Source organism: Mya arenaria, chromosome 3, assembly GCF_026914265.1.
Source record: "Mya arenaria isolate MELC-2E11 chromosome 3, ASM2691426v1".
NCBI lineage: Eukaryota > Metazoa > Mollusca > Bivalvia > Myida > Myidae > Mya > Mya arenaria.
The window spans coordinates 86,331,760-86,475,938 of NC_069124.1; the positions used below are offsets into that span (position 1 = coordinate 86,331,760).

Here is a 144,179-nt window from a genome sequence, read left to right on the forward strand (position 1 = left end):
CATATAACCATTTGTATTTGGGCCTGTATGGACAAGTAGTCATTTGTATATGGGCCTGTATGGACAGATAGCCATTTGTATTTGGGCCTGTATGGACAGATAGCCATTTGTTTTTGGGCCTGTATGGACAGATAGCCATTTGTTTTTGGGCCTGTATGGACAGATAGCCATTTGTTTTTGGGCCTGTATGGACAGATAGCCTTGAGTATGTAACAAATGTTCATGATGACCTACCATGAAGTTAGGAAATATTGATTTGCAACATTTTTAAAGAGGAAAGTATGTACATGGAAATGAAGTCACTGTGATATCAACTTGTCTCTGGGCCTAAGCAACAGATTTTCATCTTGTGGTCACCATGACCTTAAACGTTTACCCAAATGACCTCAAAATATAGAATTTTCATCTGCTGGTTATAACCAACATGCCTATCATGTTGGAAATCTCTGGGTGTGAGAGTTTTCAGTTATTGATCAGAAATGAAATTTTAGCTGATGGAAACCAAAACCTTGACCTTTGACTCACTGTCTTCAAAAATAATAAGGTTCATCCGCTTGTCATTAACTACCTGCCTACCAAGTTTGAGGTGTCTGGGCAAGTGTTTTTTAATTATTGGCTGGAAACATATTTTCAGCTCGAGGTCACCATGATCTTGTCCTTTGACCCACTGACCTCAAAATCAATAAGGAACATCTGCTAATTATTACCAACCTGCCTACCAAGTTTGAGGTCTCAGGGCCTGAGCATTTTTCATTTATAGAAACAGATTCTCAGCTCGAAGTCACCATGACCTTGATCTTAGACTACCTAACCTCAAAATCAATAGGGTTTATCTGCGGGTCATTACCAACTGCCTGCCAAGTTTGAGGTCTCTGGTCTCCGGTCGTAAGCCTTCTTCTGTTATTGATAAAAAACTGTGGGGACAGATATCCTCTTAAACAAATATTATCCAACAATGCCATTCTACCCCTGATCAAAAAGTGCTGCCTAACGATTGTATGTCCTATACAGAATTAGTACCAAATATATACCCATTCTTTTGTGGAAACATGCAGACAGATGGATACTATATGCTGCCCTTCAGGGGCATAAAATGTGTTACTAGTATATGAAAGAGGTTGCTGGTTCTTTTTTGCTTTTTATGCCCGCTCAACCTGCATAATTATAGTTTTACCTGCAGCGTACGGGAGGGCAACCAGCCATATCGCTTTAGAAGCTCAAGAGTAATTGCCCTTTAATTATAGAAATTACCTGAAATTCGTTTCGTCTGATCAAGAACTTTTTATGCCATTGTCGAATCATCACCAAATTTGGTCAGAATGTGTATGGATATAATATATTGGACAAGTTTGATAACCAGCCATAATGCTTTAGTCACTCCAAAGATATTGTCTTCTAATTATAGAAATAACCTTAAATCACTCTTGTCTGGTCAACTACTATGAAAGTCTTTACCAAATAAACACCAAATTTTGTCAGAATGTGTATGGAATTAACATCTTGGAAAAGATCATTTACCAGTCATATTGCTTGAGTCACTCAAGAGCTATCAAGCTTTTATTAGAGAAATTAGTCAAATTACCAAATTGGTCTTAGTGTCGGATCGATAATTATGTCTCCCCCATTCATGGGGAGACATATAGTTTTTGCCCTCACCGTCAGTCAGTCCGTCAGTCTGTACCTCACACATCGTTTCCGCTAACTATAGAACGCTTAGACTCAGGAACTTCATACTTGGTATGCTGGTTGGTCATGACTAGTAGATGACCCCTATTGATTTTGTGATCAGTAGGTCAAGGTCGCGGTAAACTTGAGGTGAAAAAACGGTTTCCGCTCAATAACTAAAGATCTTTTGGGTCCAGGAACTTCATACTTGGTATGTTAGTAACATGACTAGAAGATGACCCCTATTGATTTTGAGATCAAAAGGATAACGGTCAAGATCACAGTTTCCTTCAGGTATGTTTTTGGTGCTTTAAGCTTAAAAATGGTTTCTGCTCAATAACTAAAGAATGCTTGTACCCAGGAACTTCATACTTGGTATGCTAGTTGGTCATGACCAGTTGATGACTCCTATTGATTTTGAGATCAGTAGGTCAAAGGTCACCATGACCTTGAGAAGAAGAAACTATTTCCTGTGCGGAAATAAAGAACGCTCACACCCAGAAACTACTTACTTGGTATGCTAGTTGGTCATGACTAGTAGATGACTCCTATTTATTTTGAGATAAGTAGGTCAAAGGTCAAGGTCACTGTGACCTTCAGGTGAAGAAACGGTTTCCACTCAATAAATAAAGAACGCTTGCACCCAGGAACTTCATACTTGTTATGCTAGTTGTTTATGACTAGTAGATGACCCCTATTGATTTTGAGATCAGTTGGTCAAAGGTCAATGTCGCCATAACTTTGAGGTGAAGAAACGGTCTCGCTCAGTAACTAAAAAATGCTTGCACCCAGGAACTTCATACTTGGTAGGCAAGTTGGTCATGTAGATGACCCCTATTGATTTTGTGATCAGTAGGTCAAAGGTCAAGGTCATGATGATCTTGAGCTGAAAAATGGTTTCTGATCAATAATTGAATAAAGCTTGCGCCCAGAAACTTCATACAATACAAACTTAGTTCACATTTTCCAAGAAAAATCAACAACACTTTCTTTTCTTTCTCAGTAAGTATATATATATATATATATATATATATATATATATATATATATATATATATATAATTTAAGCATGTATATATTCTATATGGCACCATTCAAACTATGTACTCGTTAAAGATGAGTGCAAAATCTGTAATACTAATGACTTCACATTTGGTACCAGACCAAGTACCAGTTTGAATCATATTTAGTAACAGACTAAGTACCAGTTTGAATCATATTTAGTAACAGACTAAGTACCAGTTTGAATCATATTTAGTAACAGACTAAGTACCAGTTTGAATCATATTTAGTAACAGACCAAGTACCAGTTTGAATCATATTTAGTAACAGACCAAGTACCAGTTTGAATCATATTTAGTAACAGACCAAGTACCAGTTTGAATCATATTTAGTAACACACTAAGTACCAGTTTGAATCATATTTAGTAACAGACCAAGTACCAGTTTGAATCATATTTAGTAACAGACCAAGTACCAGTTTGAATCATATTTAGTAACACACTAAGTACCAGTTTGAATCATATTTAGTAACAGACCAAGTACCAGTTTGAATCATATTTAGTAACAGACCAAGTACCAGTTTGAATCATATTTAGTAACACACTAAGTACCAGTTTGAATGTAAGCACACTTTGATACTGCTTTTAATATAACATTTTGTTGGTGTATGATATGAATTTAAGATCAGTAGGTCAAAGGTCAAGGTTATGCTGACCTTGAGTTAAAAACAGTTTCTGCTCAATAACTAAAGAACGCTTGGAGCCTGGAACTTCATACTTGGTATGCAAGTTGGTCATGATTAGTAGATGACCCCTATTGATTTTGAGATCACTGATCTTATGCAGTAGATGTTCAATATTGAATATGGGTGAATAGGCCAAACGTCAAGGTCACTGTTGGTTCCTCTACAGTCCAAAAGTACAAATTTCATGTCCATCATTGATTAGTTCTCAGCAATGACCACACAATTGGGGAGACCAGCGCTTTTTCAAAAAAGCAATTTCTAGTTTTAAGAGCCGTCGTCCAATCATCACCAAATTTGGTCAGAATGTGTATGGGCAGACTATCTAGGTCAGGTTCATTTACCAGCCATGTCGCCTGAGTCACTCCAGACTTATGACCATTGAATTGGCAAAATCTGTATTTACAGTTTCAGCTGTCTAAATTTGGCTTAACGTACAACCACTTATGATCAATCTTGGTGTCCTATAATTCGAATCGACGTATTTTATGACCGTTTGTGCTCTTGTTATTTTTGGAAAGTAGATTATAAACAACATTACCAAGACAGAGCAAGATACACCTGTCAAATGAGCCTTGTGTACCTTGAAATCAATTACCAAAAATATGAGAGAATGGATACTAAACATATAAAAGATATCATTTTTATGTTTGCACATGATGCAACTATTTCTTGTTGATTTTGGATAAATAATGAACAGGTCCAAGATATTACACCCATAAATATGATCTTTTTGGGGATAAGAGGTGGTAAAACAGAGGGACATTTGGTCAACTTCTGTCAATTTAAGGGCCATAACTCTGGAGTGACAGGAGCCATTCTGAGATGTGTATTGCTATGTATAGAATGATAATTTGATCCAATTTAAATAATCAAAAAAAGGCTCAGAGGGGTTGTGGGTGGGAGTAATCAATTAAACCGGTCTCAGTGATTTTTAGTCTGTTAGCCAATTATTTTTAGTTATATTTGGCATAGATTGAATGACAAATGGTCAAGTTAGAGAGCAGGACACATGCACCACCCTGCAATGGTTGTTAACAATTATATGACCTGTATTCCAAACTGGCGTAAAAAAGGAAATTTTATCAGGACTCTTAATAAATCCAAGGATCAAAGATGCACCAGCCAAGTTGCGTGAAAGAGAGAATGAATACAACTCTTTCTTTGACTTGCCAGATCCTTGTTTCATCTATATCTTAGCACCTCTATATCTTAGAATGGAAAAAGTTAAAACAAAATGTTTGTATATCCATTATATTTATTCAATTACTTCACATTGAAAAAATTCACAACAATATTTCCTTAAATTATCTAGGTCATCTAACACAGCAATATCAGTAAACTTTTACATTTTGTCCACTGCAGGTACTACACAGCAATATCAGTAAACATTAACATTTTATGCACTGCAAGTACTGGAACAGTAGTTCTGCAAATTGTGAGAGCCCACTCAAATTACAAGTCAATTTGTTTTATCAACACTTTTTTAATCAAAAACAGATGTCTCCCCCTGTGGTTGTATGAGTTCCATGACATTTGACATTGAGAAATTTGTAGGGAGTTATTTCAAAATCATTCAAGGGAGCAAACACGAAAAAGTCATATTATATTCATATGACCTTTGACCTTAAAGTGTGACATATGACCTTTGACCTCAAAGTTTGATCTTAAACTGAGTTGGTTGTAACATGCGCTCTGCACATCATCTCAATCTGGGGAACATTTTTGGAGTTATTTCAAAATCCTTCAATGGGTTAAAGAGATATGAAGTAGACACAAATTGAATTCATGTGACCTTTGACCTCTAAGTCAGAACTTGACCCTGAACCAAGCTGGCTGACACATGCGCTTCAATTTGTCTTAATATGGTGAACATTTGTGGCAATTAGTGACAAAATCCTTCAAGGGGTTCAAAATATGGAGCCGATACGAATATCAGTCATTTTAAATTCATATGAACTTTGATTTCTATGTGTGACCTTTACCTTGAAATAAGCTTGTTGAAACATGCACTCTGCACATCGTCTTAATATGGGGAACATTTGGGGTGAGTTATATCAAAATCCTTCAAGGGGTTCGAGACATATGGAGCGGACAAGAAAAATAGTCATATAAGAGTCATATGACCTTTGACCGAAAGTGTGACCTTCACCTTGAACCTAGCTGGTTGTTACATGCACTCCGCACTTTGCCTGAATATGGTTAATTTTTGTGGATATTTATTTTAAAATCATCCCAAGAGATATGGAGCAGACACAAATTGAAATCATATGACCTTTGACCTCTAAGTGTGACCATGATCTTGAACACAGCTGGCTGTAACATGTGCTCTGCACGTGCTCTGCACATCGTCTCCATATGGTAGTCAAAGGTGGCCTGTTATTTTGAAATCCTTCAAGCGGTTCAAGAATTATGGAGTGGACAGACAGCTTGAGCATAAACAAATTTTATTGGGGGAGACCTGATTACTAATTTGAATTTTTATTTTTCAATAAATTATTTAGACACTTCAAAACAGTACTGAAGAATAGCATACAGTAAAAATAAAAATTTCAATTTTAATCTTTTACTAGTAAGTGAATCGCTTTAAGGGCCTACATTTTGTGCTTCACTTGAATGAGACACATATTTGCAATCTGCAGAACATGACTGTGTTTTCCTGTGATGGACAAATAACAAACAAGGTTGTTGTGAAAAAAGGGCTTTCATGTCTCAAACTTAACCAAGGACATTTCAAATAACTATTGTGCTTTCCTAGGAATTGTGCAATTACTTAAAAAATAGGAATTATGTATTTTTGTGTTTGCAATACTGAACAGATGGAGCTTTTCTTTTACGCTACCTTATATACAACAGATGAAGCTTTTTTTCCACCCTATCTTATATAGAACAGATGAAGCTCTTCTTTCAAGCTATCTTATATAGAATAGATAAAGCTTTTTCTCCGCAGTATCTTATATAGAACACACAAAACTATTCCTCCAAACTATTTTGTATAGAATATATGAAGCCTTGTCTCCACACTATCTTATATAGAACACATGAAGCCCTTTCTCCACACCATGTTATGATAAAATTGAATGTATAACAAGATAATACACAAAACAATACACAGGCAACAATATTTCAACCATTGCCAGTGACTCGTATAACAAAGGATTATAGGCTTTTAAACATAGTGATTATACTTGTGTTTAATATGGTATAATAATACAATAAAATCATATGGAACAACTGACAAAAACAGAGAATAACTACGAAATAACAATTGTAATAAATATACTTGAACGCCAGTGACAATGGTAGTGAGGAACCATTATAATGTTATGTCCTTATGAGGAGCCATTATAATGTTATGTCCTTATGAGGAGCCATTATAATGGTATGTCCTTATGAGGAGCCATTATAATGTTATGTCCTTATGAGGAGCCATTATAATGGTACATGTATGTCCTTATGAGGAGCCATTATAATGTTATGTCCTTATGAGGAGCCATTATAATGGTACATGTATGTCCTTATGAGGAGCCATTATAATGTTATGTCCTTATGAGGAGCCATTATAATGTTATGTCCTTATGAGGAGCCATTATAATGTTATGTCCTTATGAGGAGCCATTATAATGTTATGTCCTTGGAAATAAAGGTTGATGGGAGAATACTGAACCTCAAATGTCCTTGGGACAGTCAGTGAGGAAGAACAAAGTGGGCGTCAGAACACAGTGGAAAGTTACACTTAGGAGGTACTGCCCTACTGTAGGAATTATACCTGCTATACATTTTTCATCAATGTAAGAATAAATCCTCAAAACAGAATTGTATTAACCAATTATCATGAAATACATTTAAACAAACAAAAATAATACAAAAAGTTAAGCCATTCATATTTCATAGCCCTATTGAGCCACAGATATGTATCACTTCAAACCCAATTCCTACCAAATAAATATTCTCACAATGTGTAAATCTGCCAAAAGGGTTAAATCATTATTTCATTTCTATTTCTATTTATGGATAAATGAGCTTGAAGTACTGTTACAAAGTTTTTCTTTATATATTTGTATACAACAAGTACAGATAAAACTTCATCAGAGAACACATGAATTTCTTTTTCCTTCTAAAGTTGACAATAAGTCATACATGCCATATTTTCTGGAGACCATTCAGGGGGATTTGTTCAAAAGGCTGAAAATTTAGGGGGATTTTGGTTGTATTCAGGGGGATGTTTTTAGCAGGTCTAAGTTGGCGAAATATTTAAGTATTTTTAGACGCAAGTACGAAAAAATGTATTCACATATAGTTTGCTTTAAAAACCTCCTAACTTTTTCATTATACAGAATTATTTTATGTCATGATTTATCATATTCTTATGACACACTGTCATGTCATACTGTAATGCACTTGCAGAACAAAATATGTCATTGGAAAAATATGTTTTCGAGACAATTAAATTAAATTTACTTTCCTCCAAAGCCTTTTAAAAAATTGTGCTTAATTCTATCAGCTTTGATGACCTTCAGACAATAAGAGAATAGAATTAATATTATTAATTTCTTCCTTCCAAAATAGTAATATTTCTTTGCCTTTGATAATTACTACAAAGTAATTGATCACTTGTTGTTAAAGTTTCCTTTTGGCATTTCACCCTTGTGGATTTGTACATTTCGTTACACTCACATACTGTGGTTTCACTTTGTCATTATTGCCTGATGTAAAATTTCTAAAAAAAAAAAAAAAAATATTTTTTTTTTTTTTTTTTTAAATTCCGGGGGATTTTTATCTCCCGTCGGGGGATGGATCAAAATTTCGGGGGATTTCCCCCCCCCCCCGCCGGGGGATATGGCATGTATGCAATAAGTTAACATGAATGAATACTTGGTTATTACACGAGTGAGATGAGAGTGAGCAAACCTTCCGATGAAATATTTCACATGAAAGTTTAAGATACTGAGGATATTTCGGGCTGGTAGTCATAAAAAATCTTAACATCCTTTTTTTTTTACCTTAATTATATTCACAGGGGCAAAAACACACTATTTTATATTTTCTAGCCTTTTATACAATATACACAGTATACATTTATATATATAGAATATGAAATTAAAATAATTAGCTTCTGCCCCCTGTGGAATTTCTAATTGACTTTGTTAACATTGACTTTCTTTAATATAAACACATTTTTATGTGAAAACAACCTTTAGATACCATAGGTTAGGAAATGACTTCAAACATGTTTTATGAATACTGGCCCAGTTGTCTCATACAGGCCAGCAATCAGCAGTTTAGATGACTGTCAGTTCGCCGAGAGTGACAGTTGATAACGGCAGAAGCAGTGTGGCTGGTGACAGTATATAATGGTAGAAGCACTGTGTCTGGTGAAATCATATAATGGTAGAAGCATGGTAGCTTAATGAATGCACTTAAGATTGTTTTAAGCAGTATACACCATTTTTGTAGACATGAGCAATCTATCAAAGCCTTGTCAGTTCCGGTCAGAAAAGGGATGACAAGGCCCATCCTCCCATCTGAAGAGGGGGTTTTATCACTTAATATCAGCATTCTTCAGAGTCTGGGGAAGTAAACCCAGTATTTTACCAGTATATAAAGATAACAATCCATCGAAAATCATTTTAATATCTAGGTACTTTCGAAGTGATAACATGTCCCTGAAATAACTGATCTTTTAAGAAGTCAACGTGCCATTTGATTTTCATGAACAGCTTGAAAGATCAACCTTCAAAACAGACGAGGGATTATCACTCTTAAGCTTTCATATAAGCAAATACTGGCAATACAGACGCCCTCAGTAAATGAGCAATGGAAAAGTATGTTAAATCTACTTCACTTTTTGCCCTACTAACACCACTGTTGTGAAAAAAGAACTACTTATTAAAATGCCTTCTCTAAACCATTAAAAGTTTAGGCCACTTGTTTGTTTGTGTTATTGTTTGCTGTTGTAAATACTAGAAAACCAACAAGGTGGCCTGCACAGCACAATCTAGGATAATAAAAACAATCATTAAATAGACACAAAAATCATTCTTTTAGTATAATACTTAACAAAGTAACACAGATAAATATCAACATGCACCTTAAATATATTATATTATAAAATGTAATATAAAACATAATAATGTAATACAATATGCCACAGTATGTCAACAGTTCTATGTGCAATTATGATAATAATTTGTGTGTATAATGAGCACAGCAGTTCAATGACATTAATAACAGATGTACTAGGCTGTACCATTGTAAATATGAACATAACATGGGTAAAGATGACCACATTCACTGCCCTGAGACTAACGGAGTCCACACAGGATCCGCCACCTTCCCTCCACCTCCTCCTGCCAATATCCTCTATCACATAACATTTACATCCCTTCCCATGTTTCCATCTCCATGGCAACACTTGGTCTATCACTATAAAATCCAAACTGTTGCATTAAAGGGGGCAGACAACACAGAGATCACATGACCATAGTAAGTGTCACATGATCAATTATGTGACAAGCTAAGACTAAAACTAAAGTTTCCAGACTCAAGTGTTGTCCCCAGAGCTAGTTTTTTTACTGTCTGTTGTTAGTTTGTCACTACTTCTGTTAGTGTCTTGTGTTGATTGAGGTGGTCTGGGTGTGGACATGTCGTAGTCCTGGGTCGGGCTCTCCTCCTCCGAGACCCAGAAGTCATAGTTACTCTCTAGGTAACCCTTCAGGTCAGGTATATCACAGAAATCTACAACACATAACATTACATTCATACATAGTAACAAATGATTTGTATTGTTTGTCCTATTTATTTAATCAATTCCTGTCCTTTTAGTAAAATTAATCTCTACATCTTTCTAAGGATTTTTTCTTAAGATAAGTATACACATACATGTACATGTATGTAGCAGACATAAAGGGCGCCATGAATGTGCTGACTTACAGTCCCAGTTGTCAAACATGTCCTTGATGAAGAAGTCAATGAAGGAGGTCTGGGACTTGGGCAGGCTACACGTCTTCCTGTCAAACACAGGCATCACCACTGGCAACCCCAGGCGCTTCTCCTCATCAGTCTGTAAAGAACAACATACTTGTATATCAGGTAAGCACACTCATAACATCACATTATCATTTGTTTGCAATTGCAGAAAAGCTCAATTCTACAAAATTTAGAGGAGGAAAAAAATCATCCAGACTCGAGGTAAGGCAAGGTAGAGGTGAAAAGAAGGTATTATGCTGCACAACATGACAAACATACATGCATATACAGTTCTACTAACATCTACCGGTAAATACATGTGATTAAAAACCATTATTATTCCTCAGAACCATTAATGACACTCTAAATAGGGAATGATGCTGCTAGTGAGTAATGGCACTGTGAGTGGAGAATGATGCTGTGAGTGGGGAATGATGCTGTGAGCAGAAAATGATGCTGTGAGTGGGGAATGATGCTGTGAGTGGGAAATTACTTTGTGAGTGAGGAATGACGCTGTGAGTGGGGAATGATGCTGTGGGTGGGAAATGATGCTGTAAGTGGGGAATGATGCTGTGAGAGGGGAATGATGCTGTGAGTGAGGAATGATGCTGTGAGTGGGGAATGATGCTGTGAGTGGAGAATGATGCTGTGAGTGGAGAATGATGCTGTAAGTGGGGAATGACGCTGTGAGTGGGGAATGATGCTGTGAGAGGGGAATGATGCTGTGAGAGGGGAATGATGCTGTGAGTGGGGAATGATGCTGTAAGTGGGGAATGATGCTGTGAGAGGGGAATGATGCTGTGAGTGAGGAATGATGCTGTGAGAGGGGAATGATGCTGTGAGTGAGGAATGATGCTGTGAGTGGGGAATGATGCTGTGGGTGGGGAATGATGCTGTAAGTGGGGAATGATGCTGTGAGAGGGGAATGATGCTGTGAGTGAGGAATGATGCTGTGAGTGGGGAATGATGCTGTGAGTGGAGAATGATGCTGTGAGTGGGGAATGATGCTGTAAGTGGGGAATGATGCTGTAAGTGGGGAATGATGCTGTGAGTGGGGAATGATGCTGTGAGAGGGGAATGATGCTGTGAGTGAGGAATGATGCTGAGAGTGGGGAATGATGCTGTGAGTGGGGAATGATGCTGTGAGAGGGGAATGATGCTGTGAGTGAGGAATGATGCTGTGAGTGAGGAATGATGCTGTAAGTGGGGAATGATGCTGTGAGAGGGGAATGATGCTGTGAGTGAGGAATGATGCTGTGAGTGGGGAATGATGCTGTGAGTGGAGAATGATGCTGTGAGAGGGAAATGATGCTGTGAGTGGGGAATGATGATGTGAGTGAGGAATGATGCTGTGAGTGGGGAATGATGCTGTGAGTGGGGAATGATGCTGTGAGTGGGAAATGATGCTGTGAGTGGGAGTGGGGAATGATGCTGTGAGTGGGGAATGATGCTATGAGTGGAGAATGATGCTGTGAGTGGTAAATGATGCTGTGAGTAGAGAATGATGCTGTGAGTGGGTAATGATGCTGTGAGTGGTAAATGATGCTGTGAGTGGGGAATGATGCTGTGAGTGGGGAATGATGCTGTGAGTGGGTAATGATGCTGTGAGTGGTAAATGATGCTGTGAGTAGAGAATGATGCTGTGAGTGGGAAATGATGCTCTAAGTGGGGAATGACACCATAAGTAGGGAATGACGCTGTGAGTGGGGAATAATGCTGTGAATGGGGAATGATGCTGTAAGTGAGGAATGATGCTGTGAGTGAGGAATCATGCTGTGAGTGGGGAATGATGCTGTGAGTGGGAGTGGGGAGTGATGCTGTGAGTGGGGAATAATGCTGTGAGTGGAGAATGACACCATAAGTAGGGAATGACGCTGTGAGTGGGGAATAATGCTATGAATGGGGAATGATGCTGTGAGTGAGGAATGCTTTGAGTGTGGAATCATGCTATGAGTGGGGAATGATGCTGTGAGTGGGAGTGGGGAATGATGCTGTGAGTGGAGAATGATGCTGTGAGTGGGGAATGATGCTTTGAGTAGGGAATGGTGCTGTGAGTAGAAAATGATGCTGTGAGTGGGATTTGATGCTGTGAGTGGAGAATGATGCTGTGAGTGGGGAATGATGCTGTGAGTGGGAGTGGGGAATGATGCTGTGAGTGGGAAATGATGCTGTGAGTAGAGAATGATGCTGTGAGTGGGGAATGATGCTGTGAGTGGAGAATGATGCTGTGAGTGGGTAATTACGCTCTGAGTGGAAATGATGCTCTGAGTGGGGAATGACACCATAAGTAGGGAATGACACTGTGAGTGGGGAATAATGCTGTGAATGGGGAATGATGCTGTAAGTGAGGAATGATGCTATGAGTGAGGAATGATGCTGTAAGTGGGGAATGATGCTGTAAGTGGGGAATGATGCTGTGAATGGGGAATGATGCTGTGAGTGAGAAATGATGCTGTGAGTGAGGAACCATGCTGTGAGTGGGGAATGATGCTGTGAGTGGGAGTGGGGAATGATGCTGTGAGTGGGGAATGATGCTATGCTGTGAGTGGGGAATGACACCATAAGTAGGAATTGACGCTGTGAGTGGGGAATTATGCTGTGATTGGGGAATGATGCTGTGAGTGAGGAATGATGCTGTGAGTGGGGAATGATGCCATGAGTGGGGAATCAACTTCATCAGTAAAATACAGAAGGGTAAATATTTTTACCTGTTCGAAATACTCCTCTGCAATTCTGCGAGCCCACTCCACACACAGGTGTTTGGGCCGACAAGGGTTTGATACATCTGCACACTTGATCAACATACGCTTGATGAGTGTCTTGTTCTCTGCAGTGGAGACTTGGTTCAAGATGGCTGCACTGTCTGGAGAACCTGTCCCACTCTGGAATACATTCTTATTTTACTCAGAAAAAAATATCAACTGAGATCATCTCAATTCAAATATTTGTATTTCAGTATTGCCTTTATATTTAATTTAAGAACCCGTAATTCTTTTACAGAAGATATACAATTTATAGAACTTTGGTCACAATTTTTTATTGACAATGAAACAAAGAATAAGATCAATTTTCCTACAATAAAGCCATCTGAACAGATATAGAACACTATTGTCATATTGAAATTCAGTAATATGCCAGAAATACAAAGACCTTGAGACACAGGATTTATTTTGTTTTGAAATCTATATATCATTGAGTCAAGAACATTAATGCAAAACTTCACAATGGCAGCAAAGTCAAGATGACAATATGGAGAATATGGTTACTAGGAATATTTATTTCAATGATTTATTATGCACATACAAACAAAACAAACTTATTTTGAATATATCAGGTGACAAGAGATGCAAATGATCATTAGTTTAGATGTCTGTATGCTGTTTTATCTGAAATGTTGATCCTTTTCAACTATAACACGTGCCTCAGACAAAACATTGGTGAAACTTTTCTCAGATCCTGGTACATGATTATCACCTTTCACAAGGCCAGTACGAGGTCCTATGAGCACCTACCAGTGATGACGTTTCTTCAGCCTTTTGTGTCAGTTTCACAACACTGTTGACAAACTTGTTGAGGTGTTCAAAATGCTTCATCATTTCTGTAGCTAAAACCATGTCAATGATGTTTTGTCGTAACACTCTAAAAGTTTCCCTGAAAATGTGCATTAAACAATATTGGCGAAAACAGCTCCTGTTACAAAAACACAGACATAAGAAATAACTTTGTTCTAAAATAGGAAACATCTTGACGTCAGAACAATTACAAAACAGGCAGCAGTATCAGTTCTCCCTTTCTGATAATACAGTGTTGACGTGGGAGATATCCTTGATAGAAGTGTTGATCTGGGGAGCTATGCTTGATAGGTGAGTTGACGTGGGGAGATATGCTTGTTAAGAGTGTTCACGTGGGGAGATATGCTTGTTAGGTGTGTTGACATGGGGAGCTATGCTTGATAGGTGGGTTGACGTTGGGGAGATATGCTTGTTAAGAGTGCTGACGTGGGGAGATATGCTTGTTTGGAGTGTTGACATGGGGAGATATGCTAGCTAGGTGTGTTGACATGGGGAGATATGCTTGCTAGGTGTATTGAAATGGAGAGATATGCTTGTTAGGAGTTTTGACATAGGATATGCTTGTCAGGAGTTTTGACATAGGGAAATATGCTTGATAGGTGTGTTGACATGAGGAGATATGCTTGTTAGGTGTGTAAACTTGGGGAGATATGCTTGCTAGGAGTGTTGATATTGGGAGATATGCTTGTTAGGTCAGTTGACATGGGGAGATATGCTTGTTAGGTGTGTTGACATAGGGAGATATGCTTGTTAGGTGTGTTAACCTGGGCAGATATGCTTGTTAGGAGTGTTGACCTAGGGAAATATGCTTGTTTGGTGTGTTGACCTGGGGAGATATGCTTGTTAGGTGTGTTGACATAGGGAGATATGCTTGTTAGGTGTGTAAACTTGGGGAGATATGCTTGCTAGGAGTGTTGATATTGGGAGATATGCTTGTTAGGTCAGTTGACATGGGGAGATATGCTTGTTAGGTGTGTTGACATAGGGAGATATGCTTGTTAGGAGTGTTGACCTAGGGAAATATGCTTGTTTGGTGTGTTGACCTGAGGAGATATGCTTGTTAAGTGTGTAAACCTGGGCAGATATGCTTGTTAGGAGTGTTGACCTAGGGAGATATGCTTGTTAGGTGTGTTGACCTGGGGAGATATGCTTGTTAGGAGTGTTGACATGGGGAGATATGCTTGTTAGGAGTGTTGCCCTTGGGAGATATGCTTGTTAGGAGTGTTGACCTGGGGAGAAATGTTTGTTAGGAGTGTTGACATGGGGAGATATGCTTGTTAGATGTGTTGAGGTGGGGAGTTACGCTTCTTAGATATGTTAACCTGGGGAGATATGCTTGTTAGAAGTGTTGAAATGAGGAGATACGCTTGTTAGGAGTGTTGACATGAAGAGATATATGCTTGTTAGGAGCATTGCAATCAGGACATATGCTTGCTAGGACATGTAGACATATGCTTATTAGATGTGTTGACAAAGAGATATGCATGGGCAGCTGTGTTGCTTTAAGACACATCCTTCAGTAAACCGTCTGTACTCTCATACATTGTTTTAAAAAATTAATGTAAGATTCACAAAGTCTAAAATAGAAAGAGAAAAACACACAGTACTATTTGGCTATCAGATATAATGAATGTGATGTATTTGACAATGCTAGGTAGATATGGTCACCTATGTTATTACCTGTCAAGATTTTTAAAGATGTTAACAGACTGGTCTCGTGCAGTGAGTTTAAACGTGAGAGCAGCATGGTGGTTCTCCAGAACAGCACTAAAAAAATACAACAACAAAACACCGTACAGGAACATGTATTGAAGTAGAAATGTGGGCAAATATAGAAGAAATTCCTAAGAGACCCTAGTGTTTACCAGTCAAAACTACCAGTCAATATATATCAAATGGAACCTAGAACATATGTTTGTTAAGGACAGCTGACCAAAAGTATAATAAAGAATATTGTGTGTTTCTCATTCGGGAATGCTTAGGGAACTGGGATATTAGCGGTACACTTTTCAGCAAATGTCAAGTCCAGATATAGGGGGGAAGAAATAACAATGGACAATCAATCTGCCAATGATCAGTTAATCCTCAGACTCTATTAAATTATATGCTGTCTGGACTTGTGCTGATGCCTAATAATCACCATTATGTATTCTATCCAGCTGTACTCGCCAAAGAACTTCATCCGATAACAGGTTTGAGATATCCTACAGTAAATACATATGTAAATGCTTTGCACAGTAACAAAGCCCAGGAAACTCATCAACAATAAACATCCAAAAGCCGTCACATCAAATCTTCTTTTATCAAATTTGCCCATGTAATGTAAATTGCGCTGTGGCAGGTGTGACTTACATATCATTATATAGGACGGAGAGTTCGCTGTGGGAGTTGATAAGGAAAGCGTTGCTCTTCCCTGGATGATCAAGGTCGTGAACTGCCGCAGCTATCAGCGATGCAACCTCATCAACTGGGTCAAACAGTTGCTGAAAGAAGACAAACAATACAAAAATAAAATGGTGAACAATATAACTGAAATAAATATATAAATTAAACAAAAATATTATGAAATCTATAAGAATTCTAAATGAAACCCTATATCAATAACAATGTGTTTTTGCTGAAACCAGCATATCATTGATAACAACAAAGTCCACCTCTCACTCAAAAGGTTGTGGGTTTGAGGCCCACCAGGGGTACTTTCTCATTGCCTGTAAAAAGGGCATAGTACTGGTTTCTACCCACAAAACAGACTTGAGAGTGATACATATCAGCTTCAGCTGTCAATACAATCGAGAAACAATAAATAAATTAGCATAAACAAGAGTTAGACAACAAGAATCATTTTTCTATACGAAATCTCAGTGACTGGCCTAGATCCAGTTACTTGGATCATTAAATGATCAGACAGGCAAAAAGGTCTAACCAACACTAAACAACTTGTTGACATTGCCAGATAGATGTCCCCCAGTTTTCCTTCACCTCTCACATTTAACACAGACATTGATAAAACTTATGAGTATTGATTCTTATAAAGTTTCTTGGAGTTCTAAAATTTTATTCAAACCATTTGCAACAGCTTGCCAGCAGGTGACACAGTGTCTACATGTAGCAGGTGACACAGTGTCTTCACATGCAGCTGGTGACACAGTGTCTGCATGTATCAAGTGACACAGTGTCTACACTTAGCAGATGAGACAGTGTCTTCCCATGCAGCTGGAGACACAGTGTATTCACATGCAGCACGTTACACAGTGTCTGCATGTAGCAGGTGACACATTGTATATACTTAGCAGCTTGTGACAGTGTCTTCACATGCAGCTGGTGACAAAGTGTCTTCATATGCAGCTGGTAACACAGTGCCTACATATGCAGCTGGTGACACAGTGTCTTCACATCTAGCTGGTAACACAGTGCCTTCATGAAGCAGGTGATACTCTGTCTACACTTAGCAGGAAAGACAGTGTCTTCACATGCAGCTGGTGATATGGTGTTTTCACATGCAGCAGGTGACACGGTGTCTGCATGTAGTTGGTGACACAGTGTCTGCATGTAGTAGGTGACACATTGTCTACACTTAGCAGCTGGTGTTTCAATTTCCTCACATGCATCTGGCGACAGTGTCTTCACAAGCAGCTGGTGACAGTGTCTTCACATGCAGCTGGTGACAGTGTCTTCACAAGCAGCAGGTGAGAGTGTCTGGATGTAGCAGGTGACACAGTGTTTTCACATGCAGCAGGTGTTAGTGTATACACTTAGCAGGTGAGACAATGTCTTCACATGCAGCAGGGACACAGAGTCTACACTTAGCAGGTGAGGCAATGTCTTCACATGTAGCAGGTGAGACAGTGCCTACACTTAGCAGGTGAGACAGTGCCTACACTTGGCAGGTGAGACAGTGCCTACACTTAGCAGGTGAGACAGTGCCTACACTTAGCAGGTGAGACAGTGCCTACACTTAGCAGGTGAGACAGTGCCTACACTTAGCAGGTGAGGCAGTGTCTTCACATGTAGCAGGTGAGACAGTGCCTACACTTAGCAGGTGAGACAGTGCCTACACTTGGCAGGTGAGACAGTGCCTACACTTAGCAGGTGAGACAGTGCCTACACTTAGCAGGTGAGACAGTGCCTACACTTAGCAGGTGAGACAGTGTCTTCACATGTAGCAGGTGAGACAGTGCCTACACTTAGCAGGTGAGACAGTGCCTACACTTAGCAGGTGAGACAGTGTCTTCACATGTAGCAGGTGAGACAGTGCCTACACTTAGCAGGTGAGACAGTGCCTACACTTAGCAGGTGAGACAGTGCCTACACTTGGCAGGTGAGGCAGTGTCTTCACATGTAGCAGGTGAGACAGTGCCTACACTTAGCAGGTGAGACAGTGTCTTCACATGTAGCAGGTGAGACAGTGCCTACACTTAGCAGGTGAGACAGTGTCTTCACATGAAGCAGGTGAGACAGTGCCTTCACTTGGCAGGTGAGACAGTGCCTACACTTAGCAGGTGAGACAGTGTCTTCACATGTAGCAGGTGAGACAGTGCCTACACTTAGCAGGTGAGACAGTGTCTTCACATGTAGCAGGTGAGACAGTGCCTACACTTAGCAGGTGAGACAGTGTCTTCACATGTAGCAGGTGAGACAGTGCCTACACTTGGCAGGTGAGACAGTGTCTTCACATGTAGCAGGTGAGACAGTGCCTACACTTAGCAGGTGAGACAGTGTCTTCACATGTAGCAGGTGAGACAGTGCCTACACTTAGCAGGTGAGACAGTGTCTTCACATGTAGCAGGGACACAGAGTCTACACTTAGCAGGTGAGACAGTGTCTTCACATGTAGCAGGTGAGAAAGTGCCTACACTTAGCAGGTGAGACAATGTCTTCACATGCAGCAGGGACACAGAGTCTACACTTAGCAGGTGAGGCAATGTCTTCACATGTAGCAGGTGAGACAGTGCCTACACTTAGCAGGTGAGACAGTGCCTACACTTGGCAGGTGAGACAGTGCCTTCACATGTAGCAGGTGAGACAGTGCCTACACTTAGCAGGTGAGACAGTGTCTTCACATGTAGCAGGTGAGACAGTGCCTTCACTTGGCAGGTGAGACAGTGTCTTCACATGTAGCAGGTGAGACAGTGCCTTCACTTGGCAGGTGAGACAGTGTCTTCACATGTAGCAGGTGAAACAGTGCCTACACTTAGCAGGTGAGACAGTGTCTTCACATGTAGCAGGTGAGACAGTGCCTTCACTTGGCAGGTGAGACAGTGTCTTCACATGTAGCAGGTGAGACAGTGCCTACACTTGGCAGGTGAGACAGTGCCTACACTTAGCAGGTGAGACAGTGTCTTCACATGTAGCAGGTGAGACAGTGCCTACACTTAGCAGGTGAGACAGTGTCTTCACATGAAGCAGGTGAGACAGTGCCTTCACTTGGCAGGTGAGACAGTGTCTTCACATGTAGCAGGTGAGACAGTGCCTTCACTTGGCAGGTGAGACAGTGTCTTCACATGTAGCAGGTGAGACAGTGCCTACACTTAGCAGGTGAGACAGTGTCTTCACATGTAGCAGGTGAGACAGTGCCTTCACTTGGCAGGTGAGACAATGTCTTCACATGTAGCAGGTGAGACAGTGCCTACACTTAGCAGGTGAGACAGTGTCTTCACATGTAGCAGGTGAGACAGTGCCTTCACTTGGCAGGTGAGGCAGTGTCTTCACATTCACCAAGTGAGACAGTGCCTACACTTAGCAGGTGAGACAGTGTCTTCACATGTAGCAGGTGAGACAGTGCCTACACTTGGCAGGTGAGACAGTGCCTACACTTGGCAGGTGAGACAGTGCCTACACTTGGCAGGTGAGACAGTGTCTTCACATGTAGCAGGTGAGACAGTGCCTTCACTTGGCAGGTGAGGCAGTGTCTTCACATTCACCAAGTGAGACAGTGCCTACACTTAGCAGGTGAGACAGTGTCTTCACATTCACCAAGTGAGACAGTGCCTACACTTGGCAGGTGAGACAGTGCCTACACTTGGCAGGTGAGACAGTGTCTTCACATGTAGCAGGTGAGACAGTGCCTACACTTGGCAGGTGAGGCAGTGTCTTCACATTCACCAAGTGAGACAGTGTCTACACTTAGCAGGTGAGACATTGTCTTCAAATGCAGACTTAATGTATCATTCACAGCTTCAGTATCCCTTAATCTTAGTTTTCCATTTAGCAATACTAAAACTTAAAATGATAATCCACTGCTTTCTTTGTTCATGAATATTACATCCTCTCTTTGTCATTCAAGAACTTCACATTCCATATTTTTTTGTAAAGGAAAAGGAAAAAATCCCTCACAAATCTGCACATTTACTTTTTGTATTCCTACAGCCAATCAATAGCTAAGTAACCAATTTCCACTAATTTCTAAATGGATTCCACAATAGGCTTATTTATAGTAAGCCAACTTGATTCCAGTTGATGCATCAACCAAAAAGCAAATGCCATTTATATCACACTGTCCTCACAGAGGGAAGGGCAAATGACAATTATGAAATCTTCTTCTAAAAGATTCATTAGAAACTGATAACACAGGAAATAGAGTTGCAAAAGAGCCAGCAATAAAGGTACTGACAGAGAGCATGATCAGTCTTACATATATCATAAAACTTAAAAGCATCTATACACATACTGATTTTTATTTCACATCACCAGTTCTTGCACACCAATGTTTCAAGGTTTAAGTTTCTATTTATTTTAATGAAAGATAAATTTAACACATGAGGCTGGTTACAAGGTTGTCATGCCTGACTGGCCTGAAAATGATCCCAGTGACAAGGTTGTCATGCCTGCCTGGCCTACAGATTGTACCAATGACAAGGTTGTCATGCCTGACTGTCCTGCAGATGGTCCCATTGACAAGATTGTCATGTCTGACTGCCCTACAGATTATACCAATGATAAGGTTGTCATGTCTGATTGGCCTGTGGATGGTGCCAATGACAAGATTGTCATGTCTGACTGGCCTGCAGATGGTACCAGTGACAAGGTTGTCATGTCTGACTGGCATGTGGATGTTACCAGTGACAAGGTTGTCATGTCTGACTGGCCTGCAGATGGTACCAGTGACAAGGTTTTTGTCATGCCTGACTGGCCTCCAGATGGTTCAAGTGACAAGATTGTCATGCCTGACTGGCCTGCAGATGGTACCAATGACAAGAGTGTCATGTCATGTCTGACTGGCCTGCAGATGGTACCAGTGACAAGGTTTTTGTCATGCCTGACTGGCCTACAGATGGTTCAAGTGACAAGATTGTCATGTCTGACTGGCCTGCAGATGGTACCAGTGACAAGGTTGTCATGTCTGACTGGCCTGCAGATGGTACCAATGACAAGAGTATCATGTCTGACTGACCTGCAGATGGTACCAGTGACAAGGTTGTCATGCCTGACTAGCCTTTAGATGGTGCCAGTGATAAGATTGTCATGTCTGACTGGCCTGCAGATGGTGCCAGTGATAAGATTGTCATGTCTGACTGGCCTGAAAATGGAACCAATGACGAGTGTCATGTCTGACTGACCTGCAGATGGTATCAGTGACAAGATTGTCATGTCTGACTGACCTGCATATGGTTCCAGTGATAAGGTTGTCATGTCTGACTGGCCTGAAGATGGTACCAATGACATTTAGGTTGTCATGTCTGACTGGCATGTGGATTAAGCCAGTGACAAGATTGTCATGTCTGACTGGCCTGCAAATGGTGCCAGTGATAAGATTGTCATGTCTGACTGGCCTGCAGATGGTACCAATGACAAGATTGTCATGCCTGACTGGCCTGCAGATGGCGCCAGTGATAAGATTGTCATGTCTGACTGACCTGCAGATTGTACCAGTGACAAGGTTGTCATGCCTGACTGGTCTGCAGATGGTACCAGTGATAAGGTTGTCATGTCTGACTGACCTGCATATGATTCCAGTGATAAGATTGTCATGTCTGACTGGCCTGCAGATGGTGCCAGTGATAATATTTATGTCTGACTGGCCTGCAGATGGTGCCAGTGATAAGATTGTCATGTCTGACTGGCCTGAAAATGGTACCAATGACAAGAGTGTCATGTCTGACTGACCTGCAGATGGTACCAGTGACAAGATTGTCATGTCTGACTGACCTGCATATGGTTCCAGTGATAAGGTTGTCATGTCTGACTGGCCTGAAGATGGTACCAATGACATTTAGGTTGTCATGTCTGACTGGCATGTGGATTGTGCCAGTGACAAGATTGTCATGTCTGACTGGCCTGCAAATGGTGCCAGTGATAAGATTGTCATGTCTGACTGGCCTGCAGATGGTACCAATGACAAGATTGTCATGCCTGACTGGCCTGCAGATGGCACCAGTGATAAGATTGTCATGTCTGACTGACCTGCAGATTGTACCAGTGACAAGGTTGTCATGCCTGACTGGTCTGCAGATGGTACCAGTGATAAGGTTGTCATGTCTGACTGACCTGCATATGATTCCAGTGATAAGGTTGTCATGTCTGACTGGCCTGTAGATGGTGCCAGTGATAAGGTTGTCATGTCTGACTGGCCTGAAGATGACACCAATGACAAGGTTGTCATGCCTGACTGGCCTGCAGACAGTTCCAGTGATAAGGTTGTCATGCCTGACTGGCCTGTAGATGGTTCCAGTGATAAGGTTGTCATGCCTGACTGGGCTGCAGATGGTTCCAGTGATAAGGTTGTCATGTCTGACTGGCCTGAAGATGGTACCAATGACAAGGTTGTCATGCCTAACTGGCCTGTAGATGGTGCCAATGACAAGGTTGTCATGCCTGACTGGCCTGCAGATGGTACTAGTGATAAGATTGTCATGTCTGACTGGCCTGAAGATGGTACCAATGACAAGATTGTCATGTCTGACTGGCCTGCAGATGGTGCCAGTGATAAGATTGTCATGTCTGACTGGCCTGCAGATGGTGCCAGTGATAAGATTGTCATGTCTGACTGGCCTGAAAATGGTACCAATGACAAGAGTGTCATGTCTGACTGACCTGCAGATGGTACCAATGAAAAGGTTGTCATGCCTGACTGGCCTGAAGATGGTACCAATGACAAGAGTGTCATGTCTGACTGGCCTGCAGATGCTACCAGTGACAAGATTGTCATGTCTGACTGACCTGCAGATGGTACCAGTGATAAGGTTGTCATGCCTGACTGGCCTGCAGATGGTGCCAGTGATTAGATTGTCATGTCTGACTGGCCTGCAGATGGCACCAGTGATAAGATTTCCATGTCTGATTGGCCTGCAGATGGCGCCAGTGATAAGATTTTCATGCCTGACTGGCCTACAGATGGTGCCAGTGATAAGGTTGTCATGCCTGACTGGCCTGCAGATGGTGCCAGTGATTAGATTGTCATGTCTGACTGGCCTGAAAATGGTACCAATGACGAGTGTCATGTCTGACTGACCTGCAGATGGTACCAGTGACAAGATTGTCATGTCTGACTGACCTGCAGATGGTACCAGTGATAAGGTTGTCATGTCTGACTGGCCTGCAGATGGTGCCAGTGATTAGATTGTCATGTCTGACTGGCCTGCAGATGGCGCCAGTGATAAGATTTCCATGTCTGATTGGCCTGCAGATGGCGCCAGTGATAAGATTTTCATGCCTGACTGGCCTACAGATGGTGCCAGTGATAAGGTTGTCATGCCTGACTGGCCTGTAGATGGTGCCAGTGATTAGATTGTCATGTCTGACTGGCCTGCAGATGGTGCCAGTGATAAGATTGTCATGTCTGACTGGCCTGAAAATGGAACCAATGACGAGTGTCATGTCTGACTGACCTGCAGATGGTACCAATGAAAAGGTTGTCATGCCTGACTGGCCTGAAGATGGTACCAATGACAAGAGTGTCATGTCTGACTGGCCTGCAGATGCTACCAGTGACAAGATTGTCATGTCTGACTGACCTGCAGATGGTACCAGTGATAAGGTTGTCATGCCTGACTGGCCTGCAGATGGTGCCAGTGATTAGATTGTCATGTCTGACTGGCCTGCAGATGGCGCCAGTGATAAGATTTCCATGTCTGATTGGCCTGCAGATGGTGCCAGTGATAAGGTTGTCATGCCTGACTGGCCTACAGATGGTGCCAGTGATAAGATTTCCATGTCTGATTGGCCTGCAGATGGTGCCAGTGATAAGATTTTCATGCCTGACTGACCTGCAGATGGTGCCAGTGATAAGATTGTCATGTCTGACTGGCCTGAAAATGGTACCAATGACAAGAGTGTCATGTCTGACTGACCTGCAGATGGTACCAATGACAAGGTTGTCATCCCTGACTGGCCTGCAGATGGGTCCAGTGATAAGATTGTCATGTATGACTGACCTGCAGATGGTGCCAGTGATAACTGTGTCATGTCTGACTGCCCGGCAGATGCTACCAATGACAAGGTTGTCATATTTGACTAATGCCTGCAGATGGTGCTGGTGAAAAGGTTGTTTTATCTGATATGCCTGCAGATGGTGCCAGTGACAGTTGTTATGTCTGACTGGCCTACAGATGATGAAAATGATAAGGCTGTAATATCTGAAAAAAATAGATCCAGGTTTTACTGAAAACTGTCAAAGCCGGAGATATGGAGAAGCCCTTATTGTTTGAAACAGAAGGAAAGACGAAAGGAATGACAACAAAGGGTATTATTACAGTTAACAAAACATATCTATACAGGACCACGATGACAGAGTTTACAAGAAAAGAAGACCGGCTAGGTCATCAATTCTAAATTTGTTTCCAAACTACCTTTATTTTGTCTCGTTGTAGGAAGAAAGCGGTGCTGTTGAGGACGTCTGCGGCATGTGTGGAGTTGTGGTAGGTGTTGGTGGGGTGGTAGCTGGCCTCTATCACCTGGAGCCAGTTGGCCAGGCACGTCTCCGACACGTTCAGGAAGCCACACACATCAAACCTTGCCATCGTCCGCAAGGCAAGGTATACGAGCGGCCTGCAGGATTAGGGAGGAGAAACTACAGAATACAGGTTACTGTGCAATTATGAAAACTTTCAAATAGTATATAAGCAACATCTCGAACAATTACCACATGCTTGAAAACAAATAAAGGAAGAATGAACTCAAATATTGGCTACCAACACAAAAGACTGATTTAGGAAAAGATATAGACAAAGACATAGGTAATAATGCTCTGCAGCCCATTGTATCAAACTGGTTAACTCTTTGGATTGGTCAAATTTCGCCAAATTGTTTATTGATTGGTCAATAGTAGTCCAATACTTACAACTACTCTATCAAATCATTTAAACATGATAACTAGCCAGACAATTGTGGACATGTGGACAACTTATCAAAGTTTCATACAATTGGCTGCTGTACATGTTTTAACTCAACTTCCTACAGGTGTACCTTTTGTTAGTGACACGTTCGAGCTCGATGATGTCAAAGTCCCAGCAGTGTTCCTTGACAAGCAGGTTGTTGATGTTGTCTGGGATCAGCTGGCTGGTCATATGGGTGTGGGGGTGGTACTGAGACTGGTGAACTGTACACAGAAGTCAGAATGAAACAGGAGTATGGCATGTATTATATGGTACGCACAGCATATACACACTGTAACAATACACATTACTGGGTAACTGCAAATGAACACACTACACACAGAATCTCCACTCAGTGCTCAGAACTGTAGCTTTAGATGTTTTTTGATACCGCATGAGAGAGCTATAATCAATTATGATACAAAATTTAACAAAATGCATTTGTTATCCATTACTTTAAGATAAAGTGCAAAGTATGTAAGGGGTGTAAAGGACTACATCCAAACAATGTGAATATATGTGTCGCACCACACCAAGAACCAAACAATGTCATTGAAAGTCATACCAAACATGAGCATGCTTCCTGATCTCATCACTATAAGAAAACAGAATATTCTTTTTGTACAATAAAATCCATCTTTACTGTTTAAGAGATGCAGAATAATAACTGCAGACTGTTTTAATAGTTTCCGTTTCTATCAACAACATAACATTACTATAAACACAATCATTTATCAGTTTCATTTTCAGTGCAAATTTTTGCAATGTGTAATGACTGATGGAGACTTTTAATATTATGTTTATTGATTGAAAAACACATAAACTATATTAAGCTTATCACATTTTGCTACACCGGACACGATTATCAAATTTATGAAATTTAAACACTAGTCATATGCATGTGCTTTTAAATTAAGTGCATACAATCTTAAACCACAAAGTTATCAGAGCACAAGAAACACCTATCATCAGAAGGAGAATCATGTCACTGATGTGTACAAATACTGCGACTCCACCACCGCTCATGTCCCACTAGTTCAAGTAACATACTAAAGGCCTGGCAATAAAACTCAACCAAACATTAGCTGAACAGTGTCTTACATCACAAAACATGCATTTTATGTCAACGTTATCAGTTGTTTTCATTATGAAAACTACTATTTCCTGGATTGTTGTTCAACTTTTTTTATTGATGTTCAACTGTTGCACTTGGATGTGTATCAGTAATACCTAATTCTTTAGTTTGTACTTGACCTACAAGTAGAAGGTCATACAAAGTGGCGCAAAGTCATACAAGAGCATACATAAACAAGAGATGTTTGTCAAACATTATGCCTCCCCTGAGCGCCATGTTGTCAGGATTATATGGACAATTGAATGAAATATGCATGGACCGAAATGACAGCTGATTTGTCGCTAACATTGTATGCCGTTGAGGCAGTTTTAAGATTATGACCATTCAAAGTTTGAGGATAGAGTGTGTTATGACCATGACCTTTGACTCTATGACCTCAAAATCCATAGCAGTCATCAGCTGGTCACCAAAAATCTAAATGTTAAGTTTGAGGGCCATGGGTGCAGGCATTGACAAGTTATCACACAGACAAGCATTTTTCGTTCAAGGTCACTGTAACCTTGACCTTTAATCCAATGACCCCTTAAATCATAAGGGGTCATCTACAGGTCAGACACAACTCCAAGTCAAGTTTGAGGGCCATGGGTGAAACATTTTCGCATTCAAGGTCACTGTGAACCTGACCTTTGACCCAATGACTCCTAAAATCAATAAGGGTCATCTCCTGGTCAGGCCCAACTTACATGTCAAGTTTGATGATCATAGATTCAGGCATTGTTGAGATATCACTGGGAGATTTGTTAACTTTTTTTGCGTTAAAGGTTACTGTGACCTTGACCTTGGCCTGATGACCCCCAAAGTCAAGAGGGGTAATCTACGGGTCAGGCCCAACCTTCATGTCAAGTTTGATGACCATAGGTCCAGGAATTGTAGAGTTTGCTTTCAAGGTCACTGTGACCTTGACCTCTGACACCTTAAATCAATAGGGGTCATCTACTGGTCAGGCCAAACCTCCAAGTCAAGTTTGAGGGCCATGGGCGCAGGCATTGTTGAGTTATCACTCGTTCAACCTTTTATCGTTCAAAGTCACTGTTACCTTGACCTCTGGCCCAATGACCCCTAAAATCAATAGGGGCCATCTACTGGTCAGGCCCAACCTCCAAGTCAAGTTTGATGGCCGTGGGTGCAGGCATTGTTGAGTTATCACTCAGACAAACTTTTACCATTCAAGGTCACTGTGACCTTGACCTTTGGCCCGATGACCCCCAAAAACAATAGGGGTCATCTACTGGTCAGGCCCAACCTCCAAGTCAAATTTGAGGGCCATAGGTGCAGGCATTGTCGAGTAATGACACAGACAACCTTTTACCATTCAAGGTCACTGTGACCTTGACCTTTTGCCCGATAACCCCCAAAAACAATAGGGGTCATCTACTGGTCAGGCCCAACCTCCAAGTCAAGTTTGAGGGCCATGTGTGTAGGCATTGTCGAGTTATCACATGGACAACCTTCTACCATTCAAGGTCACTGTGACCTTGATCTTTGACCCGATGAGCCCCAAAAACAATAGGGGTCAGCTACTGGTCAGGCCCAACCTCCAAGTCAAGAATGAGGGCCAAGGGTGCAGGCATTGTCGAGTAATCACTCGGACATTCTTTTACCATTCAAGGTCACTGTGACCTTGACCTTTGGCCTGATGACCCCCAAAATCAATAGGGGTCATCTAATGGTCAGGCCCAACTTCCATATCAAGTTTGATGACCATAGGTCTAGGCATTGTTGAGTTATCACTCGGACAGGCTTTAAAATTATTTTACCATAAAAGGTCACTGTGACCTTGACGTTTGACCCGATGAGCTCTAAAATCAATAGGGGTCATCTACTGGTCAGGCCCAACCTTCATGTCAAGTTTGATGACCATACGTCCAGGAATTGTTGAGTTATCACTCGGACAAGCTTTGGTCTACTGACGGACCGACAGACCGACATGCCTGTGCAAAGCAATATACCCCTCTTCTTCGAAGGGGGGCATAACAACAACATTTTCTGATCCCAACAAAATCATACAAGATTACAAATGTACATGAAGCCTTATATGGTTGACCCCCACAAAGTCATACAAGACCACAAATATACATGAAGTCCGATGTGGCTGACCCTTACAAGGTCATACAAGATCACAAATGTACATGAAGCCCGAGGAGGCTAATCTCCACAAATGTACATGAAGCCTGATGTGGCTGACCCCACAAAGTCATACAAGACCACAAATGTACATGAAGCCTGATGTGGCTGACCCCCACAAGGTCATACAAGATCACAAATGTACATGAAGCCTGATGTGGCTGACCCCCACAAGGTCATACAAGACCACAAATATACATGAAGCCCGATGTGGGTGACCCCCACAAGGTCATACAAGATCACAAATCTGAAATGTACATGAAGCATGATGAAGCTAATCTCCACAAATGCATACAAGACCACAAATATACATGAAGCCTGATGTGGCTGAACCCCACAAGGTCATACAAGATCACAAATGTACATGAAGCCCGAGGAGGCTAATCTCCACAAATGCATACAAGACCACAAATATACATGAAGCCCGAGGCAGCTGACCCCCACAAGGTCATACAAGATCACAAATGTACATGAAGCCTTATGTGGCTGATCTTCACAAGGTCATACAAGATCACAAATATACATGAAGCCTGATGTGGCTGACCCCCACAAGGTCATACAAGATCACAAATATACATGAAGCCTGATGTGGCTGATCTCAACAAAGGTAAACAAAATCACAAATGTACATGAAGCCTGATGTGGCTGACCCCAACAAGGTCATACAAGATCACAAATATACATAAAGCCTGATGTGGCTGACCCCAACAAGGTCATACAAGATCACAAATGTACATGGAGCCTGATGTGGCTGATCTCAACAAAGGTAAACAAAATCACAAATGTACATGAAGCCTGATGTGGCTGACCCCTACAAGGTCATACAAGATCACAAATATACATGAAGCCTGATGTGGCTGACCCCAACAAGGTCATACAAGATCACAAATACACATGGAGCCTGATGTGGCTGATCTCAACAAAGGTAAACAAAATCACAAATGTACATGAAGCCTGATGTGGCTGACCCCAACAAGGTCATACAAGATCACAAATACACATGAAGCCTTATGTGGCTGACCCCAACAAGGTCATACAAGACCACAAATATACATGAAGCCTGATGTGGCTGACCCCAACAAGGTCATACAAGACCACAAATATACATGAAGCCCGAGGTAGCTGACCCCCACAAGGTCATACAAGATCACAAATGTACATGAAGCCTGATGTGGCTGACCCCAACAAGGTCATACAAGATCACAAATATACATGAAGCCCGAGGTAGCTGACCCCCACAAGGTCATACAAGATCACAAATGTACATGAAGCCTGATGTGGCTGACCCCCACAAGGTCATACAAGATCACAAATACACATGGAGCCTGATGTGGCTGATCTCAACAAAGGTAAACAAAATCACAAATGTACATGAAGCCTGATGTGGCTGATCTCCACAAAGGCATACAAGATCATAAATGTACAAGTACCTGAAGCTCTGTGTGGTTGATCCCCCTCCTTCAAGCTCCGCACTGCATCTTGCTGCAAAACAAAACAAGACCTCATGGATAACAGCATTAATATGAACAGAAAGCTGGGGTTTTTTTAAAACTAGAGCTTGCATTACATATTCATTCGTATACCAGTGTCCTGCAAATCTTTAAATATCTGAAAAGGAGGGATTTTTTTATATCACATGGATCACAACTTATTTTAATTTGATAACAAGTTCACTTCTCTGACTTTCAGGCATCAACATTTATACTAAATGGCTTTCACCTGTGTCAATTCATGGAATAAAACCTTGGAATGTTTAAAATCTCATTACCTTGCTTTTTTCAGGTATATTCTTTACAACTTCATCACTTACCTTGCACTTTTTTAAGGTTTACCACAACTGTATGTAGTTATAGGGTAAGCATTTGTATGTTTACAGTAACAGAGAGGCTTGGGAAGGTATATGTTGATATGTTGATATAAGAGCACAGCATACATACATAATACACAACAATAAAATGGACTAAAATTCAATTTGGATCAACAAAAGACCAGAAATATCATTTTAACAAAATCTATTGCCAACATTTCAATATTTGATATTTTCTAGCGCCAAAATAGTTGACATGTTTACTGCACAGGGGAACTCTGGCATACATACTTCAAGGAAAAAGAAATTTATATCCCCCCCCACAAATGTATTCTGTCATCAGGCAAAACATATGTAAGCACTTAAAGAAGGGTGTTTACAGAGTTCCCCAACCCACAGGATAAGCGCATCACTGTTCATGACTGTACATGACTGGATAAGGGAAATATCTTACTGAGACGAGTCCTCCGAGGTAATCGCTGGTCATCGGATCCCCGCCCTTCATTTCTTGTGCAAAGTAAGGCGAGTAAAGCTCACTAGTGCGAAGAATCTCTAGGACTTTGTCTAAAGCTTGAACTACTGTTAGTGGACTACTTTCTTGGGCAGTGTTAATAATGTTTATGACCTACAAAATAGAGAAAATCAAAGTTGGTTATCATATGTAACAATATGGGATCAGACGTAAGTAAGATAAAGAAGTTGTTTTTTTCAATACATATTTCGGCAAAGTCTATATGTATTTAATTCAAGCACAGCCCATTTAATGATACTGGATTTTATGAGGGAAAATGTTGTCTAACAAACTGTCAACAGAAAGATCTGTTTTATATTGGATAAAGCAAAATATGTTTTAAATATAGCATGGTGTTTAATGAATGTGGTATAGCATTGTCAAATAAAGATCACTAAGTTAAACTTGTTAAAGTTTGATTTATTACATTTATCCTTGACCCATTCTTGCAATGTAGCAGCTAGCTGCTGGAACTCTTAGCAGACAAGAGTACAGCAGCTAGCAGCTGGAATCCTTAGCGGACAAGAGTACAGCAGCTAGCAGCTGGAATCCTTAGCGGACAAGAGTACAGCAGCTAGCAGCTGGAATTCTTAGCGGACAAGAGTACAACAACTGGCAGCTGGAACTCTTAGTATACAAGAGTACAGCAGCTAGCAGCTGGAATCCTTAGCGGACAAGAGTACAGCAGCTAGCAGCTGGAATCCTTAGCGGACAAGAGTACAGCAACTGGCAGCTGGAACTCTTAGTAGACAAGAGGACATTAAGTTAAAGGCCATCAATATCCACAGACTTCTTACAAATAACGTTATCTGATTAACACTAAACAAATGTTACATTCAGACAACATAAACACGAAAAATCCAACTTTATGCAAAGAAGAAACATATAAACGTCACCTTAGTGCAAGAACTCCATATCTGCTTCTATTTCTTTAAGCAGTTATTGAGTTATTGTGTTATGGTGTCACATGATTATTTAAATACTCCCAGTTTTTATGCAACAGGCTTATGATAGGGGGAGAACAGTATTTATTTCCTTTTCATAAATTCTACATATCTCTTGGAAATGAAATAAACTGGTATAATACATGTAACAAAGAGTTCACATAACTTGGTTTTCCCATGGCGGTACAAATAAAAAGATGAAATTCAAGCTATTGAATGTAATCAAATCAATAATTCTGTTGTTTCCAAAATAACGTGTGTCTATTAAAATGGTACAATTTGATTTGTACTGAGGAATTAGCTTGGGAATACAAGAATATTTATAATTCTGGGCTTCAGCTATTGCTGCACCATTCATCAAGCCAGAGAGCGATTACTATTTATGATATTGATATACTGATAAATGAAAATATATGGTACATAAAGCAAAAAATAAATATAAAAGTGACACTTTGCAAGTAGAGGAAAGGGGAGAAAGGTACATTTTAGCATCCTTCTTTTAATACAATTTGTTCATTGACAAAATAAAAATCTTTCTAAAGCTAATTTTCTATGTGTTTCTTTACTGTATTTAAGTTGCCATTTTACTGCATGAGACAGGTGGTGACGGTACATAAAAAATTTAAACATACTTTAGTGATGGGTGCTTCTATGGTCATTGAGTGAATTCGGGCAAATGACTCTTTCCGTCTGGGAACACCATGTATACTGCCTGAAACGTACAATACAGAATCCAAATAAGACTTGTATAGTGTATGAAATATTAAATGTTCTTCTTGAATTGATCATGAAATCTCTTTTCCTCTGATGTTAATGCTAAACATTAAAGACAGCTCATCAATGTGACAATAATCATGGGTATCATTAGACTCGTTATCTGTTTCTCCTGCACAGAGCCACTCCCAAACATGCCATATGTCTAGAGACCATTCAGGAGGATTAGTTCAGAAAGGCTGAACATTCAGGGGGATTTTGGTAGTTTTCAGGGGGATTTTTTTAGCAGGTCTATGTTGGCAAAATTTCAAAGTACTGTTAGATGCAAGTACGAAAAATTGTATTCACATATTTTAATTGCTATGATAATCTATAACTTTTTGAATATACAGAATTATTTTATATCATGATTTATCATTTTCTTATGAAACACTGTCATGTCATACTGAAATGCACTTGCAGAACAAAATATGTCATTTGAAAAATATGTTTTCGAGACAATTTAATTTGTTTACCTTCCTCCAAAGCCTTTTAAAAAAATCTGCTTAATACTATCAGCTATGATGACATTCAGACAATAAGAGAATGGAATAAATATTATTAATTTCTTCCTTTTCCAAAAAGTAATATTTCTTTGCCTTTGATCATTGCTTCAAACAAAATAATTACTTGATGTAAATGTTTCTTTTTGGCATTTATCAAACCTTTTTTAAAAATATTCATTGTGATTTATACAATCATTTCTCCCTTGTGGAGTTGTTTGTTTACATTCAGTTTCATTAACATACTGTGGTTTCACTTGTCACTTGTGGGGGGGGGGGGGGGGGGGGGGGGATAAATCAAAATTTCAGGGGGCCGGGGCATATGGCATGTATGTTGACTCCTTAGGCATGATAGCTTTTCAGCAATGAAACAGTAATAAAAGTATGTACCATAATCTTACTGAAGTCACTGCATATTTTTTAATGAGTAAATATATCCTGGTGGTAGGACTTCAATTGAACACCGTTAATCCAAAATCGTAGGGACCCAATTTTTTTTTAGAATAGCGATATTTCGGATTAACAATTTTAAGAAAATGACAGCGTTTGTGATTTATAGATGACATGAAATAGTCAGTCGTGAAGATTGCAATGTCAGTCACACGTTACCGATACGATACATTCGGTCTGAGTGAGCTAATTGTGATCCATTGTCACCTTACGCCGATGCCCGAGTGCATTCTGAGTATGGTGTGAAAAACTATGACATGATCGAGTTGGAAATAAGAATTGATCAATAGGTGTGAAATACCAAATCGGGACATTAATTTTTACTTTGGAATAGGGATTATTTCGGACTAGCCATTTCGGATTAAAATTAAAAATTTAGTTAGGATTAAAATTAAAAATTTAGTTAAACAAAGAAGGAGTAAAATCGGGACCGAAAAATAATTTCGAAATAGCGATAATTTCGGATAGATGGTGTTCAGAATAGCGATGTTCAACTGTATATACCATTGGATAAATTGATGCCCACCCAGCCATGTTTACTATGCCCATGTGGAAAAAATATAAAAATGTTTATCAAGCTAATAAGAAATCAGTACACAATTGCAATTTGATTTGATAGCATGCCCTACATCATTCTGGCTTATAAAATAGTTAATTGTTATAATACGACATGCTGCCAGACATAATGAATATTTAATATATACCAGCTGTTCAACTAGCACAATCATGACACAGATTACCAACACTACAAGGTCAGAGAAATATCAATGGGCAATCATGTATGTCAACAGCCACTCAACCAATCAGTGACCAAATACTTACCCAGCCACTTTACTGTACCAGGGCACAGATATGTCAGTTGGCGACCAAGTATTTCCCAGCTACTGTACTGTACCAGGGCACAGAAATGTCAATGGGCGACCAAGTGTTATCCAGCCACTGTACTGTACCAGGGCACAGAAATGTCAATGGGCGACCAAGTGTTATCCAGCCACTGTACTGTACCAGGGCACAGAAATGTAAATGGGGAACCAAGTATTTCCCAGCCACTGTACTGTACCAGGGCACAGAATTGTCAATGGGCAACCAAGTGTTTCCCAGCCATTGTACTGTACCAGGGCACAGAAATGTCAATGGGGAATTAAGTTTTTTCCAGCCACTGTACTGTACCAGGGCACAGAAATGTCAATGGGGAACCAAGTGTTTCCCAGCCACTGTACTGTACCAGGGCACAGAAATGTCAACGGGGAACCAAGTATTTCCCAACCACTGTACTGTACCAGGGCACAGAAATGTCAATGGGCAACCAAGTGTTTCCCAGCCATTGTACTGTACCAGGGCACAGAAATGTCAATGGGGAACCAAGTACCCTGCCACTGCACTGTACCAGGGCACAGAAATGTCAATGGGGGAACCAAGTGTTTCCCCAGCCACTGTATTGTACCAGGGCACAGAAATGTCAATGGGGAACCAAGTATTTCCCCAGCCACTGCACTGTACCAGGGCACAGAAATGTCAATGGGGAACCAAGTATTTCCCCAGCCACTGCACTGTACCAGGGCACAGAAATGTCAATGGGGAACCAAGTGTTTCCCAGCCACTGTACTGTACCAGGGCACAGAAGTGTCAATGGGGAACCAAGTGTTTCCCAGCCACTGTACTGTACCAGGGCACAGAAATGTCAATGGGGAACCAAGTGTTTCCCAGCCACTGTACTGTACCAGGGCACAGAAATGTTCAATGGGGAACCAATTATTTTCCCCAGCCACTGTACGGTACCAGGGCACAGAAATGTCAATGGGGAACCAAGTATTTCCCCAGCCACTGTACTGTACCAGGGCACAGAAATGTCAATGGGGAACCAAGTATTTCCCAGCCACTGTACTGTACCAGGGCACAGAAATGTCAATGGGGAACCAAGTATTTCCCAGCCACTGTACTGTACCAGCGCACAGAAATGTCAATGGGGACAACTAAAACCATATGTGTATTTTATAAATATGCTTAATATCCTAGTGAAGCACAATCTTCAAAATATAATCCAATGAAACAAGAACATTTAACTTTTGATATCTAACAAAATGATCATTAAGTGAGATTGAAATATGTGTATGTGAAAGTGATGTATACCATTGGCAATTTGTGACAAGTAGTCTGGGTCCTTCAATAGCTTGTCATAGTAGTTTGAGGTATCGAGGTGCAAACTGCGAACACTCACATAGTGAGATGGCTTCCTGTAAAACACACATCACACACTTGAATCATTTGAAATGACATTTCAGTATGTGAACCAGTTACAATAAACATAGAGCAGTCATGCCAGAGGACTGACCCCACATTTTTGTGCTGTCATTCATTATGAACACTTGGACAGGACTAACAAATGTATGGAGGATGTTGGGAGTTATGATTGGGTAAATAATGTCTACCTTGTCCAATCAAAGTGCAGTTATAAAATAAACAATGAAGTCAATCTGCTACAACAATGAATGCCATTTTTTTTTTAAATCCAGGAAAATTTAAGTTTATGAACATGACATACCCTCCAGGTCCTACCACAGGACATATTTTACAGTGCTGGGGAAACGCGTCGCCACTTTTCCTTCTTGTGTAATATGTACCCTCCCATTTCTGAAATATAGAGAGACTTATGTCTTAGAATGTATGACAGCTACATAAGAGGTTAGGTCATATTTTGCACATCATTACTTTTCCCATAAATCTTGAAACAATTTTATCTAATTGCAACACTCAAAACACAAGCTGTTCAACATATTAATGATGGATTTGGCATCTAAGGTTCTAATTCCTACAGAAAAGCATGTAAATAAAATATGTGTAAACAACAATATAACTCTCTTAAGTGTTTTTGTATGTTAAGTTTATAGACAATCATGACAAATGGAGCATTACCTTTTCCATGAAATGGATCATTAAAGGCTAAAACATTTCAATTTACACCCTCAAAGTAGCAAATTTATTGCCTGTTTTCCAACATTTTATGCAATTCTAACATTTACTTCAAAGAAAAGCACTTTAGATATCAAATAATGCCTTTTAATTAAATTTTCAGCATGAACCTTTTGTGAACCACAGGGTTTTATGAACATCATTTTAAAGGGTACCTTCAGCTTCAATGAGTTCTGCAAACATATTAAATATGGAAAAATGAACTTAAATCTCAAATAATATCATATTTATCTTCCTGAATTTTTAACAGTCATTGATCCAGCAAAATAACTTTACAAATATGATGTACTGAAAATCATGTTTTGGTCCTTTATAATCTAAATGTTGTTTTGTAGTTGAACAAATAATAGCCAAATTCGCTACTGGATTTAGATCCAGCATCAGCCTCCAACTAGAGCTGTCACAGGAGTGACAAATACCCCAAAATGCCGCCTGGACACAGGAATGGCAAACCATTCCTTTGAAAAGAGGCCATAACTCCAAGGTTACTGCACACTGCATCTTCTTTTATCATGCATGTATTGTTTTAATTAAATCTGTTGAGTAATTTAGAAGTTACACTGCTGACAAGAAAGAGTTATCATCAAAATCGTTTTTCTATTTTTAGTAACAGTGACCTTGACCTTGGCCCCACCAGCCCCAATATTGAACTTGACCTGTATCTTCTGATGTTACACCTGTGTACCAAAACTTATTCAAATCTGTCAAGCCTTTCATCAGTTATCGTCCAGAAACCAGTTTTCTATTTTTAGTAACAATGACCTTGACCTAGGCCCCACCAGCCCCAATATCGAACTTGACCTATATCTTCTGATGTTACACCTGTGTACAAAAAATTGTTCAAATCTGTCTAGCTTTTCATCAGTTATCGTCCGGAAACCGTTTTTCTATTTTTAGTAACAGTGACCTTGACCTTGGCCCCACCAGCCCCAATATCGAACTTTGCCTGTATCTTCTGATGTTACACCTGTGTACCAAAACTTGTTCAAATCTGTCAAGCCTTTCATGAGTTATCGTCCGGAAACCGTTTTTCTATTTTTAGTAACAATGACCATGACCTTGGCCCCACCAGCCCCAATATCAAACTTGACCTGTATCTTCTGATGTTACACCTGTGTACCAAAACTTGCTCAAATCTGTCTAGCCTCTAATGAGTAATCCTCCGGAAATTGTCTTTCTATTTTTAGTAACAGTGACCTTGACCTTGGCCCCACCAGCCCCAATATCGAACTTGACCTGTATCTTCTGATGTTACACCTGTGTACCAAAAATTGTTCAAATCTGTCAAGCCTTTCATGAGTTATCGTCCGGAAACCGTTTTTCTATTTTTAGTAACAGTGACCTTGACCTTGGCCCCACCAGCCCCAATATCGAACTTGACCTGTATCTTCTGATGTTACACCTGTGTACTAAAAATTTTTCAAATCTGTCTAGCCTTGCATGAGTTAGCGTCTGGAAACCATGAAAACCGACAGACCGACCGACCGACAAGCTCACTCCTATATACCCCCTCAAACTTCGTTTGTGGGGGTATAATGATGGATCACACCCTGGAGGTCCCGTACATTGATAGACTGGCGATGCTCTGGTCATCATACCTTGCCCTTCTTCAGCTGTCCGCTGATGCTGTCATGGACGTCCGGCTTGTTGCGGTCACTGCGCAGGTCCCGGGAGTCCTTCCCCACAACCTCATCCATCATGTAACCCGTGAGCCTCTCGTATGCAGAGTTCACATACTGCAACATACAATGTATACAAGATACAGATACAATACAATATGCAGACTGACATTCTGCCTGCACAACCTCCTCAGTCATGGAGAAATACAATACAAGATGCCCAGTGGCATTCTACATACATGGGAACTTCAGTGCCAGCGATGATAAAAGCTAGTTTCCACTTTATACTCCTCTAGATGTACTGCTGAAGTTCACATCCAAAAAATATACTTAACATTCAACTGTAGAAAAAACAAAATAATATTTTCAGATGCATGGCAATATAAACATCAATAAGTTAATGACATCATTATATCATATACCCGGTATCATTCTTAAACCTGCACTCTCACAAATTGTCAGTTTTGACAAAAAATGTCTCAGAATCAGCTGATTTTGGCATCAATGCCTTCAATTCTGTCATATTAGATAATTCATTGTAAAAAAGAACTCATTTGTTTGATAAATTGCTGAATTTTTCAATTTTCTTAAAGCATCAGTAATGCTTAAGCCATAAAACATCAGTTTTCGAACATAGATAAAATAGACTGCACTCTGATATTTTGTCAACAGCCTTATATAATGTCTTCAAGATATTTATGCAAACATTTTGCTCATTCAAAGATAAAAAACAAAAATGTTGTCAAAACGATCAATATGAAGGTGCAGCTTTAAGTAGTTCATTCATGTTTCATAGCAGATTCTTCTGGAACAATTGTACTCAAGATATGCAATTTGTTTTGTTTGTAAAATGTTTGTATTGAAATGCAAGAAATAATTACATAATATACAGTCTGATTAGTTTAATATTAAGATCAAACAATAATCCTAGTCACCATAAATAACATTATGCCTAAGGTCGCTAGTCTGAATATTTGTTTGTTTGTTAAATTGATACTCAGGTATGACTGTCAAATTCAAAAAGGGATCTGTTATAAAAAAAAATATATAATATATTTGTTTCCATGACCACCACAAACTTAATATAGAATAATCAACAGTTATTATGCACATGTTACAGTTTTTCAGACTCCACACATATATTTGTATATAATTGTCTTCATTTATTGTTTATATATTTATTACCGTATTATTTTTGTTTAACATAGATGGCAACATTGTAATTAAGATGTGTATTGTTTTGAATATGCCTTAAGACGTAATGCATGTTATAATACTTGTGTCTTAATGTGTTAAAAACGCTATTTATTATAGTTATGTAGCAGTGTTGTTCATTATTTACATTCTGTGCAATTGCCATGGCCAAAACAAAATTACTTTCAAAGGAGTTACTTAGAAACTAGAGATTGTTTCCAAGGGAAACCATATGCCTCACCCTCCCGCTCTTGATATGCCAACTGTATAGGAACTTATTATAACAAACATCACAATGACCAGTAATTTGTAAGAACAAAATCTTTTTGTATAAAAAATCATAGACAATAACTCAATTAAAAGCTATCAGAGTTGAACATGTTGACAATATGCATAACTAAATTCGTTAAAATCACTGTTCTAAATTTCTGGCCATTCAGTGATCAGAAATAGTGTGGTAGGCAAAAACAAGAGGGCCATGATGGCCATAAATTACTCTTCAGTGAAACTTTTGAACTGTGTTTATTAATGAGAATGAATGTGTTTATTGGTTTATGGCAAAGCAGCTAGGGATTAAACTATGATCGAGTACCGTAAAAGACTGGTTATAAGACACACTTTTTCCCCTCAGATTTTGATGTAAAAAAATCCTTGCGTCTTACAAACAGCAACAAGCTTTTGACCTTTTTTTTCTGAAGTTGATTTCAGGCGGAGATTGGCTCTTCAGAGAAATAAATGGTGAAATAACTAGTTTATTTAGATTTATGAACAAAGGGATGTCACTCGCATCATCTCAGTTGAGTTAATACCCATTAAAACAGCAGTTGAAGATCAGGATACGGTAAAGTTGCTGTGATATTAACCTGTGTGTGCTAACATGCAAAACCTTAACCAGAATTTCTATGTCAAATAATATTTAAGGCCAATTATTTGCATTATATTCAAATTGGTGTTATCTAACTTGATTATTTAAGCTAGTTGGATAGTTGGGAATACATATCTTAAGTTTCATTATGCAATACATGATGCATTTGCAGAGATAATGACCTAAAGGTGCTTACATGCAAAACCTTAACCAAGGTGCGACAATGACGCCTATGCTGAGTAGTAATTCTTCAAAAAGTCGAGCTAAAAATCTTTTCTTCTATTTTTAGTAACAGTGACTTTGACCCCGGGTGCACAACTTCACATGCTGACCAACATCACGTGCATACTTCCATCTTTGTGAAGGTTGATGACTTCAACTCATATACTTTTGTGTAACACTATACTCCATGCCTAAAAAATTATTTGTAAAGGGCTTAATCTCTGCTTGGGACAGCCACAAACAAAACCCTAGAATCACAACTTCCATGCTGGTAAAGATTTTCTTTAGTGTCATGACTCTGACTCTCATGCTTTTGGAGATATGTGCAACAAAAGATTGCCATATTTTGCCATATATTCCTATATGCCATATTTTCATAAAGTCAAACGCCATAACACTGCCCTTTTCGGAAAAGCTATACACATAATCAACATGATGCTTAACGTTCCGGGAAGGTTTCCTGACTTGCTTATATACTTTTGTAGATGCGGCAACACTAGATGCTCTACAGGCTATTCATTAAAGTAGTCAAGGGCCATGACTCACCACTTACAAGGTGAGCACACTCACAAAATCACATGTGCTCATCTTCCCATTCCTGTAAAGTATCATCACTCTGGCCATTATACTTTAGCATGACACAAACTTGTAATTCATAGACAGATGGACAGACAGATAAACATGCTAAAAACAAAATGTTTTCCTTCAGTCGAAGGGGTGACATAATGATATTTCAATTACTGGTAAAAAGACTCAAAATAAGAGGAAATGGCTGATTATAAAAAATGATTTAATTACAATTTTTCTGCAAAATTAGAATCTGAATAATTTAAGACTTTTCGTAATAAACTAATGGAGCGAAAGGTGCAAAAAAATACAAATGCTAATGACTTCTTCATAGACCTGTTCACCAATTACTTTCTGTAATAGTGAAAAAACCTTAATGACAAGAAAAGCTATCGATCATGCTGTTTGTCCCACATTGTAAGAACAAAATTGTTTTGCCATTTCTTACAAGGCTTTCCATGTCTAACAGATAATTAGGATAGATATTCTCAGAAAAACAGCCAACAACTTGTTCAGTAGGGCTTATATTGAGTTGCTTACATTAAAATCCTAATACAACCAAACATTTTATGAAGAAAACAGCAATCACCCAATACAAATAAAGTACAATCATTATGCATTCCTATTTGGGGAAAGAAGATTCCCCAGAAAGACAGGCTTGAAACATGGAACTTCAATTACTATTGCACAGATATCTCGTCTGTTTGTAGAGAAAATTGGGTAACAACAGTGCAAATACAAGTTGAGTTTGGAGTATTGTTTGGAGAAATTCTCGGGAATCATTTTGCCATGAAGATGACAGGACAATAGTTTGTTAATCAATTAATAGTCCTTTACTTAAATACTAGTTAATATTATCTGAGGGCCAGAGGATGTGGAAGGACATATTTGTTAAAACCTGAATAACAGATTAAATATAACAAGTTAAACAGAGAAAAACGTTACCTTATCAAAAAATAACTAAATCTGTGACATAAAAACCTTCAACCTTGGGTTGTTGAAACAGATTAATGATTTCATTATATACTGACAGTCAATGAAAATGCATCATGATATAGATGTATGCCATGCACGTAAACATAATGCAGACAGGGACGTCAAACCAATGGATAGAACAAAGTTTCCAATGCTCACATACAACCATTATGAGGCCTGATCAATCTAGACAAGCCACAGGCAGCATAGATGATTGGCATAAGCCATTACATAGTACTGCAACATCGTCCCAAAAGATTCAAGTCTGCAACTACCCAATGCAAGGGAGATACCGGAACACATGCATCGATATTAAGCAGTTCGGCCAAACGATGACATCAATTTTAATCAGGACTGAAGGTGATATGTCAATATGAGGGAATCATTTTAACTGGGAACCCTGTCAGAACCATGTATGGTGGTGTGAGCAACATCACAGATAGACCCAAAATCAGTGGAAAGACGATGGACCCAAAATCGGTGGAAAGACGATGTTAACTTCGGTTTAATAATGACATCGATGGCGGGCGCCAAAGAGCCAGATTGTGCAGTTTGTTGATTGAAAAGGTGCTCAAACCTATCACCCTTCGAAGTAAGTCACCCTGTTTCAAAAGGATAATGCACACTCGCATGCAATGCAGATTTCAAGTGTGTTAGAGTAAAACGTCATATACTGTGAATTAAAGGCTGTGACTTTCATTTGTTTTTACTGTGTTCACTTCAAATGCAGTGACAATAGCTGCTTATTTGTCAATGACCTTTGATGGTGCTAGATATTGGCAGTATAATTGCTTATTATTTAAAAATTCCAACTAACAAATGAAGACTGTTTGTATTTCATGTTTTCAACGGAATAAACATTTCCATTCTTGGTTAAGTGGTGTGCTTTTGTTGACTGTATATTTATCAACCTAGGTAGAAACAATAAAACACGACAAAACAACAAAGTATTAAATGCGTTGTAAGAAGTATTTATTTTCTGTAGTAGAGACATTATTCCATGTTTATTGATACGAAACTTGGCCAATTGGTAACTTACCTGTATTTCATGGTCCTGATTTGAGATCTCCACTGAGTCTGTGACACAGTCCAATGCGCTGAACATTGCGTTACACATGCGCAACTTGTGCCGTGACAACACCTCGCCATGCTCCATCTGCACCAGCTCGTTTAAACATGCCCCAACATTGGAGTTCTCAACAAACCTCTGAAATGAGAAAAATGGGTAAAATTGGATATGGCTACAAAAAAGATAGTTTTTACAATTTTTGAAGCAGGTATCAGCTCTCCCTAGGTCAGAGGTTATGGCTAGTTTATCCACTTATTCAGATAAAAAAGTAAGGAAATTTGATAGAAAATCTGTACAACATTGGCTCTTTTTGGAAGTGACAATTCCAATTAAATTCCTGTTTAATAACAATCAAAACCTAAACTTCCACAACTTCCGAATGAAGAGTCTCATATTAAATAACAACAAGAGCAAGGAGCAGAAGCTACAATGTACAGGGATTCACCCGATAACTGGCGTGGAACAGACTGAGAACAGGTGGCTAGGTAACATTACAAACCAGGCAAAAACACTACCAAAGGAAGGAAATGGGGATTAAATTTGTCATATTTTGGAAGAGAAAAATCATAGATGAGCATGCCAGCACTAGACAGAAATACTAAGGGACTATGGCAAGTCAAATAATAGAAGAGTCATGAAGGGAAAGGTGCATGCACTTACATGTATGCTAGGTTAGTCTAGGATAACACAGGGACAATCCAATACACAGGCCATAATAGTACCAGCCTGTGGACTATGATACGTCCATACTGAGGATTAAATTATGTTAAAATACAACTCATAATATTGTGCACTACATTCATTTTCGCCTTCATTTTGGCCTTTGCTATATGAATGTACTTTCAGGCTCTAGTGCACCTATTTCTCCCAACGAGGACTTGCACAGCTTACAGCAGCCATATTATCCACCAAGCGTAGAGAGGGCATTGACAAGCCAGAATCCAATTACAAGCGTCTGCCTGTACACAATTTTCCACATATCCACAAGGTTCTACCAACAAGTGAACTTCACACTAAAGTGTGAGTGAAGCCAGAGGCAAGCTTTTTCATAAATATAAATCTTCCCAACAAATTAACAAGCCCCCAATATTTTAACAAGGATGACATCTCGTACCCTTTTATCAATTACTTCCATAAGACGGGCTGGTAGGAGGGATAATTCTCTCAGAAAATGGCAACTGGAAACAACATCTTTACTGGCAAATATTGATTGAATCTGTCTCTGAAATCCCAGGAATAAATGAATAAAATCTAAGAAAGTCATGTCTCTGAATAGCGGCTACTAGATTACGCCATTTCCTCCTTGACTCTTGTCTGACAGAAAACGCAAATAGCCAGCGTCACCAGAGTTCTGCTCTTACACGGTATGTCAATCACTGCAATCTAGCCGAATGATTGCCTTGCTAAAGCCACCTATAATAAGGTCAATTAGGAGAAGAAACTATGCCTTATTGGTGACTTTTGGAAATCTCTAGTAGTAGGTTAATTTGGCTAAAATCTGTATTTGCTTTGTCAGTGGTCTATATCTGGTTGGATGATTGCTAGTCACTCGAGAGTCTGGCACTACAGCTAGATTACTGGGTTACAGAGTGATTTGGTTACAGCGTACATTGTTTCAAAGTACTTTGTAACAGAGCACTTTGGTTACAGACTACTTTGCTAGACTACTTTGGTTACAGATTACTTTAGTTACAGACTACTTTGGTTACAGACTACTTTGGTTACAGACTCAGCACTTTGGCTACAGAGTACTTTGGCTACAGAGTACTTTGTAACAGAGTACTTTGGTTACAGACTACTTTGACTACAGAGTACTTTGTAACAGAGAACTTTGGTTACAGACTACTTTGACTACAGAGTACTTTGTAACAGAGTACTTTGGTTACAGACTACTTTGACTACAGAGTACTTTGGTTACAGACTACTTTGACTACAGAGTACTTTGGTTACAGAGTAGTTCGGTATCTAACAAAAACGGCAGATAATAGATAAGGACCCCCTCCAATAATGATGTATGCCAGTTAGTAGAACAGATCAATCACCAAAACAGCTGCTTTTGATCAGATCAATTTCTAATAGAATTAAACAAATTTGATTAATATGCAAAAGGTGATCTATGAGATATTTTTACATTAAATACACACAAAATGGAATAAATGAAGTGCTAAATAGGCTTATGACAAAGAAGTTGGACAGTTATTTAATATTAAGCATAAATACATATAATGACATGTTAAAGTGGTACATAAAAATAAAATTTCCTCATTTGCATAAAATCATTTGAATTGACACCACACAAAATATTCATCCAAAAAAACAAGACTGTAATGTGAAACAAGCACACATATTTTTGTTTTATGAAAAAGATGTCTCTTACAGTTGAATCATGACAATTTTATGCTCGGACTTGAATATTTGATTCCACTGAATTTGAAGCACAAAGCTCCTATGGGTACAGTAATAGCTGTAATTAAGACAAACATGAATCAAATAAAAACGCTCCTGTAGCAAGATGTATATGTCCCCTAGCATGATGTACATGGTCCACTAGCATGATGAAGTGGTCCCATAGCATGATGTACATGGTCCACTAGCATGATGAAGTGGTCCCCTAGCATGATGTACATGGTCCACTAGCATGATGTAGTGGTCCCCTACCATGATGTAGTGGTCCCCTAGTATGATGTAGTGGTCCACTAGCATGATGAAGTTGTCCCCTAGCATGATGTACATGGTCCACTAGCATGGTGTACGTGGTCCACTAGCATGATGTACATGGTCCCCTAGCTTGATATACATGGTCCCCTAGCATGGTGTACATGGTCCACTAGCATGGTGTACGTGGTCCCCTAGCATGATGTAGTGGTCCACTAGCATGATGAAGTGGTCCCCTAGCATGATGTAGTGGTCCACTAGCATGATGTACATGGTCCACTAGCATGGTGTACGTGGTCCCCTATCATGATGTACATGGTCCCCCAGCTTGATATACATGGTCCCCTAGCATGATGAAGTGGTCCCCTAGCATGATGTAGTGGTCCCCTAGCATGATGTAGTGGTCCACTAGCATGATGAAGTTGTCCCCTAGCATGATGTACATGGTCCACTAGCATGGTGTACGTGGTCCCCTATCATAATGTACATGGTCCCCTAGCTTGATATACATGGTCCCCTATCATGATGTAGTGGTCCACTAGCATGATGAAGTGGTCCCCTAGCATGATGTACATGGTCCACTAGCATGGTGTACGTGGTCCCCTATCATGATGTACATGGTCCCCTAGCTTGATATACATGGTCCCCTACATGTACATTGTCCCCTAGCATGATGTACATGGTCCCCTAGCATGATGTAGTGGTCCCCTAGCATGATGTAGTGGTCCCCTAGCATGATGTAGTGGTCCCCTAGCATGATGTACATGGTCCCCTAGCATAATGTATGTGGTGCCCTAACATGATGTACATGGTCCCCTAGCATGATGTAGTGGTCCCCTAGCATGATGTACGTGGTCCCCTAGCATTATGTACATGGTCCCCTAGCATGATGTACGTGGTCCCCTAGCATGGTGTACATGGCCCCCTAGCATGGTGTACATGGTCCCCTAGCATGATGTACGTGGTCCCCTAGCATGGTGTACATGGTACCCTAGCATGATGTAGTGGTCCCCTAGCATGATGTACATGGTCCCCTAGCATTATGTACATGGTCCCCTAGCATGATGTAGTGGTCCCCTAGCATGATGAACGTGGTCCCCTAACATGATGTACATGGTCCCCTAGCATGATGTAGTGGTCCCCTAGCATGATGAACGTAGTCCCCTAACATGATGTACATGGTCCCTTGCAAGATGTAGTGGTCCCCTAGCATGATGTACATGGTCCCCTAGCATGATGTACATGGCCCCCTAGCATGGTGTACGTTGTCCCCTAGCATGATGTAGTGGACCCCTAGCACAATGTACATGGTCCCTAGCATGGTGTAGTTGACCCCTAGCATGATGTGCATGGTTCCCTAGCATGATGTAAGTGGTCCCCTAGCATGATGAACGTGGTCCCTTAGCATGATGTAGTGGACCCCTAGCACAATGTACATGGTCCCCTAGCATGGTGTACGTGGTCCCCTAGCATGATGTAAGTGGTCCCCTAGCATGATGAACGTGGTCCCCTAGCAAGATGTAGCGGTCCCCTAGCATGATGTACATGGTCCCCTAGCATGATGTATGTGGTTCCCTAGCATGATGTACATGGTCCCTTGGCATGATGTACGTGGTCCCCTAGCATTATGTGCATGGTCCCCTAGCATGGTGTAGTGGTCCCCTAGCATGGTGAACGTGGTTCCCTAGCATGATGTACATGGTCCTTTTGCAAGATGTACACAAGAACAGTTTCCCTTATTGAAAGCCAGTACTTTCGCATAATGTTTGGGTCTGTGGTCATATACTTTATATTTCAGTATAGAAAACAAATATGATCAGCGATAATGTGTAATTCATCAGGGTGTGAGTGACAGCAATACGAGTGGCGGCTGGCATTTTCTCTTACTGCTCGAATATGAAAATGAAGAGTCAACAGTTATAATGAAAACTGTCCAGAGCCTGTGTTTACTTCTCGCTTTTGGAATATAAAACAAATTGTATGTCCTGGAATTACTTTATTGATTCCAATACGATTAATAAAGCTGGTCTGTTCCTTTAGTCTGCAGAGTTGGGACCATCGGCAGTATGAGGCCAGCGCACTGTGCCATCAATCAGATCGTCTTTCATATGAAAATTTGCCCAGCTTCAGAGCTGATATCACACAATGCAATCCCCCTCCTGTAGACATCTGATATAGGCATGTGGATTATCCTGGCTATAAATGCATTCAATAGAAAACTGATATGAAAAGAAATCGGTATGGTAATTTGTTCCTTCAAGATTGATTCGTAAATTAATAAGCAAGAAAAATAAATTGATCCACGGAAAAATTAATCCTTTTGAGATCAAAATGTGGCCATACATTATTGTGTCCTTTCTGTGATGGTGTTTTTTTTCTATAGAAAATAAATTACAGCATGCATTCTAAATTAGATTGCTATGTACTTCCTTAGATGAAACAGCAAATTAATTTTCTCCGCACATTAATCACACCATGTCATAAATGAAAGCTGCTCTCACTCTCTAACATCAGGGTAGACATTCTGGCTTCAAAAGGAAATATACTTAATGCTGTGCTGAAAATGCATAGAATATTGTCAAGAATATAAAAGCATGTGATCAAAACAGTCATCAACAGAATTAACAGAATTTTAGCTCTTGCAGAAGAACGAAAAAAATTGAATGTACATTAAGATTAAAATTCAATTTTACAGCAAAGTGTTGTAAACATCCATGTACAAGTTGACCTGCCATCAACATGAGTGCAGGCAATGAACCCGGAAAAAAGGTCTGATTCGCTGTCTGCAAGGTCATAATATCAATCATGGTTACTGTGATATGCTCCAGTCACAATGAATGCATTGACGTCATCATGACTGCCCCAGGACCACTAACATACATCACACATCTATACAGATGAACTTAATACCCATAAGGCGGATATTATTACCCACAAGCAGTTAAGACTCTAGTCAAGAGTTCATGTTTCATTTCATGAATAAGCAATAAAGCTAGTGCTTAAAGGACCAGAACTGGGTCAGAATACCAGTTGATCACAAGTGTGTGTCCACAGAGTCTCAATCATTGACCTGCGGATTATGACAAATCTTAAAACTGCAGCTGTTACAAACTTAAACCCATTGAGACCAAATCCATTTCAATATGGTTGACCTTCTTCAGATGTAGACCATATTTCAATAACCTCCCTTATTATTACACCATTTATACCATTTTTATTTTTATTTAGACTGGGTGTAATTTTTATTTAGACTGGGTGTAAATATTTTTCATAAACATCATGGGTGCCTTGGCCTGTGGTATCACATTCTCTGTATTAATGTAGTCTATACATTAACAATTAGTGGCACTTTATTGGTTATCATTATACTAGACATCAAAACATCCATGCATTGTATAATTATATTCACACAATATAGTTAAACATTTGTTTAAAATCACTGTTTATCCATGTTTTACATATACTTGTAAGCAGTATCTAGTATCAAATTTGGATCAAACATGGTCTCCCCAACCCAGAACTTATTTTGCCTACTTATAAATGAGTTAAGTGATGTGCTATTACAACAACATTGGGAAGGAAAATCCCAGAGTTTACAAGTTATCTAACATTTAAAAGAGTTTACAACTTATCTTAAACTACCAGGAGTTTACAAAATAACTTACACTTTCAGGAGTTTTCAACTTATCTTACACTTCCAAGAGTTTACAAATTATCTTACACTTTCAAGAGTTTAAACTTATCTTACACTTTCAGTGGTTAACAACTTATCTTACACTTTCAGGAGTGTACAACTTATCTTACACTCCCAAGAGTTTACAACTTATCTTACACTTCAAGGAGTTTACAACTAATCTAACACTTCCTGAAGTTTACAACTTATCTCACACTTCCAATAGTTGACAACTTATCTTACACTTCCAGGAGTTTACAACTTACCTTAGACTTCCAGGAGTTTACAACTTATCTTAGACTTCCAGGGGTTTACAACATATCTTACACTTCCAAGAGTTTACAACTTATCTTAGACTTTCAGGGGTTTACAACTTATCTTACACTTCCAGCGGATTTCTTTTTTGTATCTTTGTGCTTGTGTTGCATACTCCCAAATCTCATACTCAGTACCATGTTGGAAACATGTTCTCATCCACATCCAAATTGTTGGAAGCTCATTAAGAAAAGCTGTGCATCAATAACATGCTAATCAGCCTTTCTTCATGGAAACACTGGTGTCAGGAACAGCCTTATTTCTTGCAAAAAAGCCCTATTTTTTCAAAAGAATGGCTCTATTTTTTCGAAGGAACGGCTCTATTTTTTTTTATAAAGAATGGCCCTATTTTTTGCAAGGAATGGCCCATTTTAAGTATGGCCCTTAAATTTTTGCTCTTTTGTATATTTTACTCTGATGCATTGAATCAAAATCTACTAATGAGAGAAAGCTATTTAAAGCCCAACTATTGATGGGTTATTTTTTTAGGCATTTGAGCAGCATTAACATGCTAACACCTTCATGTTTTCATACACATTTTAATAGCTACCAGTCAATAGTGAACATGTACAGCAAGTCAGACAAACAGACTGGAAGAAGTTTTGAAATATTCAGACAGGATATCAGATTTCCAGCCACTGTAAATCATAGCTAGGTTACTGAAGCAGCTCTTCAATAATTCATCATCAGTTTGATTTAAAACGATATTCTGAATGACAAAAACATGAGCCATTAATAATGCATCAAATCATTATTGTATCTCTTCAAATTTGCAAAAATCCAAAAACTACCATTACAACATTGAAGGTTCAATGCAGCATGTGAGATAAATAATGAAGAGGCAATGTAGGGGATGCAGCATGCAAGATGAATGATGAAGAAGTAATGTAGGGCATGCAGCATGCATGATAGATAATGAAGGGGCAATGTAGGGGATGCAGCATGCAAGATATATTATGAAGAAGTAATGTAGGGCATGCAGCATGTGGGGTTGCAGCATGCAAGATATATTATGAAGAAGTAATGTAGGGCATGCAGCATGTATGATAGATAATGAATAGGCAATGTAGGGGATGCAGCATGCAAGATATATTATGAAGAAGTAATGTAGGGCATGCAGCATGAATGCTTGATAATGAATAGGCAATGTAGGGGATGCAGCATGCAAGATATATTATGAAGAAATAATGTAGGGCATGCAGCATGTATGATACATAATAAGGAAGAAATGTAGGGGTTGCAGCATGCAAGATATATTATGAAGAAGTAATGTAGGGCATGCAGCATGTATGATAGATAATTAATAGGCAATGTAGGGGATGCAGCATACACGATAGATTATGAAGATGTAATGTATGGCATGCAGCATGTATGATAAATAATGAAGAGGCAATGTAAGGGATGCAGCATGCAAGATATATTATGAAGAAATAATGTAGGGCATGCAGCATGTGAGATAAATATTGAAGAATGTAGGGCATGCAGAATGTGAGAAAAATAATGAAGAAGTAATGTAGGGGATGCAGCATGCAAGATAAATTATGAAGAAGTAATGTAAGACATGCAGCATGTATGATAGATAATGAAGAGGCATTATGTAGGGGATGCAGCATGCAAGATATATTATGAAGAAATAATGTAGGGCATGCAGCATGTGAGATAAACAATGATCAAGCAATGTAGGTGCTACAACATGTGAGATAAACAATGAAGAAGCAATGTAGGTGCTACAACATGGAGATAAACAATGAAGAAGCAATATAGGGGATGCAGCATGAGAGATAAACAATGATGAAGCAATGTAGGTGCTACAACATGTGAGATAAACAATGATGAAGCAATATAGGGGATGCAGCATGAGAGATAAACAATGAATAAGAAATGTTTGGGATGCAGCATGAGAGATAAACAATGAAGAAGCAATGTAGGTGCTACAACATGGAGATAAACAATGAAGAAGCAATGTAGGGGATGCAACATGAGAGATAAACAATGATCAAGCAATGTAGGTGCTACAACATGTGAGATAAACAATGAAGAAGCAATATAGGGGATGCAGCATGAGAGATAAACAATGAATAAGAAATGTTTGGGATGCAGCATGAGAGATAAACAATGAAGAAGCAATGTAGGTGCTACAACATGTGAGATAAACAATGATGAAGTGCTACAACATGTGAGATAAACAATGATGAAGCAATGTAGAGGATGCAGCATGTGAGATAAATAATGAAGAAGTAAAGGATGCAATGTAGGAGAACTTATGATATAAAAAAATGATGCTATATTGCTTCTTATGATGCATGCTTGATTGCTTTGTACAATGCATTTTCTTATAACATATATACATAAGTCAGTGCTTTTAATTTAAAAGAAACACTAGTTTAAATAAAATACTTTAAAGAGTAGAAAACGTAACAGAAAAATGACAGCGCAGGAGTGCTTCAAGAAAACAACTGTGGGAAGCATTCTAGATATATGGCATGTATGCAATGCTTTAAAACAATCACATGAATGCACAGTGAAAGATTATTATTATTTATTTCAATGAATTTTGATAGCTGAAACCATTCCTCATAACTATGTCATTAAAAATGTGACAGAAAGTGAGAATCAGATGAAAAACCTATACAGCTGAGCTTATTTCAAATCCATTTGAAGATTGGGATTTTCATTAACGGTAAAAACTGAGCTAAAGGAATATTCCAGACAAGTTGATGAACCATACCAAAAGATCTGCTTAGGAGAAAAGAGGATATCTTGCCATTTAATTATCACTTTAAGCGAGGACAGGCCCGTTTTTCACAATGGGTCCAAACAATACCTGTCATGTATCTGTGTGGATTGATTTTCTTGATTGTATTATGGGTGATGTGAAGTAGAAGGGATAATGCATAATCCTGTTACTGTCCATCACCCTCACATAAGAGAAGATTCTTGTGGATTTCCTGCTAACTTTATCTAATGATGACTGTGTAATGTGACATGAACATAAACATCAAATGTGGTGTGCCTTCTAACTGAATAATATTGGTCATAGATGGGATCACGTGGGAGACACCGGCATGAATATATCAATTTAGCAGTAAATGAAAGCGACCTTTAAAACTCAAAAAAGCATGCAAATACACACTAGCCCTTCATGAGTTTATGACCCACAGTGACATTTAACACAAAACAAAACTAAGCCAGCTGTTTAATGGCCCGCCCTTTAGCCCTAACCAGCTTATGTCCACTCCAGCATAATAATTTTGCAAAAATTCCATAACCTTAAATTCACCCTTAAGTCAATTTTGATCAATAACCAATAACGAATGAGTTTGCCAATTATTTCATAGTAGACTTAATTTATCTCCAGAGCAGCATGTGTGTAAATTGATGTATACTGGGTTATATATATATATATATGTACATGTATATAGATGCCAGTGGAATCTTACCCTGTTAAATCCGACCTTCAACAATGGCAGTATTGATGGCTCTTCCTTGTCAGAGTGGGCACTGAAACACAAAACAGCACCTTTAAACTACTTTCATACATTATGTCAGAGTAATTTTCATGTAATAAAATAACATGTTCTTACTGGATTAATAAGTATGCTTTCACCTAATTCTATAATTTCATATCATAAGACCCAAATGTTTGATAAGAACAAACTTTTAATCTGATGGAAATTCATATTAAAGTAAAAACAGAGACGTCATGAGGGCAGAATTTGTACCTTAGACTACATGATTATGCACCAGTCAATTGTTACCTCAAACCCCCAGGTCTGGGGGATATACTGGGGATAGCCGGGGAAATGGGCCGTGTTTATACTTTCCAGGTGGCCCTGCAGTGCTGGGTGAGTCGGGTGGTTTTGTCTTCGCGCAAAATATAGCAGGGAATAGGACTTACCTAGGGTCCCTGGGGTACGGGGGCATTTGGCGGGGATTTTACCATCAGTTCTTTACTCGGGCTTGGTTAGACCGAAAGTCAAAGTACCCGATATTCCCCGGACCTGGGGGGGGGGGGGGGGGGGGGCGTGGTTACAATTGACTAGTGCATTACACTTACTGTTTTTTGGTGACAGCAACTATCACAGCATGTTCACTGGCCTTTGTGGCTCGTATTGACCTGCAATATCAACATCAACAATATATAACATGATAGATGCTTGTTTTCACCTAACAACAGTACAATCATATCATATATGCATCCAGTGGAAGGCTTTTTCAACCAGTACAAAATCACCATTGATGGAAAGAATCAAAGGGCACCATGAATTAGTTTGTAGAGCGAACAAATTAGTTGGAAATAAATGACAAACAAATTATAATTACTGTTGCTTTTTTAATATTCTTTTATCAGTTTCAATAACAATAACAACTTGACTATTCTCGTCCAGTCAATAAGTATATTGTGATTCATATATTTTATTTAATGCAGCATTCAAGTAATTGCAGATACACAGGTAATCTTGAATCATGACTCATCAATAACCACTTTTCATTAACATGCTTAACTGTTGACTTATTTAGCTGTTTTTTTTTATTTAAGAATTTTTATTTCAGTTGTATTTTTTTCAATAGTTTAATTATTCATTTGAACGGCGAAATATTACCAAAGTTATTCAAGGTTACATGCAAACAATATTTAGAGGTAAAAGGAATTGTACTTTTAAAGGAATGATGCACTATACTTAAACTTCTGTTCATGATAGAATGGGGTCTTGGTTTTAAGCATTTTTATGTTTTATTTGCATTATGCTCTTTTATTGCCTGTCGTTGGAAAAACAATATGGCATACATGCCATATTTCTGAGAGGCTTCCCAGGGGATTTTGTCTGAATACCAGTGGATTTTGATATTGCTCCAGGGGATTTTTATGCAGGAAAAATTTGCGCAATATCTACATTTATGATATAAGATTAAATACAGAAACACACTCTGATTACAATTATTTTTGGAGTTAGTCATCATGGTTCTTCATGGAATTTCACACTCATAATATCATGGATGCTTTCCACTGTCAACGATGAGCTAGTTTTTGTTTTGTTTTTAAATTTAGATCCCCCTGCAGGGGACCAGGGGGTTGGTCAGAATTCCAGGGGATTTTTCCCTCCGCCGGGGGATATGGCATGTATGATAAAGTATAAGCAAAGAGTAAGCTTTAAAACATGTTTTTAAAGGGAAGTAACTGCTGTGTAGACAACCGTATTGGTAACACTAGACCATCAGAAATGTTGTCTACGCTTCTTTATAAATAAATTATGTCCTAATGTTTTAACAATAAATAAAACGATGGGACAAGCTGTTAAAAATGTATTATAAAATTGTTTGTGTGTTATCTTTCGGCTTGCAAAGGAACTACAAAAATTTATTTATTTTCTTTCTTTTGAATGTTCTTGAAAACTTTAACAACAAGAGCCGTAATAAGACAGCGCACTCGACTACCCTGCTTTGACTTAGAATACAATAACAATGTTATAATACCAAGTTTGGTCTCTTTATTTCAAACCTTACTAGAATTATTCGATACATAAGGTGACTTCGATGCTGCCCTCTCACCAGCCCGCCCGAACAATGAGGCAAGTCATTCAAATAACTCGATTTCCCATTAAGAAAATGTGGTTAAGAATATATGGAGTTATGTAACCTCATTGGGTGATAGTCCTGAACAATTGTAAGAAGTATTAAGTCAATTGAATGAAGGGTATAGAAGTTATTAAACAATATCCCAACCTGCCCTAAAACTTTAACCTTGGTTCCATAGTCAATCAGGGACCATAATTTGTATAAAAGATAATATGGAGTTATTTAACCTCATTATGTGATGGCTCTGAACATCTGTGTGAAGTATTAAATCAATTGAATGAATGGTATTGGAGTTTTAAGAGAAAATCCCAACTTGCCCATAAACTTTAACCTGCCCTAAAACTTTAACCTAAGTCAATCAGGGGCCATAACTTGTATTTAGGATAATATGGAGTCATGTAACCTCATTGTGTGATGGTCTTGAACAACTGTGTGAAGTATTAAGTCAATTGAACAAAGGCTATAGAAGTTATTAATAAATATTCCAACTTGCCCTAAAACTTTAACCTAAGTTCCATAATCAATCAGGGACCATAATCTGTGTAAAGAATAATATGGAGTTATCTAACCTCATCATGTGATGGCCCTGAACAACTGCGTGAAGTATTAAGTCAATTGAATGTAGGGTATTGGACTTATAAGTGAAAATCCCAACTTGCCCTAAAACTTTAACCGGACGCCGACGCCAACGCCGACGCTGGGGCAAGTAGTATAGCCCACCTATTCTTCGAAAAGTCGAGCTAAAAATGATGTACGAAAAATTAAACAAACTTTATAAGAACAATTAAATACTTGGCCTCCCATGTCTGACCCCAAAAATGCATTTCATAAAAGTCGCCCCCTCCAGGAGGTGCCAATTACTGCACAAGCTTATGTCAAGAGTACACGATCCCTTCTGAAACTTCATTTAAAAGCATGATGTTACTTTGACAAATTATAATTTGTTCCACATTTCATAATCAACAACATAAGTCAACAATCTTTGCTACAGATTCAGTGCCAAATATAATGACAGAATGAGACCATAATTTGAAGGATTCACTGCAATATCAGATTCTTGACATTAGTGGCCATCATATGTGTAAATGACACACAATCATATGTCAAAAATAACAGACCATTCCCAGAAACTTGAGCCCCCAGCATTATGTAAGAACATGAGACCCTTTGAGCTGACAGTAAATTGTGGAATGCAGTGAACATCAGAACCGCCTCCTTACTTATTCATACCCTTGTCTGTCCACTATGTCATTTACGATTGTCATGGCAACCAGGACTATTAACAAGAGTTGCTTAGAAATAATAATTAGGAGCTTCCTTTGGTCAATTAGATGGGTCTACAGTGAATTTTGTGCGATTCAGGGTTATTTCCAGCTAATCATTAGTACCAATGATGGAATTCCGCAGAAGATGGATAAATGAGCCTTCATTCCATTTTATGAAAAAATTTCCCCCCAGTTTATGAAACATAGTGCAGTCAATGAAGGTTTTATAAATGCCTAAGAAAATACCAGTAGTCATAATTAAATGTAACCATTTTTTAAAGCCTGACATATTTTGACCACAGATGCAGGCCGATATATAACGTTCATCAATAACACACAAAATCACATTTATTAATAAATACATTCATGCCATTACAGTCTTGTTTAGACCATAAGGATGCCATATCAGAAGAATAAATGTATCAATTAACAAGAGCTGTCACAGTATATGACGAATGCCCCTGAATGTGACATTGACCTACGAACAAGGTCAGTACATGAAAAGTTGATCTTGCCTTTACGTGTCAAATACATATGGCAAGTTATCTTAAAATGCCTCTGAACATAAAAAAATACCACCCATACTTGACAACCTACACTGTTATGTCCTTATATTCAGAATTCCCTTGTGAATAAACACTTAGTGTATCTTTCACCTTAGAGGTAGGGACATGGGTCTTGCACACAACACGTCGTCTTCGTATGTGGAACACATGTAGCAAGTGATTTTAAAATCTGTCCATACAAGGGAAATTAACAGCCCTGACACGACAACCTATACTCTATGTCCTTATATGCGGCACTCCATTGTGAATAAACACTAAGTGTGACCTTGACCTTTGAGGTAGGGACACGGGTCTTGCACGCGACACGCCATCTTGGTATGTGGAACACATGTGACAAGTTATTTTAAAATCTGTCCATACAAGGGAAAGTTACAGCCCGGACACGACAACCTATACTCTATGTCCTTATATGGGGCACTCCATTGTGAATAAACACTATGTGTGACCTTGACCTTTGAGGCAGGGACACGGTTCTTGCACGCGACACGTCGTCTTGGTATGTGGAACACACGTGGCAAGTTATTTTAAAATCTGTCCATACAAGAGAAAGTTACAGCCCGGACACGACAAACTATACTCTATGTCCTTATATGCAGCACTCCATTGTGAATTAACACTAAGTGTGACCTTGACCTTTGAGGTAGGGACACGGGTCTTGCACGCGACACGTCGTCTTGGTATGTGGAACACATGTGGCAAGTTATTTTAAAATCTGTCCATACAAGGGAAAGTTACAGCCCGACACGACAACCTATACTCTATGTCCTTATATGCAGCACTCCATTGTGAATAAACACTAAGTGTGACCTTGACCTTTGAGGTAGGGACACGGGTCTTGCACGCGACAAGCCATCTTGGTATGTGGAACACATGTGACAAGTTATTTTAAAATCTGTCCATACAAGGGAAAGTTACAGCCCGGACACGACAACCTATACTCTATGTCCTTATATGGGGCACTCCATTGTGAATAAACACTATGTGTGACCTTGACCTTTGAGGCAGGGACACGGTTCTTGCACGCGACACGTCGTCTTGGTATGTGGAACACACGTGGCAAGTTATTTTAAAATCTGTCCATACAAGAGAAAGTTACAGCCCGGACACGACAAACTATACTCTATGTCCTTATATGCAGCACTCCATTGTGAATAAACACTAAGTGTGACCTTGACCTTTGAGGTAGGGACACGGGTCTTGCACGCGACACGTCGTCTTGGTATGTGGAACACATGTGGCAAGTTATTTTAAAATCTGTCCATACAAGGGAAAGTTACAGCCCGGACACGACAACCTATACTCTATGTCCTTATATGCAGCACTCCATTGTGAATAAACACTAAGTGTGACCTTGACTTTAGAGGTAGGGACACGGGTCTTGCAGGTGACATGTCGTCTTGGTATGTGGAACACATGTGGCAAGTTATTTTAAAATCTGTCCATACAAGAGAAAGTTACGCCCGGACACGACAACCTATACTCTATGTCCTTATATGCAGCACTCCATTGTGAATAAACACTAAGTGTGACCTTGACCTTTGAGGTAGGGACACGGGTCATGCACGCGACACGTCGTCTTGGTATGTGGAACACATGTGGCAAGTTATTTTAAAATCTGTCCATACAAGGGAAAGTTACAGCCCGGACACGACAACCTATACTCTATGTCCTTATATGCAGCACTCCATTGTGAATAAACACTAAGTGTGACCTTGACCTTTGAGGTAGGGACACGGGTCTTGCACGCGACACGTCGTCTTGATATGTGGTACACATGTGGCAAGTTATTTTAAAATCTGTCCATACAAGGGAAAGTTACAGCCCGGACACGACAACCTATACTCTATGTCCTTATATGCAGCACTCCATTGTGAATCAACACTCACGCCACACGTCGTCTTGGTATGTGGAATATTTTAAAATCTGTCCATACAAGGGAAAGTTACAGAGCCGGACGGACGGACGGATGGACAAACGGTGCGATTTTAATATGCCCACCTTTGGGGGCATAATAAAGTCATCGGGCCCAGACAAACATTTTGGATTAATGCTATCTGGATAAACAGATTTAAAAAATGACAGCATGCGATACTTATTGGTGATGTGAAATATTATGTTGTGGAAATTGCTATGTCAGCTACACGTTACCAACATCTTTCATTTTATTGAATGATCATTCAGTATACATGTATGTTTATGTATTGTTTAATAAATGGCAAATAACTTGTTATTATACCTTTTTATTAAAACATTATGCATGTAAAACAAAATGAAAGTATATGCATGCATTCGCAACATATCACAGTTTTATAAACATGTTAACCAGACCCTTCTCCTGATTGTATGGTACTATGGTCAAGTGAAATATGTGGCTATCAATTTGTTGAGACATTTCAAATGAAATTTAGATTGTGTAAACCAGCCATATTCAAACTGCACCACCAAAAGTAAATCGCTTATTATCAGACATCCATGTTTGTTACATATGCTAAATATGCGTGCTCAATGTCATTCTTTAACAAGTGCTAATTGTGCTTTATTACCACCATAAGCGGATGCCCACGTGCTATCGCAAAATGGTGTGAAAACTATGTAATGACCAAGTTCAAAACAAGGATTGATAAATAGGTGTGAAATACCAAATGGGGACCCTACTTTTCATGGTAATTTTGATATAGCAAATTTGAATTATTGATAGTAATTTAATTAAACAAAGATGAAATTAAATTTGGACCAAAAAATAAATTCAAAATAGCAATAACTTCGGATAAACGGTGTTCGGATTAACAATTTTTTAATGTATACAACTTGTGTAAAATATATACATGGTCAACAAGCCTCAAATATTTAGTGAAAAAAACATTTGATTGTTTATCTATCATTCAGAGGCGCCGGAAAGGCACGGACGGAGCTGGGGTGGCAGTTACAAGTGGCAACTGCCATTCTCATGTTATGGCTAATTATTAGCAAGCCCATTTGAAATAAATTCACCAATAATGTTCTTTATGATAGGTTTTGGTAACCAGTTGTATCATCAATAATACTCAGATTTGGCTAAATGAGGTACATTAAGCTGAATTAGCTGCATGGGCGTCTTCTGATGTGAAGTTTTCTGTGTATTTAGCATAATATACAGAATGATTTTATTCTGATTATGAAGTTTATTTAGAATATCTGCAAACTACACCTCCATAAGAAAAACAACTTCTACCAACAATTTTGAATACATTCAGTTCATTTATTCAGTCAATGCATTAGTTGTATGAATTATACCTTTTCAATTTTCATTATCAACATTAAATCAGGGAATCAACTTTTTATCCGAAAATCAAAAAGTTATCTTGGATGAAACACATGCCAGTGTTCATTGGACAGTACTACTACTCTGGATCATATCTACATGAACTAACATTAAACACTTTACCAATGCTATTTGAGTAAAATATTGTATAGCATACATTTCCATGTTTGTTGAGCTGTTAAGAGAAAGAAATTGCCAAAAATTCTCAAAAGTTTACTACAGCAATTGCTTATTACAGTATGTTAAGATTTCTGAGCAAATCAGACACCAACTTTTCTTTAAACTAAAAGCACACCTGAGTACATGTGTACATGAAGAATCAATTCAACATTGTTTTAATCCTTTATATAATACTGAACAAAAGTAAACAATGAGCAGTAAACATGTGTTAAAATTTAAATTTCAAGTATGATACATCTAGAAAAATTATCCACGGTGGACCCCCCCCCCCCCCCCCCCGGGGACGCCCCCTCCCAAAACCACACCCACGGTTCTTCCTGCGTCGTTGTAATTATTTTATGAAGTAAAACACTTCCAGTGTTGCATTTTGTCTTTGTCTGCTATGTTATTGACATATGATCAGATAAACCATTAAACACCAGTCAAAATTGGCCCTGGAAACAAATATGGCTTTAAGAAGTCATTTGTCAAATATAGAAACCAAATTCCTAGCTGCAAACCTTTTCATACTAACAAATAATTTGTGAAGTAATTTCATCATTAGTGCATTCCATTGCAGAAAAGACTGGAAAATCCGCGAGAGTATTTCCCCCAGGAGTTGGCTGAACGCGAGAGTATTTCCCCCAGGAGTTGGCTGAACAACGTTCTGATAAATGTTGGCACAAGTCTTCTGTTAAACCACTTGCTAAGTTATGTTCTCAGATGTAACCCTAGTTAAATACATTATTATCAAAATGATGTTAACATATTTTTAATGAAAAGCCAAAGGTGAGTGAAACCATGCAGATTCTTCCGACAAAAATTCAAGAACACCTTAGTAACAGGAACTTCTGAAAACCAGTTTTCTATCACTGTATGTGTGTAAGAACTGCCCATTCAATCTGTGCCACTGGTCTTAAAACAACTTGATATTATATATTATATAATTATTTTTTGATTTTTTGAAAGTCATTGTATTGCAACCTTCTTGATTTGAATCAGAAAGAGTTCATTAGACCCTGCAACTAACATGTTAATATCAGAGAGTTAATTTGACCCTGCATCTAACATGTTATTTTTTACATCAGAGTTAATTTGACACTGCAACTAACATATAAATAATTGAGAGAGTGAGGGAGTTGATTTGACCCTCCAACTCACATATAAATAATCGAGAGAGTGAGGGAGTTGATTTGACCCTCCAACTAACATTTTAACAACAGAGAGAGTTCTTTCGACCCTGCACTAACATATTTATACCAGGGAGATGTAAATTGGCACAACAACTACCATACAAGTAACAATTGTCACTAGGGGGCTAGCAAGATACCATGTCCAATTTCCTGCAGGCAAGAGGGTGAATACTGAACAGCTATGGTCAATCTCATAGCCAGTGTGTAATCAACAGGATACTACAATAATAGCATTTGAGTTGAGGTTTAGTGGTAAGTAGCAATGTCCAGTTTCAAAGATAATTCCATGGAGATTTCTTATTTTACGTCACAGACTGTCAATTTTAATCTAGCAGCTACCATTTAATGGATGTGGAAATTAGGAATTTATTTTGCTACATACAGACACAGCAAATTTCCCAGCATTTTTTCCTGATTTTGTTGGAATGCAATTTAACACTGTCAGAAATCAATACTAGCAAATATTGTGAAGACAAGAAAATGCCACAGAAAAAAAGCCAGCATTAGGAGAATCCATCAGTAGCAGTGGTTTTGTTCTTATCCGTTCATGTAAACTTTTACAGGAACAACAGACTGCAGCAAATTATGCATTTCTCAAAATATATTGCAACTTTATTTTCTCAAAGATTTGTGAAATAACCGTTAAAACAATCAAACTTCCAGTAATGGTAGGAATCCAAACTTCTGTATGAGTTGAACTGTTTGTTTCCAATATGATACTGTTATCTTTCAGCTAGAAATATGTCAATATATAATGACGGTAAAGTTGGAATGTAGTTGGTAGTTGGGGATTCGAATAATCAACTACTTACCAGTTGCCAGTTGGGGATTCTAATATTCAACTAACTGCTAGTTGCCAGTTGGGGATTCGATAAACACTGTTTTAATTCACTTTTATTCGTATATTCGCCAGTCGGATATTCGACCATTTCCAGTCGATTATTCGCGAATGTTCAACTGCAAACCAGTCAGTAGTTGGGGATTCAGATTATGTCTTTATGTATGGTTTTAAAGGTCACATATGGTAAAATTAATCGCCAAATGTTTCTGTATACATGTACACATATGTTTCTTTGCGACAAACACTGTTTAAATTCACTTTTATTCGTATATTCGCCAGTCGGATATTCGTCCATTTCCAGTCGATTATTCGCGAATGTTCTACTACTAACATGTCAGTAGTTGGGGATTCAGATTATGTCTATATATATGGTTTTAAAGGTCACATATGTGAAAAATAATCGCCAAATGTTTCTTTATGTATGTATACATATGTATCTTTGCGACAAACACCGTTTTAATTCACTTTTATTCGTATATTCGCCAGTCGGATATTCGTCCATTTCCAGTCGATTATTCGCGAATATTCAACTGCTTACCAGTCAGTAGTTGGGGATTCAGATTATGTCTATATATATGATAGATGCATTAAGAAACATTTGGCGATTAATTTTCCCATATGTGACCTTTAAAACCATATATATATACATAATCTGAATCCCCAACTACTGACTGGTTTGCAGTTGAACATTCGCGAATAATCGACTGGAAATGGTCGAATATCCGACTGGCGAATATACGAATAAAAGTGAATTAAAACAGTGTTTTTCGCAAAGATACATATGTGTACATGCATAAAGAAATATTGGCGATTATTTTTTCCATATGTGACCTTTAAAACCATATATATATAGACATAATCTGAATTCCCAACTACTGACAACTTAGCAGTTGAATATTCGCGAAAAATCGACTGGAAATGAACGAATATCCGACTGGCGAATATACGAATAAAAGTTAATTAAAACAGTGTTTTTGTCGCAAAGATACACATGTGTACATGCATAAAGAAACATTTGGCGATTAATTTTCCCATATGTGACCTTTAAAACCATACATATAGACATAATCTGAATCCCCAACCACTGACTGGTTTGCAGTTGAACTTTCGCGAATAATCAACTGGAAATGGTCGAATATCCGACTGGCAAATATACGAATAAAAGTAAATAAAACAGTGTTTGTCGCAAAGAAACATATGTGTACATGCATACATAAACATTTGGCGATTAATTTTCCCATATGTGATCTTTAAAACCATACATAAAGACATAAACTGAATCCCTAACTACTGACTGGTTTGCAGTTGAACATTCGCGAATAATTGACTGGAAATGGTCGAATATCCGACTGGCGAATATACGAATAAAAGTAAATAAAAACAGTGTTTGTCGCAAAGAAACATATGTGTTCATGCATAAAGAAACATTTGGGGATTAATTTTCCCATATGTGACCTTTAAAACCATACATAAAGACATAAACTGAATCCCCAACTACTGACTGGTTTGCAGTTGAATATTCGCGAATAATCGACTGGAAATAGTCGAATATCCGACTGGCAAATATACGAGAAAAGGTAATTTTATACAGTGTTTGTCGCAAAGATACATATGTGTAGATGCATAAAGAAACATTTTGCGATTAATTTTCCCACATGTGACCTTTAAAACCATACATATAGACATAATCTGAATCCCTAACTACTGACTGGTTTGCTGTTGAACATTCGCGAATAATCGACTGGAAATGGACGAATATCCGACTGGCGAATATACAAATAAAAGTAAATTAAAACAGTGTTTGTCGCAAAGATACATATGTGTACATGCATAAAGAAACATTTGGCGATTAATTTTCACATATGTGACCTTTAAAACCATACATATAGAAATAATCTGAATCCCCAACTACTGACTGGTTTGCAGTTGAACATTCGCAAATAATCGACTGGAAATGGTCGAATATCCGACTGGCGAATATACGAATAAAAGTGAATTAAAACAGTGTTTGTCGAATCCCCAACTGGCAACTAGCAGGTAGTTGAATATTTGAATACCCAACTGGCAACTGGTAAGTAGTTGATTATTCGAATCCCCAACTACCAACTACCAACTACCTTCCAACTTTACCGTATACAATATATATCACACCTCAATAATAAATGACACGTTCAAAGCCATTGGTCAATGACCAGTGACTGGTCCATGGTGACCCCATATTTCTCCACATTGGGTCACTAATCCTTATATTGTATTAAATGCATTTTTTTTCAGATTTCGATACACGAACATTAATTAAACATGTAAACAAGATATATAATTATGTTACAGAGTTAATAACCTGCAGGAGCTTGGCTCTCTCCTCATATGTTTTCCTATATATCGCCCGTGAATCCTATATCAGGTCAACTACTAACCCTGTAACTTATAACATAGAACATCATGCTCCCACTTTTAGTACCATAAACATTTTAATGTTATATGCCCTCAATACTTTTTTTTTTATAATACAGGCATAAATGATAATTGATGCCCTGACGTCCTTCTGATGACACACCCTTGCTTGTCTATAAGAACATATATATCATATCATAAATTGTTTGTATTGTTTTGTAATTTGGTGCATAATTGATATTTTTTCAAAAGATCTGATTAAAATAGAAAACCACACAACTTTCAATACATAACATGATACTAATTAACCAGATTCACAAGTACTGCTAAAATTCTTTTTGTGATACCTACACCTATACAGACAGCCAAAGAAACAAATTTTAATCTGCATCTTATACTCCACCATTTTATTTTTTTTTATCTCCTTATAATCTTCATTAAAATAACTGAGGCTGTCAAAAACTCTTTGAAGTTATTATCTACATTATGAACAAAGTTTATGCAGTCTATGTATATTTCAGAAACTTTACCTGCAGAGTGTCTCTGCGTCAAAGGATTTATTGTTTCTATGGTCGATGATAACAACATCGTGGTGTTTCGATAGGAAGCACTCGAGAGCGCTCTCTGGGTTTCGGGCAATGTTACATTTGTATCCGCCCTTCTCTGCTGCCCACCAGAACCCGTCACTCTGGTAGTCCTCCTGGGTAAACACCAGCAGCACCTGAGACAAAGAGGAGATAAAATCAGAAAGGGACACAAACCACTACAAATACATCATGAAGTAATGTAACGACAAGTATTTCAGTTATAGATGACTTTAATATTTCTCCTTGAAAAAATCAGCTTTTTAATATTTGACCTTTAAATAAACAGTTTCTCATTTGTCCCATAGCATGATTGGTGAAGCAAAATATATATCTTATTTTAAAGGGACTGTACACCAGATGGCACCAAAAAAGTTTTTTCTGTAACAAATCTCAGGACAATTATTAAATAAAATGTTTTACTCTTTGATATCATAATTGTAAAAATAATACCAAAATGTAAAAACAAAAATCGAGTCGGAAACTGGGTTCGAACCGGTGTCGCCAAAATTGCAGTCCAGTGTTGTATCCACTGACCTATAAAGGCTAATCCTAAATGGTTGGAATATTTAAGCTATATACCTAACTTGGTAATATCAAGTGATAACATCGACTAGCCAATTACGCATAAGGAATTAATTATACTAGGAAGACATACCTAGTAATCTTTTTTAATGGAAAAATTAATCAATTATGAACTATGTGGTACTTCAGTTAGTAAGTTTCAATGCATTGTAACACATCGATACCAAGTTTATGTCAGTTTTCGACAACTTTCTTCTTTTTTTCCGCTATTTCATCATACGGAGAACAGCCACTTTAAGAGTTTTGATTTTTCCATACTTGTATTCGTGCAATTTCTTGGTGCACTTTAAATCAGTTTAAGAAAGATGTGTTAGCAAGGACAAAGCTGGGACAAATCCAGTGATGACATCTCTTACTTACTATTTATTGTGAAATGTTGAAATTGACGTTATTCAGAAAATGACGTCATTTATACAAATATTATTTGAATTTTTTTTGTCTTGTCATAATTATTGCTTAAGTATGATTTTCTTCATATGTGTCATCATATGAATTTAGATAAATTGTCATAAAATAATATAATTGTTGGGGCTTACAGATTATTATCAGATATTCACTGGTAGAAAAACATACTAACCTTGTTGGACGTCAGTCAATATGCCTTTCTGCCAGTGAATATCAGATCATATTTACTCCCTTGTGCATATTGGCTCCCTAGCCAAAGATTGTATATTTATTACCAGTAATAAAATATTCTACCCAGGTACTAAAACTTTTTTTCTATAAGATCTGTAGGAACTCACCGACATCGTCTTCTGTTTCAATTTCATTGGCCCAAACATCACATCACTGTCAACACTCTGAAAGTACATGGAAAAAGTTACCTTTGCAAGCAAACTGTATTTTTTTAAATCTATAATTATGGGTTGTACAAACATGGAACTGCACTGTATTTGAATCATTTCCATACACTACCCCCATGACACCAGAAATGTGTCCACAGGACATTGCATGACCCCACTGTGACATTTTCGAAAACAATTACACACATTATAAAAGATAAATTAAAAAAACAACATATTTTTTCCCAAAGTCTAAGGTCACAACTTTTACCTCACAGCTTAAAACTCAGATGCAAAAGTTCATTACACGTTCATTTTATTTCCCTAAGTCAAGCCATTTTAGAGAATTTATTATACACAACGTAAATGTTTTTTAGTCTTGAGCCTACTAAATGTTGGGGCAAATCTATATTTGCCCAACCTCCTAAATGTTGGGGCAAACTGGTATAGCACTTTTGGAAAAAGTATGAGTATTCAAACAGAACCATTTCTGTATCATATTTCAGAGCTGGGATGAAACATTGACCCAACAACCACTGTCTTAGGGCATGAGTAAGAGGAAAGCCATGTCGTACATTTAACATGACCTTGTTTACCATGCAAGGCCTTAACTGGTTTAGCATGCAACGACCTCGTTAACCATGCAAAGGGCTGGAAGTTAATTATTAAATAAGTCAATTGGAATTGTCTTGGTTAAGTTTTACATATTCTATGCAATGAAGAAACCACCACAAATTTCATTTTTGATTTACATTTTTATCATAAATGAAATTATCAATCAAGAAATAAAATCATTATATATAATATTATATATATATTTTTTATTTGATGTCATAAGTTATAATAGTGATTTACAACCCACAAACACTTGTTTAATCCTGATAATAGGTTGTATAAATATTAACCTAAAGATTAAATTTTCTTTTGTATTTTATAAGTCAGATTGGTACTTAATCTTACTGGCATTTAATTGAGCTATTTGTTTTACCAGACCTGATGGTGAAACATGTGAGTACCATGGAGTCAACACAAATCTAACAATGTACCCTAACATCTAAAAACAAAAAAAAAGCTGATTGTGATACACTCATAAAAGTATTGAGTGATTGGAGACACATGTTCACCTGTAGGGAGATGTTGTCCTGCACAGGAGCCTCACAACACTGGCAAATCCCCATAGTTTCACCACGGTGCCGCCCTCACCACCAGACTCTACCAAACCACCTGTGTATAGTGTCACCTGGTTGCGGCCTTCAGCATCACACTCTTACAAACCACCAGTTTGTCACTTAGAACAAGTTGTCACGTTTTGATCCTCACAAACTTCATATTCCAGGATCTTACTAGCAAATTACACTTATTTCACATTAAGTAAAGACTAAATACATCCATTTCTAAAAGTTTTGTCACTGCAATTCCAGTGAAAAAAGTGTTACACAAACCTACTAAGCAAAATAGTTTTAGTTTTGAGACATACATAATGACAATTATCTCCATGCCCATGGTGTTCATAGGATGATTAACGTGGCCTTTTTCAAACTATCTGACCATATCCAGTAACCTAAAAAACTCCATATATCAAACAAATCTATGACAGCTTGAATGGGGGGTGACTGCATAACAGGTAAACGGTGTCTAACTGTCCACACTGGGACTGGTGTGACTGTGCAGAGACTGTAGTACAACATACCGTATACACTAAATGCAAGAAACAGGTCGAGGAAGACATAAATGATGAAAACATTGCACTAGGAAACAACACAGAACAAATCAGATATGGCCATTATATACCCCATACCAGCAAGCCATAAACTGGACAGTGGTCATTATATACCCCATACACCAGCAAGCCATAAACTGGACAGTGGTCATTATATACCCCATACACCATCAAGCCATAAACTGGACAGTGGTCATTATATACCCCATACACCAGCAAGCCATAAACTGGACAGTGGTCATTATATACCCCATACACCAGCAAGCCATAAACTGGACAGTGGTCATTATATACCCCATACACCAGCAAGCCATTATGGCCTAAACAGTGGGCATACTAAACCCCATACACCAGCAAGCCATTATGGCCTAAACAGTGGCCATTATATACCCCATACACCAGCAAGCCATTATGGCCTAAACAGTGGGCATACTAAACCCCATACACCAGCAAGCCATTTACTGGACAGTGGGCATAATAAACCCCATCAAGTTGTTACCTAGACAGTGGGCATACTAAACCCCATCCACCAGCAAGCCATTTACTGGACAGTGGGCATACTAAACCCCATCCACCAGAAAGCCATTTACTGGACAGTGGGCATAATAAACCCCATTGATTATATACTAAGGAAGCCATAAACTGAACAGTGTCTATTATATACCCCAAACACCAGCAAGCCATAAACTGGACAGTGGTCATTATATACCCCATACACCAGCAAGCTATAAAATGGGCAGTGGTCATTATATACCCCATACACCAGCAAGCTATAAAATGGGCAGTGGTCATTATATACCCTATACACCAGCAGCAAGCCATTAAATGGACAGTGACCATTATATACCCCATACACCAGGAAGCTATAAAATGGGCAGTGGTCATTATATACACCATGCACCAGTAAGCCATAAACTGGACAGTGGCCATTATATACCCCATTGACTAGCAAGCCATAACATGGACAGTGGCCATTACATACCCATACAGCAGCTGAGGTCATTAACTGGACAGTGGGCAATATATTGATGGCACTGAATGAGAAGTCAGAAAATGCCAAAATGGAACTTTAAAGGGAACAAAAAACTAAATGATGAAAATTCCAAACCTGCACTCTTTTGCACAAAGTTGAGGGTTAGTGTATTACTGATGTTACTCCATCAATTTTAAATAGAATAAAAAGGGTCTTCTACTAGGCCTGCAAAAACAAGGAATCCAATGAATTCACAACCTTTTATCACATCGTGATTTTTTCATTTTCTGATTGGCTATTAGAATTGGTGTTTTCTCAAAAGGAGCGCGAAAATAGGCATATTCTAGAAAGTTAAAAAAGTTGTTGCACCAAAATGCATATATTGGTTTTCCATTCTGTGCTATCAATATATATACCCCATTCACCAGCAAGCCATAATCTGGACAGTGGGCATTTCATACCGTAGCCATTCCATCGGCAAGCCATTATAAAGCAACAGCCATATCAAAAGTGGGCACAGAAAGCCTTGTAAATTATACTACCAACACATTGAGGATGATTGTCATAATGGAGAAGCAGTACAGCCTGAGCAAAGCAAAGATTTCTTAAATTTTATGACTGTAAATGCATTATCAGACTATCTTATATCACTATTATGCAAACCTATATATCGATCTAACCTGAAGTTGTCCAAATAGCAGTGTAATACATAATTTTACTATTCAAAGCTCATTTTTTTAATTATCAATAACTGAATTTTGATGAATAACCTTGCCAATTTTGTTTCAAGACTGAAAATACAACAATAACATGAACTCATTCAATGTATCATAAATAATACAATTTATGAGTTAAGTAATCCATTGTTGTTGAATTATAAGAGTGGTGTGATGTAGTTTATGAGCACATGTACATGTATGTATGGACTACTTTTAATGAATTACATCATCCAGGTATGTGTACATTGTAAAAAGTTAAGAATGACATGTATGATTACATGGGGAATGTGATTTATGCTAGTATCAGCAAGCATACATTTTTGTAAAGGTTTTAATTTTTTTTGCAAAAGACTCTTAAGTGCAATTTTTACCAAGTACACATACCTGTGGTATTTCCCAACCCCTATTCTTTATCCCAAACCACTGAATGTCTTCAATAAATGATATACACAGTTTTTCAAATTATTACCAACTTTGGGACATTGACTTTTTCAAATTCCAAATGTGGGGTTTGTGCATAAACAAGCAAAATTAATAAATTTCCTTTTTAAAACAGAAAGTGTTTGCTCGTTATTTAATAAACCAACATTAGAGAGATAATTGGCTCAGTTTAAATGACACTATCATCGCTTGCCCTTGTTTTGAATCAGTCCCACAAGTTCACGTTTTTTTGTACAGAAATCCCAGCACATCTTAACTAGCTACCATGTTAGTTTCTACATCTCTTCAATTTATACACCTCTAAATATTTCTCAGAATAACCAAGAACCTAAGATTTTAATCAAAAGTTCATAAATTCCTGCTGCATACAGGCAGATTTGCCAGAAAATCTAAATTCCTGAGAAATAATCACCAGACCTACATGCAAGCATCACACTGGCTCAGGCTATCAGCTTCATGTTCAACCTTTTACTCCAGATTTTTGATGACAATGCTTAATAACCAAACCCAGTATTAAATGCAGTCACGACAAAAATACATTTTCCTTAACAAAATCCACACTTTCACCATGATCAACATATTTTCAAGCTAGACACATTTCTGGCCTACACACTGTTATTGAAGTAAGTGAATTTATCTGTGAATGTACGTCACACTCATCCATTAATGTTTCTTGAATATAAAGTACATAAATGTTTCTTATCCTTCTCTGACAATTTACCGATTACAAAGTCAGGCACAAGGCTGTATGAGCATCCTGCTGACTGTTTCTCGTATGGATTCCGACACACCACTCTCTGTTAAATTACTCCCAATCTCAAGTCCAATAGCAGGAGCACAGAATGGGTACAGTTCTGCCGTTTCCATTCAAATAAAATAAAATTGCTGCATAGCAAATATGATCTTAACTATATTTTAACTGCTCTTTACAGATACATTAGAAAAAAACATTATCGTTTAGTATCTCCCTCATTCAATACTCTTTCAGCGTAAATAAGCCTGTATTGTGTCAACTCAACATGAATGTATTGGAAATCAAAAAATGAATGGCCGTATTTATGTCACCTCGACAATTCAACGTTAAAAAGATTGAGTCATGAAGGCTGATTGAATGTTTGTATACATATCAATACCAATAGCACAATTACCATCTCAAGTTACATCATAACACTATTTCAGCAAAACAAGGTACACTCTACAAAGTAGGCTTATTAAATAATTATGTTTTTGGGGGTGTGTTTTTTTTAAAATCCCCACAAATATAAATCAACCATTGCTTCATGAAAATGTGTTAAGCAAAGTAATTGATGTATAGAATTAAACATATTTTGATCAGTTCAATTTGCATTCAAGTCCATATCAAAACACTCCGCTCATGCAACTGGATAATGGCTTACATAAACAAGATCTGGTGCAACATTATACCAGTATACAGCATATTATTTCTTGTATAATACACATCAGAGGCTAGCTAGTACATAGACATGTCTAAGATAACAAACATTCTAAGCTATATGTTTCGGAGGGCAGTTAATAAACAATCTTAGATCTAACGAAGCTATTATTCCAATGTATAAGTTTTAAAACTTTCTAAGCTACACTGTATGTATCTGTATGCATCTAAGCTATATTGTAATTGTATCTATGCTACATTGTTTGTATATGTATGCATCATTCTAAGCTATATTGTATGTATTTAGCTATATTGTATGTATCTGTATGCATCTAAGCTATATTGTATGTATCTGTATGCAGCTAAGCTATATTGTATGTTTCTAAGCTACATTATATGTATCTAATTAAGCTATATTGTATGTTTCTAAGCTACATTGTATGTATCTAAGCTACATTGTATGTATCTAAGCTATATTGTATGCATCTATTCTAAGCTATATTAAAGTATGTATAGATCTGTATGCATCTAAGCTATATTGTATGTATCTGTATGCATCTAAGCTATATTGTATGTATCTGTATGCATCTAAGCTATATTGTATGTATCTATGCTACATTGTATGTATCTAAGCTATATTGTATGTATCTAAGCTACATTGTATGTATCTATGCTACATTGTATGTATCTAAGCTATATTGTATGTATCTAAGCTACATTGTATGTATCTAAGCTACATTGTATGTATCTAAGCTATATTGTATGTATCTAAGCTACATTGTATGTATCTATGCTACATTGTATGTATCTAAGCTATATTGTATGTATCTAAGCTACATTGTATGTATCTAAGCTACATTGTATGTATCTAAGCTACATTGTATGTATATAAGCTACATTGTATGTATCTAAGCTACATTGTATGTATCTAAGCTATATTGTATGTATCTAAGCTATATTGTATGTATCTAAGCTATATTGTATGTATCTAAGCTACATTGTATGTATCTAAGCTACATTGTATGTATCTAAGCTATATTGTATGTACATAAGCTACATTGTATGTATCTAAGCTATATTGTATGTATCTAAGCTATATTGTATGTATCTAAGCTGCTTTGTATGTATCTATGCTATATTGTATGTATCTAAGCTATATTGTATGTATCTAAGCTACATTTTATGTATCTAAGCTACATTGTATGTAGCTTAGCTACATTGTATGTATCTAAGCTGCTTTGTGTGCATCTACTCTAAGCTATATTAAAGTATGTATAGATCTGTATGCATCTAAGCTATATTGTATGTATCTGTATGCATCTAAGCTACATTGTATGTATCTGCATGCCCTTAAGCTATATTGTATGTTTCTGTATGTATCTGTATGCATCTAAGCTACATTGTATGTATCTGCATGCCCTTAAGCTATATTGTATGTTTCTATATGTATCTGTATGCATCTAAGCTATAGTGTATGTATCTGCATGCCCTTAAGCTATATTGTATGTTTCTGTATGTATCTGTATGCATCTAAGCTACATTGCATGTATCTGCATGCCCTTAAGCTATATTGTATGTTTCTGTATGTATCTGTATGCATCTAAGCTATATTGTATGTATCTGTATGCATCTAAGCTACATTGAATGTATCTGTATGCATCTAAGCTATAGTGTATGTATCTGCATGCCCTTAAGCTATATTGTTTGTTTCTGTATGTATCTGTATGCATGATCCATCTAAGCTATAGTGTATGTATGATTGTATCTAACCTTCATTGTTATCTTCCGAGGTCATATTCACAAACATTTTAAATCACATTCAGAGGGCTCAGCCTTAAAGTTCACAAATATTCAAAGATAATTGTTTCACAGGCTTTGTTCACAAACAATCTAAGTTTTTTCAGGCACTGTTTTATGATAATTCTAAGCTTTGTTCTGAAGCCAAGTTACAACTATTATAAGCTTTGTTCCAGAGGCTATTTCACAAACATTCCAATCTATGTTACAAAAATAATTAAAATTCTGTGAATAATTTTTCATAAAATATGTATCATAAGCAAAAATTGACATTCATTGACATTAACTTTGAGCATGTGCTTACATGTAACAATTGTATTTCATAGGACTGACCCTTCTCTTTCAACATTTAATTAAGCAACATAACGTCAATCAGCTCAGTCACCAAGAACAGATTTGCTTACCATCACTGTCATATCCTATATCCCTGGAAACACCAATACAAAGAATGTGTCAATTGAAACATTACAAGACCATCATGTTTTGAGCATTTTAAAACATGTACATTGTTGGCTAGTAAAAGAGAGTCCCAGCCTGTCGCAGCCGGTGAGGTGCGATGGGTAATCATCACCTGGCAGTAACTGTGAAATAGTCATCAATACTGTGACCATCAGTCACACAATACTGACCAGATGAAGCCAGTGACAACAAAGGAACAGTACACAACAAATACATGTGTAGTTCACATAAAAGTACACTAAGCTGTTCAGACCATATGCAATAAGATATCTCAAGAAAATAAAAGCCTGGTATTAAAGGAGAATATAGTCAGAACAGTCAGAATTTGGTCCAATACTATTTTAATTTATGCTTTTAGAACAAGTTGTTCACGTTGATTCAATGCCATACCAAAGCATTAGTGCCTTGCTGATTTAATATACTTCGCCTTTAATGTTAAGGGGGGACAATTAATGGCTGTCTAACAATTAGGTATTTTAATACATAGTTTGTGTCATGGTTTAAGTGTCTTAAAAAAATATAATTTATTGTAAATTATCTTTCCTTTAGTACTGTCAAATTCTGTATTCTAATACCATCAGTATAAAATTAAAAGCAGCATTTTAAGTGTTGTCTGTGGCCTGAGTCTCTCATTGATTAAACCCTCTGTTGGCTTGACATGAGAATCTACATGCACAATTGATACCAGCTCTATAATAAGTTGTCATTACTTCTCCATATGACAAAAAAAATATTGTTTTAGTCTCACTGGTTATTTTATGACTGGTATAACTCCAGTCACACTGTCTGAAGATGAGCACAGTCATTGAACTTGTAATATTTCACTAGCTTTCTACATCAGCTCAGCTGTGATCAGGGGCGGATCCAGGATTTTGGGTTAGGGGGGGCGTAACTTTTAATCACTCTAAAGGTTGCACTAGCAACGTTTAAATTGCGTGCACTCTGTGTTGTGTACGAGTACATCTCAAAAGGCAATGTTGTATAAAGATACGCGAGCGAAGCGAGCAAAGAAAAAATAGGAAAATATAGTATATTTTATTGTTTCCATACCAAAGAACATGTAAGCTCCGGGTATTTTAGGGGGGGCGTGCGCCGGGTGCGCCCCCCCCCCCCTGGATCCGCTAGTGGTGATTTACAGGGAGTTTTATTTGGCCATATTTCATCAGATCATGCTATAACATTAGAGCTATCCCAGATACATGGCAAATACCCCCAAATTAGCCTTGTCAATGTACATGTATCAGAATAAAATAGAATGTACATAACAAGTGAGTTATGATTGCTGGTAATACAATAGTCCTCTACCAGTTTTACTCCTGTTCACAAAAAAATAAATAAGGCAAGTATACTTGTGAATCAGCTAATAAAAACACAATCATAAAGCTTTAGCGGCGGTCAATTTAAACTGCCACAATACAGTAACTTTTTAGGCACTTCAAAGAGTGTAATTAAACATTACAATTTGATTGGCTGGTGGATGTGAAACCAGTTTTAACAATACATGCAAAGCTCTTTCAGGGTGTATGACATTGCCCTTAAGTAGAAGTTCCACAGTGATATATGTAATAGATACCCTGTATTGATGATGTCATCTTTCTTTGATGTGTGAAGACAAATGACAGACTATAGTTGTTACACTTGATTCAAAATGCTACACTAGCAATGCCTGAGGTGATAATAATCTGAAATTTCTAGCATAAATATTATTTACTTTTTTGTTGTTATGGCAACCATAACTGTTTTCTCAGCACTTAACCAACTATATCATAGTGTTCGTAAATACCTTATTATTGTTTACACCGGTACACATGTTTTAAAGGCCTAAATCCTCAATACAAAGTGGATGGGATGATGAATGTAATACTCATAACCAGGCCCCAATGTTATTGTTTTAGAATCAAACTATTGCGTATTGATCATATCTATCTAAATAAAACAAGAGCGGTCACAGACAGCTATATCCCCCGCCTCATGGGGGCATTTTTTGTAATGAAAGCCAATCAATGGTAAGGGTAGTTTCTTAGGAACATAAGAAATGCGTAAAATTAAGAAAGGGCAATAACTCTTTTAAAAATGGCCGAATCGCAAAAGCCTGACAATATGGGCTGCGACACTATATAGTCATCAATCTGTGAAAGTTTGGTAGAAATCGCATGAAAAATGTAAGAGGAGTTGCAAAGAAACCAATTTTAAAGGTAAAATAAGCAAAGGGCAATAACTCTTTCAAAAATGGTCAAATCAGGAAAGCACAACAATATGCGCTGCTTCACTTTATGATCATCAATCTGTGAAAGTTTGGTAGAAATCGCATGAAAAACGTAAGAGGAGTTGCGAAGAAACCAATTTTAAATGTAAAAGAAACCAATTTTAAATGTAAAATAAACAAAGGGCTATAACTCTTTCAAAAATGGTTGAATCACAAAAGCCTGACAATATGCGCTGCTACACTTTATGATCATCAATCTGTGAAAGTTTGGTAGAAATCGCATGAGAAATGTAAGAGGAGATGCAAAGAAATGAATGTGGGACGGATGAATGCACACACGCATGCACACACGCATGCACGGAATCGCGTCTACCATTACTATATTTCCTCGCCTTTTCAAGGCGAGGGATAATTAATCTGAACAAAACAACTCATAGGGCCTGAAATAAGGTGAGTAAATGGAAACTTCCCGAAAAAAACAGCTTATCCAGGAAGATGTCCAAATGTCTTGTTACAACATTGCTGGTTGTCTAATTAAATGCAAAGCTCTCTGAGATATGGTTTCCTTACATATCTATTAAATGAAACAGTGTATATACATATCTTTCACTGTAAGATACAAAAGCTCCATGATAATCTATCAATGAAAACTTGTTACCATGAGAAATCTCAGGGATATCTGTCTTTAAAGACAAACTGCATGTTGTAGCAAGAAAGTAGGATGTCCCTATGGATAATAGCTGCATTTTCCCATTCTCTAACTCACATATGAGACCCCAGGAATTGTTTTGTCTTGATTTCTCTTACTTGTCAATGGATAACTGTAATCAATAGTTCATTTTGAAATAGGTTATATCATCAACAAAGGAATTTAATTGGAACCTCATAAAGTGTGCTGCAAATATGATCATGTAGCTTGTGCATTCAACAGTGAAATCTGTGAAAAATATTTTTTATTACATAATTATAGAAGAAAGACCAATCTTACAGCACATAGTCTGTAAATACAAAAAAAAAAATGTTTCAAGATATAGAAACAACTTTTTAAATAATACTGAAATATTTTTTTGACTTCACTATAAAACCAAAATCTGCCAAGATATTTCTGCCAATCAAAGTAAATTAAATTGTAATTAGATAAAATGAGACAAGAGTAAAAAGAAGTAAGCAGACATTTTAATCTGCCACTAGAATTTGTGTAACAGACCTTTTATTTTCATATAACCCATATGTATGGTTATAGTGATGGCAGTGGCAGCAACTCTTGTGTTATATTGAGGGAAGAACAACCCGAGTTGTCACTTGTTTTTGCTATTTCTCAATGCATAAAGGGCATAATTCTAGAGTTAATGAGGTGACTAACCCCAGGATTGAAATGGACTATGACTGTGCCCAAATACACTGCCACTAATTTTTATCATGACTGGATAAGAAATACCAGTTTAGACATAAATCAATTAAAATAAAAGGGGCATAACTATGGTGTTACTATACCGATTTACACAACAATCAAACTAAAACAAGACAGTATGCCCGTAAGCACTGTCACCTAATTTTGTAATGATTTGATAATAGATATTAATTACTTGTTATTGTTTGCACATTACTGACGCTGCCAAAAGTATTCCCCTGTATGATTTATTTTCAGGAGATACAAAAACGGCTTCAGTGCTTAATATTATAAGGGCAAGTTAAAAAGGTTTAGAGCAATGTGATTTTAAAACCAGCTTGCCCATCAAAGACTATGTGTAGGTTACTTACAAGTATCCTTTCACTAAGAAGTGGACACATTGACTTTAATCAAGACCATCACCATTCACAAGTTCAGGGACCTTTGGTGACCCATCAACAATGTTTTATAGATATGCCATATCTTAACTGACCATAACCTTGACAAGTAAACCACCAGCTTAATAAATGACTAGGTTAATGGTTCACAAAACCAGCAAGTAAACTGTCAACCAACCCTTGTCAGCAATTAAGTACACGGAAATGAGCTTACTTCTCATAATTAATAATCTTCACTGCCTGTCCCAGTGGGCAGACAGTAACATTAAGTACAATTAAATAAGTTTTTTTTAAATAAGACAGGTAAATAACCTCAGGCACCAATTTTTCCAAATCATAATCTAAAGCTAAGAGGTTTAAGTGTGATTCAGCCAGATTACTTGCTTAAACTTGATTTTATAAACCAAAACATAGCTGAACATGATGAACATTTAAATGATTTCCTTTAACAGTCTATAAATTATAAAACTCTTTAAAAGAAGAAAAATATACCATATACAAATAAGACAAAAAAATAGTGAGCTTAGATTGAACCTGCTATAAGGGACTTCAACAGCCTCGGTTACTTCTAACTCAGCTGTCTACACTATTTAAATCCTGTGTATATCTTTAATAGAAAGAAAAAAAATTCAGGTTCTTCCACATTTTGTTTAATTTGTTATTTATTACATTTAACCCAATTGTGTGTGTTTACTTCATCTTATAAGGTCATGAAATATGCAAAAGGTAACACGTTACAAAATTACATAAGGCATACATTACACTTTGAGAAAAAAGTTATTGGTACCTTAGGTGTACACTTAAACAAGTTGAGCAAATTATTCAGTAATTACTAAAGAATTTTCGAGAAACTGAGGTGAAATGTTATAGTTTAACAACTTCCTTTCCCCACATCTCAGCCATTTTATTAATTTAATTTAAACACTTATATAACATTGTGAGCACATTAAGGTATGGCTTTGCTTATACTGTACTTATTGTTACAAATTATAACCAGCTTATTGTTTATCATTTACTTTGAGGTAAGTAGATCATTAAAGATGACGTCAAGGCAAAATAAATATCAACCCAGTCAAGTAGGCCAATATATAGAACAGAGTTGACACAATATTTGACTGATTGGTTTCATGTGACGAGCTATAATGCAGGTACAGTTCATGCATCACAAGGCAGTGGAAAGGTGATCGTAGCCTTAGTACACCATTGAAGTAGTCATCACATATTACAACATTTGAAATTAATAAGGCCACACTTCACCATTCCAAAAACAGTCTTAGCCAAAAAAATAAAATAATAATTAACAAGCACACTGATTCATTTGATTATAACCTATATCCAGCCAACAATGGCCTATCAGCCATATATGCCTTGCCAACAATGGCCTATCAACCAATATATGCCTTGCCAACAATGGCCTATCAGCCAATATATGCCTTGCCAACAATGGTCTATCAGCCAATATATGCCTTGCCAACAATGGCCTATCAGCCAATAAATGCCTTGCCAACAATGGCCTATCAACCAATATATGCCTTGCCAACAATGGCCTATCAGCCAATATATGCCTTGCCAACAATCGCCTATATGCCTTGCCAACAATGGCCTATCAGCCAATATATGCCTTGCCACAATGGCCTATCAGCCAATATATGCCTTGCCAACAATGGCCTATCAGCCAATATATGCCTTGCCAACAATGGCCTAACAGCCAATATATGCCTTGCCAACAATGGCCTATCAGCCAATATATGCCTTGCCAACAATGGCCTAACAGCCAATATATGCCTTGCCAACAATGGCCTATCAGCCAATATATGCCTTGCCAACAATGGCCTAACAGCCAATATATGCCTTGCCAACAATGGCCTAACAGCCAATATATGCCTTGCCAACAATGGCCTATCAGCCAATATATGCCTTGCCAACAATGGCCTATCAACCAATACCGGTATATCCCTTGCTTTAACGTTCAGGCTTGCAGTTTTACAACTGAACACATTCCGTAAATTTGGTAAAATGTTAGCATAAAAAACAAACTGAATAAAACTTTCTGAGAATCAAGCTTTTATTACTGAAGTGGGTGATAGAAATGGAAGACGTTAAACATTAGAACAAAAATTTGTTGCATTTTAAATTTCAAACACCCTAAATATTATTTTAAAGAAACTGTACTACAGGCGTAAAATCTTGCAACGATTTAAAATGTTGATAAGACATCCATTACTCAGTAGTCAACAATTTTAATTAATAATAAAGGAAATAGCTATATTTATTTCAAAGCTGAATATTACGGTCTTTTCGCACAAAGAAAACAACCTCATTTGACGTCATTCCATGTGCTGCCATATTTAAAATATAACTCCATCAAGAAAAATAAATGCACCTAAATGAAATTTAGCATGTACACCAAAAGAAAATATTCCAATGATTTGTGTGATAATATAACTAGATAATGAATTAAATGTTTTACGTACATGGTCTACCTGTTTTATTAATGGCCCTCGAATATATATACAAATGTTTGCAAATAAATATAGCGAAACATGCTTGTCAATTATTATAAAGCGCAATCGCAATTCCATTTTGAATCAAAGAGATGGTCAATAACTCCAACTGCAGTTAAAATACTTTTTACAGTAAGTTTCAACACCTAAAGATGTGTTTGTCACTGCGAAGTTTTTGCAAGCGTAATTTGAAGCTAAGAATGTTTTATACAACTGAAGTGAAATCAATGCAAATTGTACATGTATGGCTGCTTTTCAAATTTTGAGACTGGCTTTTCAGGAGCTACTTCCTCATAATATGGAAATGTTTGCACTAAATCCCTGATGGCTGCAGGCAGTTTCTTTGATATGTGAAGTTGATCAACAGGCTTTAGATGTTGACATGATTTGAAATTCACTTGATTGACTCAGGCTGACTGAGTTGAAGCCATGACCTGACCGAAAGCTCCAAAACCTTGAAAGACTGACATTGTAGTTCATTTTCCACCAGTAAAAGATCTTAATATGCATTTTTATAATAATTTTTCATAGAGTAAGGCAGACACTTTGCTCGAAAATGGTCACACCTTTGCTAAACTTGAATTTTATATTGAAATATAAATTTCATTACAAATTCCAAAAATAAGCAGATTCAAACTACAAAACAGCCAACGCTGAACATTAAATAGAAGAATTATAAAAAAATACCAAGATAAGATATGTGAAAGCATCCTGAATGTGACACACAGTAGACCATGTACCTACCTGGACCCACCGGACACCAAACAAACACAGAAAATCATGAAGTAGCCAATGTAGCAGAAAAGCTAGAAGTTTGAGAAATCGAGACTCTCTTGCACCTTTCATGTCTAACAACCGAGTTTAGATAGAAATTAGACAAAAAACAAAAGCGAATCAAGCTTTATCATATTCAATATTTGAATGACACTTGAATTGTTTGATTTAAGTCAGAGGGAGATTAAATTGGTGAGCATCAGTACGCTGGGCTGAGCATCACTATCTCGCAGCTCTAAATACCCACTCCATTTATAGAAACAGAGAAAACCAACAGTCGAAAATATCTCCCATGAACCCATATTTGGAATGTAGCCTGCCACATTTGTACAAGTAATCTTTAAAATGCTTAAACAGTTTAAGAGGCTGCTTATTTTAAACACTTCAATCTCTACATAAATATGCATGAAGAATATATGTAATAAGACAATGAAGCTGTACATTTTGTTCACCCTTACTGGGCAGATAAACATTACAAACCCATAAATCAAGTCATAAACAGTAACACTAACTACTATCTTACAGTCCAACAAATTCAAGCAGACACACTTTTAAATAAATACCAAACAATATCCATAAATAAGGATTGAAAGTGTTATAAAAAACAACCTGTACAATGGCACACCGGTATCTCAAGTTGACTGTCACTCCACCATCAGTTACCAGCACACAATATTCATAAGAAATCGTCTCTCCACAGCACAATGTCATACAAGTTTGAAGTACATAAAAGATCTATTGAACAAATATTTACATTTCAATTTCATTGAAATACATATGAAAAGAGAAAATAATATTTTAATTGACACAACGTTACTGTATGGAGATTGCGATTTTGCTTGAATCCAGAACACTCCACAAGCCCCACAGATAGCATTTCCTGTTAACACACATTACCAAGAAACAGTCATGTATCTTAACTTACACATTAGGCCTTAAGTAAGATTTTTACCTTACATGTTAAAGGTCCTAATTGTAGGTTCTAACTCATACAAGGCCTTACATAAGGCTTTAAGTCATAGTTCTACCTTACACAAGGCTTTAAGTCATAGTTCTACCTTACACAAGGCCTTAAGCCATAGTTCTACCTTACACAAGGCCTTAAGCCATAGTTCTACCTTACACAAGGCCTAAAGTCATAGTTCTACCTTACACAAGGCCTAAAGTCATAGTTCTACCTACATAATGCCTTAAGCCATAGTTCTACCTTACACAAGGCTTTAAGCCATAGTTCTACCTTACACAAGGCCTTAAGCCATAGTTCTACCTTACACAAGGCCTTAAGCCATAGTTCTACCTTACACAAGGCCTTAAGCCATAGTTCTACCTTACACAAGGCTTAAAGCCATAGTTTTACCTTACACAAGGCTTTAAGCCATAGTTCTACCTTACACAAGGCCTTAAGCCATAGTTCTACCTTACACAAGGCCTTAAGCCATAGTTCTACCTTACACAAGGCCTAAAGCCATAATTCTACCTTACACAAGGCCTTAAGCCATAGTTCTACCTTACACAAGGCCTTAAGCCATAGTTCTACCTTACACAAGGCCTTAAGTCATAGTTCTACCTTACACAAGGCCTTAAGTCATAGTTCTACCTTACACAAGGCCTTAAGTCATAGTTCTACCTAACACAAGGCCTTAAGCCATAGTTCTACCTTACACAAGGCTTTAAGTCATAGTTCTACCTTACACAAGGCCTTAAGCCATAGTTCTACCTTACACAAGGCCTTAAGCCATTATAAGTTCTACCTTACACAAGGCCTCAAGCCATAGTTCTACCTTACATAATGCCTTAAGTCAAAGTTCTACCTTACACAAGGCCTTAAGTCATAGTTCTACCTTACACAAGACCTTAAGTCATAGTTATACCTTACACAATGCCTAGAGACATAGTTCTACCTTACACAATGCCTTAAGTCATAGTTCTACCTTACACAATGCCTTAAGTCATAGTTCTACCTTACACAAGGCCTTAAGTCATAGTTCTACCTTACACAAGGCCTTAAGTCATAGTTCTACCTTACACAATGCCTCGAGTCATAGTTCTACCTTACACAATGCCTTGAGTCATAGTTCTACCTTACACAATGCCTAGAGTCATAGTTCTACCTTACACAATGCCTAGAGTCATAGTAATACCTTACACAATGCCTAGAGTCATAGTTCTACCTTACACAAGGCCTTAAGTCATAGTTCTACCTTACACAAGACCTTAAGTCATAGTTCTACCTGACACAAGGCCTTAAGTCATGTATCTACCTTACAAAAGACTTTAAGTCTAGGTTTTACCTTACACAATGCCTAGAGGCATAGTTCTACATTACACAAGGCCTTAAGACATGTATCTACCTTACAAAAGACTAAGTCTAGGTTTTACCTTACACAATGCCTAGAGTCATAGTTCTACCTTACACAAGGCCTTAAGTCATAGTCCTACCTTACACAAGGCCTTAAGTCATGTATCTACCTTACACAAGGCCTTAAGTCATGTATCTACCTTACACAATGCCTTAAGTCATAGTTCTACCTTACACAATGCCTAGAGTCATAGTTCTACCTTACACAATGCCTAGAGTCATAGTAATACCTTACACAATGCCTTGAGTCATAGTTCTACCTTACACAAGGCCTTAAGTCATAGTTCTACCTTACACAAGGCCTTAAGTCATCGTTCTACCTAACACAAGGCCTTAAGTCATAGTTCTACCTTACAAAAGACTTTAAGTCTAGGTTTTACCTTACACAATGCCTAGAGTCATAGTTCTACCTTACACAAGGCCTTAAGTCATGTATCTACCTTACAAAATACTAAGTCTAGGTTTTACCTTACACAATGCCTAGAGTCATAGTTCTACCTTACACAAGGCCATAAGTCATAGTCCTACCTTACACAAGGCCTTAAGTCATGTATCTACCTTACACAAGGCCTTAAGTCATAGTTCTACCTTACACAATGCCTAGAGACATAGTTCTACCTTACACAAGTCCTTATGTCATGTATCTACCTTACACAAGGCCTTAAGTCATGTATTTACCTTACACAAGGCCTTAAGTCATGTATCTACCTTACACGAGGCCTTATGTCATGTATCTACCTTACACAAGGCCTTAAGTCATGTATCTACCTTACACGAGGCCTTAAGTCATGTATCTACCTTACACAAGGCCTTAAGTCATAGTTCTACCTTACACAAGTCCTAATGTCATGTATCTACCTTACACAAGGCCTTATGTCATGTATCTACCTTACATAAGGCCTTAAGTCATGTATCTACCTTACATAAGGCCTTAAGTCATAGGTCTACCTTACATAATGCCTAGAGTCATAGTTCTACCTTACACAAGGCCTTAAGTCATGTATCTACCTTACACAAGGCCTTAAGTCATGTATCTACCTTACACAAGGCCTTAAGTCATGTATCTACCTTACACAATGCCTAGAGTCATGTTTCTACCTTACAAAATACTTTAAGTCATAGTTCTACCTTTTAAAAGACTTTAAGTCTAGGTTTTACCATACACAAGGCCTTAAGCCATAGTTCTACCTTACACAAGGCCTTAAGTCATAGTTCTACCTTACACAAGGCCTTAAGTCATAGTTCTACCTTACACAAGGCTTTAAGTCATAGTTCTACCTTACACAAGGCCTTAAGTCATAGTTCTACCTTACATAAGGCCTTAAGTCATAGTTCTACCTTACACAAGGCCTTAAGTTATAGTTCTACCTTACACAAGGCCTTAAGTCATAGCTCTACCTTACACAAGGCCTTTAGTCATGTATCTACCTTACACAAGGCCTTAAGTCATAGTTCTAGCTTACACAAGGCCTTAAGTCATGTATCCACCTTACACAATGCCTAGAGTCATACTTCTACCTTACACAATGCCTAGGGACATAGTTCTACCTTACACAATGCCTAGAGACATAGTTCTACCTTACACAATGCCTTAAGTCACGTATCTACCTTACATAATGCCTAGAGTCATAGTTCTACCTTACACAATGCCTAGAGTCATAGTTCTACCTTACACAAGGCCTTAAGTCATAGTTCTACCTTACACAAGGCCTTAATTCATGGTTCTACCTTACATAATGCCTAGAGCCATAGTTCTACCTTACACAAGGCCTTAAGTCATAGTTCTACCTTACACAAGGCCTTAAGTCATAGGTCCACCTTACACAATGCCTAGAGACATAGTTCTACCTTACACAATGCCTGTAGACATAGTTCTACCTTACACAATGCCTAGAGTCATAGTTCTACCTTACACAATGCATAGAGACATAGTTTTACCTTACACAATGCATAGAGACATAGTTCTACCTTACACAAGGCCTTGAGTCATAGGTCTACCTTACACAATGCCTTGAGTCATAGTTCTACCTTACACAATGCATAGAGACATAGTTCTACCTTACACAATGCATAGAGACATAGTTCTACCTTACACAAGGCCTTGAGTCATAGGTCTACCTTACACAATGCCTTGAGTCATAGCTCTACCTTATACAATGCCTAGAGACATAGTTCTACCTTACACAATGCCTAGAGACATAGTTCTACCTTACACAATGCCTAGAGACATAGTTCTACCTTACACAATGCCTAGAGTCATAGTTCTACCTTACACAAGGCCTTAAGTCATAGTTCTACCTTACACAAGGCTTTAAGTCATAGTTCTACCTTACACAATGCCTAGAGACATAGTTCTACCTTATACAATGCCTAGAGACATAGTTCTACCTTACACAATGCCTAGAGACATAGTTCTACCTTACACAATGCCTAGAGACATAGTTCTACCTTACACAATGCCTAGAGACATAGTTCTACCTTACACAATGCCTAGAGACATAGTTCTACCTTACACAATGCCTAGAGTCATAGTTCTACCTTACACAATGCCTAGAGTCATAGCTCTACCTTACACAATGCCTAGAGACATAGTTCTACCTTACACAATGCCTAGAGTCATAGTTCTACCTTACACAAGGCCTTAAGTCATAGTTCTACCTTACACAAGGCTTTAAGTCATAGTTCTACCTTACACAATGCCTAGAGACATAGTTCTACCTTATACAATGCCTTGAGACATAGTTCTACCTTACACAATGCCTAGAGTCATAGTTCTACCTTACACAATGCCTAGAGTCATAGTTCTACCTTACACAATGCCTAGAGACATAGTTCTACCTTACACAATGCCTAGAGACATAGTTCTACCTTACACAATGCCTAGAGTCATAGTTCTACCTTACACAATGCCTAGAGTCATAGCTCTACCTTACACAATGCCTAGAGACATAGTTCTACCTTACACAATGCCTAGAGTCATAGTTCTACCTTACACAATGCCTAGAGTCATAGTTCTACCTTACACAATGCATAGAGACATAGTTCTACCTTACACAATGCCTAGAGACATAGTTCTACCTTACACAAGGCCTAGAGTCATAGTTCTACCTTACACAAGGCCTTAAGTCATAGTTCTACCTTATACAATGCCTAGAGTCATAGTTCTACCTTACACAATGCCTAGAGTCATAGTTCTACCTTACACAATGCATAGAGACATAGTTCTACCTTACACAATGCCTAGAGACATAGTTCTACCTTACACAAGGCCTAGAGTCATAGTTCTACCTTACACAAGGCCTTAAGTCATAGTTCTACCTTATACAATGCCTAGAGTCATAGTTCTACCTTACACAATGCCTAGAGTCATAGTTCTACCTTACACAAGGCCTTGAGTCATAGTTCTACCTTATACAATGCCTAGAGTCATAGTTCTACCTTACACAATGCCTAGAGTCATAGTTCTACCTTACACAATGCATAGAGACATAGTTCTACCTTACACAATGCCTAGAGACATAGTTCTACCTTACACAAGGCCTAGAGTCATGTATCTACCTTACACAAGGCCTAGAGACATAGTTCTACCTTACACAAGGCCTAGAGTCATAGTTCTACCTTACACAATGCCTAGAGACATAGTTCTACCTTACACAAGGCCTAGAGACATAGTTCTACCTTACACAATGCCTAGAGTCATAGTTATATCTTACACAAGGCCTTGAGTCATAGTTCTCCTTAACACATGGCCTTAAGTCAAGATTCTACCTTAATTTTTAGCCAGCAAAACAAATTATGAAGTGAAGTTTTTCAAGTTGTAAAACTACAAGTCTTAACAATTAAGCCGGTATTATTGGAGGCAGAAATCACAATCTTAATTTAGATTAATATCTAATTAGTCATGCATTTTACTGATACTTATACCTATCTTCTCAGTTACTGAGAGTAAACCATTGTTAATTTGCTAATCACAGAGTGCAATTAAGTATGTTAAGGGCTAACATAGTTTAAAAGTTATAACTATGACCATGTGCCAACTTATAAAATTCACTGAAAAACTGCTACTTACTAAAATTTATGTGATCTATAATAAAATTCATACAGTGATAAACTTGTACTTACTGTGATGATGCAGCCAGTAAATAAGGAAGTTTATTTAAAGTTTCTTAAGGTTGTCTCAGGCATGTACATAATTGTTTGAAAGTATACCACTTTGCTATACGTTTATTGAATTGAACACAAAAGAGGCATTATATAATGAGTTTGGCAAGATTGCAAAATTATTCAATATTACATAAAAGTTAGTGTTTAAGTTGGCAGGCCTACATGATTATTTAGAAGACCAAAAATATAGTGCTAACTTTCTTGGTGTTAACCAAAAATGCCTATCAAGTGACTCTATTCTAGCCAGTGCGCATGTGCAGGCTTTTAAATACTGTGAAATCATTAATGTTCGTGGGGCATTAATGTTCGTGGTTTTCGTGGGTTGGGTGAACCACGAATTCAAGATCCCACGAAATATAAACCCTTTATTCACTTTTTCAATTGCCTTGTTACGTACATACTCTAGAATATTCTTTACAGAGGTCGCAGTATACAGTGTTAAAACCTGTCTCACTGTATAACTTACGATCATTATTCTGTTAATATATTATAACTGCCATTAACAAATAATCAACCAAATCAATTAAATGTGTTTTATGCAGCAAATGACAGTTATAAGCACGTGTTTAAATGTGTGCTGTTAATGAAAATCTCCAAGTTTACAAGATGTGCGTGATGAGTGTCCATACTCGTTTTTTTTATTTAATAAAATAATTAATCGATTACCAGTATATTGAAGGTTACTAAGCACCGAACGTGACAATATACGCACCTTTTCGGTGTTTTCACAGTTTGCAAAATTCTTAATTGGCATTCAATGGCTTCCCCTATCTGTATTTATGATCAGGGTACATCTTCTTTTATTACCTTTATTCCCAATTAAATCGATAAGTGACATGGGTATATGCACTAATTGGCATGTCGTACCACATTAGCGAGTGTCATAAACCGAGTGACGTAGAAGACAGAAATCACGGGCCAGCGCGTGGATATTATGCAGACGATCTAGGACGATCGCATCTTCGATTTTTTTTTTCTTTTTCAAAAATGAAAATCCACGAATTCAAGTACCCACGAAATTGTTTTTTTCGGCAAACCACGAAATTTCATGCCCACGAACATTAATGATTTCACAGTAACTCATTTAATAAAACCAGTTCATGACTAAATGGAAATTTGGTGGTTGTTTTGTTATTTAATTGAAATATGGCATTTGTCATGTGCATTAATGGATTTTGGTTGTCAGACCTCTTCTAACTGTGAATCTGTCTGGCAATCCCATTGGCAGAGGCAAAAGAGCCTTAACACCGAATAATGAGTTATAGCTGATATATAACAAGTTTAACACGTTCATTCACTGGATTCCCTTTTTGGCAATTTTATCAGTCCAGATCTTTCAGTCATAATGCACCAGTCAATTGTAACCACGGCCCCCCCAGGTCCAGGGAAAAGCCGAGACTTTGACTTTCGGTCCAGCCGAGCCCGGTTAAATCCCCGTAGGGCGGGGATGAACTGCTGGTAAAATCCCCACCAAATGCTACCCCACCCCAGGGACCCTAGGTAAGGCTAATTCCCTGCAATTTTTGGTGCGAACACAAAACCACCCAATTCACCACATGGCCACCTGGAAGATAAAAACACGGCGCATTTCCCAGGCTAACTACAGTATACCCCCGGACCTGGGGGGGCCTTGGTTACAATTGACTGGTGCATAACACACATAATATTTTGAAAAGACTTTTATGGCATTCTTTAATAAAAAAAAGAAAAGAAAAAGTAAAAACATTGGTTATCATGAAAAGTTTTACAGTACCTTAGATTTTAGCAAATCCTTTCATGAAAATCCAGATATGTACCTTGTCATCAACATGCATTAGTATTTAGTTATGCAACTTCTAGTCAATCAGATTTTCATTTTTGTTCATAACTTTTACATTTAACGTAACACATAGTCATTCCTATTTGGATCTATGTGTGCCCAAGCTTTTCCACTATCTATGTTTATGCCTCCCATTTTTGCCTGCCCTGTATAATATAAAACCACAGTTCAAACCACATGACATCAGGTTTACGTAAATTAAAAAAGATAGTCATATTTTTCCAAACGTGTTTGATACTGACATACAGCTGAACTCAATGCCAATTTAAATCAAATGCATTCGGAAAATTATTTTTTCTTTAAATCCTTTTTTTTATTATTTATTACATTATCACAATTGTTTTCTTCAGTTGTAGACATAAAAACATTCTATATCTTTTACAATGTTATATGCAGCCTTTGGACTGCAAGCAATTAATGCAGGGTAGTGCAGGTAAATATATCAATTTAGCATCACCTTAAGAAGTATCAGTTGATGATTATAAAGTGACAAGTTAAATATTTAATCAAAGTTGTCCATCAATGTTATAAAGCACTCATTTGATATAGTTAAATTTAATATAAACAAGAGGGCCATGATGGCCCTAAATGGCTCACCTGAGTAAAATAATTGAACCTTTGTAATCAATATAGCTTGATATTTGTTCTCAAAGATAGAGAAAAACATACTGGTCAAACATGTTGCCTGGATAATCACTGACAGGACTTGTCACAGTTGCCTGCACACTGACAGGACTTTGTCACAGTTTCCTGCACACTGACAGGAATTGGTGATTGACTGCACACTGACAGAACTTTGTTCAGATGCCTGCACTGACGGGACTTGATGATTGACTGAACACTGACAAAATTTGATTCTCATACCTGCACACTGACAGGACTTTGTTCAGTTGTCTGCACACTGACAGGACTTAATAATTGACTGCACACTGACAGGACTTTTTTCAGTTGCCTGCACACTGACAGGACTTTGTTCAATTGCCTGCACACTAACAGGACTTCATTCAATTGCCTGCACACTGACAAAACTAAATATAACAACAAACAGTGCACCATTCAATAAAATCAATAAACTGCCTTAAGCTCTAAAATCAATTATCAGTACACATTCTGCACCTTCAACTAATATTATCTCTCCTTCCATCTAGGACAACATCACCTTCCTTCAAATTTATAGAATCAAATTCTTCTTTATATAAGGCTTATTCACTATCCAACCTATTTTCGGCGTGACTACCCCCACACCCACCACCCCCCCACCGCATTCACTCGGCAGTGCAGGGCCACCTGGAAGGTAAAATCATGGCCCTTTTTCCCTGCTATCCCCCCGGACCTGAGGGCCGTGGTTACAATTGACTGGTGCATATCAACCATACAAAACCTTTTATCATTTCTTAATGTACATGGGATGAAATTTAAATTATTGTATACTTTGTTTTATGCATTGTTCTTGATTTAGAATTCGTAAGAACTCTCTGTATAATTCAACTTTGTACCATGTTTGAGGATAATTCCTTTGTTTTTGTCTATACATTATCACCCATAATGAAACAATAACAAGTAGGCAGATATTAACCATTCAATAACTGGTGTCAGGTTAAATAACAACACTACTCACTTATATCTCATGCTAGTTTATATTGAGTGTTGTTTTCAACGACAAAGTTCTATACAGTTACTTAACCCACTACTGCCTAGTGCGAGTGTATAGTTTAGATACGTCAGGTTGTAGGTGCCGAACTTATAATAAGGGCCGCAAAAAAACCCATTGCAATGTATAGCAATATGCAGAGCCCAAATTGATAATTCATTATTATCATGCTGTGTGGCTAATACCAGGAGTTTCACTACATGTCCATGTAATTGAGTATTACCCAACATTTTTTAAATGGATTCGATATCAGTAAGTTTCTATTACTGTGTTGTTTTGATTTTAATTGAGTTTCAACAATGAATAATTGTCTGTTTAATAATTGAGTGTTATAGAAAACAATAACTGGTACCAGCTTAATAATGCAAAATGAGTGTTTAAAACTGTTGTAAAGTTCAAAATTCTGAATAAATCAAAACATCAAAACACACATTAAGCACAAACTAACAATGACCAGGAACAACCATGAAATTAATACAGAATTGTTGCTAGAATTCACAATTTGATTAGAACAACCATGACATTAATACAGAATTATTTCAAGAATTCACACTTTGTCTAGACCAACAATGATATTAATATGGATTTATTGCAAGAACTCCCAACTTAAACGACTAGAACTTTAGGCAAACCAATCATTACCACTTCATTATGTGTGCGAAGGATGTATGGTAATGTTAATGAGTGTATATTGTCTATAAAGGATTAAGTTATGCTTTGTTTGTATACAAATATCTGCATGGTGTTTCTTTGATTTCGAGAAGCCATAATCAAAGTTGACAATTTGGTCAATTATTGATGGCTTGAGCACCATACAGCAGCACTATGTCTGATATTAATTCATCTAAGATGTCCCCAATTATCTTCTCAGATCGCGGGGGATTCAAATACATTTAATTTGACAAAGCATTTGCTTGAGTTTTTACTTCTTATTTTACCTCTTTTCTGACAATTTTGCGGAAAACTTGTGATTTTCTATCTGCATCTGGGTATGATTGTAATTACTCTGAAATCAACAGAAAACGTTTACAGAAGTTTATTTCTGGTTTGCTTCTGGGGGTCGGGGAAGTGGGGGGGGGGGGGGATAATCAGCTTATCACAGTAACAATGATCCACTTAAAATTGAGGTTATAATCATTGAATCCAGTTCACCAAAATGAGTTTCCAACTATTATTTTTAATTCACTCTGGGCTGCTTTTAATTAAATGCGTTTTTTAACTTGCCAATTTTAAAAAATGCATTTTCTATGATTTTAATTGTGTATTAATGCAAATATGCACCTTGTCTGTAACTCAGAAACTGACCTGCATGTTATGGGACATTGTTTATCCCCTCATCAATCCACAATACAACATCCAAACACCATCAACAAGGTAATACAGCAGTTTTCAGTTTCAGAAGAAAGTCCAAACAAAATACACAGTTTAATAGTCTGAACTAATAATAATACATAAGTCGTCAAATATTTGTCATATAATAGTTTTGCCCCCAAACTGACTGGTTTTCTTTCATATATTTTTGTTTCATATATAATCAACCAAGTTCAGTCACCGAACAATAGGTAATGCACAACAAATTAAATGCTCTAGTAAGATCAAATTAATGCGCAAAGATTAAATTCAGCTTTGGTTTCACTAAGTCAATGTAAATCCGCTTCCAACATGCTAAGAAGTTTGCTCAAGTTTATTGTTGTAATCATGGTAGTTGGCCATAGTTCATTGTTGTATCCATGGAACAAATTCAGAAACATGTGATAACCTACAATAAAGTATCATCTTATATTGCTACAAATTGTTTAAATGTTTTTGACACATCCAAAGAAGAAAAAATCAAATAGTTATGTTCTGTAATTGACAAGTCACAAATAACTTATCCATCATGTCAAACAGTGTAAAGATTAAAACAGGGACGTTTTTTGCCCAATTGGCGGATATCAGATATTAGTTAAAAAAGTTAACCCTGAAACATCATTACATGGTCAATGCATTAAGCTGTTAAGCTGCTTAATTATTAACACTGTGCAGATGGACAAACATTAATCAATGCACAGAAAACACTCAGGGTTTTCCAAGAGATGCACAAGCACTTTGTTTTTCAATTCCAGTAATAAAGGCCTTCTATATTTAAGTTATTATCAATCATACTTGCCATTTTTTTTATCAGTATGTTCACTATACTTATAATTTTTCATTAAAAAAAGCAAATGAGCTTAAAAAAATGAGACACAAAATGCTCTTTGATAGATTCTATCTTGAAGCACTCTTTGAGCCATTTTGGCAAAGAATCTTAATTATCAGAAAAAACAAAACCAACTAGGTTACTATGTAATAGTCAATGTTTATTTTTGGTCTTTGAAATAATAAAGACGGCTGACTAGGCACTGCCTCTAATAGTTTAGATATTTAACTGTAAATTTTACATTTCCTAGTGCTTAGTGCAAATTATCTCACAGATGCCTTCTTATTAGGCAGTGTGCATGGACAACCTTCTAAACAAATCACTTAATAAAATCAATTAATTACTAAATAGAAATTTGGAGATATTTAACAAGGGTTTTGGTTTGTCGGAGCTCTTCTTATGTTTAAATGTGAATCAGTCCAGGCGATCCTATTGGCAATGCCAGAGGCATGGGCCTGAACACTCACATATTTTATATGCAGAGTTTTATTTCAACAATTTCTTTATCTTTTGGAAAACATAATTTTCCATCATTCTTTTCAACAATTCAGTCAAATACATTTATATAACAATGGTGAAAAAGCAACACCTGAATAAAAAAACAATGACCCTTTACAGCTCACCTGATGAACAACTTGTCAGTGGTCATCAAGTATGTTGCTGTTTGCTAAGGAAGCAAGTGGTTGCCAAGTAATTTGAAGGTTGATAAGGAGATCGATCCTTGTAAAGGAAAATAGTAGTATTTCTAGGGAGGTTAAGACATTGCCAGCTGAACTGGTTCCCCGAGACAATGAATGTGGTAGCAATGGAAGCTGACTGTTGCTAAAAGTATCATTGGTTGCTATGGATGTAAGGAGTTGCTAAGGAAGAAAGAGGTTGGTTGGAAGTCACTGGTTGCTAAGAAAGACATTGGTAGTTGAGGTAATTAGTGGTTGCTAAGGAAGTTGTTGGTTGCTTAGGTAGTCGATAGTTGCTTAGGAAGTCATTGTTTAAAAAGAAAGTCATTGGTTGCTATGGATGCAGGTTATAGCTTTGGTAATCATTGGTTGCTTAGAAAATAATTGATTTGAAAGGAAGTCTTAAGTTCATAAGAAAGTCATTGGTTGCCATGGAAAAAAACTTAATTGCTAAGGAAGTAAGTGGTTGCTAAGAAAGTCATTGGTCTTTTCAGAGGTCAAAGGTTACTGAAGAGGTCATTGATTGCTATGGATGTAGGAAGGTGCTAAGAGATCATTGCTTGCAAAGGAAGTCAATGGTTGCTAAGGAAGAAAGTGATTGATTTTTGAGGAAGTCAACGGATGCTATGGACCCCGAGGGCATGGCCAGCTTTGAGCCAAGGAGCAATATTTGAACAATGCTAGTAAGCGTCCACTATATAAGGTTAATATCAAAGATTAACGGGCCTTGCAGTTTCAGAGAAAACATTTTACTATATAAGTATATAGAAATCTTGTGACCCTGGAGCAGGGTCAGCTTTAATACCATGGACATAACTTGGAACAATCTTAGTAAATAGCCACTACTTAAGGCCACATACCAATTATCAAAAGTCTTGGCCTTGCAGTTTTAAAGAAAACAATTTTGAAAGATTTTACAATATGAGTATATTGTTGAAAACCTGGGACCCCCAGGGCAGGCCAGCTACTACCCCATGGACAAAATTTGAACAGCGTTGGTAAAGGATCACTTATTGAGGCTCCATACCAAATATCGAAGGTTTGGGGCTTTCCGTTTTACAGAAGATGTTGGAAGTACTAAATGTTGACACTGAATACAGACATTGGACAATCACATTAGCTCACTCAACAATTATTAAAGGGGCTGTACTCCGTATGATAAAATAGCGAAAAAAAAGAAAATTGTCGAAAACTGACATAAACTTGGCATAGATGTGTACAATGCATTGAAACTTACTAACTGAAGTACCACATAGTTTACAATTTATTTAAGTTTAGCAGTTATTTCGTATTTTTCCATTAAAAAAGATTACTGGGTATGTCTACCAGGTAGAATTCATTCCTTATGCGTGATTGGCTAGTCGGTGTTATCACGTGATATTACCGGGGTAGTTGTATAGCTTAATTATGTCACCCAATTAGAGTGAGCCGTCGTAGCTCAGTGGATACGACGCTGGACTGGAATTTTGGCGACACAGGTTCGAACCCGGTCTCCGACACAATTTTTTTTTACATTTTGGTACTTTTTCTTACAATTATGATATCAAAGCGTAACACATTCTATAAGATAATTGTCCTGAGATTCGTTACAGAAAAAACTTTTTTTGGTGTCAATCTGGTGTAGGTACAGTCCCTTTAAAGCCATAATTGAATAAATAACTTCTTGCAGAATGTAAATCAAGGTTCATTTAAACAGTTGTTAGGACCAAGGTTCATTTGAAGTTTTTGCACAACATGACAACCACAACACCTCAGCTATTGCAAACACCACAGGTGTATCTGTATTATTTTTTTGTTAACTACATCCCATTCAATCATAAATTAAAAAACGAAAACCTCTTGATTTGTTTTTTTTATCATATGTTGAATAAAATACTGATTAGGACAAAATATGACACAGCTAAAATCACAGAATACTGACAACCATTCAAGATATTCAAATTTACAATTTAGCCTTCACCTTATTTTAATTCATTTTCCACATTCCCCTAAAGTGCAGTCTTGATCATTCTTTATGATATATATCCCCATAACAGTCATATCTCCATAATAATGACAAGAACTGTACAAAACTGACCCACATTTACTGGTGTAGAATGTGTAATTTATGTAAAAGCATGAAAACGGAAACAATTTATCACTACAGTTAACACTTGACAAGATAATGTCAATGGACACAATCTCAAATGCTTCTTCTATTGTATGTTTTTAATACAGTGGCCAGTAACTTCGTGACTAGAGCTAGCACCAAGTGACCATGAGAGTTGGTTCAACAGTCATCGAAATTAAGATTTTATGACAAACAAGCCGGAATTCTTAAAACATTTCAAAGTTTCTTAAAACATATCAAAGTGTTTTATGCTGGAAGGCATTTTACAAGAACAGGATAAAAAATGATAGGTGTGTTTTAAAAAATGAATAATTTGATTGATAACAAAGTCTTAAATTGAAATGGCCCTGTATATTGCTTTTATTGAAACATAGATTTTAACTAGAAATGTGTCCATAGGACACGGATGCCCCCACTTCGATTTTTTGTCACAGAAAATAAGCCATAATGATTATTCAGGATAATCTGAGGGCCCTAACTCCTAAATGATTAAGGCGATTTCCATGGCTATCAAACTTGATCAAGATATTATGGTCACAAACATGTGTTAAAAGTTTGGTGAGGATTGGACAAACAGTTTTCAAGAATTAGATCGGAAACAATCTTCGGGACGTATTTTTCAAGTCTTTTTTTGCAAATAAAGGGCCGTAACTCCTAAATGACAAAAGCGATTTCCATGGCTTTCGAACTTGATCAAGATATTATGGTCACAATCATGTATGTAAAGTTTGGTGAGGATTGGACACATACTTTTCAAGAATTAGATTGGAAACATATATTTTTGAAGTATTTTTGGCAAAAAAGGGCCGTAACTCCTAAATGACTAAAGCGATTTCCATGACTATCGAACTTGATCAAGATATTATGGTCACAAACATGTGTTTAAAGTTTGGTGAGGATTGGACAAACGGTTTTCAAGAATTAGATCGGAAACAATCTTCGGGAATTTTTGGCAAAAAAGGGCCGTAACTCCTAAATGACTAAAGCGATTTCCATGACTATCGAACTTGATCAAGATATTATGGTCACAAACATGTGTTTAAAGTTTGGTGAGGATTGGACAAACGGTTTTCAAGAATTAGATCGGAAACAATCTTCGGGACGTACGTACGTACGTACGGACAGACGTACGTACGTACGGACAAGGGCAACCCTATATGCCGCCACTTTGTGGGGGCATAAAAACCAACTTTTCCTTGAATAGGTGAATGTTACACAGTACTATTTGTATTAATAATACTATTTCCTATAGGTTTGTCAATCTCCTACTTAGTAATCTCCCTTAGCAAGAAGGATAAAAAAACCAATATAAGAATAAATAAGTCCGAATAACTCACAATCATGACGCTTTGGAACTTTGGAATAGTGTTGTGCCGATGATCGATTATAATCAACAATTGATCGGAAAGGCCTACGTTGGCGACAATCGATAGTGAAATTTGAACAATTAATTATAGAAACAGTGGACATAACCGCTACCGACTACGAGTAAAAAATTGTCATGAAAATATGTTTTGTTTCTGGTTAATGCTTGTTAATGTTGAAATGTTAAGGTGTTACTAATTTAAGTTATCTTAGGTCATAGTCTTATCAAGTCAATAAGTCACTACAGTACCTTATTACCAATTTTCTTTGTAATTTAACTGTTAAAGAATTGGTTCTCAACTGTTCATGTTTGTTCTCATGATTTTTAAAACTTATTACCGTTTACTTCTTACCATGTAAGAATTTTTTTTTCTCAGTTTTCTTAAAAAAATGTTCTTGTAGAACATATCAAATTTTTAACTGCTTGTTGAACTTGCTACTGACTGATTATTAAAAAGAAATTGATATCTTCCTTTGTGTTTATTTTACACATGAATACAATACTAAATGTAAGACAAAAATTAGAGCCTGTGCTCTCATGTTCTGTAAAAGTAACTTGCAAACACGAAAGGATAGTTGCAATCTGAATAAATAATGTAATTTATACAAAGAAATGTACAAACAATATTGTAAGGGAACAATGCTTAAAACTGATGCATGTACTGTATCTGTATGCCTTAAATATGATGACCAAAGATAATTAAATAATGATTGAATCGATTAATAATCGATCATTGATCAGTTTCATAAACCGATTATCCATAGTATTTTTTGCGTCCGATTTCCATCACTACTTTGGACAAGGTCAGAGTTGTGAGGTAGCAATGTTTAGATAGCAGATTCAGGGACGGATCCAGCCATTGACTTAGAAGGGGTGTAACTTAGGGGTACAAACATTTTGAATTAAGCCCCTACCTCAGAACCGAAAGTATATGGCATAAACTATTTGCTTGAGGGTTGGAGGTTACTACCATAAGAAAATTTTAACAATTTGTACTCAGAAATAGTGCATCTATATAAAGTGTATTTTATTATTTTACAAAAAGTAAACTGAGGACGATTTTAGAGAGGGCATGCCTCGGGGACACCCCTCTAAATCTGCTAGTGACATTTCATCCAATGATTTGATGTTTAAAACTTTTTTACATCTAAATCGAATGCGTGTTTGTGTACAAATCTGGATGTGCAAAAGTCGCAGCGATGCACTCAATAGTTCTATCATCTTAGCCAGCATTATTATTTACAAAGGCAGGTCAGACTTGTCGTTTAAAGTTATGACGCCTTTTGCTCTATATTTTAACAAAATACAGTTAGACTTTATACAAACATACAGACATATAGGGTATTTATATAAATGTAAGGTATAAAATTATAATTTATTTATAGATGATTTTATCAACTACCTCCTAATGTAAAATCCTGATGTTTCTTTAGAACAGTCATAATTGCAAAACTGACCTACAAGACATAAATTTATAATGTTCTCCTATAATATATATATATATATATATATATATATATAGAGAGAGAGAGAGAGAGAGAGAGAGAGAGAGAGAGAGATCAAACATTTACCTGAAAGTACAGCCTTATGACATTTAGTACATAATATTTTCATTTTTCATTCGTCTTAAATATAGACTTGATAGTAAGGTAGTTATTGTAATTTCAATCATATCAATATGCTTTTATGGTGTACATAATTAGATATGTAAAGGTCACTTGGAACATGAATTTATTTAAAAAATATGTATATTTTGTTGATAATATTGATTTGTACAAATACATGAATGTTTGTTTTTGTCACTATTTTGAACAATATTTGTCCACACAGGTCTATTTGGACCATAACAGTTTTGTTCTGTTCTGTAAAATATCAGTATCATATACTTGAACATAGCGATAGACCACAGCAGTCTTGTTAAGGTTATAATAAAAACAATGATGATTTTATGTCTAGCAAATTATTTCATAATATATATTTACTGTACTGTGCCTATCATTTTAACATTTCACCACTGTGTATAAACAACTCAAGTTTTCAAAGTTCAAAGTTTACCATGATGAAAAGGTGAGAAGAACATCCCTTGAAAGCTTAAATAAGTCCAGATCCTTTCCTATCCTTCTCTGCAGCAACAAATACACCAGACAACACTTACACAACATTCGCTAAATACATTTGACAACTTTAACACATTTCTGACAGGTTGACAATCAAGGGAGGTCATTTTAGTTTTATAACGTATGATTTATCATGAGGAGAAAATTATTAAAGGGAGGCTACTCATTAACAATAAATGTTTGTTCATTGAAAAGTTGTCATTCTTTTTTTATCATTAAAATATACACGATACCAAGGAACTTGTATTCTTCATTGGGTCCGACTTTTTGAAAATGAGAGTTTGAGTTAAAGCAAAAAATGTCTTAATAAATAAATTCATATGGACTTGTCACAGCAGACCCCTGGAGTTTTTTGTTTCTTTTTTGTAATGGAAGACTTGTGGTGTCCATACTCCTTTTTGTTCACTCAAGAGTAAATGCAGTGCAGCAAGTCTATGCACACTATACGTCCAATTTTTTTATTGTGCAAACAATGAAGACATGATAAAAAAACAACATTTTTTTATAATAAACTATTACTAGCAGGCATCTCAAACTGTGCCACAATTATGGTCATGGACCTCGTGCAGCTACCATGACAATGATCATAGACCTCGTGTAGCTACCGTGACAATGATCATGGACCTCGTGTAGCTTCCGTGACAATGATCATGGACCTCGTGTAGCTTCCGTGACAATGATCATGGACCTCGTGTAGCTTCCGTGACAATGATCATGGACCTCGTGCAGCTACCCTGATAATGATCATGGACCTCGTGTAGCTTCCGTGACAATGATCATGGACCTCGTGCAGCTACCATGACAATGATCATGGACCTCGTGCAGCTACCATGACAATGATCATAGACCTCGTGTAGCTACCGTGACAATGATCATGGACCTCGTGCAGCTACCATGACAATGATCATGGACCTCGTGTAGCTTCCGTGACAATGATCATGGACCTCGTGCAGCTACCCTGATAATGATCATGGACCTCGTGCAGCTACCGTGACAATGATCATGGACCTCGTGCAGCTACCATGACAATGATCATGGACCTCGTGTAGCTTCCGTCACAATGATCATGGACCTCGTGCAGCTACCGTGACAATGATCATGGACCTCGTGCAGCTACCATGACAATGATCATAGACCTCGTGCAGCTACCGTGACAATGATCATAGACCTCGTGTAGCTACCGTGACAATGATCATAGACCTCGTGTAGCTACCGTGACAATGATCATGGACCTCGTGCAGCTACCGTGACAATGATCATAGACCTCGTGTAGCTACCGTGACAATGATCATGGACCTCGTGCAGCTACCGTGACAATGATCATGGACCTCGTGCAGCTACCATGACAATGATCATAGACCTCGTGCAGCTACCATGACAATGATCATAGACCTCGTGTAGCTACCGTGACAATGATCATGGACCTCGTGCAGCTACCGTGACAATGATCATGGACCTCGTGCAGCTACCATGACAATGATCATAGACCTCGTGTAGCTTCCGTGACAATGATCATGGACCTCGTGCAGCTACCCTGATAATGATCATGGACCTCGTGCAGCTACCGTGACAATGATCATGGACGTCGTGCAGCTACCGTGACAATGATCATGGACCTCGTGCAGCTACCGTGACAATGATCAGGGACCTCGTGCAGCTACCGTGACAATGATCATGGAACTCGTGCAGCTACCATGACAATGATCAGGGACCTCCTGCAGCTTTCATGACAATGATCAGGGACATAGTGGCGCTACCATGCCAATGATCAGGGACCTTGTGCAGCTACCGTGACAATGATCAGGGACCTTGTGTTTTACCATGACAATGATGATGGACCTTGTGCAGCTACCATGACAATGATCATGAACCTCATGCAGCTAGTGTGACAGTGATCATGGACCTCGTGCAGCTACCGTGACAATGATCATGGACCTTGTGCAGCTACCGTGACAATGAAAAAATACAGTGTGGTAAATTGACATCAGAAGTTCAAATAAGTGATCTTTTGCTCACTCATATATTTGTAATTCAAAGAAAAATGCTTCATTTTCAAGAAATACAAGAGCAAAGTGATTTAAAATTCAACCAAATATAGATTACGGTAATTTTTCAGTACAAATGAGTTTTATGTCATTTGCTGTTTACTATTGAACTATAAATTAACAAAGTTATCTGCAAGCTTGTCCCTTAAGGGCTTTAACATTGGAGATATAAATCAAACCGATGTTTTATTTACAGGGATTGATAAGTATCATTTTTGCTAAGGATCCCCAAGGAACATCACCTGTTGATATCACATGCCCCTTCCTGTAGTCATGAGTCCCTTCAAAATATTGTCATTTTTCTATCCTTAAGTATAGGCTTTTGTATGCCTGCTTTTCTAACAAATTCACATGAGGTATGGTTTAGAAGTGATCTTCATGTATGTATTACAAAAGAAGCTTGAAATATTATCTCTACCATTGTGAACTTGATTATTAAGACGCATATCTAACCCAATCAAATGTTGCTCTTTTGCAATTCTACTTTTACTTACAATCACCATCTAGCTACAGGCAGCAGTTATGTTGACAGGACCCACCCTTTACTCCCTGCCCCCATCAAATAGGGTGGGTCCTGTCAATGTAACTGCCGCCTGTGTGCATCTAGCAGTTTTGACCTTTACCACACACTCAGGAATGTTTAGAATGCAAGTAGCATTTTCATTGGATGTTTATGATGTTATTAGATGGCTGACAATTGTCTGACGAAAGTGAAAGAAAACAACAATTTCTGCAACAGAAAACAACATTTCATTTATTGAATTTAGTGTCCTAGCCAGTGGTTGTACACTATTGTACCATACAGCTACCAGTTTAGCTACTGCAAAATAATGTTCGTGCAATAGGGGATTCTTTTAATCCTTAAGGATTTGCCATATCAGAATTTAGAAATGTAAAAAAAACGTCCACATACAATTATCGTAATCGGTACATCCAGGATATTTAGACAACCAGTTAACAGAGACTTGAATGTATGATTCAGATCCCAACAGCTGCCCCTGGCATACTTTAAATAGTTGCCTGTGGCCTCAGTTGGGTAAAATCAGTCTTGACCCTGATTAATCATGTTTAATAGTTGAATTGTGTTCCGTGTAAGCAGCCCATAAAATGTTGTATTTTTTGTTTTCAGGGTCAAGACTGATTTTACCCAACTGAGGCCACAGGCAACTATTTACAGTAAGCCAGGGGCAGCTGTTGGGATCTGCATCATACATTCAAGTATCTGTGTACCAGTTCACCTTGTTTTGCAATTGAAGAGGGGCTGTTTCAAAGTTTTACGCGAGGTATTAAGGTGTCTATATGAAACATATAGTAGAATAACTGTGGTCTCGCGCCAAAAAAATAGCATGATGTAATTAGATGGTGATACGAACGTATTGCTGCTCAGCAATGCGTTGCATATGCTCACGTTTGATTCGAAAATGTAATGGAGAATTTAAAAGTAGGGGCTGTAACTCTAATTCTGCCGGAATAAATTGAGATTATGAACAACCAATACTTATCAGGTAAGTGCGGTGTTTCATTTCTTAAGGCTGGTAGTAGAATTATACGATACAATGAGCAATTTGGTATGGAAATTCTTTGGTCAGGTATTTTGCACATTTTTTTAATGTTTCTTACATCTTTGACGCAAGCTAATAATAACGGAAAAGTAGTAAAACACACAAGGTATTGAGCACATGTGTATTCAAACGTGGTAGAAAAAGCGAAATTAAAAAAAAAAAACATAAGTCGTTTTGTATTACGCAGGTACTTCCGGATAAAAGCCTAAATCAAGTTCAGTCTGATCCAAAGGGGGTGGGATTGGGGGGCCTTCGGTGCTGATCCTTTTGAATTACGCTCCTCTTTCAGAACCGAAATTTATTTGAAAATGTTGGTAGGGGTGTTGCGGGTCATCCCCGACGAAATTTTAACACTTTCTAGTCCGCAATGGGGCATTTTGGACGTATTCTGCTATGAATTTTCTCTTTTATCGAAATAAAAGTAAACATAGACGATATAGGATTTGTATCCAAATGTGTTTCAAATCACTACGTCCAAAATAATCCAACATCGTTTAACCGTCCCCGTGGCCTAGTGGTTTAGGAGTTTGCTTACAGAGCGGGAGGTCGTGGGTTCGGCCGCGTCATATCGAAAGACGTTAAACGTTGGTACAAGTAACTCCCTTGCCTTGCGCTCGGCATTTAAAGGGTAGTGCTTGGAAAAGTGGTGTACTCAGTACTGGTTAATCCCAGGATAGTTGTACTCCGTGTATCGGTGCTTTACACCGGGTTCGTTAAAGAACCAAGGGGTCTCTTCGAAAAAGGGCTATGGTATCGCACCCGGGCTTCCTTGTATCTCACCACTGTCCATTCCGCGTGCTGTCTCTTCAGCAAAAATAAAGGACCCCGTTGGAAATAGGTCTAAAGAAACACATGTATAACATTATACTACACCACCTCCACCAAGGCTGCAGCCGTTACCGCCACTATGATAACTTATGATGGAACGGCTACGATGATATAATGATAAGCATTAAAATGATTATGATGTTGGTCTTGTTTATGATGATATGGTTCATTTGGCAGGGGCGTACCTAAAGCATTTTGAAATGTACGCCCGTACATTTGAAAGCGGTGAAAAAAGTAAAGGTATTTCTATATTCTGGCCCCAATATGATGGTTCGAGCGGGACCGATATCCCCTGACGTGGGACTGTTTTTACTGGTCAGTTCGCAGGAACCGTTATTCATTTGTACTCCTAAGCGTACTGGAGTAAGCCTAGATACGCCCCTGTTTGGTCAAACTGTTCGTTCTTGAAGACATCGACTTAAATTATGACATCAATGACAATGACGAAACTGATTATGTTGCATACTGGTGATTATGTTTAATGGTGAATGCTGGTAGCCAGTACCACTTTCAGATGAATATTATCATTATGACCTTGTCGTAGGGAGCTACAGTATGTATGGGTCATATTGGCCACTTAGATCCCTACACTAAATTAGGACGGATGCAGTCAATTGACACATAGAGCTCTGAACGACAAACAGGTTCGCATAGAACTCCTGGCATCCGAGGGACAAGTACGCACACTAATACATTAGTGTCAAATATACAGATCAACTGACCTTGGCATCTGCTTGCTCATTAAAGTGTGACTGTCCCGCGGAATCCACGGTGTATGACGATGGACCACAAAAGTCCGCAAAACGCTTGGACCTGAGTGAGAGGGCGTGAGAAGTCTCCGCAGACTCCGTCCGTACGACCGTCGTGCTGGCGATAACCGTGGCGCCGTGGGATGCCCGTGGGGAGTTGGAGCCGTCAGATTCCCGACAATAAACGACACCGGTCTGGTTCACATGGATACTGGGCGTGCATCCCATCACGTTGTTCCGGCAACAGCACGCCAGCCAATCCGTGGTTGCGGACGGCGGGTGGACAAGTCACGTTGACGTAAGGCGTAAGATCCAAACATTTTCAACAGCGTTCTTGGAGATTTTGAATAGCATTGTCAATCCACTCAAAACGTTGTTGTTTGAGAATTGACTGATATTACACTGTAACAAATCCACTAATCACTGCTCAACTAGAACACTCGTACTTTAACTGACAAACAGTTCTTATTGGCATGTTCCATTCCCAAAATAACGATATACATATATAGTGCACAATTTGTTTATTCCAGAGAACAAATTGGCTTTAGCTTTGAGCATCATGGCAGTCATATACAAGCGCTTGTCTCCGATATTTGCTGTCAAGCGAATCATATACCCCTTATAATACATATTTCCCCTTATGGTGTTCATTGGAAATCATATGACGTGGACATTTTGTCGGATATTCAATACTATTTGTTATTTGGATACGAAACAATTACCTTTTAAAGAAGTGACTGAAAAAAGCAAGTGTTCGCATCGTTGCTGTCTAATTAAGTTAGATAGGTATATGTATTTCTTCCTCCACTGACTGATGAAGTGACCTTCATTTTAGTCAAATATTACATTACTAGTTGATAAACAAACTTAAAGTGCATAATGACATCAATCTCGTCTCATTTAAATACTGCATACTGATTAACTGTTTTGATAGTCCATTTTAACCATAGTCAATTAAAACAAATCGAACAGTCACATTATATAAACCCTCAATTATGTTGGTGCCCAACAACTTAATGAACATCACCCACATGTATACTGTTACGATGTATCTATATAGTATGGTGGCATATTACTGCCGTAAGATAACGTGATAGTGTTCGCGAATTGTTCCGTGTTAACCACTTAATTTTCACGATATTTATCTAGCTATCGAGTTAATATTCGCAAAACTTTTTCAGTAGAAAAACTTTTTCATACTGAACAACAGTAACGGGATCGCAAGTTATGGTTTGCGAATTCCACTTAATAAGCAACATAGTAACAGGTTAACTAGACAAGATCCGTGTTACCGCTTATCTATAATTGCATTTCTGGCTTCTAGCAGTAACTGGTTATTAGTTATGATTAGCGAATTCCACTAAGTAAGTAACACAATAACTGGTTAACTACATAAAATTCGTGTTACTAGTTATCTTTAAAGTAACTCGCTCATGGTTTGTAATATGCACTTTTTAATGACGAAATAAAGTGTGGGAAATCATAAGGAGTGTAAAAACAAGAATACCTACAGATGAACCCCTTTTGCAAATGTAGACCACAATTTTCATTTGATAACGCGATTGAAAATTAATTAAAGCTGTGGTGTTGCGTGATTGGTTGATTGACATTATCACGTGATGTTATCAATGTATCATCATCAGATCAACAAATCCACCACTTTTCCCAGGGGAAGTGTGGATTAGCCGGCTGTTTTATATTTTTTCTTGACTTTAACGGCGTGGGTTCGAACCCCACTAAAACCAACATACTTTTTTATGCTGTAACTGTATTATCTTCTGCAATTTCTACATCATAGAGTAAAATAATGATAAAATAAGTGTTTTCAGATGCATTTCCGGGAAAACTAATTTTTGGTCCGAAACCGTGAGCGAGTCACTTTAAATAGATTTATACAACTGATCTAATTTTCGAATTTCACTAAATTATTTTTCTTATCTGTATAACCAGGTTACCAACGTTAAGTACGTTACTTACTGAGTGGAATTCGCAAACCGCCATAAATAGATAATCATAACCATAACGTTCAAGCCTGTTTTTAGTATTATATAATATATCTTACTGAAAAAAATCGAGAATATTAGATAGCTAGATGAATATCTTGGAAATTAAGTGATTAACACGAAGCAATTCGTGAACGCTGACAGGTTACCTTACGACAGTAATGTGCCACCATAATATTACGATCGTTTTTTTTCTCATTCAACGAGTGTGAACCATTGATAGAAACATCTGCATGATGGCATTGAGTGATATTGATCTGCGAGCCGGGGTTCGTGACGCGCCCGACACATATTCCAATCCAAATATTGGCTCGTGAACGATACAAACAGGCAACATCTCACCTGCCGGGTCACATGACTACCACGTGGCGTGATAGACGTCATAACGTCAGAGGTGTTCCATGAGATTTATTAGCATGTAGGTAATCCAATATATTAATGTTATAGTCTTTTATGGCACACTCTGTCAGTCAACTTCGTATTGCCCAATGCAATACGTCTTTAAATTATATAGCTTATCACTAGCGGAATAAGAGGGGGGGGGGGGCACAGGCACGCGCCCGTTTAAAATCAGTGACCTAAACTTAAATTTAACATGTTATAAACTAATTGTCATGGAAATGTATCAAAAGCAGCCATTGTCATGACGCGGATTAGTTGGTTCCTTTAGTTAAAAAATATCATTTTGCTCAAATGGAATATGGAACAAGATGAAAATGTTTACTTCAGTAATTTGCCATCAAGCTGAAAAATATTGAACTTGAGCTATCACAGAGGTGATGACTATCCCAGCATGCCGCCTTGACACCGAGGATAACGAAGGGGATTATTACGACCATTTTTAAAGGCGGAAGTAAACATCAATAATATTCTTATTATAACAGAAAGATACAATATGCTCAATAATTCTTATGCTATATCAAAATATTAAAATAAAGGATATGACAGGGCGGGTTCCAAAAAGGCTAACGGTAGAACGACCCAAATGGACATCATTTCTAACCATGATCCGCTTGATAGTTTCTAAATGTGTATCATTTCCTGGATTCAAAAACAAAATTTAAAAGATCTTTTACTGTCAAATAACAATTTTACCTAAACTTGAATCATTCCCCCATTTCAGATTTTTTTTTATAAAAACAACATCACCCGAGAGACAAGAACACTCCTTTAATTCATTTATTTTTTCAACATTTTGGTAATAATTTGATATGAGAGTAACAAGTAATATATTTGCCTCAGAAATGATATATTATTGATCAAATCATCAAACTATAATCAAACTGCACTGAAAAAGCCATACGGTATGACAATTTTAACATACTGATTTGACCGCGTAAAATTGGAACATATACGTTTTAAAGCAAAATCAACAAGTTCTAGAAATATTCTTGATCTGCTCTTTATTAGTGATAAACTTTATCCTTTAGGATACATTTTGCCAAAGAAAATCTAAATGTTTAACTGTCTCATTTAAATCAAATATAGTTTAAAATTTCCTATTTCGGCCTGGCTGAAAGTAATTAAATCATTAAAAAAGCTAATATGTATGTGTAGAAATGTATTCAATGACTTTTTAATAAAAACACAACAACAGTAACTTCTGTAAAAATGTAAGCTAATGAAAACAAAGAAGAACAAAATGTCCTTCTGGATGGATTCAAACCTCTACATTGAAACCCTCAAAGGATTTGTAGTTCTTTCCTTAACAACATTGGCGTAAGCTTTAAATTGAAGAGTTTAAAGTGTAGGTTTTAATTATTGCTGTTTCTAATGCATTCATTACTAAAAATGTATGCATTTCACACGTGAAAACGACTCAAAACTGTATTCATGTTATTTAGACGCGAACAAAATAATTGACAATACGTATCTGCGAACTTTATAACACTGGGATTTTACCTAAAGTTTTAAAAATACTGACACATTTGCTTATAAATATATACAGCTGTGTCCGAATGGTTCCAGATATACGAACATGGGCTATTTGACAAGACCAATTTTTTAGTTCATTTTATTACGACACCTCCATGAATGGTTTAAAAGAAAAAGCTGGATTGCCATGGCAGTGTTCTTAAAATACACGACACTTCTTTTGCTTGTTTTACGGTAGCGACTAAATTATGTTGCGCGCGCTTACGCCGAAAGGTCTTCGATGATGGCCCGATGATTTTGTTCTATAAACTCGAAAAGAGATCGGTATGAATACAATCAAAATTAATACACCGTAAATGTTATTGAAAATGGTCATTTGGAACGCAGTCTTAACGGAATCCATAAGGTACAAACACCTTACCAATAAATGTAACGAAATTAGTGAACGGCTTAATAGAATCTCTCTCTCTCTCTCTCTCTCTCTCTCTCTCTCTCTCTCTCTCAGTCACTCTCTCTTGTGTCTTGGATGGGTGTTTAGATATTATATTTCAGGTAGCATTCTACGTATTCTGTCGGAGGAACAATATAACATTTTCTTATTGAGAACCGTTTATCTTAAAATATAACGACCTACTTAACAGTGGAAGTCTTCTTAGTTTTCATATTAATTCAGTACGTTTCATCTGTCACAAAGTTCCTCTTTTTAGAAAATGAATTACGGCAAACATCTCCAAGGATTAATGGCTGGAAACGAGGCACTCGCTACAGGCATATCCAGCATGGAGCATGCCAGTTTAATAACTATACGTACCAATAAAAACTCTATGTTACGAAGATGATTTTCGGCACGCAGCTGAGAAATTCCGTGCAAACTCGAAGAAGTTCATCAGTATTTAACTCACAAAATTGTATTCATGTATTGAGTATCTTGTTAAATACATATTCTTTTGGCAGCTTGCTCGACTAACCGTGCCGCTTTGTGATTTTACCGAGCTGATCAAGTAAAACAAGGGCAATAGTTTGAATTACAGATAATGTTCTATTCGGAGATTTAGTTGTGGAAGAAATGTTGGATATAAACTGACACTCAATGACACACCACAAACTGATCCGATGGTAATCTTTGAAATTTTCTGTGAAATCGAGTCCATCGTATACACCCAACACATAACAAGTGACCATTTTGTCAACTAAACGCCAAGAATGTCACATCAGTAGCAAATTATAAACATCAGGAATCTAGTGCATTACGCATTGCAAAATTGTGTTCGAGAATTGTTAGCAAAACACCATATCCAATTCCAACGACAATACTCTGGCGCAAGTTAAATGAACGTCACTTAGACGCGTCTGCGGAGCAAAGAAAACATTGCCACATCAACTGGCATTTATAATGTGATCAAACGACAACTAAATGGCTCAATTATTCCCGACACAAGACTTGCAGGCTAAATACCCGACATCGGCGTAGCATGGAACGTGTATGCCTAAAACCGAGTTTCTTTTTCTTTTTTCGTGTATTAAATACAGGTCACAGCGTATTTTTTGCAATAAAAAACGTGTTATGTTGTTGATTCTAGCTCAAAGGTCGTCAAAACGGAAAATCATAACAACAACTTAAATTTCCCGAAAAAAACTTCATTTTGTTTTGATATTTGACATAAAGATTTTTTTCTTGATTGTCCAAACTATTCATCAATTAGTTGATGGTTTCCATTATGGGAAGATTTCTTTTTTGATTGTACAAAGTAATCTGCCTTGATTACGGGCAACTCGCCTATTGGAATACGCTTATAGTAATCCTTTTTGCACTTGAAGTGAATTTTAACAACTTAATTGAATGTAGCTATCATCTCAACAAAGTTGATATAGTTTTTGGTGTTTGGAATACGTTACAAATACGTAGTCATGGCGGAAACTGCTTTTATATGTACATTTTCACACAAAAACACACGCACGCTAACACACTAAATTTGCCATTCGAGTTGCCTTTCTTGTGCAACAAGCATCCAATATGCGGGCGGCCTTCGTACAGTGTTTTACTTTGCGATTATTGATATATTTAAATATTAACGTGCAATCATTTATGATCCGATTTAATGTATGTGTACGCCAGTTAACTCAAACGGCCGTAATTATAAATGAGAGCCTACAAGTCGCAGCGTCGCACTTTCCTTTACATAACGATACATATAAAAATGTTATTTAACAAACTGTTGCTACATAGTGAATCCTTTTTTTGAAACATTATACTCAGTAGAAGTCTAAAAAAAATGTTCAACTCCTAAATTTCTAACGACGATATCTCGAAGAATAATTACGTTAGAAATAAATACCAGCTCAAACCAGCAAATAGCGGGTTTCTCGCGTATTTCCCATTAATTCTATATCAGGATAATTCCAGCTGTTATCCTTTCCTAGATTCTTTTGATAAGAACATCACCACACACATTGATTGGAAATATTGTCAACAATTAGAACTCTACGTCAAACATCAGATAGAATTTCTGACGGGTTTGAAAAAAGAGCATCTGTTCCCAGGTATTTCCCAGTTTATATTATATCCATCGTTTCGTTAAATATTCGTATTTGCACGAATATTTCCAACATTCTCGTCACACCAGCTTAGTGCTACGAAGCTTTCTACTTACATGTAATTTGGCAATGTGACTTAAAAACGACATCGAGAACCCAGTTTCACTCACATGGGAACGAGAATCTAGCATTGCAATTCCTGTGCCATCGGACTGGGCAAATACAGATTATAATGCTTTTGAGTCGACACACTCGGCTGAGAGTCTGTAGAAGATGTTGAAGCGCAATACCTTGGTATGGTTTAAGACGCTAATTAGTGTGTTTCGTAATGTCAACAAGTCTTGATTGGAGATCAAGTGATCATTGCAAATCGCTCATCCTGTTAATATTTTGTTCATTAAGAGGGAATAACCTACAAGTATATAATATGTCAAAATAAATCCCAGACATTGTGCTTAATTTGTTTGATCTGCCGGGCGAAATGTATACCTTTTCAACAAGCTTTGATCGGAGTCCAACTTAAAATTGCAACTCGCTCATTCGTTTAATATTATGTTTATTTAGAGGAAAAATGTCAAAATCAATCCAGAGCTTGTGCTTATTTTTTCGATCTTCCGGGCGTTCGGCTTTATGAAAGAAGCCTGAACGTACATATGCTGATCTATTTTCGAGAGTTATTTTCGCGTAAAGCTAATTTTACGACTATGAACAATTTATCAAAAGAACTGCGTTTTCAGAAGAAGCCATCATCGATTAAATCCGTGGTATAATTAACTTTAGACTGAACAGGCTACAACCTGCTAGATAGTTGGATACCTTTAAGAGCATTGAGGGCGGCTCTAGGTACGAATATTTCGGAATGGTTTAACATAAAACTTGGTATACAAGTAAATATCGGTTGTAAATAACTTTCTTCTGTGATCCTTGGCTCGACCCTTAGCTAATATTTGTAACGGTATTTTCCCGACCAATGTGTGGAAAATAAAATTGTTACTGTATTTAAGAAAATAACACTGATGTAAACGGTATAGTTCTTTTCAGCTGTTTTCAATTGTATTTACTGGTATAATTAATAAGAAAATATCTGATTGGGCTGAAAATAATGATGTAATTAGTGATGCACAATCTTATTTTCGGACGGGACCGGCTATTTTATTCTTTATGCTGTTATAATTACAGTTTTAACGAAAATATAATAAACGATTAGCAAGTGTCGTTATTGATTTGAAACGCCTTTAAAGGTATAAATATAACATGGCTTTAATTGTACACTTTCGGTATTCGTAGAAAAATAACGAATAGTTAAAAAATGTATACAAAGGCCAAAGCGCGTGGTAGATAGTGTTTTTATATTCTAACTGTTTTAATGTTTTTCAGGCCTTTTCGATACAAAGCGAAATTTTGTCGCTGTAACTTTTGTCTTTGTTAATAGAAAAGTAAAACATGTTTTTGCTGGATGATGTAAATAGCGCTATACCGATAGATGATTTAGTTGTAATATCATTTCCTGATGCTATGGTTATTCAGGCATTTATTCTTTATTTTTTATGGTACACTGCATATATTCAGTTATATATAAAAACAAAGCATGCTCAACTGGAAAAAGGTTAAAGGCTTTAAATATTCGGTTATTGAATGTCAAACCTTTCATCTGTAAGCCACGAACAGTTTGTCAACTAGTTGATGCTTTTGTTGTTTTAGTATTAAACTATGGGTGTGAGATATGGGGATTTAGTAAGAATAAGGAAATAGATCATGGCAGTTGAACTTCTGTAACATATTGCTAAGAATCAAATCGTCATCTTGTATCACAGCTGTGTTTAATGAGCTATGTTGATACACGTTGTATATTAATGTATATGTTGGAATTATTAAGTTCTGGTGTTAGATATAATAATGTTTATATATGATTTAAAGCTGCACTCTCACAGATTTACCATTCTTACAACTTTTTTTCTCTCCTTTTTTTGTCTTGGAAAGGGCAAATATTTGCGTTAATATCTGCAAACCAGTGATATAAGACTGCTGACAAAAAATCAGATAGTAGATTTTCATATTCCACTCGAAAATTAATGTTATATGGCTTAAACCGTTACTAACGGTTCAAGAAAAATGCATTAAACATTAATGTTTGACTTAAATATAAAAATCTACGATTTGATCTTTTGTCATCAGTCCCATATCACTGGTTTCCATGGATTTTCGCAAAAATTGGCTCGTTCCAAGACAAAAAAAAGTTGTCAAAACGTTCAATCCGTGAGAGTGCAGCTTTAAAGATCATATTGAATAATGTTAGTTTATGTTTGTGTGTCACGTGTTACACTACTTAAGCTTTCTGTCCCCCAGTTCTGTCTGCGTCCCTTTGATTACTACCAGAACAGAACAGAACAGAACAGAACAGAACAAAACAGAACTTTTATTAGGCATAAAGATTAACATGTTCGTAGCCAAATGCATATAATTAAATACATTCACGGCGGTAATATAAAACAGTATTGACATTAATGTTGTATGAGAAGAGCATAAATTCAAGAACAAATATAAATATAGCTATTCAAATACTTATAAGCAATAATTAAATTAAATTATAGCTCTTTTGCGCTTTTCAGTGGCAATATAAACAAATTTTGCAAGTTTCCTTAATAATGCTGCATTTTCAGAACTTAACAAATTACATAGTTTTTTCTTGGTTGGCCAATGACAATAATATCGTGGTAAGCACATTTGTCTAATATCTTTATAAAATGGACATACAAGAATAAAATGATATTCATCTTCAATCATATTCATATTGCAATATATGCATTTTCTATCATCTCTTGGTATATTTCTATATCTGCCTTCTTCTATAGCTAGCTTGTGTGCTGAACATCGCACTCTACTTAGAGATACTCTATGGTTAACATTAGTGACACTATCGAGATATTTTTCATAACGAAATCTTGTTTTTATATCTTTATAAGTACAAAGTTTGGACGAATCATTTAAAGCCGCATACTATTTCGGCATGTGCTGATCATATAATCTTTCAATAACTTTTGACAACTGCAATTTAGTGACTGACATATTATCCCATAGGTAGTTAAATCCTAAATCATTTAACAATTTTTTAACATCAGAACACCATGAGCTGCTTATATTTAGTGAACTACAATATCTAAAACATCTAGACAACAGGTTATCATTTGAATTTACAAGCTTATACCAATATTGCAATATCCTCTCTTGGCGTATAACATTTAATGGCACTTTGCCAAGTTCACCATAAACAGCAGCATTAGTTGTTTGACATCTAACATTTAGTAATTGTTTTAAAAATTTCAAATAAACCCTTTCTATATCGGGAGCAGAATGTAATCCCCATATTTCACAACCATATGTTAATATTGGTAAAACCGTTGAATCAAATAATTTAAGTTTTTCATGTACATTTAAGGGTATCTTTTCAAACAAAGAATTTAACGAAAACATTGCACGTAATGCTTGTTCAGATAAAGCTTTCTGGGCCACTGAAAAATTTCCATTGGATGATAACATTACTCCCAAATAGCAAAATTTATTAACAATATCCAGTTTAACTTTGTTATAAAATAGACTGACATTTTCTTTCCGTGTACCTTTCTTGCATATCATAGCAACAGTTTTATTAGTATTTACAGTGATAGTCCATTTTAAACAATAATCATGTAATTTATTTGATAACAATTGAAGGCCTTCCACAGATTTAGAGAACAAAACAGTATCATTAGCAAAAAGAAGCATAAATATCTGTAATTCTTCTAAATTCACAAAGTCATCTCTAACACTTTTTAACTGTGACTCCATATCATTAATAAACATAATAAATAGCAATGGGGATAATGTTTCCCCTTGTTTCACACCCATATAACTTTCAAACGAATCTGACAACTTTCCGTTCACTCTAACACAAATTTTAACGGACTCATACATAAATTTTAACATATTTACATATTTTGACGAAAAAATTTGTTGAAATGAAAGCTTGAACCAAATACCATTTCTATACACCATATCAAAAGCTTTTTTAAAGTCAACAAATGCACAATAAAGCTTACCCTTGTCACGTTCTATTATCTTGTTAATTATATTTTGTAATACAAATATGCAGTCTACAGTACTACGTTTATTCCTAAACCCAAATTGCAAATCAGACAAAGAATTATTATTTTCAACAAAAGACCGAGCCCTGCTGTCCAACAACAATGAAAATATTTTAGAAAACACACTTGTCAACATAATTCCTCTATAGTTATCAACATTATTTAAGTCCCCCTTTTTTGGCACAGGAATAATAATTCCTTTAGTCCATGATATAGGGTAAACACCTTTAGTGTAAATATAATTAAACAGTTTACATAACAATGGAGCTAAAGATTCTTTACTGTCTATAAATAATTCAGGAATGAGCATATCCAGGACTCTTTTGACGTTTCAATCTATTTATAGCTTTTATAACTTCACTTTCACTAAAATCACAATCCAACGTATTAACAATGTTGTCATATACTATATTATCGTTTAAGACAGTTTCTATATACTCGTCCTTATACACTTCATCGCTCGAAAAAAGTTGAATAAAATGTAAATAAAAATCTTCAGCAGACACAGACTGCTTATTAACAGTTTTCTTTTTGATTTTCTTAATTTCCTCCCAAAACTGCTTTGGATTTTGCTTAGACAAATCATGTAATTGTGATTTTTTTCTTAAATTATATTTCTGTTTCGATATTTTCGTTTAACCCGCCTATAACAACGTCTTTTGTTTATAACAACAGCTGACAACTGAGGTGACCTATTTAACCTATACATTTTATTCGCTTTATTGAATTCACGCCGAGCTGTATCGCAATCATTGTTAAACCACGGGTTTTTACAATTTCTCCGATTATCATGACTACCGACCATTCACCAGTTCTCATCGTCTCCATCGTTGTTTTCCTCATATTGAACTGTTTAGATTCTCTACGCTCCACTCCATTTGCCACCTTGCCGATGTCACATTTACATTTGATTTATCTTATGTCTCTTTCAGAATCAGCTGCTATTGTTTTAACCTATCTTTTAAATAAAAATAAAACATCGTTCTGATTAAACAAAAACCTCTTATTAATATCGAAAGTAACTTTTGTTACGTGTGTGTGCATCCAAACAACCAACCATTCCTTTATGTTGTATATGTTAGTATACAAGTATATAACCATTACAAGCATATTTTCTAAATTATTTTCTATATTGCTGGATAGTCGATTGCAAAAATGGGCAGATGATGTTAGCCTTCTCTCAGACTGTCAATATGGATTTAAAGGAAAAAGAATTACTATAAATGCTATTCTGGTACTGTCATCTATTATTAATAAGGTTGACAGTAATATTGGTGTCAAACAAGGTGAACCTCTTTCTCCTAAAGAGTATCTAAAACGATAATATTGAAGTTGCCACTCTGAAAGAAATTCGACTCTTCCTGATAATGTTTGCAAATGATACTGTTTCACTTTCATGTACAGAAAATTGACTTCAACATGTTTAGTGTTGTATATATATATATTAGGGATGCAAACGAATATTCGAATATTCGATCGAACGTTTGGTATTCGAATGTCAAAATAGGTATTCGAATATTCGATGTTTTTGTTGAATTAATAAATTAATAAACTTTTTGCCTACAACTGTCATCTTCGTCTGTCTTGTTTTTACAACGATGGACCCCTAATGCCATAGGTGTGAACTTGATGACACTATACACGCGTCATATCGGATATATCGCCGGGAACTATAAACAGTCCCCGTAATTTTGCATTTACTGGCTGTTAGACAAGTGACATAAAACTCATTCCAATTATTTTGGGTACATTTAAATGACCATGCCAATTAAGAGTTTAAGAGATCGGCCTTTATACCAATGTTTTGTCTTCATTGCTTATCAAGCTTGGCGATATTGCTCAAATCGCCTTGATGATATGAAGGACATGTGCTTTAAACTGTTTCCATGTTTTCAATATAACGCTCTTGCGTACAAAAATTAACTGTATGGTTTAACGTTTAAGGATATATGTCCTGTATTGTTGTACAATACCTAAGGCAAAAGCGACGTTAAGTCATGGTGTCGTTTTCTATAAATATATTTCGTAAATATCAATCCCAGAACGAGGCTGCAAGTCCCACGTTGGAACATATCGTCATTTAACCTGGACAAACGCAATTCCCTGATCTTATATTGCATTGTTTACAAAAATGAACGCAGAGGTTGTTTTTTTTTTCAAAGATATATCGCTTTTTCTTGGGATATATTTTGAAAATTGAGAAATTCAGAGGCTAATTTGTGGAACAATAATGGTCCGTCGCGTGTACCGAATACGACCAGGAAGGGTAACAGGGCCCCCACTATTACGTTAGTGAATAATAATAGTTTACTACAATTCTTAAAGGTTCATTTTGGTGTTCGAATATTCGAATATTCGATCGAAAGAATTACCGAATATTCGAATATCACTTTTGCCATTCGTTTGCATCCCTAATATATATATATATATGTAATGTGTTGTTTGCGGAGTTTTGGGTTGTTGTTGTTCCATGTTTCTAGTTTGTAATTTTTTATTTGTGTGTTATTTGCCATTGGCGTTGACCCTGTGTCATTGGACGGGGTTTATGTTAACTTCCGACTACTGGATATGTTCCGGAATTTTTCATATAAATATTCAACTATTGCTCAACAAATTACACGACTATTGTAATATGTGGGGTATATCTGTAAATATAGACAAACACTTTCTAATGGTTTCTAATAAGGAGGGGGGGGGGGGGGACAGGCACATGTGGTTTGTTCTCATTGAATATACTTTTGATGTTATGCGTTTAGATATATGTATGTGATAAACTGAAACTATTTGTATATGTCAGTGCACTACTGCCCTCCCGTTGTGTTGTATATGTTGGTGCCCTCCTGCCCACCATTTGTACTGTATATGTTGGTGCATCCTGGTCTCCCTGTGTGTTGTATATGTTGGTGCCCCCCTGCTCTCCCTTGGTGATGTATACGTTGGTGCATTCCTGCCCTCCCTTTGTGTTGTATACGTTGGTGCATTCCTGCCCTCCCTTTGTATTGTATATGTTGGTGATCTCGTGCCCTCCCATTGTGTTGTATATGTTGGTACACTCATGCTCCCCCTGTGTGTTGTATATGTCAATGTACTCCTGCCCTCCCATTGTGTTGTTTATGTTGGTGCCCTGCAATCCACCCTTTCTGTTCTATATATTGGTACACTTCTGCCCACCCGTTGTACTGTACATATTGGTGCCCTTCTGCTCACACTTTGTGTTGTATATGTTAGTGCCCTCCTGCCCTCCCATTGTACTGTACATGTTGGTGCCCTCCTGCTCACTCTTTGTACTGTACATGTTGGTGCACTCCTTCCCTCCATTTGTAAAGTACATGTTGGTGCTCTCCTGCACTCCCTTTGTGTTGTATACGTTGGTGCCCTCCTGCTCACTCTTTGTGATGTATATGTTAGTGCCCTCCTACCCTCCCTTTGTACTGTACATGTTGGTGCCCTCCTGCTCACCCTTTGTACTGTATATGTTGGCGCCCACCTGTTCTCCCTTTGTACTGTATAGTTGGTGCTCTCCTGCCCTCCCTTTGTGTTGTACATGTATATGTTGTTGTCCTCCAGTCCTCCCTTTGTGTTGTTTATGTTGGTGCCAACCTGCTCTCCCTTTGTACTGTATATGTTGGTGCCCTCCTGCCCTCCCTTTGTGTTGTACATGTTGGTGAACTCCTGCCCTCCCTTTGTGTTGTACATGTATATGTTGTTGCCCTCCAACCCTCCCTTTGTGCTGTATATGTTGGTGCCCCCCTTCCCTCCCTTTGTGTTGAATATTATTGTGCCCTCCAGCCATCCCTTTGTGTGGTATATGTTGGGGCACTCCTGGTCTCCCTTTGTATTGTATATGTTGGTTAACTCCTTCCCTCGCTTTGTGTTGTATATGTTGGTGCATTCCTGCCTTCCCTTTATGTTGTATATGTTGGTGCACTCCTGCCCTCCCTTTGTGCTTTTTTTATGTTGGTGCATTCCTGTCCTCCCTTAATGTTGTATATGTTGGTGCACTCCTGCCCTCCCTTTGTGTTTTTATGTTGGTAAACTTCTGTCCTCCCTTTGTGCTGTATATGTTGGCGCATTTATGCCCCCCCCCCCTTTGTGCTGTATATGTTGGTGCCCTCCTGCCCTCCCCCTGTGTTGTATATGTTGGTTTACTCATGCCCTCCCTATTGTATATGTTGGTGCCCTCCTGCCCTCCCTTTGTGCTGTATATGTTGGCGCACTCATGCCCTCCCTCTGTGCTGTATATGTTGATGCACTCCTGCCCTCTCCTTGTGTTGTATATGTTGGTTCACTTCTGCCCTCCCTGTTGTATGTGTTGGTGAACTTCTGTCCTCCCTTTGTGTTGTATATGTTTGTGCCCTCCTGCACTCTGTACATGTTGGTGGACTTCTGTCCTCCCTTTGTGTTGTATATGTTGGTGTCCTCCTGCTCTCATTTTGTGCTGTATATGTTGGTGTCAACTGCCCTCCCTTTGTGCTGTATATGTTGGTTCACTCCTGCCCTCCCTTTGTGTTGTATATGTTGGCGCACTCCTGCCCTCCCTTTGTGCTGTATATGTTGGTTCACTCCTGCCCTCCCTTTGTGTTGTATATGTTGGAGCACTCCTGCCCTCCCTTTGTGCTGTATATGTTGGTTCACTCCTGCCCTCCCTTTGTGTTGTATATGTTGGTGCACTTCTGTCCTCCCTTTGTGTTGTATATGTTGGTGTCCTCCTGCTCTCATTTTGTGTTGTATATGTTGGTGTCAACTGCCCTCCCTTTGTGCTGTATATGTTGGTTCACTCCTGCCCTCCCTTTATGTTGTATATGTTGGCGCACTCCTGCTCTCATTTTGTGCTGTATATGTTGGTGTCAACTGCCCTCCCTTTGTGCTGTATATGTTGGTTCACTCCTGCCCTCCCTTTGTGCTGTATATGTTGTCGAACTCATGTCCTCCCTTTGTGCTGTATATGTTGGCGCACTCCTGCTCTCATTTTGTGCTGTATATGTTGGTGTCAACTGCCCTCCCTTTGTGCTGTATATGTTGGTGCACTTCTGCCCTCCTTTTGCGTTGTATATGTTGGTGTCCTTCTGCCCTCTTTACATGTTGGTAAACTCCTGTCCTCCCTTTGTGCTGTATTTGTTGGCGCACTCCTGCTTTCATTTTCTGCTGTATATGTTGGTGTCAACTGCCCTCCCTTTGTGCTGTATATGTTGGTTCACTCCTGCCCTCCCTTTGTGTGGTATATGTTGGTGTCCTCGTGCCCTCTGTACATATTGGTGCACTTCTGCCCTCCCTTTGCGTTGTATATGTTGGTGTCCTCCTGCCCTCTTTACATGTTGGTGAACTTCTGCCCTCCCTTTGTGTTGTATATGTTGGTGAACTCCTGCCCTCCCTTTATGTTGTATATGTTGGTGCACTTCTGCCCTCCCTTTGCGTTGTATATGTTGGTGTCCTCCTGCCCTCTTTACATGTTGGTGAACTTCTGCCCTCCCTTTGTGTTGTATATGTTGGTGAACTCCTGTCCTCCCTTTGTGTTGTATATGTTGGTGTCCTCCTGCCCTCTTTACATGTTGGTGAACTTCTGCCCTCCCTTTGTGTTGTATATGTTGGTGAACTCCTGCCCTCCCTTTATGTTGTATATGTTGGTGCATTCCTGCCCTCCCTTTGTGTTGTATATGTTGGTGAACTCCTGTCCTCCCTTTGTGTTGTATATGTTGGTGTCCTCCTGCTCTCTTTACATGTTGGTGAACTTCTGCCCTCCCTTTGTGTTGTATATGTTGGTGCACTCCTGTCCTCGCTTTGTGTTGTATATGTTGGTGAACTCCTGTCCTCGCTTTGTGTTGTATATGGTGGTGAACTCCTGCCCTCCCTTTATGTTGTATATGTTGGTGCACTTCTGCCCTCCCTTTATGTTGTATATGTTTGTTTTATAAGTTGGTGCGCTCTTGCCCTCCCTTTATGTTGTAAAAGTTGGTGCACTTCTGCCCTCCCTTGGTGTTGTATATATTCGTGCCCTCCTGCCCTTCCTTTGTGTTGTATATGTTGGTGCCCTCCTGCCCTCCCTTTGTGTTGTATATGTTGGTGCCCTCCTGCCCTCCCTTTGTGTTGTATATGTTGATGCCCTCCTGCCCTCCCTTTGTGTTGTATACGTTGGTTCACTCCTGCCCTCCCTTGGTGTTGTATATGGCGGTGCCCTCCTGCCCTCCATTTGTGTTGTATATGTTGGTGAACTCCTGCCCTCCCTTTGTGTTGTATATGTTGGTGTCCATCGGTTCAATATGTTGGTGCCCTTTGGTTCTATGTGTTGGTGACCTTTGGTCGTACAAGTTAGTGCCCTTCGGTTGTATACGTTGGTGCCCTTCGTTTGTATATGTTGGTGCCCTTCGGTTGTATATGTTGGTGCCCTTCGTTTGTATATGTTGGTGCCCTTCGGTCGTATATGTTGGTGCCCTTCGTTTGTATAATTATGTTGGTACCCTTCGGTTGTATATGTTGGTACCCTTCGGTTGTATATGTTGGTACCCTTCGTTTGTATATGTTGGTACCCTTCAATTGTATATGTTGGTGCCCTTCGTTTGTATATGTTGGTACCCTTCGGTTGTATATGTTGGTACCCTTCGGTTGTATATGTTGGTACCCTTCGGTTGTATATGTTGGTACCCTTCGATTGGATATGTTGGTGCCCTTTGGTTGTATATGTTGGTCCCCTTCGGTTGTATATGTTTGTTCCCTTCGGTAGTATACGTTGGTGCCCTTCGGTCGTACATGTCGGTGCCCTTCGGCTGTATACGTTGGTGCCCTTCGGTTGTATAAGCTGGTGCCCCTCGGTTGTATACGTTGGTACCCTTCGGTTGTATATGTTGGTACCCTTCAGTTGTACATGTTGGTGCTCCTTGGTTGTATATGTTGGTGCTTTTCGGTTGTATATGTTGGTGCCCTTCGGCTGTATATGTTGGTACCCTTCGGTCGTATATGTTGGTACCCTTCGGTCGTATATGTTGGTACCCTTCGGTTGTATATGTTGGTATCCTTCGGTCGTATATGTTGGTGCCCTTCGGTTGTACATGTTGGTGCCCTTCGGTCGTATATGTTGGTACCCTTCGGTCGTATATGTTGGTGCTCTTCGGTCGTATATGTTAGTGCCCTTCGGTTGTACATGTTTGTGCTCTTCGGTTGTATATGTTGGTGCTCTTCGGTTGTATATGTTGGTACCCTTCGGTTGTATATGTTGGTGCCCTTCGGTCGTATATGTTGGTACCCTTCGGTCGTATATGTTGGTGCCCTTCGGTTGTACATGTTGGTGCTCTTCGGTTGTATATGTTGGTGCTCTTCGGTTGTATATGTTCATGCTCTTCGGTTGTACATGTTGGTGCCCTTCGTTTGTATATGTTGGTACCCTTCGGTTGTATATGTTGGTACCCTTCGGTTGTATATGTTGGTACCCTTCGGTTGTATATGTTGGTACCCTTCGATTGGATATGTTGGTGCCCTTTGGTTGTATATGTTGGTCCCCTTCGGTTGTATATGTTTGTTCCCTTCGGTAGTATACGTTGGTGCCCTTCGGTCGTACATGTCGGTGCCCTTCGGCTGTATACGTTGGTGCCCTTCGGTTGTATAAGCTGGTGCCCCTCGGTTGTATACGTTGGTACCCTTCGGTTGTATATGTTGGTACCCTTCAGTTGTACATGTTGGTGCTCTTTGGTTGTATATGTTGGTGCTTTTCGGTTGTATATGTTGGTGCCCTTCGGCTGTATATGTTGGTACCCTTCGGTCGTATATGTTGGTACCCTTCGGTCGTATATGTTGGTACCCTTCGGTTGTATATGTTGGTATCCTTCGGTCGTATATGTTGGTGCCCTTCGGTTGTACATGTTGGTGCCCTTCGGTCGTATATGTTGGTACCCTTCGGTCGTATATGTTGGTGCTCTTCGGTCGTATATGTTAGTGCCCTTCGGTTGTACATGTTTGTGCTCTTCGGTTGTATATGTTGGTGCTCTTCGGTTGTATATGTTGGTACCCTTCGGTTGTATATGTTGGTGCCCTTCGGTCGTATATGTTGGTACCCTTCGGTCGTATATGTTGGTGCCCTTCGGTTGTACATGTTGGTGCTCTTCGGTTGTATATGTTGGTGCTCTTCGGTTGTATATGTTCATGCTCTTCGGTTGTACATGTTGGTGTCCTTCGGTGGTATATGTTGGTACCCTTCGGTTGTATATGTTGGTGCCCTTCGGTCGTATATGTTTATGCTCTTCGGTTGTATATGTTTGTACTCTTCGGTTGTATATGTTGGTGCTCTTCGGTTGTATATGTTGGTGCCCTTCGGTTGTATATGTTGGTGCTCTTCGGTTGTATATGTTGGTGCCCTTTAGCCGTATATGTTGATGCCCTTCGGTCGTACATGTTGGTGCCCTTCGGTAGTATATGTTGGTGCCCCTCGGTTGTATATGTTGGTGCCCTTCGGTTGTATATGTTGGTGCTCTTCGGTTGTATATGTTGGTGCCCTTCGGTGGTATATGTTGGTGCCCTTCGGTTGTATGTTTTGGTGCCCTTCGGTTGTATATGTTGGTGCCCTTCGGTTGTATATTTTGGTGCTCTTCGGTTGTACATGTTGGTGCCCTTCGGTTGTACATGTTGGTGCTCTTCGGTTGTATATGTTGGTGCCCTTCGGTCGTATATGTTGGTGCCCCTCGGTTGTATATGTTGTTGCCCTTCGGTTGTATATGTTGGTGCTCTTCGGTTGTACATGTTGGTGCTCTTCGGTCGTATATGCTGGTGCTCTTCGGTTGTATATGTTGGCACCCTTCGGTTGAACATGTTGGTGCCCTTCGGTTGAACATGTTGGTGCCCTTCGGTTGTACATGTTGTTGCCCTTCGGTTGTACATGTTGGTGCTCTTCGGTTGTACGTGTTGGTGCCCTTCGGTTGTACATGTTGGTGCCCTTCGGTTGTACATGTTGGTGCTCTTCGGTTGTACATGTTGGTGCCCTTCGTTTGTATATGTTGGTGCCCTTCGGTGGTATATGTTGGTGCCCTTCGGTCGTATATGTTGGTACCCTTCGGTTGTATATGTTGGTGCCCTTCGGTGGTATATGTTGGTGCCCTTCGGTCGTATATGTTGGTACCCTTCGGTTGTATATGTTGGTGCCCTTCGGTCGTATATGTTGGTACCCTTCGGTCGTATATGTTGGTGCCCTTCGGTTGTATATGTTGGTGCCTTTCGGTTGTATATGTTGGTGCCCTTCGGTCGTATATGTTTGTACCCATCGGTCGTATATGTTGGTACCCTTCGGTCGTATATGTTGGTGCCCTTCGGTGGTATATGTTGGTGCCCTTCGGTCGTATATGTTGGTACCCTTCGGTTGTATATGTTGGTGCCCTTCGGTGGTATATGTTGGTGCCCTTCGGTCGTATATGTTGGCACCCTTCGGTTGTAAATGTTGGTGCCCTTCGGTCGTTTATGTTGGTACCCTTCGGTCGTATATGTTGGTACCCTTCGGTTGTATATGTTGGTGCCCTTCGGTGGTATATGTTGGTGCCCTTCGGTCGTATATGTTGGTACCCTTCGGTTGTATATGTTGGTGCCCTTCTGTGATATATGTTGGTGCCCTTCGGTCGTATATGTTGGTGCTCTTTGGTTGTATATGTTGGTGCTCTTCGGTGGTATATGTATGTGCCCTTCGGTCGTATATGTTGGTGCCCTTCGGTGGTATATGTTGGTACCCTTCGGTTGTACATGTTGGTGCCCTTCGGTCGTATATGTTGGTGCTCTTCGGTTGTATATCTTTGTACCCTTCGGATGTATATGTTGGTGCCCTTCGGTTGTATATGTTGGTGCCCTTCGGTTGTACATGTTGGTGCCCTTCGGTTGTTCATGTTGTTGCCCTTTAGCCGTATATGTTGATGCCATTCGGTCGTACATGTTGGTGCCCTTCGGTCGTATATGTTGGTGCCCCTCGGTAGTATATGTTGGTGCCGTTCGGTTGTATATGTTGGTGCTCTTCGGCTGTATATGTTGGTGCCCTTCGGTTGTTCATGTTGGTGCCCTTCGATTGTATATGTTGGTGCTCTTCGGTTGTACATGTTGGTGCCCTTCGGTCGTTCATGTTGGTGCCCTTCGGCTGTATATGTTGGTGCTCTTCGGTTTTATATGTTGGTGCCCTTCAGTTGTACATGTTGGTGCCCTTCGGCTGTATATGGTGGTGCCCTTCGGTTGTTCATGTTGGTGCCCTTCGGTTGTATATGTTGGTGCCCTTCGGTTGTACATGTTGGTGCCCTTCAGTTTTATATGTTGGTGCCTTTTGGTTGTATGTGTTGGTGCCCACCATCCTTCCATTTGTATTGTATATGTCGTCTTTGTCGTGTTCAGGGCGTGAGGATGTCTGGCCTAGGACGCTGGGGACAGGACCGTTTCCAGGATTTGACTTGGGTTGTGTGGTTACGAGGGGAACTTGGGGTGCAACTTATACTGTAATCCTTATCGTAGTTTTTGTTTTATGCGATTGATGTATTATGAGAATATGGACTATCAATTTACTTACGTGAAAGTGAGAAGCGAAATTTAAGTTTTATGTCAACAATTAGTTGCTGAAGTGTCATATGATTTTGTCAAAGAGAACACATTGAAGCAATTTATGTTTCATTTGAAATTAAGAACCACACCTTTTAATGGTTTTTTGTTTATAAAATGAAGGAGTCGGAATTATCTTAACAAGCAAAGCTCAAATATGTTTCCATAAGCGCAGTTTTGTCAGAAAGATGTAGACGATAAGTTTAGGTGTTTTAAGAAGAAATACATTGATTATTTACAATAATTTTATCAGGCAAGTAGAGACAACCCTTGAAAACCCCGGCCAAAGGGCGCCTTCCAGTGAAGTTTCATGGTCTTATTGTAAAGCTGTTCTCATGTTATTGTGCAGGCAACATTTTCGTGAACAATGACCTATTGACCTCTAAAACAACAGGGATTTTGTATGGTTAAGGGCAACCTACAAATTAAGTTTCATGGTCCTAAGTCAAGTCGTTCTCAAGTTCACATGCAGACAAAGTTTTCAAAGGACTGTTGATCGTGACGCCCTTAACAAAAAGGTGCATCTACTTGTCAAATACAAGCTGCTACTGACGTTTTGTGGACCTAGGTCAAACCGTGCCCGGATAAGGCATGCCGATAGATTGACGGACCGATAGCCACAGCAATCAGAGACACTTTTTTTTATCAATTGGACATTTTTAAAATTCCGTGTAACGAGGCTGCCAATACCAAAAATCGTAAAAGACCAACATGTGGATTGGACGGACCGACAAACCTTCCGACATACCTCTACGGTCTTTTTTAGACAGGAACCATAACAGACGGGCGATTTTTACAGATTAATGAATGCCTTTATTCGACTTAATGAAATGAAAACTGCAATTATTTTAGATCCATCAAGCTCAAAATATATATCAAACGAGGCAGCATATAACTGGTCACATCTTATATGTTCTTCTCAGTATAATAGATACGAAAAAGTCGACATGTGTCGGTATAACCTTATTTAGTACCGTAAGTGGTCTCGTACTTATATTTTACCATGCCATGATGCTCAGCTATTATTTTTTCAGTCGAATTCAGGCAGCTAAAATGCCTTTTTCCAGGATACAAACAGAATAAAAACGTCATTGTGGTGTACTCACACAGTTTAATGGTTTTCAGTTTCTCTGTAGATCTGCACGTATATATCCAGATATCTAAGAGCACAATACCTACACTTTCTTATTCCAATTATAATATGATGGAGAAACGTGTCATTTCAGTTGTATCATTGCATTTTGTACACTATGTTGTTTTAAAATACAGTGGAGAATGTATGCTAGATTAGTTCCAGAGCGGAGTTGTAGCAGACACTGATAAGACGCAGCTCGTGAATATGAACGCAAAAGACGAGAACGGCTTTCCGAGCAGACGTCATTCCCAGAAAGAAGTATGAGGCCTTGCGATAAGACATTATCTCCAATATGCAGTTCATAAAGCATCCGTTAAAAAATAATGCTTCATACATCGTTTAAATTCATGAAAACGGTGCAATGAAAACGTTGGGTATTTGCCTAAAGTAAAGTCAATATTACAAACTTCTCTTCTGCCCACGGGTATGGCCTTCCCGTCCCATCAAAGGTAAGCGGGTACCCCGGAGTTTTTCCGTCCGGCACACGGGTAATGCCTTCCCCTGCTATCAATGGTACGCGGTTTCCATTGATGGCTCCCCACCAACACACGGGTAAGGCATTCCCCTACAATCAAAGGTACGCGGGTACCCCGGAAGTCATCCTTTAACCACACTTTAAATACCGTCAAGGGAATTTTCTCTTACACTCCGAAAATATTATAAAATGTGTCGAGAACGAAACATAAAGTAAAACAAATATACTAGACATCACAAAAACTACCAGGTGTGCGGTTGACGACACGAAATCTTAAATACTAGCTTGGAAACAAAACCAGTGCAAGCAACCCAATCTATACAATCTACCGAGTGTATATTAAAATCCCGTTTGATTTTAATCAGAATACCTGAATCTCTAACAAATGACCAGAAAACCCCCATAACTGTAATGATACATTCGCGATTTTTATGTTCAACACTACTACATGAAGGATATTCATAACAACGCATGTTTATAACAGCGCAGTGAATTACCAGTAATTGATATGGCGCCTTAATCGGATTACGACGCCCGCAATCATTATTTACTATGTTATTAGTTATTAAATTCTCGTGGATGTGCAGTTACAGTAAATATCGCCATTAGCTAAAGCTATCGCTGGATTGACGTCACTTGTTGTAAACCTATGCCAGATTTAACGTGTTTCCAGTTGTTGTTTTTTGGTTTTACACTAATTGCAACGTACACGTATATGCGATGCGAACGTGTCCATTTCGGAGAAAATAGTTCAGTTAATAATCAGTGATAACTGTTTAAATACTTTCTTCTTTGAAATGTTTGCAAACGCTTAGACACAAATATTATTTTTCGGATGGCCACAGTACAAGCACATGTTGACGTCTTTCATTGGGTCCTTTCCACAAAAACGTTACAATTTGTATTAGGGAAGTAGCTTTATCTACGAAAAGTGTTCTCATTTATTTTCAAACACGCAACACGCAATAAAACTGTTACATTTTGTAGACTGGTAAACATTGATTTTACAAAATTTATTACCAAAAATAGCAGTCCCTATGGCAACGTCATACGACGTTAACCGGTCCATTGTTTTTAATAGAATTATTTGCAATTTTGTTTTATAAGCTTCCTGTGTCAAACTTTGCTGCATTGTGGACAACAACGTTACGTGATTTTCATCACGTAGTGTTACATTCTGACGTCATTTCACTGTATGTGATGTTGTGCACGTGCGATTTGTTTAAAATTAATCTTAAACGAAAACTGTAAGGGCCTCTGGTTTATAGAATATTTGACAAAAATTGCGTCGCGTGTTGCCAGAAAAGTAGTGCACCTACACTCCTAAAACTCCACAGGAATGTTTGTCAGCACTGGAAATTGCGCATGTGCAATTTCAATATTTTCATATTTCTAGACGTTCTTCTTCGAAATTGAAACTGCTAAATCATTGGGTACTGTATGCTAACACTATAATGCATTTTTATGTTAAAGTAACTACGTTTACGTTATATATACAGGGACTAAAAACGTGAGGTAAGATGTCAAGGTTGTGAAAAATTACGTGTAGTGTTTCAAGTGTTTTAAATAGTTGTAGACGTGTCCGCAAGAGTTACACTTACGTATTCAAAACACATTCATCAGAGGACATAAACTTTTCTACTGACTGGCTACATGTTCTACGTCGGAATTAAACAAGAGTACTTACCCAAATTGGAATGACACGTAAAATCACGTTGGAATGGACACTCTATTGTTACAAGAGTGTTCCAAAGGAGATAAAGTGCATTTCCCAAAAGTTGACTGTTTTCCGTTTCTCACATCTTATTGTATTGTACATTTAAACAAGAACGTTCACAAAATGGAAGGATATCCCTAGACGCCTACTGAAACTGGAATACTTAATGTCGTGTTTTGGAAAAAAAAAACATCAGCATGTTTGTGTATAATGCTACTATTATTTCCTTCGGTTTCGTGTGTATTATAAAATTATGTTCAATACTTGTAGAGGTATCTGCAATTCAAGATGTTTCAGTCATGTTCTCATCTAGTCAAGGGTCATTACCCAAGGGCCTTACGATTTTTAGACTGAGTGAAATTTCAAACAAATCGCCGTAGCACAACATCGCACACTCACCAGCATCCCTATGGCTGAAAATGTAATACTTTTGGAGCTACATGCGACAATTGTTTTTAGTATATTGTTACAAGGTAAATGACCGTAACTATTGGTCGGCATGGTGAAATGTTAAGCCAATCGCATGTGTACAACTTCACATGGTTATGAACAATCCAAAGATGTTTCATAATAGTATGTGGAATACTTTTAGAGTTACATGCGACACAATACTTACGTAAAGTTCGTAAAGCACCAGTCAATTGTAACCAAGCCCCCACGCCCCCCCCCCCCAACCCCAGAGATTGCGGGGACATTGACTTTCGGTCCGGCCAAGCCCGGGTAAAATGCTGGTAAATCCCCGCCAAATGCCCTGCACCCTAGGGACCTAGGTAAACCCCATTCCCCGCTATGTTTGGTGTGAAGACAAAACCACCGCATTCACCCGGCACTGCGGGGCCACCTTGAAGGTAAAAATACGGCCCATTTCCCGGGCTATCATCTCCGGTATATCCCAGAACTGGGGGGGGGGGGGGGGGTGCGGGTGTGGTTACAATTGACTGTGCATAACGCGTCGAGCGCAAATCCTCAGTCGTAACAACTCGGCCATCTTCGGCAAGCTTAGATAGACAATTATGTTGGATACTGGCCGAGGTGTTCCGATTGGGCAAACCGATTGTTATACATTCTTGTGGTATAATGCTAGTCCATTACGACCTTTATCGGGCAAATACGTATCCGACCCGTGCATAATAGAATGCAAAACATTTCATTTGATATATTTTAAAATTTATAACTGAATATTCATTGACACCGAACTGGGCATGCTCGCATTTGTGCTTTCGTTACAAACACTGCATTTGTATTCGCAGTGTACGAATTCACACAATTAATTTGGATATAGCATTATAAGTTAGTGTCTATTTTTGGTCTTTTGAACGTTAATAACTAACGAAAGACTAAACTGACTAAACAATGACTAAATGGAAACCTTAAAGATGCACTCTTACTCCCAATTAAGATTTACCACATTTTTTTTTAATATTGTTTAATATTAAAAAAAAAAGATGAATAAATGTTAAAAACAATACCTTATGAGACCATAGTAGACCACAGTAAATATTTAGCATTCACCAATCATTTAATAATTTTGCGCTTTCTGCTAATAAATACACGGTTACAATCTTGTTACCAGTAATTAATATATCCCATCAATGCATTATTTGGTAAGTAGATTAAGGTTTAAAGGTTTATCAGTCAATGATGCTTGTTATACATGTGTATGTATTGATTTTGAATAAGAGTGTCACTATAAGGTTTTTTCCGTTTGACGACTGTGTTCTGCTTGATCGACTTTTGGTTGCCAGAGCTGATGTGAATGTGTCCGGCGATCTCATTGTCAGAGGCGTGAGCATGAACACTTAATACACCTTTCAGATATGACTGACCTTTTTCATAAAATGTATTACTGCACTGTTTTTGAACCATTGCAATAATCAATTGTATTATTATTTAAACCATCGTTAATCTCTGTCTTAAATTAAAATACTTTTCTTCACACGTGCAATTATAATTCCGATTATTGATTCAGCAATCACTAAAAAGGGACACTCAAGTTATGAACTACACATACAGTTACCCTTCTCCAACCGAGGATATCTCTCTACCTGGGCAAGATATCTTGTTCTGCACCATTTTTTTGCTAATACGCACATATGAAGTCATACCCTCACAATGAATTCAGGTGAACATGAAACACGAACACGTTAGTAATATTCCTCAATTCCCTCACACTGAAACTGCCCAAGCACCGTGATGACCCGGTGTAGATGACTGAAGTGTCAAGATGGGCTTCTGTAGTAGTAGTAAAGGGAAAAGACTGATGACTACTCTAGTAGAAATCTTGTCAATTGCTCTTACTCATGTTGATATAAGAACAAAATCTTATTACAGGGACTAATTACAACTTCAATTAGACGATTATAAAAGAAGAGACAGTACCAAGAACAAAGAACTTCACTCACCAATTGTTAGTCTTGGAATCTGATCTAAACCATTGTTCATCAGTTAGTATGAATACATTTTGTTGAGAAATATACCAAAACATCATTTCACAGAAACTATCTGTGAATGAGGTGTCTTACATCACAACAAGATTGAAGCACAATCAACTGAATCATATTTCCAAAATGTTTCGAAGGATGCACTGTATAGCTACACATATATAGTTTACATATGTTTTCCGAAACAAATTGATAAATCAATGAAAACAATAATAATGCACCTTATTTTAACACACATACGCCAGTCGATTATCTTGATACCACACATCCTCTTAATTCCACACAAAGATGATTAAGTTGAATAAATACTTCACCCTGACACATACAAATAATCATGAGGTACAGCAGTATTAGGACCATCAGACAGGCTGGCATATGATTATCGTCGCACCTGTTATAGAAACTTGTCGAAATACAAGAAATTAATAACGCTGGGTTTTTTTTTACAAACTATTTTTTTTATAATTAAGAAACAAAGCTGAAACCGTTTCATGTATACTACTGACTCTTTGTATGTCGATCCTTGTTAACACAAATGTTACTTACCGGTTACGACAAGGTCATAAAATACACTGTTGGAAAACCATGTGAAAGTTCTTAGGACTCTTCAGTGTGGATTGAATACCTCAAAATTAATACTGTATTACGTTCATTTATTTGGCTAAAGTTTTTCTGGCGTACAGAATGTTATGACCCGCCTTTAATCTTTAATGCTTTAAAAAGCATATATCTGTATAATGTTTTGCATTAACGACCAAAATGATTTGTAAACTGTGGTTTGTATGTATAACAAATATTGAGTTGCTTTATGCTGCAGAGTATGCCTTATTAAACAATTTGAAAGGCAATATGAATATGTTCAGTGTGACAGTTCGACATAAAATCGACACAAACGATTACGTCTATTGTAATCATAGCTTGAAGTGCATCTTAAATTACAAACCGAAGTCCTTATTTGATATTAGTTGTACCAACATTGCACATTCATATGGTATTAACAATGTTTCAGGTTTAAGTGGGAGGTCGAAAGCGGTCAATGTCACAATTGTTTAAACTTACATACCGTTTTATGGAAGTGGTCAGGTTGAGTAGCGCATCTGTCCGTCAGAATCCTCGCCCTATATTGCCGGTACATGGTGACAACCCAACCAACTCACATCGTGATATATAGTCCACTGTTTATCACAATTTAGCTTCCACACACAGAATATTCCAGCCACCCGTTTAATAATGGACGGTACAAGATACAATCTGTATATACCCGGTAAGAAACCGATGTTGCATTACGCACCTTAGCACTTAGTTCGATGCCATAGGCTTATATACTAGTACATTATATGACTACTTAGACGGTGTAAACCATCACTCTTAACACGGCCGCTATATATATATATATATATATATATATATATATCAGCTTAAATATCCAAGAGTTAAGCTCACAAAAGTATTTAAAATATTCCATCTGCGTCTAAATTCACGGTGAGGAATCCCGTTCAATTAAAATTAAAAAAAATGAAATCACGTCTTGGTATGAAAAGTATAGAACCATACTTCACTAAGTTTATATATACTTAATTATATTTGAACTTCACCCATTAAATCTGTGTTTAATAAATCCGCTTTGTACCCTCAATATAAGGGTCACTTAAGATTCGATTTTAAATCAAACGATTCAGTATGCGCAGAATAAATAGGCGCTATCGTATTTAATAGTATTTTTGCATTAATGATATTGATATTATCAATGATAGAAGAGTATTTGAATTTGTTATTAATTGACCCACATTCATAATGCATTGATATTGAACCGAGTGTATAAAACCCAAATCTTTGACGTGCGCAGCAGCTTCTGTTGAACTTTAAACACTTACATCATATACGATACTCACGTACTATTGTACATGGACAAGGCGAACATTAACTGCAACAGAAATTGCCATAGCAACGAAGAACATTTACTGCAATGGCCATGACTGGGGCGACCATTACCAGCAAATGAACTTACTATGACCAAGGCGAACATCAACTGCAGCGAAAATGGCCATGAGCAAGGCGAACACCAACCGCAGCAGATATATTTTTCAAGTGTGTACATACACGGCAGCAATTTTGCTTAATTAGTTGGTATTCTCTTCAGAACCGAAACACATTCCTTACTGTGCTGTCTTAGTTCGTATTTGAGTGTTTTATGATAGGGTGTTCATTCCTATGCCAGGGGTTCTAACCTTCAGTTCGTTATCATGTGGTTGATTTGTGCAAGGGAGTTTTAACTTTCAGTTCGTTTTGTGTGTTTGAGCTAGGGTCCAAACCTTCCGATCGTTACTAAGTGTCCTGTGCTAAGGGTTCTAACCTTCAAATCGTTACTATGTGTTCTGTGCAAAGGGTTCTAACCTTCAGATCGCTACTATGTGTTCTGTGCCAAAGGTTCCAACCTTCAGATCGCTACTATGTGTTCTGTGCTAAGGGTTCTAATCTTCAGATCGTTATTATGTGTTCTGTGTCAGGGGTTCTAACCTTCAGATCGTTACTATGTGTTCTGTGCCAAGGGTTCTAACCTTCAGATAGCCACTATGTGTTCTGTGCCAACGGTTCTAACCTTCAGATCGTTACCTTGAGTTCTGTGCCAGGGGTTACAACCTTCAGATCGTTACTATGTGTTCTGTGCCAAGGGTTCTAACCTTCAGATCGTTACCATGTGTTCTGTTCCAGGAATTTAAACCTTCATATCGTTACTATGTGTTCTGTGCCAATGGTCTAACCTTCAGATCGTTACTATGTTGTCTGTGCCAATGTTCTCACCTTCAATTCGTTACAATGTGTTCTGTGCCAGGGGTTCTAACCTTCAGATCGTTACTATGTGTTCTGTGCCAGGGGTTCTAACCTTCAGATCGTTACTATGTGCTCTATGCCAGGGGTTCTAACCTTCAGATCGTTACTATGTGTTCTGTGCCAGTGGTTCTAACCTTCAGATCGCTACTATGTGTTCTGTGCCAGGGGTTCTAACCTTCAGATCGTTGATATGTATTATGTGCCAGGGATTCTAACCTTCAGATCGTTACTATGTGTTCTGTACCAGGGTTCTAACCTTCAGTTCGTTACTATGTGTTCTGTGCCAGGGGTTCTAACCTTCAGATCGTTACTATGTGGGCTGTGCCAATGGTCTAACCTTCAGATCGTTACTATGTGTTCTGTGCCAGGGGTTCTAACCTTCAGTTCGTTACTATGTGTTCTGTGCCAGGGGTTCTTCCCTTCAGATCGTTACTATGCGTTCTGTGCCAGGGGTTCTAACCTTCCGATCGTTACTATGTTTTCTGTGTCAGGGATTTAAACCTTCAGATCGTTACTTTGTGTTCTGTGCTAGAGGGTTCTAACCTTCAGATCGTTACTATGTGTTCTGTGCCAGGTATTTAAACCTTCAGATCGTTACTATGTGTTCTGCGCCAGGGATTTAAACCTTCATATCGTTACTGTGTGTTCTGTGTCAGGGGTTCCAACCTTCAGATCGTTACTATGTGATCTGTGCTAGAGGGTTCTAACCTTCATATCGCTACTATGTGTTCTGTGCCAAGGGTTCTAACCTTCAGATCGTTACTATGTGTCGTTTGCCAGGGTTCTAACCTTCCGATCGTTACTTTGTGTTCTGTGCCAGGGTTTTAACCTTCAGATCGTTACTATGTGTTCTGTGCCAGGGGTTCTAACCTTCAGATCGCTACTATGTGTTTTGTGCTTGGGTCTTATAACATTCAGATCGTTACGATGTAATCTGTCTTAGGGGTTTATGATCTTCATCTCATTTCTGTGTGTTCTGTACTAGGGGCTTCTAACATTCAGTTTACAACCGTGTGATCTATCCTAGTTCTTTTAATATTCAGTTTGTTTCTATGTTCTTTTAGCAAGGGCCGGGGTTCTAACCGTAAGTTCATTTCTGTGTTCTGAGCTTGGTTTTTTTATCTACAGCTCCTTTTAGTGTGTTCAGATTTATGGGGTTCAAATTGTGAGTTCAATACAATGTGGTCGGAGCTATGGGGTTCTAAGCGTCAGTTCAATACTATGTGTTCTGAGTTGGGGGGGGGGGGGTCTAATCTTGGGTTTGTAAGTGTGTTGTGTGCTAGGATGATTTAACTTTCAGTTCGTATCTATGTATTCTTGCTAGTGGGTTCTAACCTTCAGTTCGTTACTATGTGTTCTGTGCTAGTGGGTTATTAACTTTCAGTTCATTACTATGATTCTTGCTAGTAGGTTATTAACTTTCAGTGCGTTACTATGTATTCTTGCTAGTGGGTTATTAACTTTCAGTTTATTACTATGTATTCTTGCTAGTGAGTTATTAACTTTCAGTGCGTTACTATGTATTCTTGCTAGTAGGTTATTAACTTTCAGTGCGTTACTATGTATTCTTGCTAGTGGGTTATTAACTTTCAGTGCGTTACTATGTATTCTGTGCCAATGGTCTAACCTTCAGATCGTTACTATGTTGTCTGTGCCAATGTTCTCACCTTCAATTCGTTACTATGTGTTCTGTGCCAGGGGTTCTAACCTTCAGATCGTTACTATGTGTTCTGTGCCAGGGGTTCTAACCTTCAGATCGTTACTATGTGCTCTATGCCAGGGGTTCTAACCTTCAGATCGTTACTATGTGTTCTGTGCCAGTGGTTCTAACCTTCAGATCGCTACTATATGTTCTGTGCCAGGGGTTCTAACCTTCAGATCGTTGATATGTATTATGTGCCAGGGATTCTAACCTTCAGATCGTTACTATGTGTTCTGTACCAGGGTTCTAACCTTCAGTTCGTTACTATGTGTTCTGTGCCAGGGGTTCTAACCTTCAGATCGTTACTATGTGGGCTGTGCCAATGGTCTAACCTTCAGATCGTTACTATGTGTTCTGTGCCAGGGGTTCTAACCTTCAGTTCGTTACTATGTGTTCTGTGCCAGGGGTTCTTCCCTTCAGATCGTTACTATGCGTTCTGTGCCAGGGGTTCTAACCTTCCGATCGTTACTATGTTTTCTGTGTCAGGGATTTAAACCTTCAGATCGTTACTTTGTGTTCTGTGCTAGAGGGTTCTAACCTTCAGATCGTTACTATGTGTTCTGTGCCAGGGATTTAAACCTTCAGATCGTTACTATGTGTTCTGCGCCAGGGATTTAAACCTTCATATCGTTACTGTGTGTTCTGTGTCAGGGGTTCCAACCTTCAGATCGTTACTATGTGATCTGTGCTAGAGGGTTCTAACCTTCATATCGCTACTATGTGTTCTGTGCCAAGGGTTCTAACCTTCAGATCGTTACTATGTGTCGTTTGCCAGGGTTCTAACCTTCCGATCGTTACTTTGTGTTCTGTGCCAGGGTTTTAACCTTCAGATCGTTACTATGTGTTCTGTGCCAGGGGTTCTAACCTTCAGATCGCTACTATGTGTTTTGTGCTTGGGTCTTATAACATTCAGATCGTTACGATGTAATCTGTCTTAGGGGTTTATGATCTTCATCTCATTTCTGTGTGTTCTGTACTAGGGGCTTCTAACATTCAGTTTACAACCGTGTGATCTATCCTAGTTCTTTTAATATTCAGTTTGTTTCTATGTTCTTTTAGCAAGGGCCGGGGTTCTAACCGTAAGTTCATTTCTGTGTTCTGAGCTTGGTTTTTTTTATCTACAGCTCCTTTTAGTGTGTTCAGATTTATGGGGTTCAAATTGTGAGTTCAATACAATGTGGTCGGAGCTATGGGGTTCTAAGCGTCAGTTCAATACTATGTGTTCTGAGCTGGGGGGGGGTCTAATCTTGGGTTTGTAAGTGTGTTGTGTGCTAGGATGATCTAACTTTCAGTTCGTATCTATGTATTCTTGCTAGTGGGTTCTAACCTTCAGTTCGTTACTATGTGTTCTGTGCTAGTGGGTTATTAACTTTCAGTTCATTACTATGCATTCTTGCTAGTAGGTTATTAACTTTCAGTGCGTTACTATGTATTCTTGCTAGTGGGTTATTAACTTTCAGTTTATTACTATGTATTCTTGCTAGTGAGTTATTAACTTTCAGTTCATTACTATGTATTCTTGCTAGTGGGTTATTAACTTTCAGTGCGTTACTATGTATTCTTGCTAGTGAGTTATTAACTTTCAGTTCATTACTATGTATTCTTGCTAGTGGGTTATTAACTTTCAGTTCATTACTATGTATTCTTGCTAGTGGGCTATTAACTTTCAGTGCGTTACTATGTAGTCTTGCTAGTGGGTTATTAACTTTCAGTTCATTACTATGTATTCTTGCTAGTGAGTTATTAACTTTCAGTGCGTTACTATGTATTCTTGCTAGTAGGTTATTAACTTTCAGAGCGTTACTATGTGTTCTTGCTAGTGGGTTATTAACTTTCAGTGCGTTACTATGTATTCTTGCTAGTGGGTTATTAACTTTCAGTGCGTTACTATGTATTCTTGCTAGTGAGTTATTAACTTTCAGTGCGTTACTATGTATTCTTGCTAGTGAGTTATTAACTTTCAGTGCGTTACTATGTATTCTTGCTAGTGAGTTATTAACTTTCAGTGCGTTACTATGTATTCTTGCTAGTGAGTTATTAACTTTCAGTGCGTTACTATGTATTCTTGCTAGTGAGTTATTAACTTTCAGTTCATTACTATGTATTCTTGCTAGTGGGTTATTAACTTTCAGTGCGTTACTATGTATTCTTGCTAGTGGGTTATTAACTTTCAGTGCGTTACTATGTATTCTTGCTAGTGGGTTATTAACTTTCAGTTCATTACTATGTATTCTTGCTAGTGAGTTATTAACTTTCAGTTCATTACTATGTATTCTTGCTAGTGGGTTATTAACTTTCAGTTCGTATCTATGTATTCTTGCTAGTGGGTTCTAACCTTCAGTTCGTTACTATGTGTTCTGTGCTAGTGGGTTATTAACTTTCAGTTCATTACTATGCATTCTTGCTAGTAGGTTATTAACTTTCAGTGCGTTACTATGTATTCTTGCTTGTGGGTTATTAACTTTCAGTGCGTTACTATGTATTCTTGCTAGTGGGTTATTAACTTTCAGTTCGTTACTATGTATTCTTGCTAGTAGGTTATTAACTTTCAGTTTGTTACTATGTATTCTTGCTAGTGAGTTATTAACTTTCAGTGCGTTACTATGTATTCTTGCTTGTGGGTTATTAACTTTCAGTTTGTTACTATGTATTCTTGCTAGTAGGTTATTAACTTTCAGTTTATTACTATGTATTCTTGCTAGTAGGTTATTAACTTTCAGTTCATTACTATGTATTCTTGCTTGTGGGTTATTAACTTTCAGTGCGTTACTATGTATTCTTGCTTGTGGGTTATTAACTTTCAGTTCATTACTATGCATTCTTGCTAGTGGGTTATTAACTTTCAGTGCGTTACTATCTATTCTTGCTAGTAGGTTATTAACTTTCAGTGCGTTACTATGTATTCTTGCTAGTAGGTTATTAACTTTCAGTGCGTTACTATGTATTCTTGCTAGTAGGTTATTAACTTTCAGTGCGTTACTATGTATTCTTGCTTGTGGGTTATTAACTTTCAGTTCGTTACTATGTATTCTTGCTAGTAGGTTATTAACTTTCAGTGCGTTACTATGTATTCTTGCTAGTGAGTTATTAACTTTCAGTGCGTTACTATGTATTCTTGCTTGTGGGTTATTAACTTTCAGTTCGTATCTATGTATTCTTGCTAGTGGGTTCTAACCTTCAGTTCGTTACTATGTGTTCTGTGCTAGTGGGTTATTAACTTTCAGTTCATTACTATGCATTCTTGCTAGTAGGTTATTAACTTTCAGTGCGTTACTATGTATTCTTGCTAGTGGGTTATTAACTTTCAGTGCGTTACTATGTATTCTTGCTAGTAGGTTATTAACTTTCAGTGCGTTACTATGTATTCTTGCTAGTGAGTTATTAACTTTCAGTGCGTTACTATGTATTCTTGCTAGTAGGTTATTAACTTTCAGAGCGTGGCTATGTATTCTTGCTAGTGGGTTATTAACTTTCAGTTTATTACTATGTATTCTTGCTAGTGAGTTATTAACTTTCAGTGCGTTACTATGTATTCTTGCTTGTGGGTTATTAACTTTCAGTTTGTTACTATGTATTCTTGCTAGTGGGTTATTAACTTTCAGTTCATTACTATGTATTCTTGCTAGTGGGTTATTAACTTTCAGTTCATTACTATGTATTCTTGCTAGTGAGTTATTAACTTTCAGTTCATTACTATGTATTCTTGCTAGTGGGTTATTAACTTTCAGTTTGTTACTATGTATTCTTGCTAGTGGGTTATTAACTTTCAGTTCGTTACTATGTATTCTTGCTAGTGAGTTATTAACTTTCAGTTAATTACTATGTATTCTTGCTAGTGGGTTATTAACTTTCAGTGGGTTACTATGTGTTCTGTACAAGTGGGTAATTTACTTTCAGTTCGTTACTATTTATTCTTGCTAGTGGGTTATTAATTCTCAGTGGGTTACTATGTGTTCTGTGCAAGTGGGTAATTAACTTTCAGTGCGTTACTATGTGTTCTTGCTAGTGGTTTATTAATTCTCAGTGGGTTACTATGTGTTCTGTACAAGTGGGTAATTAACTTTCAGTTCGTTACTATTTATTCTTGCTAGTGGGTCATTAACTTTCAGTTTGTTACTATGTGTTCTGTGCTAGTGGGTTATTAACTTTCAGTTTGTTACTATGTGTTTTGTGCTAGGGGATTCTAACTTTCAGTTCGTTACTATTTGTCGGTGCTAGGGAATTCTAATGTTCAGTTCGTTACTATGTGTTCCGTGCTAGTGGGTTATTAACTTTCAGTTCATTACTATGTGTTCTGTACTAGTGGGTTATTAACTTTCAGTTCATTACTATGTGTTCTGTATTAGTGGGTTATTAACTTTCAGTGCGTTACTATGTATTCTTGCTAGTGGGTTATTAACTTTCAGTGCGTTACTATGTATTCTTGCTAGTGGGTTATTAACTTTCAGTGCGTTACTATGTATTCTTGCTAGTAGGTTATTAACTTTCAGTGCGTTACTATGTATTCTTGCTAGTGGGTTATTAACTTTCAGTTCATTACTATGTGTTCTGTATTAGTGGGTTATTAACTTTCAGTTCATTACTATGTATTCTTGCTAGTGGGTTATTAACTTTCAGTGCGTTACTATGTATTCTTGCTAGTGGGTTATTAACTTTCAGTGCGTTACTATGTATTCTTGCTAGTAGGTTATTAACTTTCAGTGCGTTACTATGTATTCTTGCTAGTGGGTTATTAACTTTCAGTTCATTACTATGTGTTCTGTATTAGTGGGTTATTAACTTTCAGTGCGTTACTATGTATTCTTGCTAGTAGGTTATTAACTTTCAGTGTGTTACTATGTATTCTTGCTAGTGGGTTATTAACTTTCAGTTCGTTACTATGTATTCTTGCTAGTAGGTTATTAACTTTCAGTGCGTTACTATGTATTCTTTCAGTTCGTTACTATTTGTCGGTGCTAGGGAATTCTAATGTTCAGTTCGTTACTATGTGTTCCGTGCTAGTGGGTTATTAACTTTCAGTTCATTACTATGTGTTCTGTATTAGTGGGTTATTAACTTTCAGTGCGTTACTATGTATTCTTGCTAGTGGGTTATTAACTTTCAGTGCGTTACTATGTATTCTTGCTTGTGGGTTATTAACTTTCAGTTCATTACTATGTATTCTTGCTAGTGGGTTATGAACTTTCAGTGCGTTACTATGTATTCTTGCTAGTGGGTTATTAACTTTCAGTGCGTTACTATGTATTCTTGCTTGTGGGTTATTAACTTTCAGTGCGTTACTATGTATTCTTGCTAGTGGGTTATTAACTTTCAGTGCGTTACTATGTATTCTTGCTAGTGGGTTATTAACTTTCAGTGCGTTACTATGTATTCTTGCTAGTGGGTTATTAACTTTCAGTGCGTTACTATGTATTCTTGCTAGTGAGTTATTAACTTTCAGTGCGTTACTATGTATTCTTGCTAGTGGGTTATTAACTTTCAGTGCGTTACTATGTATTCTTGCTAGTGGGTTATTAACTTTCAGTGCGTTACTATGTATTCTTGCTAGTGGGTTATTAACTTTCAGTGCGTTACTATGCATTCTTGCTAGTAGGTTATTAACTTTCAGTGCGTTACTATGTATTCTTGCTAGTGAGTTATTAACTTTCAGTGCGTTACTATGTATTCTTGCTAGTGGGTTATTAACTTTCAGTGCGTTACTATGTATTCTTGCTAGTAGGTTATTAACTTTCAGTGCGTTACTATGTATTCTTGCTAGTGAGTTATTAACTTTCAGTGCGTTACTATGTATTCTTGCTAGTGGGTTATTAACTTTCAGTGCGTTACTATGTATTCTTGCTAGTAGGTTATTAACTTTCAGTGCGTTACTATGTATTCTTGCTAGTAGGTTATTAACTTTCAGTTTGTTACTATGTATTCTTGCTAGTGGGTTATTAACTTTCAGAGCGTTACTATGTATTCTTGCTAGTAGGTTATTAACTTTCAGTGCGTTACTATGTATTCTTGCTTGTGGGTTATTAACTTTCAGTTCATTACTATGTATTCTTGCTAGTAGGTTATTAACTTTCAGTGCGTTACTATGTATTCTTGCTAGTGGGTTATTAACTTTCAGTTCATTACTATGTATTCTTGCTAGTAGGTTATTAACTTTCAGTGCGTTACTATGTATTCTTGCTAGTAGGTTATTAACTTTCAGTTCATTACTATGTATTCTTGCTAGTAGGTTATTAACTTTCAGTGCGTTACTATGTATTCTTGCTAGTAGGTTATTAACTTTCAGTGCGTTACTATGTATTCTTGCTAGTGGGTTATTAACTTTCAGTTCATTACTATGTAGTCTTGCTAGTAGGTTATTAACTTTCAGTGCGTTACTATGTATTCTTGCTAGTAGGTTATTAACTTTCAGTGCGTTACTATGTATTCTTGCTAGTGGGTTATTAACTTTCAGTTCATTACTATGTATTCTTGCTAGTGGGTAATTAACTTTCAGTGCGTTACTATGTAGTCTTGCTAGTAGGTTATTAACTTTCAGTGCGTTACTATGTATTCTTGCTAGTGGGTTATTAACTTTCAGTTCATTACTATGTAGTCTTGCTAGTAGGTTATTAACTTTCAGTGCGTTACTATGTATTCTTGCTAGTGGGTTATTAACTTTCAGTGCGTTACTATGTAGTCTTGCTAGTAGGTTATTAACTTTCAGTGCGTTACTATGTAGTCTTGCTAGTGGGTTATTAACTTTCAGTGCGTTACTATGTATTCTTGCTAGTGGGTTATTAACTTTCAGTGCGTTACTATGTATTCTTGCTAGTGGGTTATTAACTTTCAGAGCGTTACTATGTATTCTTGCTAGTGAGTTATTAACTTTCAGTTTGTTACTATGTATTCTTGCTAGTAGGTTATTAACTTTCAGTGCGTTACTATGTATTCTTGCTTGTGGGTTATTAACTTTCAGTGCGTTACTATGCATTCTTGCTAGTAGGTTATTAACTTTCAGTTCATTACTATGTAGTCTTGCTAGTGGGTTATTAACTTTCAGTGCGTTACTATGCATTCTTGCTAGTAGGTTATTAACTTTCAGTGCGTTACTATGTAGTCTTGCTAGTAGGTTATTAACTTTCAGTGCGTTACTATGTATTCTTGCTTGTGGGTTATTAACTTTCAGTGCGTTACTATGCATTCTTGCTAGTAGGTTATTAACTTTCAGTTCATTACTATGTAGTCTTGCTAGTGGGTTATTAACTTTCAGTGCGTTACTATGCATTCTTGCTAGTAGGTTATTAACTTTCAGTGCGTTACTATGTATTCTTGCTTGTGGGTTATTAACTTTCAGTGCGTTACTATGCATTCTTGCTAGTGGGTTATTAACTTTCAGTGCGTTACTATGCATTCTTGCTAGTAGGTTATTAACTTTCAGTGCGTTACTATGTAGTCTTGCTTGTGGGTTATTAACTTTCAGTGCGTTACTATGTATTCTTGCTTGTGGGTTATTAACTTTCAGTTCATTACTATGTATTCTTGCTAGTAGGTTATTAACTTTCAGT

The 144,179-nt window shown here is 37.8% G+C and overlaps 1 protein-coding gene across 7 annotated transcripts; it reads right to left on the minus strand.

Annotated features, from left to right (window-relative positions):
- Positions 1–4,649: 4,649 nt before the first annotated feature.
- Positions 4,650–105,866, minus strand: LOC128227253 (high affinity cAMP-specific and IBMX-insensitive 3',5'-cyclic phosphodiesterase 8B-like). Of its 7 annotated transcripts, XM_052937607.1 has the most exons (22): positions 71,132–71,695; positions 67,982–68,302; positions 66,819–66,875; positions 65,437–65,627; positions 53,668–53,727; positions 53,051–53,111; positions 42,938–43,105; positions 38,055–38,192; positions 36,029–36,117; positions 35,617–35,720; positions 32,413–32,492; positions 30,780–30,950; positions 29,949–30,000; positions 25,825–25,854; positions 25,351–25,483; positions 24,735–24,933; positions 16,303–16,433; positions 15,631–15,717; positions 13,891–14,029; positions 13,087–13,260; positions 10,343–10,472; positions 4,650–10,147 (listed from the first exon to the last, which is right to left on the minus strand). In XM_052937607.1, exons 2-22 carry the CDS (start codon positions 68,033–68,035, stop codon positions 9,954–9,956), a joined length of 2,442 nt encoding a protein of 813 aa, XP_052793567.1. In that variant the 5' UTR covers positions 68,036–68,302; positions 71,132–71,695; the 3' UTR covers positions 4,650–9,953. The 7 variants fall into 7 exon arrangements, with proteins under 7 accessions (XP_052793567.1, XP_052793565.1, XP_052793570.1 ...); XM_052937605.1 differs by lacking the exons at positions 67,982–68,302; positions 71,132–71,695 and adding an exon at positions 105,231–105,866; XM_052937610.1 differs by lacking the exons at positions 67,982–68,302; positions 71,132–71,695 and adding an exon at positions 100,012–100,166.
- Positions 105,867–144,179: the final 38,313 nt, after the last annotated feature.

Excerpts from the sequence above, each read along its gene's own strand:
- LOC128227253 (XM_052937605.1), bottom strand. The coding sequence starts at position 105,485 with ATGGGATGCACGCCCAGTATCCATGTGAACCAGACCGGTGTCGTTTAT. Across the intron at positions 43,106-53,050 it reads TGAAGGTCGGATTTAACAGG|AGGTTTGTTGAGAACTCCAA; the intron begins GTAAGATTCCAC and ends TTCTCATTTCAG. Across the intron at positions 38,193-42,937 it reads ATCAGGACCATGAAATACAG|TATGTGAACTCTGCATACGA; the intron begins GTAAGTTACCAA and ends TGTATGTTGCAG.